Source organism: Ziziphus jujuba, chromosome 12 (genome assembly GCF_031755915.1).
Source record: "Ziziphus jujuba cultivar Dongzao chromosome 12, ASM3175591v1".
Classification (NCBI taxonomy): domain Eukaryota; kingdom Viridiplantae; phylum Streptophyta; class Magnoliopsida; order Rosales; family Rhamnaceae; genus Ziziphus; species Ziziphus jujuba.
The window spans coordinates 5,540,942-5,647,592 of NC_083390.1; the positions used below are offsets into that span (position 1 = coordinate 5,540,942).

Consider the following 106,651-nt stretch of genomic DNA (forward strand, 5'->3'; position numbering starts at 1 on the left):
GAGACTGCAATATATAGTTGTCCATACCTGAAAATTGGTCTTTTAAGATAAATTCCAACATGTGAAAGAGATTGATCTTAGCTCTTATTAATAATCATAGCATATGATACAACCAAAGGATATTGTCTTCTTTGAAACTTAAAAGATAACCTTGAACTCGATGGAGTTAAAGTCATTCTTGGAATAAAAACTTTAAACTCGATATTACTCCCTGAAATAACTTTGCCTTCGAGAATATGATTGCCAAGCCTTGTAATAACCAATCTAGTCCCATTGCACAACCCTGAAGAATGATCAATATTTCTTAACAGCATAACGGGGACACCAACCTTCAGTTTCAACTGATGATTAGGCAATCCAGAGCATTTTATAGCATTTAAAAATTCAGGTGTATGAAGATCTCCTATAAGATCAATATTCGAATCTGATCCGCAAGTTACATCAAAACTTAGCTATGCATTTTCATCAGTTCGATTAAGAGAACTCATGTATTCATTTATTGATTCAACAATGTCAAAAGTTGGAGTAAGTATGGCTCTTTCTTGCAAATATGATGGGTCATTAATATTCTTTGAGAAAGAAGGATACATGCTATTTACAATAGATGCAACTAAATCTTCTATATCCTTTATCAAAAGATCATCAGGTATATCAATCATTGCATGAACATCATTTTGACCGCCAATTGTTCCATCTCCAATACTTGATATCCATTCTGAAAAAGCCTTCAATTCATCCTTATCATTATACGAGTCAATACTTTGAAGTCTCTGTTTTTTGTCAACTTCAAAACTTTATAATATTTCCACAAATATGATGATTTTAAAGTTGCGATGACAATGTTTTGCCTACTTCCTTTTGGGATAATTGACAAAATTTATCTAAAGTCTCCTCCAAACACGATAGTTTTATCTTCAAAAGGTTGCCCCAAACTTAATGGATTGCTAAATCTTAAAATATCTCTCATGGTCCTGTACAAAGCTTCAAAACAATATATATTCATCATCGGTGCTTCATCCCAAATGATAAGATCGGTTTTGACAATCAACTCAGAAAGTGGACTACCTTGTTTAATGTTGCAAGTTGAATTTTCATTTGGAGAAAGAGGTATAGCAAACCTTGAATGTGTTGTCCTACCTCCCGACAAAAAAAGAGATGTTATACGACTCGATGCTACAGTTAACACAATTTTCCCCTTTGACCTCAACGCTATTGATAGAGTTTTCCAGACAAAAGTTTTCCGGGTATCTCCATATCTATACACAAAGAATATATCAGGTTTGACATCTTCAACAGCACCCATAATTGTTTCATAAACATTTTTTTTATTCAGCTATTAGATATGATACAAACTTATTATGGTCTTCAGCTAAATAATTTCTATCATAATGCGGCTCATCCTGTATAAGCCTATTTTGGCGGTAAGAAACATCAATGGTGCCAGGAAAATATATCATTGGAAAGTCACGAAGACCTTTTCCACTGCTCTATAAGATCTTCTCAATTTTTAGAAGAGTATAATTTTTTATCTCTTCGCCAGTCAGATGTAAATCTATGAAGTGGAATAAATAAACAATCAAATTATACTAATCATTATTATTATAAATAAAAACATTAAGGGATATATAAAACCTTGATGATGCAGCATGCTACATTGCATGTAGAGTATATCATTTGATAGATGCCACCAACTTTGTTCCCAAACAAATTCAAGCCTTGTTAATGAATCTGACAACAACAAAGTTGCAAATAGATTTCTCAAATAATATACGGATCCCCAATTGCTTGCTTCAGCTATACCATCGACATATTCTTTATCATTATCTAACAAACCAAGTGCAATAGAGCATTGGATCACTAAGAAATAAAAATCTGTGACTGATTTGAACACTGATATAAAATTAATATTTGAAATTTTATAGAATCATAACTTTTTATCTGTAACTCAGAATTTGGCTTGCCGCCGGTCTATGAACTCATATCGACAAGCTTTACATAATGGTATATAAGTTAAACCAAAATCTTAACCATAGAAAAAGTCAGCTTGGAACCACATACAGCCTACTTGGTCAAACTTGTCAATAGGGATATTTTGGTACGGATTGTTACACTATTAATTGGCTATGACTTGTATGGCTTCATAGATGGTACCTTACCTTGTCCTCCACCTATGATCTTTAATCAAGAAAACTCACCCGATCCTGACTATATTTTCTGGGTAAGACAAAATTCTCTTCTTCTAAGTGTCATTCTTGCATCCTTATCAAAAGATATATATCGATTTCTTCTGAATGTCGCAAGTCGGTTCTGGGACACACCACATGAGCACATGATTTGAAACAACCTCATTCCCTTTTTCCTTAAGATCCAAGGAATCATGATATTTGTACATATGCTCATCATGGATGGTTTTGAAGTTGAGTTTACCATCACTATTAGCATGTATATCAGGATGAAATTTATTCTGAACAAGAACAATACAAAAAGCCAAACCCAAGAAGTTGTCATTATTTTAATATGGAGGAAGCATAACATTCATTGAAGTCCCACAAGCTCGATAATTGAACCACTTTGTAATTTCATCTCCTGAATAACAAAATTCATGAGACTTGTGTGGGCCTGTATCATCAATATGGGAAGTTAATCAACATGCGGAAACATTATAAACATCTCACAACTGATTAAAGGGAAAAGGAAGAGAAACTGAACTCAAAGTTCTTCCAAATTTTATACGAGATCTGTCAAGTGCTCCATAGGCTCTAACATTTCTAAAAATTTATCAAGTTTTATTCAACCAAACAAATTGTATATATGATTTTGTAGAATTCAGATTATTTTTGTTTCAATGGTACAAAAGGAAAGCAATTGAAATAATGAATATGCTAAAACTAGTGATTGTTGCTTTAGTTGTGATTATGCTTATAGCACTTGCTTTCCCATTCAAATTTTGAAGAATCTAAGGCTTTTTTGCAGATCTTGAAGTGGTGAACCATTTTTTTTTTTTTTTCACATAAGGATAAATGGAAGTTTAAAAGCATATAGGACCTTTTACAAAGGACCATATCTGATTTAGAGAGCCAATGCATACCAAATTGACATTATCAAATTCAAATGTAACAACCCGTACCAAAATACATATATTTTAACAAGTTTGACCAAATGAACATTATGTGGGTTCAAGTTGACTTTTTCAATGGTCAATATTTTTTGTTTGACTAAAGTACCGTTGTGTAGATCTCATTGATACGAGTTCATAAACTAGTGGCATGCCAAATTCTGAGTTACGGATAAAAAATTATGGTTCTGAGAAGTTTTAAACATCGGTTTTATATCAATATCCAAACCAGTCCTCAGTTTTTATCTGTTAGCGACCCAAGGCTCTATACAAGCTTCGATAAGCATGCCAAATAGAAAAGCAAATCCCAAAATATCCATTTCATCCCCAAAACCTGAGAAATCCTTCCCCTAGACCCGTGGGTCCGAACTGGATCGTTTCAACCCGTTTAACGGTCAACTGGGTCATCGCTGTTTTTGCTAGAGGTGGCAATTTGGATCATGACATGGTGACACGACTCGAAAATGACATGGAATAAATGGATTTGGGTTTATCATAAATGGGTTCAGGTCATAATCGGGTCAACCCGTTTAACACGATTATTAATCATGTCATTTTCGGATTGACCTATTTAACTCGAAATTGATCCGTTATGACCCATTTATCAAACATGTCAATTTCAATCCGACACGAATATATACCTATTACAACCCATTTAAATTTAATTTTAAATTATAATTTTATCTATAATATAATATTTAATAACTAAAAAATATTATAACTTAAAAACTTTATAACAAAAATTTTCTATTATTAATTTTTTAAAGACAAAAAATAAATCTTTAACAAAACAAAAATAAAAACATATAAAAATAGGTTAGTTTTCGGGTTAACGAGTCAATTTCAGGTTAATAGGTCAATACGACCCATTAAAGTAATCTTGTTAAATGGATCGTGTCATGTTGATCTGTTTATAAATAGGTTGGATTAGTGTTTTAGATAGTTAACATAATTAATAAATGGATCGTGTTCGGATTAGGCATTTTTGACACGATTATTAAACGAGGTTAATACGAACACGACCCATGAACACGAATTGATAGATCTAGTTTTTACCTATTCTGGCCACCACCTTGTACATGCACCATCCAGGAAGGAAGCCCACATCAAGATGAGCTTGGCCATAAAATTTCAAGGCGAAAGGAGGCCGGACGCTCTCGGATCTAGCCGGCAAAAGCGGCGGCGGTCAGCAAGGTGGGTCATCGAATTTTTGTATTTTTCGGCCGCTTCAGGCCAACCCATAATCCTATCCTACCATTTTTGGACCGTTTGAGCTCATCTCCGTGGTTATTTTGCCTAGATTCCTCATCGTTTGAAAGATACGACAGCTGGGACATCGACTGAAGCTTTAACTAAGTTTTCCGGCCACCGGAGGAACCTTTGGATTGAGGTGAGCATACTGATGGATTCCTTGTCTCTTGAGCTTTCCGTTGATATAAAGTTTATGAATTTTGGAGGTCGTTTGATAATTTTTCCATTTTTAGGTCAATTAGTTAAATGCCGGATAAATTGGGACTATGTTTGAACATAATTTATCAAATTAGACAAAATTGAAGTTTAATTAGTGAAATAAGATATTATTAGGATCCATTAGAAGGTTCAATTTTGAAATATTAGCCTTTGGGTGGAAAACCCCAATTTTGGATACCAGGTCCTAAGGATACGCAGTATAATTGGACCTGTCAATATTCAATTTGTGTAATTTTATAGTTGTACAAATTAATTTAAGACATATGGTGTTCAAAAATGTCTTTGGTTTAGTTATTGGAGATTGAGAAATATTTTTATTATATTATAAACACTTGTGTTGAGTCTGGAGGCTGTCCTGCAGGGAGGCAGGAGTGAGCATCTACAATACTATGAGTAGTTATAATTTTTAAAATATTTTGGATATATAGAATAAAAAATATATATATATATATATATATGTGATTTAGATATTTTATTTATGTACCAATTAATTAAAATGTTTGTTTTATGTATATATAAATATCTGCTTTCACCTATATGTGTTATTATTTTATGTGGATTTTTAATAAAATTTTTAACGGTTTCTAACTTTGATGAGTTCATAGTAAACTTGTGAATTAGGTTAATTATATATTCTGGTATTTAAATTGAGATTTTAAATCATTTCAGAAAATAATTGATTTGAGAAAGTATATTGTAAACTTTGTGATTTTAAGCATGTTCAAGTATTTCAAAATTTTATATGCTTAAAATCGGTTTATAGTGAATATATTTCCCTGTAGTATTTCTTGTTCTAGCATTAAATGATGATTTGAAAATGTTGAAATATTTAAATAAGCAGATAAATTTGGAAATTAAATAAGGACTTATGATATAGTATTGTTCGAAAAAATATTTGAGATATTATAAGATTGTTTTAAGGACACTGTATTGGTTATTTTTAATTGATGTACCATATAGCACCAGAGTTTCGATTCAATATTATATTACAGAGCGCTGGATTTGCCCCGGTGCCGTGAGGTTGGTCTCACCTAACGGTTTATTATTGTCACGAACCGTGAAATCAGGTTTATTCGACGGTTTATTATTATTACCACGGTACCGTGAGGTTGGTCTCACCCAACGTTTTATTATTGGCACAGACCGTGAGGTCGGGTTTATCTGACAGTTTATTATTATTATTACGGTGCCGTGAGGTTGGTCTCATCCAACGGTTTATTATTGCCACGGTACTATAAGGTTGGTTTTATTCAACGGTTTATTATTGTCACGAGCCGTGAGGTTGGGTAAGTTTTGATGGTTTATTATTTCCACGACACGTTTCGTATATTGAGGGTCGTGAGGTGGGTGTATCCCACAGTTTACAGATTGGTATATCTTATGGTACATTGTATACGTTTGAGTAAATTGTTGATTTTCAAATATTGTGGTTATTACTGCGCTTTCATATTTATTTATGGAATTGCATTTATAATATTTTATGCTCAATATTTATATCTTAATTAAGACATTTTAGAATATTACAATGATCGTTCACTTTATACTTTTGAGTATCGGTTTTATGATATTAAATTGTGATACAAGTTCGGATTTTGTGAAATTATTTTTAAACGGGAAACTTTTCAAACGAGTGGAACGACAGGTTTTGAGAGAAAGATTTTTCAGAAATAAATTATTATTTTTCTATTATACTATGCCACTCACTGAGATTTCCTTATCTCACATTTTATTTGTTTTAAATTCGTTCCCCTAGATCCAGACAATTAGTAGCAGTCTATCTTGCGCATTCGCTTGCCACTTCGTTCTTTTCACAACAATAGCAGTACCTATCTTTCTTTATCCATCCTTATCTTTCTAAATTTATTTATTATTTATTTATACTTCTAAACTTTGCAAATACGCTTAGAATGCTCTAATCTAAATATTGGACTCCGTAAATACCATATTATTTATATGTGTAGTTATGGTCTATGATATAATAGGCCGGTTGAGAAACTTGTGCTGTTGTGGATTTAATTATATTTATATATTGAGATATTATTAATAATACATGTGTACGTTATCCACGTTTTAAATGAGATTCTATTGAATATTCTTAAGATTTATTGAGTGAGACTTTACTAGATGGAACCCACGAGAGATCCTATAAGGGTTTTCGGGAAGGGTCCTATAACAAATATAATAGTATCATTTAAGGAAACAATGTCCAAATACAAAAATTATCAACTATATTTGTCGACCATGAGGCAAAGGATGGATGCAGATCTTTTGTCCCCAAAATCCTATCTCCGATCCTGTCCCATTATTAAAAGATAGACACCTCATTTAGAATGCCAACATACTTTTTCACCTTTTCACATCAGTAACTTTTATTCTTCGTTAACTTACACTAACGGACAAGTTTTTCATGTGGATGCAAAACACCAACTGAGCCCCACTTCATTAAAATTTAAAAAGAAGCCAGTATCATTCTTCTTGTTTTTTGTTAGAAGGCATATCTTATTTACTTCTTAATAACTAATTATATTTTTTTTATTTTTTTTTATTTTATTAAATACCGAGTGATTTCATAGAAAACAAAAAAAAAAGAAGGCAAAACTAAACCCTGATTCAGATAGCGGCCTCATGCTCATTTTCCCAAATCAACCGAGACAATAGAAGTGGGCAAACAACTGAAGTCCACCGGGCCATAAAACAGTTATTTTCAGCCCACTTACTTTCTTAGGAGTCCCTACAAAAGAGATGTTATCAAAAAGGGACGTAAAAGTGGAAATGCCTTTAACTAGAAACTCAGCAGACCAATGCAAGGAACTCAATAACTAATTATATCAATCAATCTCTTTCAAACACAAATTATATCAATCAATCAATCACAATCCAATAATCTTCCCAGTTAAACAGCTTTAACTTTTTCTCTACATGAATTTCATCTTAAAAGAGCTTCAATATCATTAATTTACATAAAAAGTTTCTCTCTCTCTCTGTCTCTCTCTGTCTCTCTCTATATATTAATAGTTTTTCTACATTTTAAATTAAATGAAATTTGCGTATTATTTAATTTTATATATCATCTTATAAGGACAGTTTTATTGTTTTAAATTTTTGCTACGCTAATATAATTATATAACCATTAAAATAGTTATTTATGAATAAATTAACATTTCACAGCTCTTTTTTAATTTTTTCATTATTTATTTATTTTTAAGAACTGGCTGGTAATTTGACGGGTGTTTAATTATATATTATCTCTGCGAATTAAATAATAAAATTCCTACGACATTCAAAACCTAAATACGTAAAACGTCTGTAAAATATTAATATTTTAATTCAAGTTTGGAGGCTCGACGCGCCTTTCAATGAGCGTTACATGCACGAAGCCCCAGAAAGTGGGGTAACGCTGAATAGACAACAATGGCACACAAACATGCGCACAAGAATGTAACAAACCTGCGAACCCACCAGCCCAGCCCATCCCTGACAAATTTCCAACTCAGTTCGCGTTGACTCAGTTGTTGACTCACTCATTTTTTCCATCTCCTTGATCCCCAAGTCTTTCCTTGCTTTTCCCTCTTCCTCAAAATTTCCGTTTCAGAAACCAGGGACAAAAAAAAAAAAAAAAAAAAAAAGAAAAAGGGAAAACTCGAAGCCCCTGTAATAACTGTACGGTGGAACTAAACCGAGTTAAGCGATCGATTTTTAGCGAGTCAGTAACGAGTCGGGGGTATGGCTTCGGAAGAGAAGAGAATCGAGGACGAGTTGTCGTATCCGATTCTACTATCGGAGCAAATTCGGTCGGTGGTCGATGAGGTCGAGTCCTTCAAGCTCGAGTGCTCGGAAGTTGGCAAACATGTCGATCGGATTTCCCAAATGCTTCGAACCGTGGTCCGGTTAACCACCACTACTCCGGTTATGTACGAGCGCCCAATCAGACGCATAGTCGCCGACGTTTCGAAGAATTTCGAGCGTGCCCTAACTCTGGTCCGCAAGTGTAAGCGCCGAAGTGTACTTCGCCGAGTCGTCACCATCACAAGCGGCACCGATTTCCGAAAGCTCTTCGTTCTTCTAGAATCTTCCGTTGGCGACATGAAATGGTTCCTTAGTGTTTTCGACTCTGATAATGGCGGCGGCGGTGGTATTGGGGTTTCTCTTCCCCCAATTGCTAGTAACGACCCTATTCTCTCATGGGTTTGGTCTTATATTGCTTCTATTCAAATGGGTCAACTTCCCGATCGCATTGAGTCAGCGAACTCGCTCGCTTCGATTGCAAAAGACAATGATAGGAACAAGAAGATTATAATCGAGGAAGGTGGGGTTCCTCCATTGTTGAAGCTCTTGAAGGAAAACTCCTCACCAGAGGGTCAGATTGCCGCAGCGACGGCGCTTTACAATTTGGCAAACGATCAAGAAAGGGTGAGAGCCATCGTTGACGAGGTTGGGGTTCCGATTATTGTGCAGGTTCTTGGGGACTCGCCCATGAAGGTTCAGACAATGGCAGCGAGCTTGGTAGCGAGGATGGCGGAGAATGACAATGTTGCTCAAGAGGATTTCGCTAGAGAGAATGTAATCAGGCCGCTTGTGACATTGTTGTCGTTCGAGACTTTTGTGGATGATGATCCCAATCTTCATCAACCTGGTAAGCAAAGCATTCATTCCATTGTACAGATTAATAAGGAAATGGAGAAAAACTCCTCGAGTGTTTCTAATAGCAGCATAAACAGAAACCGTCCGTTTAAGAGTTCATTATCGAATTCATCGTATTCGTATTCATATTCACACATGGATGGAAGTAGTCGGGGTGGGAATCACAGGAAGGAGAGGGAGAATGAGAAGCCTGAAGTGAAGCTTCAGCTGAAAATCAGCTGTGCAGAAGCTCTGTGGATGCTTGCCAGAGGGAGTGTTTCGAATAGTAGGAGGATAACAGAGACAAAAGGCCTCCTTTGTTTGGCAAAGTTGGTTGAGAAGGAAGTGGGGGAGTTGCAGTACAATTGTTTGATGACCATAACAGAGATAACAGCTGCAGCCGAATTCAATGCCGACCTTCGGAGGGCCGCATTCAAAACCAACTCACTTGCTGCTAAGGCAGTGATGGATCAGCTTTTGAGGTTGATTGAAGAGTTGGACAGCCCTACATTGCAAATCCCTGCCATAAAATCAATTGGGTCATTGGCTAGGACATTCCCTGCAAGAGAGACCAGGTTCATTGGTCCTCTAGTTGCTCATCTTGGCCATAGAGACTTAGATGTGGCTACAGAAGCTGCAATTGCACTTGGGAAGTTTGCTTGTCCAGATAATTTTCTTCATATGGAGCATTCAAAGACAATAATTGAATTCAATGGTCTTCCGCCCTTAATGAGACTGCTAAGAGGCAGTGAACAATCACAGTTGCATGGTCTGGTCCTCCTTTGTTACCTTGCATTACATGCAGGCAATAGTGATTCTCTGGAACAAGCTAAAGTTTTGAATACCCTTGATGGGGCGGACCGTATAACGGTGCAACATCCTGAGTTAAAAGAATTGGTGGCACAGGCTGTATATCACCTCAAAATGTATCATTCTGGAGTTCATTCTCAAAGGTTAACGTATGTACCTTGAATATGATTTCAGTGAGCAAGTTGACCCACTATTTTTCCAGGAGCATTGTTATGCCACCCTGTAGTTGGACCAGGTTCATACAAATTTTATCTGAAGTAGGGCATATAGAAACATACATAATTGTCAAATAAGGAAAATACAGTATAGTTTCATTAAATTGATTGTCGTTGGGTGAAGGGTTGATGCATAGTGTGATTAGATTGGATGGTTTCTATACCTGGTTAGCTTCTTACGTTGAAGTGGATTTGTTGTTCATATGACAGTATCAAATTCATATCTGACTAAAAAGATCCAGTTATACAAGTAATTTTTGTGGTATGGTGAGTTGGAAGTGATTTCTATGTTTTGAATTTTGATCTCCAGACATCCTGGTTAATGCCAATTTGTTTCATTGAATTATGTGTGATGAGCTGTTATGGGTTTGATGCGTTGGCACACTACCGAACTTAGTGGGTGAGCGTGTTTGTGGTGCGATTCATGTTGCTTTCTTGCTTTCTTTTTTTGAGTGACACGGCTTTTTTCCCCTGTTAATACTGCTTCAATGTTTGTGATGGCAAATTGTAAAATCCCTTGAATTTTTGTTTGATTAATGGAGGTACAGTTCCATATGCATATAGTTATTGAAGTTATTATTTTACAGTCTAAAATGTTTAGAGCATTACCCTTAAAGTTCCAATGGCCTCGTTGTAAAAAGTTTACGTCTGTTTGACAACCTTATCTCTACTTCTGTTTGACAACCTTATCTCTCCTTGATTTTCTTTATATTTATTCTCCATGACAAGTTCGATTCTTTCATCGTGTTCCCATTGCTACAGCTGCTCTGGTTTCTCTGCTTAATAAAATCCTTTTGCTTTGTAACTCTTAAACATTAATAATTCAAAAAAATGAATTATGAAATGTTATCAGGTTTTCATGGTAAGATAAAAGTTCAGTTCACTGACTTCTATACCAAGTTCATTGTGAAAGACAATTAAAGCTGATTAGTGCCAAACCTACAAGTTTTGGGACTGCAAAAGAATTCTCCCTTTCCATTGCTGTAGTGGTACCACATAGAAAAAGTTGCTGCCGCTTGTTAGCTCTGTTCATTCACATCTTTAAAATTACATTCCTACTTAATTCAATCATTCAAAAATTGAATATTGTATTTTACATAATTATGTTAATTATTAAGCAAGTCAGCTTTGAACATTTCTATAGAATGTTATATAAAATGCAATGGCAATATGAATAGTATGATCTGCTCATAACGAGCATAATGAAGAATATGAGGTTACATTTTTAGCTATTCCTACTGATATCTGTCATACAATTGCATTTCATCATTCGTCATTGTAATCCTATCAATTTGTAATTTTTCACATTACACCTTGAGACTTCTGCACCGAAGAAAGAATGTGATACCGCATAATCTGTTTGAAGCTACCTTACATAACTTACAGGATGATGATGGCAATGAATGTAACCGGCAACAGCAACGCCATTGTATTCCATTTCCCCCTCGTAAGCATTTTTGTTTTTTTTTTTTAGTACCACCAATAAATGGGTCAGCGGCAAAATGCTGGCTTGAAAGTTGAATCTATTATGCATCTGATTGGAATAGACCAGATGAAGCACAAAACTAAACGATTGTGTCAATATACTTTCAAGTTCATGCCACAGCATCAACCTGTCTTTTTGTCAATCGTGCATACAGACCATCCTTGTGGAGAAGCTCTCTGTGACTGCCAATCTGCATGCAACACCAGTTACTCCATTGCTAATGTTCCAGAAAATTCATAGGAATATGGCACGGTATTATTAAGGAAGATACTTAACTCAGGGAAATTTCTGAAATAAATGGAAAAACTTATACTTGAAAATAGCCAGAGAACAAACCTCTACAATTTTACCCCCGTCCATTACTACTATCCTGTCAGCAGCTTGTATGGTTGAAAGCCTGTAGAAAGTGGGTGTCAATTTTTCAGCTAGCAATTTAGATTGAAGCCCCACCGAAAGTTGAAATAGAATATGCATAAAGGTCTTTAAATTATGGTTCTCAAAAGAGATTATTCGAAAACCTACCTGTGAGCAATAACTATTACAGTTCTCTTTGTTGCCACATCACTTCTGACAGCACGAAGAACACCCTATATACCATAAAAAAAATTTAAGTTAATAATTACTTCTACATTTTATTTCAGTGGTTGATTTTTCTTCTTCTTTTTATTGTTATTATTATTTCTCTTCTAATTTTGTGGGGAAAAGGTCTGGGGCTTGCCATAAGTAGCTACCTTGACATTATGTTCACTCTCTGCATCTAGTGCACTAGTGGCTTCATCAAGGATCAAAACTGTTGGGTCCCTAAGTATTGCACGGGCAATGGCAATTCGTTGCTTTTGTCCGCCGCTTAGTAAATCGTCATCAACCAGTGTTTTGTAACCATTGGGCAATGCTGAAATGAAGTCATGCGCATAGGCCTGCTTTGCAGCCCATTCAACATCCTCCTGCCTCACATTTCTAGTACATCCATATTTGATGTTTGAGCTAATATCCATTCGAAAAAGTTTTGGTTCCTGTCAAAATCTTTTTTGTAAGGAAAAAGGAATGTATGAGAAGATATAATTTAATTAACACTTGAAACAAATTAAGCACCTGTCCCACAAATCCAACTCTTTCTCTCCACCACATGACATCCAACTCTTTTAGAGAAAAGCCATCAATTAAAATCTGCAATTAAAATGACATAACTATAATGGGAATTTGCACCAAAGTTGAAATAAAGACAACAGTGATTTTTTAAGAAATCAGCAACAGTGATTGTTAATCATTCTGTAACCTCTTGAGGGCCCTTAGTTCCTAAATGACTAAATAATGGATGTCTGAACACTAGATATAAATTAAATGGCTCGCAAAAGATTCAATCTGAAATCTGATGCACATAGAAGGTTATGAAAAGATGAAAACTTGATCAAAAGCAGAGCCAAACTATTAAAATAAGTGAAACATTCTGTTTCTTCTTGCTGAATTGAAAAATATATTGTTAAACTCCTATTAGAAGAACATGCTTCACCAATTTATGCTTCTCTTACTTGAACATATGGAATATCTTCTGCTTATACTACCTTTTTACATATTATTATAACTTAATGCTAGCTGCTAAAGCATGAACTGCTTCCATTTTTTATATATATTAGTTATAATAATTGGAGAAAGGGGTCAAAGAAATTTACCTGACCACCAGTTGGCTCATATAGTCGAAGCAGAAGACTCACCACTGTGCTTTTTCCACTACCACTAAGACCAACCTACAAAGAAAAAAATATATGAAATAAAGGTTACTTATTACAGTCATCATGGAAGTAAGAAAGGAAATAAAAAGTAAGGTAACCTTCTCTTACAATTGCAACCACTTCATTGGGATGCAGTGATATGCTCACATTTTGCAGCACAGGTACCTATTAAAATGTCTAATTATTAGTTCTTTCTGTCCAAGCATATGCAGAACCGTACAACAAAATTAGCATTAGCCAGTCCGTGAAAGCCAAAAATAGAAAAAAAAAAAAAATCAATTTAAGTTTACAAAACCTCATTATTGGTTAAAATTTAAAAATAGTTCTGTAATTTTCTCCCTTCAAAATCATGAAAATTAAGCAGAACCATTGCAACAGATGAGCAAAGCGTTAAGATAAAAAGAAGAAAGTAGTTTCCTAAGTATTTCTAGACATACATGCTCTTAAGACCACTAAATCAATAATACATTCCATCTCTTTACTGGAGTGTTCATGAACTTGGGTCTGGAAGAACCACTCAGAGTATCTAAATGCCTATGATCATTCATAGAACATTCAAGCAGTGAAATACGATAGGGAATCAGAAAGCAGTCTTTCCAAAATTAAAACACGAACATTTCTAATAAAGGGATAGGATACATACTGATGGCCTTGAAGGATAATAAAAAGATACATTTATGAACTCTATACATCCAATCAGCCCTTCCAGCTTTATCCCTGTAACACAAGAACATTCAAAATCCAATAATATCAAATGAAAATTAAAATAATAGAAGTCAGTAATAAAGAAAAAGGAATAAACATTATTCTGTACTATTATCACATTATAAAAAAGGATCAATTTAGGTGCATGTGAGAAATACCAAAATGGAGTAAAAGAAAAAGGAAAAAAAAAAAAAAAAAAAAAAAGAAAGGAAAAAAGTGGACGCTGAAAAGATAAAGAAAAAAAGAATGGACAAAAAATGACCGATTCAATGTGATACATTCTTTAGGTTGATAAATTGCTTGCCTTTAGATGTAAATTGGTCACTGGGCAAGAGGTCCATCAGCTGGAAGACTTTTTCACTTGCACCAATAGATTCCATCAATGAGGATAAATTGTCCCCCACCCACCATGTTGAATAGATCAGCCATTCGCTGTATAAAATAAACTTCGTAAGCTGCTCTGCCGTAATATGACCAGCTAGAATAGACATTCCTCCTAGCAGCACTGCAATAACCTATAAAATTAAGTTTTACCAGTTATGCAACTACTATAACTGTCTAATAATAGGAAAGAACAAAAAATTCAAGAATTCAAATTTAGCTCATTCTTGTATTCCACAAGACATAGCCTTAATGATCTGATAAAGATTACAATAATCTAAACAAGTGTAATATCCACTTATTGATAGGATCCAAATACCACTTTAAATTCAATGAATAGATAGAACTACAATATGCAACTTCAGCTGAGTACCAAAATCAATTAGCACAGATGACTCAAGTACTTGAAGTACAAAGTTTTTACTCTAGCTAACAGTAACTAAGCAAATAACAATAATGAAGTGATTACTGAGTACTCAGGTAAAACTTTAACGAAACACAAAAGAGTTTGGTAAAGGGAAAAAAAAAAAAGCTGCAGAAAGCACTAATCTTGCAAAGGTTAAAAAGAAGAAATATGATAATGGAACTCCACAGAAAGGCTATACCTGAGTTGAATGGTAAAGAAAGTTGAAGCTCAAGTTCCAAAAACCATAAGCAACACTTTTTTTCAAGCCTATGTCAACTAGCTTCCCCAACCACTGATTGTACCTATACAGCATACAAGGAAAATGTCTTTGTCAGAACCTCCTAACAACAAACAACTTTGCCTGCTTGTGATCACCTATTTATTACCTTCCAAGCTCTTCATCCTCTGTTCCATAAACACGGACCGTTCTCATTAAAGAAAATGTCTCTTGTGAAACCTGTAACAGAACAGTGCAAGGTTTCGTGAAACAAAATCTTTATCGTTAAATTATAGCTAACATTCTTATCCTACCTCATTGGCTGAAGCAGTGAATTCTTGGATTAATCTTGCTGCCTTTTTCTGATACCTGCCAAAAGGACGTCTTGAAGTCAAACCCACTTTGCCCTCCAAAGGAAACAAATGTTATCATGGAAAACAAAAAGGAACCCAAGATCATAAAGCTTCTGAAAGGGGACGAGATAGGACAATATCTTCTTTACAATCCTAGGTTAGCATCTTCTTCGAAACCCAAATAGTATTTCTTTTTGCCTACTTTCTCCTGAGAAACTTATACAACTACTAGAGTTTTGACATCATGCAAATCCTCAACCCAGCTGCTATTTATTTTAATGTATCCATATCCACATGATAGCCTTTATTGTAACCAACTTAATAAAGAGAAACATCTTTACCAAGGAAGTCTGACATAGAGGAGAAGAAATTCAGAGAAAGTAGTTAAAGACTTACCGGCCATAAAGAAGCATAACAGCTGCTAAAGCAGAGCATATTAATAGTGTACATAAACCAAGTTGCCATGACAAGATTATCAAGTAGATCAATGAACCAGTCCCCTAAAAAGTGTATTATGGAAATTCAAATTAAAGCCTCAAAATGTATGCAAAATCTAAAAGGCAATAATATTTTAAATTAAAAAATAAATAAATAAAAAAAGACCTGGAGAACATTCCGAAATATCAAATTGAGATCGCTCCCAATAACTCTGGAAACTTGCTGACAATCTGCCCCAAGCCTACTTGTCAAATCACCAACTGTTTCAGAGTCAAAAAAGGATATATCCTACAATATGGATACTACCCGTATAAGTCAGATACAGAGACCAATCCGAACAGATATAGCTTGCTTACAAACTAGAATAATTTGAAATTTGAAATAATTAAATTGTTAAAGTATTTTAGGACCTGGCGAAGAAGAGTAGAATATAATGTTTCCCTCATTCGCTTAACCTGCAGATGATATAAAGCTCCAGCTCATTACAACATAGCATTATCTCGGAAATCTTAAGTCATAGACTTTTAATTAACCCATACATTTGATTTTTAAATATCAACATTTCACAGCTCGTCAATATGAATACCGAATTTGGTCATCCTTGCATTATAAGATACAAAATCATTCTTTTTCATATAAAACAAAAATATTAATATGAGGAAAAATTATGTTAGACTACAGAAACTTACAAGTAACGCATTTGCAAAGCCAAAAAAGCAACCTCGTATACCACTGAAAGTTCCAAAAATAGACAGTGTGAAATGTCAGCAGCTCCATGACATCAATTGCCAAGAGAACTCAAAATGCCAAAACTATATAAAAATAAATAAAATTGATTGATATATTCGTTGTATGGATTTTCAGTATATTGTAGGTTTTGAGCATATCAACAAAAACGTGAATACAACAGTATGCAACATAAAGAAGAAGGGAATTTTGACCATACAAGATCTTGACCTGCAAATTCCCGAAGTAATACAGAACAGAATCAAGAGGCGCACGTTACGATGGAACACCGCGATTTCACGGCTCTGTGCGGCGAAGATTGATGCAGTCAGGAAATGCGGTATTGAAATCTCCGAAAGCTGGAAAAGAAACAAACACGGTTAAAAGAGAAGAAAAAATTATTATAAAAATAGGAAATCGTTCGCCTGAAAACTCACCGCTGCGACAATTAGGGCAGAGAACGAGGCAAATATAATCCAACGCTCTTCGGCGACCAATTCCCACATCCGAAGGAGTGCACGAGAAACGGTTACCGGCTCAGCCAAAATCCTAGTTTCAACCTCATCGTCGGAGTTCCACCATTTCCCACCAGGCAATATTGACCGTACAAAATCAATCCACCTTTTAACCCTCTCGAACCGGTCGACCTCGGCTTCTCCACTATCCTTAAGAAACTCCGGACTGCTCTGAACCGAGTAGCCATTGATGGACGAAGATTTAGGCGGAGGTAAAAGAATGCGTCTGAGGTTAAACTTAGGACGAGAGGAAGAGAATCGGAGCTCGTTAATGGTTGCGAAATGGAGCTGTTTTTTATGAGCTCCGAAAGGAGTTTGTCTGCGATGGAGGGAGGAGAAGAGACGGGGCTGTGCATTATTGCAGAGTGGCAAAGCCATGGTCAGAGCCATGGAGTATAAGAGAGAGAGAGAGAGAGAAAGAGAGAGAGAGGAGGTTTTTGGATATTAAGCTACAAGCTTGAACTGGTAACTTCCTTGTCCATGTGTTCGCAGAGGACGAAGGAATGGAGATTAGAGGCCTAACTCACAGGTTAGGAGCTTGCGGCGTACGAGAGCCGCTTTAATTTTGCTGAATATGATTATAAACCTCCAAAATAAAAGCAGACCGACTCTAAGGCTTTGCTGGGTCCCGCATTATTCGATATCACCGCTTTGATTGGCGCGTGGAGAGAACTTTGGGAAAATGTTGGTACGACGTCGGTTTTGTTTTACTGTAGTGACGTGTTTGACAGAATCAAGTTGGAGGCTGTGTGAAACAATTAGCCACACGGCTCTTCCCCTGCGAAGCGCCACGTTCACATCTTTTCGGACAGCAATACCCTCACCGAATACGAAAACTCCGCTTGCTTGACGTCGTCATTCCACGTAAGAGGATGGGCATTTCAGTCACAAAAAATAATTGATCTCCTAAATATCTTCCTTCCAACTGTCTTTTCAGCGGGAAACCCTTTCTCTCACTCCAGACTCTCTATTTCTCTCTCTTCCTTTGCTATCTCTAATCCTCGGCGTCATGGCCGTGGTTCTTGGAAATTTAGCTCTTTTACTCGATGTGACCTCAACTCGAACCATTTTTCCGGACCGGAAAATACGACCGGGGATTCTCGACGCCGTTTTGAATCTTAACCCACCAAAGAGAGAGGCACAGATTCAGAACGCCTTTATCGCCGCCAAGGTGTTTGACTCAGAGGGCGAGGGTCGCAGTCAGCGAGTAGTGGTGGCGCGTGGAAAATCGAATTCGAAGATGAACGGTGTGGATTTCGATGCTGGATCGAGCGACGAAGAAGGGAATGGGTTTGATGAGGGGGATGAGGAAGAGTTCGACTGGGAGAAGGAAATGCGGAGGAGAGTGAAGGAGATTGAGGAGAGGAGGGAGTTGGAGAAGAAAGCCGAAGAGTTGCAGAGCGAGATGGAGGAGGATGGAGAACGCGATGGCAGAGAAGAGACAGAGGAAGAGAAACGGATGAGAGTTAGAAAGGAGCTCGAAAAGGTCAGTTTATTTATTTATTTATTTTCATTTTATTTTAATTCTATTATGTACTTTATTGCTTTCGGAAGTGAATTCTAAATTCAGCATGTTTACAAATGTAATAAAATTTTATTTATTTATTTATTTTTTTGGGTTCAGTTGATGGACTATTTTTTTTTATTTTTTATTTTTGGGTTTTAAAATCATAAAATTGTTTATATATATATATATATATATATATATATATATATTTATATATGGGGCTGAAGCTTTTCACCTTTTTGAATATACTTCATTAAAGTAACAGAACCTTATTCTATGTTCCATATGGACAGCTGTTGATTGTAGATCCAAAGAAGATTCTATAGTTTAATTACCAAAAAAAAAAAAAAAGAATATTCTATAGTTTTAATGATTGATGGGTAATATAGGAAAAATGGTGGTTGAAAAATTGGAATAAAAATGTCTTGTAAGGAGTCTTACGCTGTTTTTTGTTCGGTTTGGTGTTATTGACCTGATGAAATTATTTGTTGTCCTGATTGTGAGATCAGGTGGCCAAGGAGCAGGCAGAGCGAAGAGCCACAGCGCAGTTGATGTTTGATTTGGGTCAGAAGGCATATGGGAAGGGAATGTATGGTCGGGCAATTGAGTTTTTAGAAGCAGCACTCACTATCATTCCCAGAAGCACATTGTTCGGCGGTGAGGTTGGTTAACTCCTATGAAGATACCTTTTTTCAGTATTTCATACTAATAAATGTTTGCTAAAGGATAAAACTTTTTCGTTGTTAGATACAAATATGGCTCGCCATGGCATACGAGGCCAACAGTCGACATAAAGATTGCATTGCTCTCTACCAGCAATTGGAGAAGACACACCCAAGTGTTAGCATCCGACGGCAAGCTGCTGATCTTCGCTACATTTTGCAAGCACCAAAGCTCAAGATATCCCAAGAGGAGATGGTGACAATACCTTTGATTGGTAATAGTTATGACAGGTATTGATCCTTTTCTAATCAAATGTATATTATTAATCATAAATTTGTCTTCAGAGTCAACCCCTGGCTTTGGTTGCTAGCTTTTCACATTTTTTCTGTGTACGTTGTTCACAAGTTCAATATTCTAGTAAAGGATTATTTCTTCTGTGGGCTATGAAAAGTGTAAGGAGTGTGTAGTGTCCACTATACGATAAGTTTTATGTTTGTTGTCCTTCACTTTCTTCAGCAACAAAGACTCCATCTAGTTGTGAGAATGGTTTTATACCGGACTAAACCTTATAGTCCAGTTACTTAGGTCTGTGATTCTGAAATGGTTTTCATTATTTCCATGCAGAATACACATCATAGCTTAGACATTTTAGTGTAGTACTTACCATCTTCAAGACGCATGTTTTGAGCTTTGAACTTTGAGAATATAGTTGCCATTTCTCTTGTTCTGTTCGTAAAAATTGACTAAAATGATCTTTGAGGACGCCATGTAAGATCCATGTCGTAGTTTCCAGTAAACATTACTACATTGTACGCGTTTTGCTGGTCTGTTGCAACTTTTGCAAATGAAAGATATCGACCATGTTGATGTTGTGTGACTAATGCAGCTATGCAGCAACATGGACTGATAAATATAAGGACAAGGATCAGAGAAGCAGCGTATCAACAACCAATCAACTCCCGTCGTCGAGAGACTACTTAGGGGACTTTCTGGTTTGGCGACCTCCTATTGGATTGGAGAAAAACCAAGCCTTTTGGATAGCTTTGACAGTATGGTTGGGCTTAGTTGGAGCTGCCCTCGTTCTTCAAAGATGAAGTATACATAAAAACAGCATACTTGTATTTGTCCATTTGTGTACGTGCTTAATTCAAATATTTTATTATGCTGTTCGTGAACAGTATTAACTGGTTCTTGTAATATATTGTCATTAAATCTTTGAAGTTGGAAGGACATTGGAATGCCTTTAGCGTGCTTCTTCATTAGCTGTTCAGAGAATGTCCTTCTTTTGCTCACCTTTTTAATTCTTGAACACGATGTTCAACCTCGAAGTGATAGCCATCAGGCTTAAAAAATCATAATAATAGAAAAGAGTGTGATTCTTCAGCATCTGATTTTGAAGGCAAAGCAAGAAATTGGTACCTGGGGTAGTTTATCATTCCCCAAACTTCAACATTGAAGCTACTAGCTTATCATTCCCTATCTTTTATCTTGTCAAGTATCAAACAGGATTTCATTTAGAAATAAATAAATAAATAATAAAAACTCTTGATACATGAATTCAATTCCTGCATAAAGTAATTATAGGGTGCCATCAGCCATCAGCCATCAAATTTTGAATACAAATGAGGTGGTAGTTCGTCCTTGGTTGATAAATTAATATAATCTAACATGACGAAAAATGAAATAATATCATGGTATCCAACATTATTTAGTAACTTTAATATTATTTTTTTTGTTTTATTTATTTATTTTTTCATTTATCATTATTATTATTGTTTTAATAATTAAAAAATTGGAAATGAGTAAGGAGTGTAGGAAGTTCTTAGCGCAGTGGAAATATAACACTTCGGCAAATTCGTCTAAAATTGTGAGCCCAATAAACCAAGAATGAGGCTTTTTGAGCTTTCTGTTAGCTGGGCTGCATAGGAAGAAAATCCCTTGGTCTGGTCGGTCAAGAGATTCGACAAATTCGAAAAGCCTAAATCATCCAAAATTCCATCCTTGTGCATAACCTTAAACGCCAAATTCCCTAACCCTAAGGGTAAAACCGTAAAACCGGAACAGTCCATCCTCCTCGCTCCCATTTGCCACATTAAATCCCCTAATTCCCAAACCCAAAACTCCATCTTCTACGAGCCGCCGAAACCCTAGAAGAGAGAAGGAGAGAGTCAAGAGAAGGAGTAGAAAGATGACTACACGGTTCAAGAAGCACAGGAAGAAGCGCGGTCACGTGAGCGCCGGACATGGAAGAATCGGGAAGCACAGGAAGCATCCGGGAGGTCGTGGAAATGCCGGAGGTATGCACCACCATCGCATACTCTTCGACAAGTACCATCCCGGTTACTTCGGGAAAGTTGGTATGAGATACTTCCACAAGCTTCGGAACAAGTTCTACTGCCCCATCGTCAACATCGACAAGCTCTGGTCGTTGGTACCCCAGGAGGTGAAGGACAAAGCCACCAAGGACAACGCTCCATTGATCGACGTCACTCAGTTCGGCTACTTCAAGGTCTTGGGCAAGGGAGTCTTGCCAGAGAACCAACCAGTTGTTGTTAAGGCAAAGCTCGTGTCCAAGAACGCCGAGAAGAAGATTAAGCAAGCCGGTGGTGCTGTTGTTCTTACCGCTTAGGTTGGTTTGGGGGCCTTTTTTTTTTAAAAAAAAAAATTTAAAAATTCTCGATTAGGAGTTTTGAATTTCACTGCTATTTTGGGTGTACTTTACATTTTGATCTGGTTCTGTAAGACATTTTTATTTACATTTTCTGTTATATCTTTGAGAGTTTTAAAATGGGATATTTTTATGCATTTTTTTGCGAAACTATTGGCCTTATTTTATGCTAATTTTATATTGTTTTATGCTTGGTGAAATTCGATGAATACGGTGAGATTATTGATATGATTTTTGCATTAGTTGATAATTATTGATATATCTTCGAGAGCTGGTAATTCCCATTGAAATGCACTGTGGGCTGCTTAAGTTTTCCCATAGAAAATGATATTCAATGGATAGGAATGTTGCAGTCTTTATTGTTGGTGAATTTAAATTCAGAGAATTGGAAACGTTTTGTTGACTACACACCGTTTTTAATAAATTCTTTCACTCTTAGAAATTTGATGTTGTTTGTGTATTATGTTTGGTACTTGTATTGTTTGTTGTTCCTCTTGGTGCTTATAAAGCATTGGCATAAAATGAGTACATGAACAGAAGCATTAGGATGCAGTACAGTTCTCTCTAGCCATTGTAAGCTGGAAAAAATGTAAACTTGGCAGTGGTCTCCAGTACTTTATGGATGGTCATTTAATCATTTGTTTCATTTGTTTTGGTGATTGTTTTCTGTTTTGGGCTTCACCTGGGGAGCAATTCATATTGTGCTGTGTTATCATTTGTTATAATATGGCTTTGCATCGAGTACTATCCAGATTTTCAATTTGAATTTCTTGGTAGAACCATATAGAGAGGAGGAACTAGTATTAACTATGAAAATACTGTTTATTCTTGGTGAGATCACGGGAACAGATGCCCAAATTGAAATATCATGTTATGTGAGGTGATATGTTGTTATTGCTATATGAGGTATAGGATAATGCTTGGATGTTTAGTGCTGAATTTTAATTGAAGAAAATTGTTTGTTATTCACTGGTCATATAGTTATTATGTGATGGTAGGTTCCAAAGGAAAAAAAAATGATAGTATGTTGAAATGTAAAAGTTTTGTTCAATCTCGGAATCAACTGTGGCGAACAAGCAACAAGCACTAATCACCACCTATATATTGTTGTAGCTTTTGCGTGTGATATTGCTTTTATTTTTGTGTTTGAATATTAAGGTGAATGATATCCTATCTGACAACTCCATTTTTTTTTTCTTTTTTTTAATGAATGATCTGATAACTCCATTGTTGCAAACTTGGAACGTATGAAATTTCTGCTTGTAAAATCATTACATGCAGTTTTGTTTTTGGTAAATACTATTTCACACAGTTGAAGTTTGCGAGAAGGATTTGTTCAATATTTACAAAATAGGTGTGGAACCTCTAACTTAAAATAGTATCTGTGTTAACCTTTTGTTTGTTTATGTACTTCTCTAGCAGTGCTTATGGCCATTACGTTGTTTGACCTATATGGATATCTTTTTCATTTGTGCAAATACGTTATACTTTCATCCATTGGTAGGCACATTGGCACTTGGTTCTTATGAATTTAGCTTTTAAAAAAAAATAATGGTAACAAGGCTAACTCTAAATTCAAGAGTTGTTTTAGAACAAGTCCATTAAACTCAAAAAAATAAAAGAAAAATAAAAACAAAGGTAAGGAAAAAAGTACAGGAAATAAAATCAGAAATCGAAACAACATAAATAATAATAAAAAAATGGGAGGAAAATATTCTTTGAGGGTGTGGCTTAGGGGCCCTCAAATGCTGGCCTAGGCTTCATGGCCATCCAGGGAAGATCACCAATCTGCTGCGTCTCTGTTTTTATACTTGGCTCAAAATCGTTTATGATGGCTTGGGTACATTTTGATTAATTTTCAGCATCGTTTTGCTTGGAATCTTTGTGTCCTCCCCATTTCCTTATCCTGTCTTCAGCTATAGAAGCCTGCATATTCATGTCACACTCACATTAGGCTATAATTCTTTCAAACTGACATTGTTATAAGTCAAAAATTTGCAGTCTGTTTTCATAAATTATTTTTCTTGTGTGTTTAATTACGTTAGCATATGTAGGAAGACTACAAAAAGTACTTCACCTCTTTATTCCAGTTAGTTTTGTAAACCATCCAGAAAAGAACACAGGTTTGTACGACTGTGCCGGACAGCATACCAATCCAAATTCCCTGAAAATTACGGACAAAATAAAATAATGTAAGAGCACATTATAACATTTCATAGAAAGTTAGGAATATATCTTTTGATTTATTTATTTTTCAACATCTGAAATTTTAAAACGTCACTTGATAATCAAAATTTCATAAAATATGTACCAAAAAACGAAAAAAATAATAATAATAATGTGAAAGTTGTTTTTGTAATTTTTGACGATTACATATGATAGAGAGTAAGATTACCTGAACACCCATGTTAAGTAAGTAGCCCATTATAAGGCCCAATGGGATTCCAAATACATAGTAACAGGCTATATTTACATATGCTACAACAGCTTGCCATCCCGCTCCAATGGCGACCCCTGAAGAAATTTATTTTTTTATATTGGAAACCAAAAAAAGATTAGAGAACAATTTGGGTTTTAAATGTTTTAATATAAATAATTTATATAAAAAAAAAAGGAAATAAATATTAATTAATTACCAGATAGAACAGGTTGAACATTGTTAATGATAATGCAGGTAGCCAGCAACGGTGTGAGCTTCTTAACAAGATTTTTAACCTCTGAATCATCCGAAAATAAATCTGGATATTCACCTCTCCATATGATGAGGATCAACGACAGGAGGACACCGATTATAAACGATGTTATTACCGCCACCACCAATGAGAATTTTGCTGTTCTTGGATGAGCCGCTCCAAGCTCATTTGATACTCTCACACTGCAATATTACCATTTTCAATTATCATCCTCAATTCATTACTACCACCCTTTTTGGCTCCGCATTCTTTATTTATTTAAAAATGTTATTTTGACACTCTTGATAATAATCTATCGGTCCGAAATTACTTTTTTACATAATTTTTTTTTATTTATTTTAACTTCAAACAAAACCAATTAATAATTGTAGCTTTTATAGTCTACCTTGTGATTGTCAATTAAACAATTACCTTATAGCTGCATTCATGCCTAGAGCCACCATGATTGTCCATCCCAATATGTTCATGCTGCAAAACTCAATCAACATAAATTGTCAATATTACATGCATGATGCACCATATACATATTATATATACATACATGCATTTATGTATCTATATATATATATATAATTTATAAATATGAAAATAATATGTCATTTTAACATGTTTTCATGCGTTTCCTTTTCAACAAGTAAATCTGGAACATATTCATATATAATGTACATGGTTCTAATCTAATAATAGAGTGGGACTCTGCACTGCATCTTATATGGAAATAAATAAATGACTTCTATATATGTATGTAAGGTTTTGAGGGCATGGCCATATATGCTTTGACTCTTGATTTCGCTAATTAAAGGTGGTGCAGAAAGTGGGAGCTGGTGATCGAAAAAGCTTTAAATCACGGATGGCACTGCTGACAAAAGCAGCCGTTCAAATTTCTCATCGGTCAGCCCCATATTTTGCTTTAGCTTTTGGATTATCGAGGCCCCATATAATTTTAAAAAAATAAAAAAGACAAAATAAAAAAGGAGAAAGTCTTTCCCTATTGTTTTGTTTTCAACAATATCTATATTTTTCCATCTGTTTTTTATCCTTTACTTTTAGGTCTTTCTCAATAAAAGTAATGTTTCGTATTATAATGGCAGGCAAAAACAAAAGTTTCCCATTCCATAGAAAAACCTGGCCCGTCTGTCGGATTGAATTATTTATAACTATAATCCAAATCGGCATCAAGTTAAACTCAATTTGATTGTATTAGATTCAAAATAGTTAATGGTTTCACAATACAACCAACAATCCATTAGCATTCAAAATGGGTTAAGACTCAAACTAGCTCACCCCAGGTGACATAAATGGGAAACCAATTTTGCCAACTTTCTCAGACTTTGGAAGCTATCAAAAGACATAAAATTAAGGCTAATGTAATAATGAATAATTGAAGTTTTTTTTTTTTTTTTTAAAAAAAAGGTCTAAAAAATAATAATTACTATTGATTATTTTTTATTTATATCCATTCCGGTTTTGATTCTTTTATTATTTCCCACATGCCAACATCGTCGGAAGAATTAGTAACTGGTTAATAAATAATATCGTTAACTAATAAATAATTAAATACCAAAATCCATCGACACGACCTCTAAGTCAGCAGCATGAATCATGTGTACTTAATTATTTATTTATTTGTTTATCTACTTTTTTTTTTTTTTTTAAAAGTACTTCGTTTTCTTAGCTTCCTAAATATCTACCACACAAAGATCAACAAGAAATCATAGTCAAATTGATCATATCGACGTTGAATTTTCATATTCTTCATCAACTAGTTGGACCATCAAATTTATTGGTAGATTAATTGGAAAATGAGATGAAAATGATGTGCCAACTAGACTCGGAATAAAAAGATAAATAAAAACTTAAAAGAAAAAAATCAATTATTGGATGTTAGAACAAACGCCTTAGTAGAATGTTTCACACATATTCAGTAACATATATATAATTACACTAGGCAGTAGTATGAAAATTCCAACACGTAAATCAATAAAATAAGCATTGTATTTAAGGATCAAAAACAAAGTAAAAATTGAGCATTGATTATTAATTAATTAATAATAATTCAACTTTTTTGTTATTATTATTATAAAAAGCATCAAATTCAAAAGTCGTCTATAAACTGAGGGTAGAAAGTTCAATAAATTAAAACAGAACATAGAATTATTATATGTTTTATGTATACGGACTGCATAATAATCTCAATGTGAAAGCCTTCCCAATCGGATCATCAAAAAAATATGCCAACCTAATTTGAAAATAAGAAATCTTTGACAGTCAAATAAAGTTAAGTTAGACTATTAGGTTAATTAAATGGTCTTGTCTTGTCAATCTCTATGTATTGGGATAAGATTTGATTAAAAAGTGTTAGGTGAGTGATTTTATTTTGGTTTTCTGTTTTTATTTTTTATTTCTAATTAAAGGGAAAAAAATGTTTTAATAAAACCAAAAAAACATTTCACTTTTTTTGTTTTTTGTTTTAAATGTTAAGAGTACGGTGGTGGACATGGTTGAGACACGTAAAAATATGGCATAGAGCTTCGTCATCACTGTCTCATTTTTTCTGAACACTTTTACACACAGGAGCTATTCAACTTTAATACGAAATTCTTAAATTTGTCCTTTACATTATAAAATCGGTGACGTACGGATTTTTTTCTGAAAAAAATATTAATATATAAAACCCCTTTTTTCTTTTTTATGCTAGACCTAATTTTATCTAAATTCAAAATATTATTACAAATTCTCAGATAAAAGTTATTCAATTAATAAATAAAGAAATTATTAGCATTGCGTAATTGGTTATGTACCAAATTGGTACACTGAATTATTATTTCTCTTTACAAATTAATTATCATATAGTATTAATTTTTTAAAGCAATATTTAATAATTTGTTCTCTCTTTGTTTGTTTTTTTTTTTTTTTTGGCTGGAATTAATAATTTGGTTTCTTATTCCACTAAAGTTGTCCTTTTTCATTTATTGAAAAGTAAAATAAAATGATTGTGATCTAGATCCTATTTCAAAGTAATTATTAAATAATGTGAGATTAGATGGAAAACATATAATAATGTTAAAAATTATATTATATGCTTACCAAATGGAGAGTGCATCCACGGAAACTTCTGCATTCTTTAGATATCCAGCAAATAGAATCAGCGCCATGAAGTACCAAACTTCCAAACTGTGCACAAAATTAATTAATGATAATTGTACTATTATAACAACCAAAATGAATCCATAAAATGCCTCACTTTGGAGGAAAGAAAATAATATAAACAAAGTTAATCTAATAAAAATCTCATATGGGTAGTCTGCATATGTCTCTCATATAGTTTTAAAATTAAAGATTGGGGATTAAAACAGCAAAACCGTAAACGACGAAAAATCTTTGTATTTGTTCATATTTTGATGCTTTAACTGATAAATTCTTTATAAATAATAATATCTCTCATTCTATTCAGAATAAGTATTGAGATGGGGGACAGCGTATGCTGGTCTCTTTCACATACTATTGTCTTTGCATACTTGTGGTTACACATTGTGAGAATCCCCTGGAACACAATCAATTCCAGTCCTTATAATTCTATTTTGTATGGACAGGGAAAATAAAAAAAGAAAAAAAGAAAAGGACTGTCAGTTTCTGTAATATATAAAACCAAACCATATTTAATATCTCTGTATTTAATATCTCTGTCATTTTAATTAAATAATGGAAAGGGGCCGAGGGCTTAGCTTTAGGGGTGGTCATAATGTGCTTCACAGATACGGGAAAATATTCACTCCTGAAGCCGTGTTTGACATTGTTTGTTTCTTATTTTGCTTTTTTCAAAGTATTTATTGATGAAATTATTCATATTGATTTTTGTTAAAGTGTTTTTAAAGGTCTAAAATATTTCTTTTTTAAATTTTTAAATCTTAAAAACTGCTTTTAGCCTATAAAAATTATACCAAATAGAATTTAAATATATTAATATTATTTTATATATATATATATATATATATCACTTCCCACTGTAAGTTTTTGTGTTAATTATTAAGTATTTTTCTTCAAAAGGAGAACTATGTCATTCAAATCTGTATTACCCAATAAGTTTTACTATTACCACTTTCCTTTAAAAAAAAAAAGTCAATATTGGTGTGAGTTAAAAAAAAAAAAAAAAAAAAAAATCTCAACAATGTAAGAAAAGAGGGGTTTACTCACCAGAGCATGACAGCTGATGCTAGAGATAATCTAACGAAACCCCATAGATTTTGAAAGGCCTGCCATGAAAACCCAGACCAAGCTCTGCCACAAGTCCCACTGAATATATACAAAAGCTGAGCGATCACTATGAACCACCACGACCCATTAAGCACCACCGCTGCACCAACCAATCCCCATCCAAGCTTCAACATCAGCAACCAGCTAAACACCGTGTGAAGAATCAGAGCCACCACCGATATCAGAGCCATAACCATGATCTTGCTCTGAGATTGCAAGAACTTCGCGATCGGAAAATTCATGGCGTAAGCGAACAGCTGCGGAATCATCCACACCGAGAACACTCCAGCGGCTTTCGATATCTCCGCCGTCTGCCCTATGAGTTCTAGAAATGGATATGCGAATATGTAAAGCAGACTCAATAACGCTGCTGTTGTATTGAGGATGACCCATGACCTTTGCATATATATCCCAAGCATATCCACTTGTCCTGCTCCGAATGCTTGACCGCATAGTGTTTCCAGAGCGCTTCCCATTCCAAGCTGGTACAAAAATCCAATACAACTCATTACTACGTGTAAAAAACCATCAGAACATCCTGATAAAACGTTCTGATACCATACAAATGAGTCAAATTAAATCACTGATAAGAGACTGACTATATATATATATATATAAATATATACCATGGCGCCAAAGGAGAAGCCGGCTATAACAGAGTTTTCGACGGAGACGGCGGCGAGTTCGAGAGTGCCAACGTGTCCGGCAAATACTTGAGTGATGGCGCCGAGGGAGTATTGGCATATGGAGGTGAAGATGGCCGGACCGGCGAGGTACCAAAGTTTCTTGACTTCAGTTTGGAATTCTCTGAAGAAATCTCGAACTCCGTTGATCGGCTGGATGTCATCGGCGTCAGGAGCGAAAGAGGAAGCGAAGGAATGGTTTGATGATAAAGGGAGGGATTGTGATTGATCATTGTTGGTTTGGTCTTCCTCTCTGGAGGTGAGAAGGGGATGTTTGATATCCTCCATTTAGAAAAGAGAGAGAGAGAGAGAGAGAGAGAGAGCTAATAAAAACTTTAAATAATTTAGGCTGCATGGTGCTTTATTTATATATGCCACTTATTGGAATTTATTTCATTTTAGGAAGATGTATTTGACTTTCCATCAAAATCTTTTTTGTTTTAGTACTTTTGTAAATAATATGAATATCACATTTGCCAACTCATAAATTTAATATTAATACACGTGAAATTCTATTAATTAATATTAAAAAATGGTTTCATCTTTTTTATTTGTGGTGGCACAATATTTAGGAAGAGTAGGAGACAGAAAGATTTTTAAAATACTAGCTAGTGCTACTTTCTAATATAGGAACATTAATTAATAACCTGCTTAATATAAGGAGATTGAGTTACTCTTTTTTCTTTTTTGTTTTCCTCGAAAATAAAATGAAATATTTAAAAAGAAAAAAGTAAAATAGTGTTAATATTTTAAACCAAAAAAAAAAATATTGTTATTCATCGTCATTTAACTATTCATTTTGTGATCATCATCGATTTAACTACATAGTTATATATTAATTTATTTTATTTTTTTACTTTTTTAAAATTAAAAATCCTAAAAGTGAAGTACTATATTCATATTCTACTATATATATCAACAATGATGAGTACCATAATGATAAATAGAATTTGTGGAGAAAATGCCTGCATATTTTGGCAACTCAAAGTTTGACCCGTCTTACATAGATATTTTAATCTTTTTGACTGTACTAACCAATGTCATGCTCAGCTCTCCATTATCAATTAAACTAAAGACTTTGTTTCCCAAAAAAAAAAAAAAAAAAAAAAAAAAAAAAAAAACTAAAGACTATAACAATTGAACAAAATTAAATGCACGTTGCGCATGGTAGTATATATTATTGATGTTTTGCGATCGCGAATTAAATATATAAAGTAGTTGTAAAGTTGTAATTTCAAATCGTAGTTGGGTTCATGGAAAACGTCACAATATCTTTCATTATTATTTAAAAAATAAACCTATAATGCTATCCCTTGCAAGAAAGAAGGATAAATTAACTATCACCACATATTTTATCATTTCGAGGTCCGCGATTTCTGTTTGATATTCATAAAAGTGCAACCAGATTTCATAAATGACCAATTGCTAAAAGTTATTTTGGCAAAAAGAGAAAAAGTGATTAAACATGCATAAAAGGGGGTTGGCTTAACCCAAAAAATATAAATAAAGAAAATAAAGAAATTTATGGCATGGACCTTGAAATAATTGATGGGGCTGCGTTAATGATGCTTTACTTTTTTATAAAAATTAACCCAAACATTTTTTTTTTTTTTTTGGAGAATTATCCCGAACTTGATTTGGTTTTCACACATGTTTTTGATGCATTTCGCCAATAAACATAGCCAAGATTGATTAAATCATCTCGCATTATGGAATTGTATTTCCAAAGCTACATGAAAGCAGTATTTTTCTTTTTTTTTTTTTTGCTTAGCCCACCGATAAAGCCTCCATTTCCACACAAGTACAATATATTAAATTCTTATTTTAGTATTTTTTTTTTAAATAAAATTCTCATTTAAGTAAAAGCATTAAATATTTCAACTATATATATCTATATATATATGTATATACCTACCTGTCTTTACCTAGTTGCCTTGATAGAAAAGCTAGTGTCGGTGCCTTTCAAGCAAAAGTACAATTAATGTTTTTTTAATATTTATTTTCATAGTACTAAATAGGTTTGATCAGTGCCATATATTCGAACTCGGTTTGATTTTAATTCATTCGAACGAAATTCAGAATTAAAATGAGTGAGCTTGAACGAAAAATAAAGCTCAAACCGATCGATCTTCAACAATAAATCGAGCTGTGAGTGACTTGACTTTGTTATTTGTATGTATTTATATAAAAATTTTATTAATAATTTAAATACATTGAATATTTATAATTTTATAATAATATTAATAGAATAAATAAAATTTATTAATAACTAATGTTTTATTTAAAAATAAATAAATGATCAAATTTTAATATTTTTATATTGTAAGTAACTAAGTCGAATTAAGTTTAAATTTTTCATAAATAAATGGGACTGAATTTAAATAAATTATTTCAAAATTTTAAAAGTTTGAATTATATTTGAACATTTATAAAATTATAAATCATATGAGCCTGAGTTTGAAAATGCTAATATTCAATTCGATTTGGTTCATCTACACCTCTATTTATTTAAAAAATACAAATACTCATATATATATATATATATATTGAGTAAAAATTTATTATGAACCTATACAATCGGTTTTCAATCACTTTAAAACTATTACAACTTTTTTTATTAGTTATTGAATTATTTAAAACTCTAAGATATTTAATTTTTTTTTTCCATGTTTCTATTTAATTTACTTTGCCAAATAAAATTTTAACATATTATTAATATAATATTTAATCATCAGTTGATTTTTAAATATTAATTTTTATATAATTCAAAAAGAAAATCTCAACACTAAAATGAACCATCAAATTGACTGGATCTTATCTAACTCACTTTATATATGTAAATCTTAAAAAGTTAGAATAACAATCATTCATGTAAAATCACCAATATTTAAAGATTTCATTGCCGTATGGATTTTGATGTTCTCATGCATGAGATCAGCAGCTTTATATGATAACATGTGCTATATATATATGTAAATATATATTTTGGTGAAGATAATATATGTTATATATTTGTATAATATATACCATGCCTCTTTCTTTTTATTTTTGTCCCTCATCTATATGGATATATACAGCAAGAATTTCCTAAAGTAGCAAATCACTAATAAAAGAAACAAACTTTGTTTAGGCATTTCTTAATCATTTCGCATAATTTTCACATCTAGAAATTAAACAGTTTTTTTTCTAGCCAGAGATATACAAGTGTCTTTGCTTTTTGAATCATTGACGATCAGTAGAAAATTTTTCTCTGTTTTGTTGCGGTGGAATGTTCGTCACATCTGTGTCGCTTATACAAGAAGGTCAGAGACCTAACTTTGCAATTTACCCCCAAAAAAAAAAAGCAAAAAAAAGAAAAAAGAGACCTAACTTTGCATATGGTATATGTTGCCTTTTGCGGACAAAAAATGGATTATTTTCAAACTGATTTTGAAAAAGTCTGTTACTTTTACATATATATATGTACGCACATTTTATGGAAAAGAAAAATAGATCTACCAGTCAACTTGTTTATCTATATATATATTAACATATATTTATAAATTGGTAATTTGTTGAAGATAATGATGGGTCCAGAAATTTTTCGAGGGAACACCATACATTATAAATGGATGCTTTACTTTTTTTTTTTCTTTTGAAAGTATATATATAGGGATTAGTTTTATGTGTCGCTTATAAAAAATAAGTAAGAGATGAATTGAAATATAGGTTCCTAAATATAAAAACATGATGATGAGTTAAATATTAAAATTGTCAACTAACTTAATTAATGATATATTAAAATTGTCAACTTAATTAATAATTTAAAATTAAAATTTTAGCTATGCAAGCTAGCAATAATCTTAGATGCATATACATATACTATTTTTACTTTTTAACTTTCTGTTTTGTTAACCTTTGAGGTTAAAAAATAAATAAATAAATAAATAAAAACTTCTATTTTATTTATTTATTTATTTTTGGTGAATAAAATAAAAACTTCTATTTGGTTTTGAAAGAAAGTTAGTTGACATATTCATATGGTTAGGTTCGGTCACCTCGAAACATATGAAAAAATAAGAAGATGCTGGAGATCCAAAAATCCCCCAGGACCACATGCTCTTCCTTTTTTTTTTTTTTTTTTTTTTTTTTTTTTTTTGCTTCTTGTGATTGATTTACGGAAAAGTCAAAATACATTTTTTTCCTTTTTAATAATTGCAACCAAAAAAAAAAAAGAAAAAGAAAAAGAAAAAGGCCCATGCACTTGAAATACAAAAGCATGAAGCCCACACTGGGATTCTTCGTTACCTCATTCATATCATTGATGAAAAAGTTTATTTTATCTTTTTTTTTATTTTTTTTTATTTCATGGTACATATCATTGATGAAAAAATTTCTAGTACTTCTGGAGTACTCACCCACTCAGTGCTCCTTCTACTCATTTCTCGCCACGTGGATTACTTTTTCAGGTCGCGTAACACATAACCTATTCCTCCTCTCTCTCTCGCAATCGGCTACCGGCTCTCTCTTTCTCTTCTCCTTTCCGTCACAGCCAGAGACTCTCATCTGTACAAAAACAAGAGACGTTTGCTTCTTTTTGTTCTTCCTCTATCCTTAAAAATAAATAAATAAATAATAAATAATAAATAATAATAATAATATAGAAAACCTCCTTCTCGACTTCAACAATTGCAAAATCGAATCATATAAAAGGTTTTTATGATACCTACAACCAATTCAAGAAAAATTTGAAATTGAGATCATCCCAACAAATAAATTCTAAAGAATTTGGAAGATATTACATCTTCCACTTTATTATGTATTTCTCCAAATTTATTAGAAAAACTATTGAGGAAAATTTTGTTACACATACAGTATATTTTGAACGCAAAATGCCAAAATGGAACCACATGCCCAAGTCATTCATTCTCTAAAGGCAAAATAGAATTATCAGATCAAACCCAAAATGATGTCAAAGTTTCCATATTTTGAGCAAGCTGAAGGAAGAGTCTCGTTTGTTATTTCTATTTATGAAGGGAATTGGGTGCTCCAAGTTTCTGGTTATGGTGTAAAAGAGAAAAAAAAAAAAAAATGGTTGAAAAAAATTGTTTGATGCAGGAAGAGAGGAGATTCGTAAATCCATCCATTTGTCAGACAAAGGAAAAGAGAATGAGATAGAGAGGAAAAGGCTGATGGTGGAAGATGAGAAGTGCTCATGAGAGCATCTCCAAAGAATTATTCATTAGTTCGTCCATTTAAAAGGATTTTGGCCATATATTAATATGAATAATAGTTCTTTTAAAAAATCTTCTTCAATAATATTGTGTAAAATATATGTTAAAATGAAATGGTAATAAAAAAAACAAAAGTTGTCTAATAAATATTTTTTAGAAGGTTTGTTCGATAGTATGAATCATAAATTCAACCTATTATTTATTTATTTATTTATTTTTTTATAATTCATAATTTCTGAAACCTATTATCTCTGCTTTCTCCTTATAATTCATAATTTCTGATTATGGTACAAGCTGAAGAAAGAGCCTCGTTGGTAATTCTGTTTACGAAGGAAGTTGGGTGCTCTAAATTTCTGGTTACGGTCTAAAAGAGGAAAAAATCGTTGAAAAAAATTGTTTGATGATGAAAGAAAGGAGATTTGCATATCCATCCATTTGTGAGAGAGGAAAGGAGAATGTGTTATCTGATGTGGAGAACAATCCACATGGCATAGCATAAAATGGATTGAAAGAGGACGTGGATACTCCTCGAGTATTAGATTTTTTTCATCACTGATAATGTAGATGTACAAGCAAGCTTATCAGTCCAGTCAGCACCAATTTTCCAGTCAGCAACAAGTGTCATGACAGCAGGTAATGGGGCAGGTCTTTAACGGTGAAGATTGACGTCAAGACTCCAATCTCGATACAAATTCTATCTCCTTGCGTGTAACGAATGTAGATGTATCAAAGATAACTTATTATGTGAACAATTTCAAGTGTAAGGCTTTACCAAAAGATTTAAGGATTTTTTTTTTTAATTTATTTTGCTAGAAATTATTTAACTATGCGATAAAAGTTGTTGCATGGAACTGATGTAAACTCGTGTAAGTAATTTCGCAAAAAAAAAAAAGAAAAAATGATTAAGATTATTCATTCTGTTTAATATTTTTCTCATTTTTCTTTTTCAAAATTTCAATAATTATTTCCCTAGGTTCTTGTATCTAAGAAAAGTGGGGAAAAAAAAAAATCTATTACCAAAAAAAACAAAAAATAACAAAATTATCCATATATATATATATATATATATAGCTTCGTGCAGTGCAAACAATTAATTTATGTATGGAGAAGATGTCAGTGGAGGGTAAAGTGTCGTTATACAAAAATGTAATACCAAATATATAATGTCTCTTGGTTTCTTATAAAAGTACTGAAACATATTTAAGCCATGGTCATGCTGAAATTATTGAATGCATAGCATCACATGGACCCAGTCATTTATAATGATCGATCTGCATAGAAGAATATTAATCAAATAGAGTAATAGTATTAAAATCTTTCTTATTGCAAACTTTATTATCAAACTCGATAAGGGACAGGTTATAACTAGGTGGAAGATTTTATAGGTTCATTACCTACTTAAAAAGTTCAATCGAAGATTTTGGAAAACAGAAAATGAAGAGCTAATGCCTATTGTATCCTCTATCCAATTTTCTACCGCTGTCAATGACATGGCATAAAAGTAAAGGAGAAGTGGGCCAAAAATGTTTCTGGACTAAAAAAGGCATACTTGGGCCTCCGATATTACCAACTCTTTAGCAACCCTGGTCCAGAAAATAAAGGAATACAACTTTATCCAGTCCGGCCTTCTATCTTGCCAGTCCAATTTGTTGGATTGAGCAAGAAAATCAAACCCAAATTAATCAATAGGGAGCATAATATATTTGTCTGCAAAATAGTAGTGCTTTATCCATAATCTAAATAGATGCATCTTTCAATCTAAGAGATATATTTGTATATTCCTCTAGTCTTTTGATCTTTAGTTCCATGGCACATAGTGTCATTCACAATACCGGTGATTATTTTGTCATAATAATAATAATAATAATAATAATAATAATAAATTTCTAATGGTTATCATTAAATGTCTATTTGAAATATGACACTAAACTGGATAGGGTTATTTGAAATATTAGTCCATCATATTAAGCTAAATTTGAATTAGCTCAATTTAATTGGCTTGAACTTGAGATAGTTCCATTGGATTGAGTCTTGCATCTCAAACGACCCATAGAATCAACTTTTTAATACCCATAACTTCAAGGAGTCTCTTAATATCTAATATCATCTTTGGATGAGAATTTTCACCCATAATATTTCTCCAAGACTATGAGTTAAATAGTATAGTCGTGTATATCTACACAAGGACAAGAAAAATAATCTAGGAAGTTTTGAGTGGTAGTGCTACATGGGTTACTTTCAGTTCTGCCATCTTTACAATCTTCTTATTCTTCTTCTTCCATGCGTTGCATGTTTCCACCTGTAACAAAATGCAGAAATTTTTTGTTTCACCTATCCTCTCACTACTACCTCAATGAGCAGCACACATAGCAAGGGATTATGTGCACTAAAAGAAGAAACGAAAATGGCAAATAATAATAATAATGAAAAAATTTAAATATAAGAATGCACTTCTATGTGCTTGATAAATACTGGCAATATATGTACGAAAAAATTATATAAGAGCTCAATTATATATAATTGGCAGGAGATAAAGATATATATATATATATATATTTATATATATAATGTACAAAGAGACTTTGTTGGTATGTCTCCATCAACTTGTAAATCTTTTTAATCTATGGTCTTTTTTAACTAATATATAGTCTTCTAGCTAATTCTTATTGTCCTACCAGTTGTAGCTAGGTGCTCGGTTTGGCTGTTTTCTTGCTATATGTATACATATATTCGCTTAATGATGATGTAAATGGAAAAAAAGAACGAATATTTATAGGTATCTTTCTCCTCAGTGTGTGGTTCTCCACGAGGACCACGACCACCTCATATGTATCTCCACACAAATTATTCAATCACTTATCACAAAGCTTATGGCATTACAAAGTGCATAAAAAATTGATAAAAGTTCATAAAACCTGATAAACATGATTGAAGTTAGGCAACTGGATTTTTCTTATTGGAACCATGGTGTAGATAGAAACACAAGTCACACAACTAGGAGTATTCAAATCTTTCTCTCTCATCTAACAGCCTGACACAAACAAATAATTATTTCACGCATGCAACCTATATGGGTAAATGGGTTACAGAAGGTGTTAACTGGAAATGAAGGAAAGCAAGTTAATTGTAATTTATGTTGAGAGTGAGAGTGGGTGTGGTGGGAGTGGTTGCATATATAGCAAGCTTAGGAAAACAGAATATCCATTCATTATTCATTATTAGAACTGTAGTACTCCTTTTACACAGCTCCAGCTCAAACCAACGTCCTCATTTTTGGCGGCTATGGTTGGAATTGGCAATAGCTTGTCCCACATGACTTTTTTTTTGTTTTTTTGGTAAATACTTGTCCCACATGACTTGCTTTCTCCAATCACCACCATATATATCAATAGATTATGTATACACACAGTGTGTTGGATGTCACATTGAACCAAAATATTTGACAAAGAATTTTTGACAATCATCTGGGTTCTTGAATATTTACATACTACAGTGGATAAGTAATTGGAAGTTCCTTTGAATGTATTTATTCAAGGGTTAAAACGATATATTTGTCAAAAATACTTTTCAAAAATCTTGATCCATGTAACTTTACCATGTATATTCATGTTTATAGTCGGTGAGTTCAAGATTGATTTTGGACAGAATTGTCAAAATTGTTTTTTGACACAGGGATAAAATATAAGCAATTGTCAAAACTAAATTGTTGAGAAAGAAAAATTCGTAGATGGGTTTTGTTTAATTTTGTCAAATGCGCCGAAAAGTTGGTTTAGGATGTGAGGTTGAGAAAAGCCAGGGGTTTTTGTCACAATTAGTGTGACAAATGAGGGTGAAAGATGGGAAAGTGAAATAAGAGAGATAAGAGACAAAAGAACGGCTCTCTAGCTTAGACAGATACCAGATACAGCTTTACATCGAAGGAGAAGATAAATGGTACAACGTCTCTTGACAAGTGGGTGCTCATATCACCCCCCACTTCCATACCTACTTCATTGCCCTTTCACAGACAAAAACAGCGAACCTCAACTCTTTCCTTTGTCTGTTTCCTTCCCCAACTAAACTCATAGTTTTCATTTCATTTTCCATTAATTTATAGCCAAGGAAAAAGCGAGAAAGATACAGCTTCATCTTTTAGCTTTGTCTATTATACTTATCTATATATATATATATATACACCCATTTGCTTTCTGATTTGGAGCTCCTCAGATTTTGCTTTTACTACTTTCAATTCGGTTTTATTTAGTCCTTTCCCGTGGAGTTGAAAGCTTTGATAGATTAAAGAAGAGAGCTTGGTGGTGACTGGTGAGTGATTGAGGAGGAGGTAGGGAAAAAGAAAAAGCTTTTGGTTTTGTTTTTTTATTTTTTGTTTCAGAGGGCATTGCTGTATGTCAGTGGAATACTACTACAGTGATAATTGCTACGGTGGATACGGTGAGCTTGCCAACCCGTTACAATGGCCACAACTCAGGAAAAAGAGACGCCCTGTTGCATTAACACCTCCAAATCATCCACTGCCTCTGCTGCTCCTGCTACCCTGCAGCTTCAAAAAGCATCTGGGGCTCTTCATGATTGGAGGAATAAAGCTTCTGATCCATCCCAGGATCCGATCCGAAAGACATCTACTGTAGCCACCCTTATCCGACCCGTTGAAGCCCTTCCCGATCCTCCAACCAGCACCACTTCCACCAAAGGTTTGAAGAAAATTTAAAAAATTTGATCATTAAGTTGTTCTCTTTGTGTTTTTTTAACCATAATTCTGGTCTTCCTTTTTTTTTTTTTTTTTGGTTTTGGTTGCCAAGGTTTAGTTTTCAGACCGACATAGTCAAATGAGTTGACTTTTTCTTGTTTGTTTTCCATTTTGTCTACTTGAATCCTCTGGAGTAATGAAAATATTCACTCTGCTATTTGTCTTGGCAGCAACCCAGTAATTTTATTTTATTTTTCCTTGATCATCTTTAAATTCATCTTTCCATGTTTCATTGTTGCTTTTTTAGTGTTTTTATTTCCTTATTAATTATAAAATTCGATTGTCTTACATATGTCATTGCTTAATTGGCTTAGCTATCATTATTGTTTCTTATCCCAGTTATGGAAAGAAAGAGAACTGTTCACAAATTCTGGAAAGTCTTTCTGACAGTTTGGATCTAGCATTTTGTAGTCATACTGCCATAGCTACTAAATAAGAGGTGTTTGATCTGCCTTGCATAGGTATTCCAGTCATGATGAGGGCTCAAACAAGCCACCCTTTGGATCCTTTATCTGCTGCTGAAATCTCTGTGGCAGTGGCAACTGTGAGGGCAGCTGGAGCAACCCCTGAGGTTAGTTAAGCTAGTATTTTGTGTATCTGGAAATATTGTTTAGTTTATGAATTACCTGGAATTTTCAATTTGAATCCTATTCTAGTTCTTATTTGTTTGCTCATCAAAGAAAATTTTATCCTTCTGAAGGTGAGAGATAGCATGCGCTTTGTTGAAGTAGTTCTAGTGGAACCAGATAAGCATGTCGTTGCATTGGCAGATGCATATTTCTTCCCTCCTTTCCAGCCATCACTACTTCCCAGAACTAAAGGTGGACCTGTAATTCCAAGTAAACTGCCTCCGAGGAAGGCAAGACTTGTTGTTTATAACAAAAGGTCTAATGAAACAAGTATATGGGTTGTTGAATTGTCCCAAGTCCATGCAGCAACTAGAGGTGGTCATCACAGGGGCAAAGTCATTTCCTCCATAGTTGTTCCGGATGTTCAACCTCCCATGGTACGTAACTTTATCTTTTCTGAAATGTCTGTGAAATTAATCTGAATAATGATTGGCTGTATTGACACTGACATAGAATGAGGCATTTGTATCTTCTCGAATAGGGCCCTAAAGAAAATTGAAGTCATCTTGAAAAATTCTTGTTTGGTTCAGCAAAAGTCCTACATAAAATGTTATTGATACATTTTTTAAAAATAAAATAAAATGGAGATCACTTTTCATGTAACAACTGAAGGTTCCCTTAGTAATTAGGCAGAAAATACATCTAGAAAAACACAGAAGCAGATAAATTCATGCTTCAGTTGGGCACTAAGAGTTTCTAAGGAACAAGTTCTTTATATCTTACTCTTTCTAAATTTTATTTATTTATTGTTATTATTATTATTATTTTTTAAATATTCTATTTTCTTTTTATTGCTATCTACATGGTCTTTCTCCCCCCTTTCATTTGATGATGCTTTAGCCCTGTTACTTTTGAGTGTATTGTTTTTTCTTTTCTCCCATATTCACCAACATCAATATGTTTCCTCGGTTTGCAAGTATAGGATGCAGTGGAATATGCTGAATGTGAAGCCGTTGTGAAAGACTATCCTCCCTTCCGGGAAGCAATGAAGAAGAGGGGTATTGAGGATATGGATCTAGTGATGGTGGATCCCTGGTTAGTTTACTGAGTTTAGGAGTCTTTCAAATGGATTACTCTGTTAGAAATGTTTTGATGGTATGGCTTGCAATTGTATAATGATCTGTGGGTTAAACTACTTTTACAGGTGCGCTGGATACCACAGTGAAGCTGATGCTCCTAGTCGCAGACTTGCAAAACCGCTTATCTTCTGCAGGACTGAGAGTGACTGCCCTATTGAAAATGGTTATGCCCGTCCTGTTGAAGGAATCCATGTGCTTGTTGATATGCAAAATATGGTGGTTATTGAGTTTGAAGACCGTAAACTTGTTCCCCTGCCTCCTGCTGATCCTTTAAGAAACTACACCGCTGGTGAAACACGAGGAGGTGTTGATCGAAGTGATGTGAAACCTCTACAGATCATTCAGCCTGAAGGTCCTAGTTTTCGTGTAAATGGGTACTTTGTTGAATGGCAGAAGGTGATTACTTTTTCAACTTCACTGATTTACTGGTTGGTGTAAGAAATACTATATTGTTTCATACTATCTACCTGTTTCTGCTTGGCAGTGGAGTTTTCGAATTGGTTTCACTTCCAGGGAGGGTTTAGTTATTTATTCTGTGGCATATATTGATGGTAGTCGTGGCAGAAGACCTGTCGCCCACAGGTTAAGTTTCGTTGAGATGGTGGTCCCTTATGGAGATTCTAATGATCCACATTACAGGAAGAATGCTTTTGATGCAGGTGAAGATGGTCTCGGTAAAAATGCACACTCCCTAAAGAAGGTCTGGCTAATTTCTTGATATCATTTGCTCGTGTTTTCCTTTTCATTTTCTTTGCTGGATTGCATTCTCATTAATTTTAGTGCTGCAGGGTTGTGATTGTTTAGGTGTTGTTAAGTATTTTGATGCGCACTTTACAAATTTTACTGGGGGTGTTGAAACAATTGAGAATTGTGTTTGCTTGCATGAGGAAGATCATGGGATCTTATGGAAGCATCAGGACTGGAGAACAGGTCTAGCAGAAGTCCGAAGGTCTAGAAGGCTAACAGTCTCCTTTATTTGCACTGTGGCTAACTACGAATATGGATTTTTCTGGCATTTCTATCAGGTAAGCTGGCATCTGCCTTAATTTCATTCGGAGTTCTAATTTCATTGTATTCCCTGATAACAGAATTACTAGCATCAGCATGTTATAAACAGAATTACCAGCATCAGCATGCTATTAAACTCAATACTTTGGTTGGTTTAGGTATTTTGGCATCTTGATTGCAGCATTAGGTTTTACCAATGCAGAATTAACAATTTGCTACACATATTCATTGGACTTGTTTTCTGCCTTTGCTCTTAGGGCAAGGAATTTTTTTCCTTGCTTCCCAAGCATGCTACTAGAAAGCTTCAATAATACTAATCAAGTTTTATTTTTATAGGATGGGAAAATTGAAGCTGAGGTTAAACTCACTGGAATTCTAAGCTTAGGAGCATTGCAACCAGGTGAAACCCGGAAATATGGTACTACTATTGCACCTGGACTGTATGCTCCTGTGCATCAACACTTTTTCGTGGCTCGTATGGACATGGCGGTCGATTGCAAGCCTGGTGAAGCATTTAATCAAGTAAGTTTATCCATGTTCATGAAATCTTTCTTCTTTGATGTTTCACTTTTTTTATTCTACAATATGCAAATTATGACTGATAAATTATGTCGCTACATTACTAAGTGAAAATTGGCTCCTATCGATCAAGTTGTTGTTTACAATATGCAAATTATGCCTGATAAATCATGCCACTACATTACTAAGTGAAAATTGGCTCCTAATTGTTGTTGTTGTTTGGAAAGTTGAGTGAAAATCTTGTAGATCTTGTAAGTGAGCTTTCAAAAGTTTAAATTTAGGTGAACCTATAAATTATGCGAAAATTTAGGTATTGTTGTTCTGGCCTTGTGACGGTTGGTGTGTTTCAATCCATTTCCTTGTCATCTGTCTGCCTGTTTTTTTTTTATTAATGACCATATCACTTTTTCTTGCTCTTTCATATTTGCTAAAATATTTGGAGCTTTTTTTTTTTTTAGGTCGTTGAAGTGAACGTTAAAGTTGAGGAACCAGGAAATAATAATGTTCATAACAATGCATTTTATGCTGAAGAGAAACTACTGAAATCTGAGTTGGAAGCAATGCGTGACTGTAATCCTATATCTGCTCGCCATTGGATTGTAAGTCTCCGTAGCAATGCCAAAATGTGGATTAAGTGAACTTGATATATAATTTAAGTCGTAGAAATTATTTGAATATCATATGAACTTCCTGATTCAGATCCGAAACACAAGAAATGCCAACCGGACAGGAAAGCTAACAGGTTTCAAGCTAGTACCTGGTTCAAATTGCTTACCATTAGCAGGTTCTGAGGCAAAGTTTCTGAGAAGAGCTGCATTCTTGAAGCATAACCTTTGGGTCACACCTTATGCTCGCGACGAAATGTATCCAGGAGGAGAGTTTCCTAATCAAAACCCGCGTGTCGGGGAGGGATTAGCTACTTGGGTCAAGCAAAACCGATCACTGGAAGAAGCTGACATTGTTCTTTGGTGAGTTCTACTTATGATAATTGCTGTCTTTTTGTTTGCAAAAACATTCCAACCTTTCTATTTACGGATGTAAAATTTATTGCAGGTATGTTTTTGGAGTAACACACATTCCTCGTTTAGAAGATTGGCCTGTCATGCCTGTGGAGCACATTGGATTCATGCTTATGGTATTCCAATCTTTTCGTTATGCGCGCACATAATAAATTCATGATTGTTTGCATATCTTATAATTGTTAATGTTTATCGCTTTTTCTGAAATTATGAAACCATTAGCGTGCAGAAAGTTCATTTCAGTTCTTCATGGGATTAGGAAAAGCTTTGTTTTTATGTCTCATTCTACCGCATATAAAACCATGGTATGCTTTATTTGATTAATGTTTTGTACTGCAGCCTCATGGATTCTTTAATTGCTCACCGGCGGTGGATGTCCCACCAAGCGCAAGCGATTTGGACCTAAAGGACCATGGGTTGGCCGCTAAACCTGTCCAAAATGGAATACTGGCTAAGCTCTAAAAGTTATCAACTTTATGTTATTCGATATCGTACTTGTATTCTTTTGTCTAAAAAAGAAGGTATCGTATTAGTATTTTTATTGCATCATTTGAACGTTGTGTATGGACCTACTCTAATCAGCACATCTAGTAAAAAAAAAAATCTAGACTATATTGGTCCCTTTTTACATTAATTATGGCCGGAGGCCCCTGGCAGGAGCCCAATTCCAAGGGCACAAGGACCTGGACCCAAGGCCAAGACACTGAGGCCCAAGATCCAGACCAAAGGCCTAAACCCAAGAACAATGGCCTAAGTCCCAATGGCTCATTAATGATATTTGGCCCAGTTCCTTATTTGGGGCCTCACAAACAATGAAGGCCTTGAAAAACTTATTTTCTATACCTTCTATTATAATTTTAAAAGAAAACCATAATTAGGGAATTTCCTTTTTGGTTAAAGATTGAGATTTTGTTTGGAAGCGTAAATCGTTCAATTTTTGATTGAGATTATGGTCGTAAAAAATATCTACATTTGATGCTGAGTATCTACGATTGAGATTCTTGGGATTTAGCATTTCTAGTAAAGTGTGCAAGGACAAAGAGAGAGCAGGGAATATAGTTTCCCCTAAAAAAACCAAATTTGGGTGTAAAAATGGTTTTTCTGAAAGTTGGGTACATTTCATTAGAGAGTTAATTCTCTTGTCAAACTTTGGCTAATTTAGCTTGACCGAATCCATCCTTCCTGATCAATTTATTTTTACTCGAATCCATCCTTCCTGATCAATTTATTTTTACTCAACTTCTTGGCGGAATGTTTCTCATAAAATCATTATATAATTTTTAAAATCTTGCCATTTACACATTGTCTTCTGAACCAGTTAAAGCTACAAAAGTCCATGGAAACCCACGGGAACAAAACCATGCTCAGTTGAAATGTCCTTGTCTTTGCGCTTGCCATCTTTTTCTGTGTATGCATATATATTTCAGGGAAAGTAATTGAAGGAATTACCCATTCTCATAAAGAAGTCCTCGTTAAACAACAATGTGAAAAGCAGCTCCACCTCCATCAACTCCCCTGTATGTCGCACTGTACTACTATAAGACTTGGACAATTTTCAGACCTCAGGCATCCACGTATCCTGATAAGGTAGATTAAGATATAAATCTCTGGTCTGATAAAAACTCAGCAATCTGAAGGCAAAGTGCGCCAGTTATCGGCCTGAAGCATGACACCATCACGCGAAGTTGCTGACAGTTGTTGGAGAATCACATTCTTGACACGGGCAGCCGCTCTTTCACCAGCTCGGGATGCAAGTTCCAGGTACACTACAGCTTTCAGCATTTGGCCTTCCTGCACGAGTGTTTACCATCATAAACTCTATTATCCCAAAACTCAATAGTGCTTAACAAAACAAACATTTATATAATATGCTATTTTTCTCCCAAAGCTTTTCCTTTTTTTTTTTTTTTTTTTTTCCCCCTTTTTTTTAGGGGCACCTTCTTTCTTACAGCATGACACTTTTTTATAACTTACCATGAAGTGAAAACAAAGTGTATATCTTTCTAACACGAGTTAACTAATAGCATTTTGTTTCAAATATATAATGGAATCTATTCAACTACATACCGAAAAGAGAGCAAGTCCATGCTCAAATTGAGCTTTACTATGACCATGATCAGCCGCCAGCTTCATCCATTTTCTTGCTTGTCGATGATTCTGCACCAAGCCTTCCCCAAAGGAGTAGCATAGAGAAATATTGTACATAGCACGAACATAACCGCCTTCAGCAGCTTTCAGATACCATCTAGCCTGTTTCAGAAAGAAACTTATCAGAAACAGTTCCAGAAGTGCTTTACATTCAAATAAACAGTGCCAAGTAGACATAAACACATATTAACTTCAAAGTTGGAATTTGACCATGCAAACACGTAAAATCAATTTGCGGAAAATATCATATACACGTCAGCTATGAAGAAGGAATAACATATGTAAAATGCCTAAGTATATAATTTAAAATATCACCAATCACGGACTAAAAGTCAACAATAACATGCAAGATTACAATTTTATGATTGTTGCTTTCCACAAAAAGGTGTTTATTCTAAATTGATACTCAATTGCTTAAAGATTTAAGAACATACCGCTTCTTGTATATTATGATTTATCCCACGACCTTGATGCAGACAAAGTGCAAGTTGGTACCGAGCACGAACATGGCCTGCAATTGCAGATTTATATAGCCATTTTACAGCTTCCTCTGGATTTGGAGGTACAGCTGCACATATTACGGTTCTTATAAGAATAACATTATATGAAATTTATAATTGCCAAGGCACCAACCGAAAACTCCTCATCTCTACACATTCATAAAAACAAAAATAATAAATCAATAAATAAATGACAAGGTTCAATCATCTATTGGGGTACAAAAAATATAAAACATTATTTGCATGTCTTAAGCATTTTGCATCCTAAACATAGTATATGGATCTATGCATAACATCTCAGAGCCCATTTATAGCTATGCCAAAAAAAGAGTGCATACTTGAATTCTAGTTATTCCTAAACACCGATACATAAAGCTGCTAAAAACAGTTGGTGTTTGTCATAATGCTCTTACGACTTATAAATTACCATAAAACACAATGTGCTAGTGGTTGCAGTAACGGTTCATGACTGACATCTCCAGCACTCTAAAAATTCAATTAAACTATATTATATCAATTTCCCAGACTCCTTTTTTTTTTTTTAGTCATTTCAATAGAAAAATAATAATACTAATAATAACTTTAATTTTGGAGTATAAAAAAAAAAAAAAAAATACGAAATAAAAATACCACCTTGCAAAAAAGAAATTCCCAAATTGAATTGTCCAGCAGGGTCGCCAAGAACAGCGGCTCTCTGATACAAAGCCATGGCTTCTTCCTTCTTGCCGGTCTCCCAATACACGAGACCCGCATCGACCATAGCCATGGTCGATCCACGAGACGCACCTTTCAAGAACGAGTCGAGAGCCTTTTCCAAATTGGGTCGGACCCCAGCTTTTCCGTGCTTGAATCTCTTCCCCCACCTCAACAAAATCATCGCCTCCCTCAATGGTCGAAGCGCGTCGCACCACGACTTGCACACCAACGACGCCGCTTTGAGCTTTGGTAAAGTAAACGACGCTGCGATTTTCGCCAACACATCGTAAGGCAAGTTAGAGAAATCGTGACCGTCCGTCGTAGCAGACGATGTCGATCTAGCCAAACTGTTCGATGGCGTTCCGGTGGTTGGGAGTCCATCATCGATCCAGCGTTTGCTCGCTTGCACGTCTTCTTCCTTTCTACTACTCTTCTTGTTTGGTAAAGAAAAGGTGGTTGAGAAACGAGAGCCGTCCGATCTGCTTGGCCAAGTTCTTTGCTTCATCTTCTTTCTCGGAGAATCGGAGACAGAGGACAGAGACTGATCTGAAAAATAGTCACTGAGAAAGTAGGACTTTTTTTTTTTTTGGGTTAGTTGTCGGTTGGTTAGGTAGGATTTTCTTCTTCTCTGGCCGTGAAGGAGGACTGAGCTTGGTGACATGGGTGGGTGGGACACCCCCGTGTGGCACAGGTTTAGGCCCGTCAACGTGATTGGATTTAGGCCCAATTGCTGACCATGCTTACGTAGCATGTACCTAAAACCATTTTCTATTTTTATTTATTTATTTTTTAAAAACCACATTTTCTACAAGACTTGTCCACATCGTTGAGTCAAGCGGTATCTTTAAGATCTTTTTATTAATTAATTTCTTAATAAAAATATTGTTTGTGTTATTATTTTATTAATTAATAAATTAATATAACTTAAATAAAATATATATAATCAAATATAAATCAATATAACGATGATTTATTATTTAACATATAAATTGCCCCTTTTTTTTTTTTTTTGGTTATTTTTAATATTATTCGTGGGACACCCCCTTGTGGCACAGTCTTAGGCCCGTCAACGTGATTGGATTTAGGCCCAATTGCTGACCAAGCTTACGTAGCATGTATCTAAAACCATTTTCTATTTTTATTTATTTATTTTTTAAAAACCACATTTTCTACTAGACTTGTCCACATCGTTGAATCAAGCGGTATCTTTAAGATTTTTTTATTAATTAATTTCTATAATTAATAAAAATATTTTTTTGTTATTATTTTATTAATTAATAAATTAATATAACTTAAATAATATATATATATATATATATATAATTAAATATAAATCAATATAACGATGATTTATTATTTAACATATAAATTGCTAGATTTTTTTTGTTAATTTTAATATTATTCTTTAACTTTATAATATAGTTCATTATATATTTTCCACATCTAATATTCTGTTTTTAGTATGATAATATTGTAGGATGTGAATCATGTAATATTATTATACTTGTTTCTTATTTTCTTAGAATATTATGGATCACACATTTTATCATACTTCTTTTTTTCTTATTGTTATTAGAAATCTTTCAAAATTATTTTATATGCAAATTGAGTATGTTAAATGGAAGATTTTAAATTTAAGAGTCACTAAGTGTCAACTCGGAATGCATATAGGACTCAAATGTCTTGAACAATTAAAAAAAACTTTGTTATATATTTACCAAAAAAAAAAAAAAAACTTGTCATATATATATATATATATTCATCTGGAACTCTCGTACTTTCAAATGCTAAAGTATTGTCTTTATTTATGTGAAAATACGATATGCATGAACTCCTAATTCTTAAAGAGGAGATTTCTATTTATATATATATATATATATATATACACTACTTGCACTTAATATATAATATATCTGAAATAAGCTATCCTCAATAAACTATGGATGGTCACGTCATTATTAATATAACAAGATTTCTAGAAAATGTCACATATATTCAAATATTTTATAATGTTATAACATTGATCAAACATTATTACTAATACTTTAGAGTTAATTAACTGGTTTTGGAAACAGCTCAATTGACGATTCTGCAGCTATTTCTGCGTACGTTCCGCCTTTTGAATCTCTTTACTTTAAAATAAAAGGAAATATATATATATATATATATTACCATTCATATATACCAAGAAAACTTCTCCATGTGATCCAATTCCATACATGTAAAGCTACACATAGATCTCATTTTATTTTTGTGGGGCGAAAATTGGAAAAGACAATGGTAGTTACACCGGCCCACAGTACGAACACGCAAAGGAGAAAAAGTACTACTTTGATTGTCCATTTGGGGAATAGTTTGAGGATATAATTAAGAAGCATACCAACACGTAAGATTGGCATTTTTTGAATGAAGCAAATGGATATGGAGCATAGTCAAACTTGCCGGTGGAGGTTTTTGCCAAAGCCAAGCCTCACTTGCAAACCATTCCAGAGCTTGTTGGAATATTGCTTCCAACTCAAATAAAAAGCCCCACCCAATGCAGAGATCAAATAAGTTGTGGTTGAAATTTTTGAAGCATGTATACAAAAGTAGCACTACTCACTTTGTCTCACTCTCTCCATTAATTCCCTACTGAGCCAATTGGCCCCCACATGCAAACCAATCACTGAACTTTGCTACTATTGCTTATTAATCAGAGCCCTTCCTCATCACCACTTTTTCAACCAAAAAAGGTGTCGGTTTCCACAAAAAGCAAATGCTTATTTTTGCTTATGCTTTGCTTTCCTTTCAATACTACAACTTTCCCCGCACAAACAATATCTTCATCAGCTCCCTTTTCAATTAATGTGTATGGACGACATTATTTTGTCTTAGCTGTAAATATACATATCCTTATAAATATATCAACTTAAAGTAAAGTTTTAGGATCTTAGATTTAGGATCGTAGATCTAACTAAAATTTCATACGTACGTTTTGTATTATTAATTAATCTAATTTGTAAGTGTTGTTTTTGGCCTATGTTCGATTTTTGAATCGGTTTTCTTTGAGGACTCAACATAAGCTTGTAATTTGTAAAGTTTGTACATTATTTTGTGTTTGCACTTTTACTGGATAAGTTTAAAAAGTGTGCTTTTAGATCTTGATCCTAGCTAGATGATTGAACGATAGGATTTAATTGCACAGCTTTAAATGGTTGCATTTTGTAGAGAAATGATTCTATCATCCTCCATCAATTGAATACGAATAATTAAAAGATATTGACATTTAGAAGTGGGTTAGCTCACTTGCCAAAAAAAATATTGACGTTATTTTACCTAAATATTAATGTGTGTATATATATATATATATACACGTTTATCCAACTTACCAACTTTCCTCCATTTAAACAATTGAAAACCCCACCACCCAATACAAAAACACAACCCCTTTCTGTCAGATTCCTTGAATATGTATATATATATATATATATAAGCATTAAAACAATTATTTTATTCATTTGTCTCCTCCATTGTTGAGACAAAAACAAACCCACAGAGAGAGAATAATAAGCTAAAACAATAACATAGATAATTACTATTTAACTGTGATCCCCCCTCCATGTGATCTCCAATAATGGGGATTTCACTGGAGGGATTTTAAAGGAATAAATATCGAATACAAAAAGAATGACCCACAACATGCCAAGCAGAGTTTGTAGTGGCCTTTGTAAAGGTGCTGCTGTCACAGTATTAAACCTAAATAATAGCTCCGATCCCGAGGAAGTATTTTTTCTAAAAAAACTATGTACAAAATGAACTCCGCACTAGGTAAACCTTCCCTAATAACTACCTCTTCCAAGCAATATCATGCAAATTCTTCGCTTGTAAACAAATGGGGTGTTTTTTCTTTTTCTTTTTCTTTTTTAATTATTATTATGATCAACATTTATTTTTTATTTTTTTTCCTTTATGATAGATATTCCATATTCTATTACAAAACTACACTAGTGTAAAACTATATAATATTAATATAAAAATACACACAACATAGTCAATTATTGGTAGTGCAAGAAACTCGAACTTGAAAGGTGTAGAATGAGGACCATTCAAGTTGCATAGGATTCTAATCTTTCTAGTCCTTCCCACATGTTTTTTGTCCTTTTATCTTCACCACCACCCCCATCACAAAAAGCAAGTATTACAGTCACGGAGAACCTTCCCACTATCATAAGAGGTCCGAGGTGGGTGGGAGGTCATGGCTGTGGAACATTGAAAGATCAAGCTCTATAAATCTAAATAAGAGGATGGTAGAGAGTAAATTAAAAAAGGAAAAAAAAAAAAGTGTACTGTATTTTGTAGTTGCTATGGATTATAGCTAAATAAGTTTCTTTTTTTTTTTTTTTTCTTTTTTTTTCAGAATTACAATGATATTCTAATATGAAAACAAAAGAGACATGATTTGAATTCAAAAGAATGGATATGGATACATAATTTGAATTCAGAAATATGAGTGTAGAAGGAATCATTGGACCAACCTTTCGTGAATAGATATTAGCTTAAGTAATTTTTTTGAGAGGAAATGTCTTATCAATCAGCTATTGAATTACGAAAGCAGTAGTACAGCATCTTCCTTTTATATTACCTCATTTCAAAAGGATTTACCCTCTATGACTACACCTACTTTTGTCATTTTGACAAGCTTTCTTTTGGCTGCTTGGGATAGATTTTGACTATTCATTTGTCATTCCTGTACGCATGACCCTTGAAACAGAAATTAACTTCACTTAAAAAATGACAAGATCAAAGTGCTATGGTAGTACAAGATCACCATCAACCTCCAAAAACAAAGAAAACAAAAGAAGAAAAAGAATACTTATAAGGATCATACCATTTTCTAAAGCAAAATTTATACATATACACAAACTGAACAAATATGATCCACTAAACTACCATATAAACCAAGCTGAATTCATTAAAATTGCCAGTTTTATTTATTTATAAATTACCTATACATAAATTCCTACTACTGCTTGTTAAACAAAGAGTCACCTTCTGATTCCAAAGTACTGAGAAACTAAAAAAGTAAAAAAAAAGAAAAAAAAGAAAAAGAAAAAAAGCAAATAATTAAATGGAAGTGTGAAGAGGCCAAAGCAGTTAAGTTAGCTAGCTAGCCTTTTCAGTATGGCGTATAAAAACGGTTTCTAAGTCAGGAGGTGTGAAGAACTCCCTGTCAACACCATAATTACATTTCAACGAAGCTTTCTTTTTCCTCGGAGCAGGCGGAGGACACGTCAGTCTGGTCGGAATTCTTGCTTCTTCACCGGTGGGAGTCGAACACTCTTCATCACCGCCATCAATATCATCCGGTTCAGGATTCGTAAATATTGGCTTCAACGGACTCCGTAATGGAATTCCGGCGATAACCCATTTTTTACTATTGCTCTCCGAATCAAATCCCACTTCCACCACTTGTTGCTGCTTCGTCTCAGAAAATCCCATAATAATTTTTTTAATTCTTTTGTTACAAACCAAAAATAACAAAAAAAAGAAAAAAAAGAAAATGAAAAGGAGCAAAACCTTTGAGATAATATAGGAAAGAATAAGAGAATAAAGATGGGGTTTCCTCTTTTCTTTTTTACTTTTCTTTTATGCTGTAAGAATAAAAATGAAGAAGGCAGAAGGAAAGACAGCAAAAAAGAAAAGAGATTGGGAGAAAAGAAAAGAAAAGAAATGAAAGGAAAAGAAAAGGCAAGAGAGAAAGTAACAAAAAAGAAAAAAAAAAAAAAAAAAGAGAAAAGAGTGAGTGAGATACGCTATAATAAATGTGAAAGAGAGAAGAATTGAAAACGGAAGTGAAGGGAAAGTAGTAGCAGTAAAGGGTAGGAAGGAAAAGAAAGGAAGTGTAAAATGGGGGTTGAATATGTTCTGGGTCAAGTTTATACCAATCAAAGAGAACCCGAGGAAACTCGTGACATAAGCAGAAACAGATTGAACCCAAAAAAAAAAAAATAATAATAATAATAAATAAATCCATTCAAAAGGATAGGAAGAGAGAGAAAGAGTGCCCGTGAAAATAGCTGACCGCGGGCAGTTTCAACTTTCAGCGATATTGACCTGGATTTTCGCGCCAAGTTTTTGAGGTGCTATGCTAATAACACGTATATTGGGATCACTAAACAGTCCCTATTATTCCTTTCTTATTTTAGACATCCAAAAAGTCTTTTCCTTTTTTTTTTTTTTGTCCTCCTGTCTACTTCCTCCTAAGTCTATACACAAACCTTTTATCTACTTCTTTTTCTTTTTTTCCTCTTTATTCTCTTGTTTTCTTTGACTTTGGGACAGTGTTTTTATGCATTGATTTATAAGAAATGTGGCTTTTTAAATTTCTAAAAACAATGAAATTGGAAAATTTCAAGCTCTCAACTTAAAAAAAAAAAAAAAAGAATTATAGTGATTTTACCACTGAAAATGTCTATGTTGTTTTTGTCCATGTTATAAAACTAATAAATGTTATTTACCAATTTTTTCAAAAGCTTTTTTATATGAAAATTGTAAAATAATAATTTTTAATTTCTGACGTATAAAAACCTAAGAAGTGATGTTTGTTTGGAATCCAAATTAAAGCTACTTTTTTTCCTTCTGGTTTCCATATTGGAAATTAGATTTGTAAGTTTGATTGGAAGACACAAAAAATGATGTTGATGGTGCTGGTGGTAATAGTGGGTTTTTCAGATGTCAGATATCCGATGCTTCTGACAAGATAAGAGTAATGAAGCAGCTACATGACTCAGTACATCTGGTTATGTTTGGTCTACCAAATAGTAAACATTCAAATTTAATAACATGGTCATGGGTATTTCAACAGCACCATTTACATTTTTTCAAATTCAAGATCTGAATTCATGCTGACAAACAAAAGAATTGTCCCCCCTCCCTTTTTTTTTTTTTTTTTGCCATTTATTTTGTTCTTCAATAACTAAAAACAATTTTATATGGCAAGGTTTTTTCAAATCATTGTTTACTATATGCAATCCGTTGTTATTTTCTCTGTTAAAATTATTGAATTAGGCTTCTCACCTATCACGAATTTTGACAAATGAAATAATAAAAACCATTCAATTGAAAGCTGTATATAAAATTAGGTTTATTTTAACATTTTTTTTTATATTACATGACTTTATATATGTTTAGTCTATTGAATAAATAGGAAAAACTAAAATTATAAACGTTCTTATACTTGACTATTGTACAGATTAAGTACAATAGTATTAACTTTGGGGCTTTTGTATGGTCTAAACAACATCTTCAAGGTCTACTTGAAATATGAGATTGGTCTGAGCTAAACAATGATGGTTCTTGACAGAAACTAGTAACCCCTGGCAAATATGCTTCATATTAGTGGACATAAGAACCCTAACTTGGAGAACATGTTCCTATATCCTTGGAATTTGCCACAAAAAAGAAAAAAAAAATTATCTATATATATAAATATATATAGCCAAAAATAAATACGGTAGGCTGTTTAGATCTAGGGTCCAAATCCTCAGCTCTGTTTGTGGTAGTCAGGCAACCTTGGTTTCTGTCTGCTACAACTCCTTCATGGCTGCTGGTTATGTTTTTCTGCTTTTCTTTTTGTCTCTTTTGATTTCTGTTTTCTGTTTTCTGTTAATGGTTATTTTCTGTTTCGGTTAAACTAATTTCAATTTTTGAAACGAAAAAAAGAAAAAAAAGATGGCATTTGGATGCAAGAAATTATGTACAACTTATACCAATGGTCAGAAACCGCGAGCCATCAGTCTCTGTTCACCTCATCAAGGATGGCTTTTTGATAAATAATTTTTTCTTTTTCGGTCCTACTTAAATAAATACAAAATTATCATAATATTATATTCTTCCAGTTACATCGGTTGGATTGATTTTATGTTTATTGGACCGAGACAGGACAAATAATATATATATATATATATATATGGAAATCTATGGTGAGGACGGATCCGTATAAGAACCGCAGTATTAGTAACAGTTTTTTATAGTATTAACGATAATTTTTTAGAAAATCGTCACCAATACTATGAAAAACTGTCACCAATACTGTAGTCCGCATGAGGACCGTCCGCACCATAAACGGACTGTATATATATATATATATATATTAAAACTTATATACAATTTTTGTAATTTATGTTACACGTGTAACTATTGTATGTAAAATACAAAAATAGAATGTGTAGCCCCAAACAAGTCCTCCCATTTAAATATTTACCATATTAAGTTTCCTTTTTTTTTTTTTCAATTTTTTTTATAGTAGATAGCACCTATCTTCGAACTATCAAGACTTAATATTGTATACTGCTTTATATATATATATATATATATATAAAAGAATAAGCCAAATTTCAAAATTTTAATATGTGTCTTGACAAATAATACCAGAAAAAATAAATTGTATCTAGAGAAAAAAAAGAATGAGAGTAAAAACTAAACATAAGGTAGCAATTTCAAATACCATTAAACTATAGTTATGGATTTCACATCCAACCCAGAGTTAGATATCTTAATAAAGTTTGCACCACCTCTACGATTCACAATAGAGGCCCGAGATGAGATATACCTAATCTATAGGACATTAATGTGAAAAACATATTCTTCGACAGAATGAAGTTTATACAATAAGCAGAAAAGGAAGAAAAGACCAAAAATAAAAAGGAAAATTAAGGAAAAAAAATAAAAAGACAGTTTTGAGAAGTTTAATTGAAGAGCTAGAAATGGGTGGATATATAATACAAGTTTATTTAAAGGGATTCTCACATCCTTGAATAACCCCTATGGTCTTCATACTGCTCCATGAAATCGTCGTTGAACTTCTTGAAACTGGACATGATTTCGGGCATGTCTTCCTCAGCTGGTAAGATGGTTGTCCTCAAATGGAACACCCTTCATGGACAAAAGTATGTTAATTAGGGCTTATAAACTTGAGATGCCGATAAACAGAATTTTTGTGAGCTGCTTTTGTTTACTATAATATTGCAACTCGTTACAGTAATTGTCAGAAATATGAGTATTTTAGACTATAAATATGTTATTACCCTTCTTTCTGCCCAAATCCTGAACCAGGGACTGTGGAAATGCCGGTGGCTTCCAAAAGCTTGAGACAGTAGAAAACATCTGGAACTTTTCCAGCATTTTTAGCAGCCTCTATGGCTTTCGGTGGCAAGCGGATTTGAGGGAATGAATACATGGCACCTAAACCAATATTAATGAGTGATTAATTAGCAACCAGGCATGAAATTTTTTTAACAAATTGCAAGAGGGGAAAAAAAAAAAAAATTATAGAAACTTTACCTTCGGTGAAGTTACAAACTACATTTCTGCAGCTGTTAAATCCGTCAGTCATTATTCTAGCTCTTCTCCTCAGTGATTCAAGGATCCCTTTGCTGCATGTTTCATTATTCATAAATCACAAGTACTTCTCCAAGAGGCCATCTCATGATAGCAAAGCAATTATATTAGGATCTTCAAAACACATGGTAATTCTCGTATACTTTTTAAAGGATGAGGACTTATAATCAGGTTGTTATTGTTTTCATTCATAGATACAATAGTAAAACTTCCATATCAATACTTTCATTGGAAGTTTCATCTCAAGCAAAGAACTATAGAAATAAATTTTAAAAGAATGTGAAAACACCTATTCTGATGGTGACCATGATCAACGTTCAAAAGCTCTGAATAATTTACATGGTTAATATTATGAACAGGAGGAAAGCATTCAGTCATGCAGAATCTATCTCAGCAAGCATTACCTTTCTCTAACAAACTGGTCATATGAAATATCTCCAGGTTTAAGAGGGTTGACCATCAGCCCCATCTGTAAACAGACAAACAAAAGAATATTTTGCCCTGAGTTTTACTTTTGAACAAAAACATCAAGGTTGGGTTCCATATAGAATAGAAAGCAATATTTTTATTTAGCTCACTCACAAATATTTGTGCAGGAACATTTGGACTCAGCGATATCGAAGCAACCTTATAGATCTCATCAACTGTCTGCAAATCATGACATGCAGATAATGAAATGAGCATTGGAAGTTTAGATAGATACTAAAATAAAGGATCCCAATTATGCTTGCATTTTATTCTATACATCAGAAGATGGTCTTTCTAGAGCCTGGGGAAATAAAATAAAAACTCCACTTTATCATGCTAGAAGTAATTGAATTCTTGTATCATTAGCTAGTAAATAATAACCCAAAGGTTGGAGTATTCAGGTTTGTTCCCATCTTATCTTCGTCTTTATGGTCCACAAACTTTGTTGTGTTTGGTATTTCCATTTAAGTTTAGTTCCTTTTTAGTTTTAAGAACCCAACAATGTATACCACACTTCTATAATACTGAAATTCTCAAGCATGTTTAAAACTGAAGAGTACATGAAAGCCAGTTAGAAAGCTATAATCCCTCTATAATCCAGACATTCTCAAGCACAGATAGAACTCTAAGTTTTAAAAAAAAAAAAAAAGAAAAAAAAAAAAAAGAAAAACGAAAACGAGTAGGAAAGCTATGGAGATACAAACCTGTGGAGGAATGTTAGTCATCTCAAAATATCCACCTCGCTGTCCACATTCACCCCAATATCCTTTGGATACAGTGTGGAAAGATACAAGCTGGACTTCGTTGCTTAAAGGTGGCCCCATATCCAATAAAACCTTCCAATGTTATAAGAATTAGTAACAACTTATTAACACATGTTTGAAAAAGTCAAGAAACAGATGGTTAGATATAGAATCAAATGGCTATGTACCTTTCTTGCACTTATAAATGGGCGCTCATCCTGGTATATATTCTGCTGATAAACCTCATCTCCAAGCAATACTAGGTTTTCTTCGTAACAGAATTTTATGATTTCTCTTAAATTGCCTTCACTAAGACATTGACCAGTAGGGTTGCCAGGGTTTATGATCACCATTGCTCTCACCTGATCATTGTATTTTACTACAGAGTTACTGGAGCTGGTTAAAATAAGAAAACTATGATAAGAAGAAAACAAAAGGTAACATTCAGAAAATAAATGGATGAACATTGGAGGATTTTATTTTAATTAAAATGTACAAATTGAAAACTTATCAGCCAACACTTCTACTATGGGGCCAGTCAAATGTAAATCCAGATCGAAAGCTCCTCCTTCCTATTCATCCATTCATCTAGTGGTACACTGGTAGTTTCAGAAAAGTTTCCCCACATCCTTTTTTCACAAACAACCCATATTAAAAGCATACTAACAGTTATTCCTTTGTAGCGAGCCTGTGCAACAGACTGGCGAAGGTCATTAACGTCAAGACCCCAATTCGCTGTCTCCTCTAGATAATATGGAACAAGAGAACCACCAAATAGTGATATTGCAGCTGAATAAAGCGGGTACTGTGGGACTGGAACCAAAATCTGGCAAGAAATAAATATTAAGAATATATGCGAGAAGAGAGAAGAAGTTAATCAAGAGTAGAATGAATAATAGAAGACAACCAATTTGCAGTATTATATGGGAAAATATATTACCCCATCCCCTGCATCGCGAATGATAGTATTTAACATCTGCATCACACCTTTGCTGGCACCATCTGTGAGAAATATGAGTTCTGGGTCACTGCCATTAAGGAAAAAAAAAACACAAACCAACACTTCAATTAACAACTTTGGAACCAATGTTAAGAACTCTACAGTCTCAAATAAGTTAACAAGAAAAAGAACTTTCGAATATCACATTATCACCTTGGATACCCATCACGCCTCTCAATGAACTCTGCAACTTCCTTTCTGATTCCAGGAACACCTCGGGAATCACTATATGCACCTAGATATATAAAGAAAGAAGAGAATTATTAAATTTCATTCCACTATGGACCCTCAATTTTGACAATCCAACGAAACATCTTTTCTATCTTCTAAGCTATCGTGGAGTAGAAAGAGGTAGTCAAGTATGTAATCCTCATTAAGATAAAAACTTCAATATGCATACATCAATGACAGAAAGATAGTAAAGATAACATAATTTGGTGAAAAAAGATACCTAGACCACCGGAAGTTAGTGAAAGATAGTGTTTAGCTCTTGCAATAGCATCAGCAGGGAAAAGGAGTCCTACATTAGGATCATCTAATAGAAATGGAGCTTGGCATAGGGCAACCACCTACAGCAACCATTTTCTTGATCAACATTAAATTTCTAGACAATAATTGCATTTACCATTAAACAAGTCAATCTGGCAAGAATGACACATTAGAAGGTGAAGAAAATAAAAATATGGCAATCATGATGAACCTGTCGAGGGAAGGTCAGTGGCTTCTGCCCTAGAGCATGAGGGTTCCCAACATTTGTGAAGATAATCTGTGGATGGAAAATTGAAATGAAGAGTCAGTAAGAATGAGTAAACAAGAATCCATATGCAGAAGATACAATGTAATCCAAAAACAAATTATTTGAACTGCTAAGAGTGGACTAGCCCATATCTCCAGAAGGATTTATGGCCTCGCAAGGACTAATAGCATATAAACTAATAGTGAAAAATAGTAATAGTAACTTTGGCTCAGGGATGAGATATTATCCAATAACAAAGTGATGTAATGTCAAATTTGAAAAGTGATGCATTTTAACTTTAATAAAATAATGCAGACCTGGAAAAATTACACAGCAAGCAAAACCAAAGAAAGCGAATATCTCTACCTTTTTTCCTTCCTTCTGGAGCTCAGAAGCTCGAAGATACAGCTCACCTCTAACAGCATATTGAACCTTCTTCACGTTTTCATTCAATAATTCATAGTCTAACCCCTTTGGTGGCATGTTGGCAAATAATTTCTTACAGGCGTTACCCAACACAAACTACAGGTAAAACAGGAAAGCTACAATTGCACTTTCTAACCTGAAAACACCGGAAAAGAGGCTTAGTATAACAAGAAAAGAAAAAGGAAGGTAAAAAAGAGACAACTACATTTGAATATAAGATTATAATTTACAAATAAAGCAAACTGTTACGATCAACGTATAGCAAGATGATGGCAATTTGCATATCAAGCCAGTCATGAGTCGTTGACCAAAAGAAGTACGAATATTCACTGATTCTCATGGTTAATTTAGATTTTTATGAGCTACAAATTTTCAAGTGGAACTATTTACCAATAAGGAGAAGATGACAGAGACTTTCGATAGTAAAATTCAATAAGGAGAAGATGACAGAGACTCTCGATGGTAAAAGTTGGGTTTAAAAAGATAAAAGGAAAAGACTGCAGATATACAATATAACTTTAAGTTAATCTCCTCTCCTCTTAGAATTACAAATTCAACATATCATCTCAAAGAATACTGTAAGCTCATATAAAAAACTCTTTTTCATAGTAAAAAAAATAAAATGAAAAACAGAGCTATTTGTGCAAGAAAAACCGCTAGGATCCAATTCCAATTGCATAGAAGAATTATAAACCATATACTTGGAGAATCATTTGTAGTATTGAGAACAGAGGGAACCAAACAGACTTCCAAGTAAAGAAATTGACTTTTATGACAATAAGACCCATATGAACAACAACAATCCCCAAATCCAACCGAAAAATCGAAAATTAGCAGAGATTAAAGAAACAAAAGGCTAAGTGGTCACTGATATCCCCTAAGCACTTACAGAATCATGGTTAAGAAATTAAACAAAACCCATAAACCCCATTAATTCAACAAGCCAGAAAACAATTAATGAACAGCACAAACTCCATTGATACAAAGTTATGAAACACTGAAAAAATTTTAATACCCACCAAACAAAACAGTCACTAGCATCTAATAGAAAGATAATCCACTAAACATAAATCTACATGGGATTAATTTCTCTCTCTCTATAGATACCTGCAAACTTCGCCTAGTCTCCCCGATCAGAAGAAGCCTGAGTCGTGGGACTCCTTAGCGTAGTTCTTAGCAGAGAAAAACGCTCACACGCAAAAGGTAGGAAACTTGGGAATGTTGGCCTTTTAAAGTGTTTTTAGTCTGACATAAATCGAAAGCCTTATTGAAATATTAATGTTAATGTGGCATTACGCTGACGCATTGGCAGCACCAGAGCCACTGAAAAATTATAACTGGATTATTTGGAGTTTCACAAATGAATCCAAAAGGATAAATCTCATGCAAGAGGTGTGGTTCAGCTTCAAACTACGAGTTCTTGGTCGATAACGGGACTTTTTGGGTTACTTCTCTATCTCTCTCCCATAGTGGTCGCTCTCACTCTCATAGTGTAGTGGTTGATATTTGCTTGGTTTAATTCTCTCTTTTATTTTTGGCAGTATGTAGGCATTATTTGCCATGTGTGTTATGTTGCATATATTTTTTTTAATGTGTGATCCAATTTTTATGATTTTTTTTTATTTTTATTTTTTACTTGGTTGTCCAATTTTTTTGATGTTAGATGCCAATCCAAAATGATCAGATTATGCTGTTTCTATGTATAAGTGTGTGTATATATATATATATATATATATACGCACACACCATGGTGATAAGATAATATAATGTTAATAATTTCATAAATGTTTGGTCTTTTAGAATGTAAACATGAAATATAAAATATTATAATAAAATTTGATGCGATAAAATTATTTAAAAATATATTTGTTATGTGGTCCTAGAGCCTAATCTAATAATATAGTCTACAAATTTGTGCTATCGAACTTCAAATCGCTTTACTCCTCCTAGTTGTCTATTTGATCTAATCCATCTTTGAAAATTTTAGATGGAAGCTGACAATAATTCACTAAGAACTATAAAAAATCATTACTTATTAGTACCATATTAAACCATAACGTTTGGTTTAAAATGTATTTTACAATGCCACAATACTAATATTTAGGAAATTTTATTTAACTTATTTTAATTTTATCATAATTACTATTAGATTTCACATTTTTTTAAAAGTCATCATTACATTTTATATATTAGATGTTTGCTAATTAATTTAACAGTCAAAAATTATAATTGTATTTTTATAGTCCTATTTAGATATAAAATACTAATTTTTAACTTTTTTAAACTTTTAACTATAATAATTATTTTAAAAATTTGATAAATGGATTTATCTTAATATATGTAAAAAAACTCTAAAAAAGTTTATAATAGTTTTAAAAAATATAATTATGATAAAATTGAAAAGGCTAAGATGAAATTTGTACAATAATCTTTTAGGCATTAAATTGGTCAAAAATCCTGATCAGTAGTTGACAACAACGAGAATGCTAAGAAATGGTGCTAAAACAATTGTAGTGGCAGAGCGAAAGATGCTTTTTGGTAAATGCAGAGCAAAGGATTGGCAAAATAAAAAAGAAAAAAATGAAGTACAAATTCATAATAAAGTGAAACACAACCTGGTATTGCAAGTTGAGCAGAGCATTTGAACTGCTGGCGCGAAGGGAATGTCTCTGCCAATAACATTTTTGCTTCATGAGAAAATGGTTTTTGTGATTTTTTTTTTTTTCTTCTCTGTATCAGGTGCAACAGAAATTGACAGAAATTGTATCTGTATGTTTGTTTAGAATAATTATACATATTTTATGTGAATTTCCTGCTAATCACATTCCAATTTCCAGAAATCTGATCCAACTGTGCATGGAAATAACAAAGAATATAATAATAAAATATTATTATGTTTCAAGAGGGAATCTTAATTTTGCAGGTAACATCCCGGAACCATAATTAATTAGAATCTCTCTTGCTTTGCATGTTATAATCATAAGTTATGCACGCACCATTATGAATCAAATTGGCTCAAAACAGCTAAATAAAACTCGATTACTGCCACATTAATCAATATTATTGTCATATAAAATTAATTTTGACCCCAAAAAAAAAAAAAATTAAAGTCAAAGGGTTATCTTCCATTCTAATAAAAGCAAGCATGTACTTTGCCTTCCTTCTCAACTACTAGCATTTGAAATGAAATTTCCCAATGCACTGGGATCATCAATTTTATAAGTTTGCTGTGATATCTATAAAAAAGAAATCAATGGCAAATTTCTTTGTAGCAGTTCTCGTTGTGTTCCTATCTATAAATGGTTTCTTGCTTATAAGCTCGGCTTCACTTGTTCCAGGAGGTAAATTTCTTCAAATTTTTATACAATCTTGGAATTCATAAAGAATTCAGAAGAACATCCCTTAATAAAAGTCCAATTTTTGTTTTATTTTATTTTTTTGTAAACCCAAAAGGCATGGATAAAGGATTAACGTGGTTTAGCAGCTGCCAAAGAAGATTCAAAAATATTCACCAGCTTTCAAAATTCAAAGGAGGAAAAGTATATTTGGAGAGCGGAATGTGGATTTCAAGCCTAAGAAAAGTGAAACCATCATCGCCACCAGCACCTACTAGGAACCAAAAAAAGATTAATACCAGAATTCATGGAGATCTCCACCCATTCAGCCATGCACCATTGAAGAAGATCATATTAGGAGTTGGAGAAGTTACTATAATATACTTTGTTCATTTATTGTTTTACACTGTTCATTTATACTATTACACTCCCTGAAATTCTTTTATACATTTTGATGAAAGAATTTCTTTTATACATATTTTAGATAATTGTTGGTTTAGGGGAGCATCCTTGATTGATAGGGCTGCAAGCTTTTCCTTTTTTGCTATTCTTTGTTTTATTTCCCCCAAAGTTATGAATGCATAATTAGGTTATCAAAAACAGTAATGCTATAGGCAAATAATTTGGATTAAAAAAAAAAAAACAAGCCAATGAATTAAAGATATATCATTTTACCATGGTACTTGGTAAACAGTTCAGTCCTCATAAATGAACATATAAATCATACCAATAAATTTGAGCTAATTTAACCTATTAAATTCGAGTAAATCTCATAATTTCTTTAATTTGATTAAACAATATTAAACATAAGATAAATTAGTTTGGTTAAGGTTCATACAAAAAAAAAAAAAAGAAAAAAGAAAAAAAAACTTAATCAAATGAAACCAACCATATATACAAACATACATACATACATATATATACTAGGTTTGGCCCACGTGCCGTGTATTGATGTGTAATAATATTAGTGTTATTAATCATAGATTGTTTTATACTAATTATTATAATTATTATTTTCAAAATAGATAATTTATAATAAAAATACATAATATTTGCAAATAGATATAAAAATAAATAAATAAATAAATGTGATAATTTACCTGGAAATAATCATATCCTATCCTGTTCTTTTATTTGCCCATTGCTGACTCTTTTTCTCTTCTTAGATCTCCAACTTACTCTCGTTTTGGCAACAAGAACTAAAAATAAAAAATAAAAAAATAAAAAAATAAAAAAACAGATTTTTAGTGATGATTTTTTAAAATATGTCGTTGAAAAGAAAAAAGCCAACACTTTTATGTAAAAGCATCGGCTATTATTTATAGATTTTTAATGACGTTTTTTTAAAAAAATATCGCTAAAAATGTTTATAATAGCTAACGTTTTTTAAAAAAAGTATCGCTAAAAGTGTTTATAATAGCTAACGTTTTTATTAAAAAGTGTCGGTTTTTCCTTTTTAGCAATGATTTTTCAAAAAACATCAAAAACCTATTTTTTATTTTTTGTTCTTGCTGCCAAAAGTGCTTCAAAATATTTATTTGTTGGTTTTGCTTGAAATATATTGCATTTAATTTTTAAAATTACATTGCTAATATTATAGAAGAATAAATCAAAATTAAAAAGCATTTTTTTTAATTTACCAAAAACAAAAGATCATTTCAATTAATACAATTTTAGAAAAGAAATACCAATTTTATGAGAAAATAATGAAATCATATTATAATACCAAAATTCAATTTTATTTATTTATTTATTTTTGTTCTTGCTGCCAAAATTGTTTCAAAATATTTATTTATTTTTTACTTAAAATATATTATATTTAATTTTTAAAATTACATTGCTAATATTATAGAGGAATAAATCAAAATTAAAAATTATTTTTTTAATTTACCAAAAACAAAAATTTATTCCAATTAATACAATTTTAATAGAGAAATATCAATTTTATGAAAAAATAATGAAAGCATATTGTAATACCAAAATTTAAATAAAAATATATATACATCTTATTAGTTCATGTTTAAAAAAAAAAGAAAAAAAAAAGTAGCTTTTAGTTGCTGTCTTGAGTGATGTGTGCTACTGAGATGCCACAAGTTTAAGTATATGAGAAGCCATGCCATGTTAGTGTGATTTCAAAGTCGTCGATTAGGAACTTTGTATTTAATAGAAATGAAATATCTATTTTATCTTTGGCATACTATTGTAGAATGAAAAAAAAAAATAGATTTGGATAAATAAAATTGTAAAAAAAAAATAATAAATAAAAAACAAGGAAAAGAAAAGCCAAAACACACAAAAAACAATCATTTTTTAACCATTTTGGACAATAAAACATAACCAAAATTTGGGAGCCCTTCTCGCGCTTATAGTATAGACTAAAGGATATATATATATAGAGGAAGTCTATAGTAAGGACCGTCCTGACCAAATTCCTACGGACAAAAAACGTGATATTTTGTAAGGAGTTCTGTTGACCGTTCGATTAAACGAATGGTTCAGATTTTTTTTTGGGCCAATCAGAGGCTTTCTCCTCTCTCTTTCTCTCTCGTGGCTTCTGGGGACTCTCTCCTCTCTCTCTCTCTCTCCCTCTCTTTCTCTCTTCTTCTTCTTCCTATTCTTATTCTGTCTCCACTCTTCCTCCACCACCTCTCTTCCTTACTTCAATGCCACCATTATAATCTTTTTTCTTTCCGGGCTCTTTCTTTCTCTTTATCTATTTTCTCCTTTTTTTCCTTTTGTTTTCTTCTTCTCTTTCTCACAGAATACCAACAAACGTAGAAGCTCAAGGGAAAAAAAGAAGAAAAGAAAAGAAAAAAGCTCAAGGAAAATTAAAAAAAAGCCTAACAGAGAAAGAAAACATGATTTTTATAGGGATTTCGAGGATGCCAATGGAGATTCTGCAAAATGATTGATGTTTCAATTGTGTTATTAATTTTGGGGGGTTTAGGTTTGTGATTTAGGGATTTTGGAATTAGGATGGATGAAGCTCAGGGTAGCTCCAATTCGCTGCCTCCTTTCCTTACGAAGATGTTGATGAGGACGTGGGTTCATGGGACATGCATGGGGAGGGGTTGCTTTGTTCTTTGACTTGGTCCTTTGACCTGGTCTTGAGCAAACACGTTATATTTGTTATTTTGTAATGTTTATTATGTGGTTTCACTTAGTAGGCTAGGCTAACGTTTATTTTGTTATGCTGATTAGTTAGTGGGCTAATATTTCTCTATTTCTGTTAATTATGTGCCTATAAAAGGCTTAGGATTGTCAATAACAGCAAAGGAAAAAGAAAGGAAAACAATAAAGAACCCAAATTCGCTCTTTCTCTCTCTAGTTTCTCTCTCTAATTCCTCTCACTAGATTTCCCTCTCTGTTTTGCTCTGTTTCTCACTAACCAAAACAAAGGACTCCTTCACACCAAGCCACCCAACATTTTTGGTATCAGAGACCAGGTTCCACATTCCATGGAGACCCGAGGAAAGACAAATGCAGAGTTTCGAAATGAAGTTAACGAGATGTTGGCTCGGCATGAGTCTAACTTTGATCAAGTGCATTCCACGTTGCAACAGTTAATGACAGAAGTTCAACATCTGCGGCTCCAAAATTCCCATATGAGTGGGGGAACCCAGGATGTTAATCCTTTTGCTCCTGCTGAGCCCACCTAACCTCTTCCTCCTCCACGGACGAATTCTTCAGGAACAGACCAAACTCCTCACCTGTCTTTCCCACGGTTCAACGGCGAAGAACCTTCGGCCTGGCTTTATCGAGCAGAACAATATTTCGAGTTCAAAAACATACCAGCAGATCAACACGTCCAGCTTGCTTCCTTCCACTTGGATGGAATTGCTTTGCAGTGGTACCGTTGGTTAACGAAAATCCAAGGCCCATCAACATGGCCAGAGTTCTCTAAGTCATTACTTCACCGCTTTGGTCCCACAGACTATGAAGATCCCTCGGAGGCATTAACCCGACTTAAACAAACCACTACCGTGGAAGCCTACCAAGAATCCTTTGAGAAGCTCTCTCATCAAGTGGACGGGTTGCCTGAAAGATTCTTGATTGGGTGTTTTGTAGCTGGTCTTAAGGATGAAGTCCGACTCGATGTCAAGATTAAGCATCCACGTTCTTTAGCTGAGGCCATTGGAGTAGCCCGATTGATAAAAGAAAGAAACTATTTACACCGTCGGACTACCACAAACCTAAGAGCAATACCCACTGCAGTAACCCCTAAGGTCAACGTAAATCCAACACCTGGGCTTTTGGGTCCCCCACCGATAACTCGAAACAACTCCATTAGACCAGGTTCTGCTGCTCGACGAGTCTCTGCTCAAGAAGCCCGGGAGCGACGGGAGAAGGGACTTTGTTATTACTGTGATGAGAAATTCGCTCCAGGACATCGATGCATGAAACCACAGCTATTCATGATTGAGGACTCATTGGAGACGGAGGAAGAAGAGAACGTACCACAAGAGGATGACCAGGACGTTATTCCAGAAATTTCTTTCCACGCTATCTCAGGAACTGATCATCCGCAGACTCTCCGAGTGACCGGGAGAATTAAAAGCCGAGATCTCATGGTACTCATCGACGGGGGAAGCTCGCATAATTTCATCGATCAATCCGTGGTGTAGAAGCTGGGCATACCCATAGATCATACCAAGAAGTTTAGTGTGATCGTCGCCAATAAGGAACGCATTGAGTGCGTTGGAGTGTGCCGCTCCCTTCAGGTACGAATACAAGGATATACCCTTTTTGCTGATTATTATGTTCTTCCAGTCGCAGCTTGTCCCTTAGTTCTGGGAGTTCAATGGTTGGAGACTCTGGGCCCTGTAAAGGTGGACTACAAGCACCTAACCATGTCATTCAAACAAGGAGAGAAGGAGTATACATTCCAAGGGATAAAACAGCAAGGTTTGGAAGCACTTAACGACAAGGAGATTCAAAAATTAAAAGGCCTCTGTGGGACTGGGTTTCTAATCCAGCTCATGCCCACGAACTTGTCTACCGAAAGCCAAGTTTATCCCGATGAGTTGAATGATCTCTTATATCAATTTCAGCCAGTATTTGAAACCCCCAAGACTCTCCCACCTCATCATAGTCAAGATCACCATATTCCTCTCTTGCCCACTACTAAGCTCGTTAATGTGCGTCCCTACCGTTACCCATATTATCAGAAAGCTGAGATTGAGCGTCAAGTGCAAGAACTTCTGCAAGCTGGTCTCATCCGCCCAAGTAGAAGTCCATTCTCTTCTCCTGTTTTGCTTGTCAAGAAAGTCGATGGCGAGTGGCGTTTTTGTGTTGACTATCGTGCATTGAACAAAATGACTGTCAAGGATAAATTTCCGATACCTGTGGTGGATGAACTTTTGGACGAACTCCATGGCGCCATATACTTCTCCAAATTGGACCTTCGTGCAGGTTACCACCAGATTCGAGTTTGTGAAGATGACATTCCTAAAACGGTGTTCCGAACCCATGAAGGTCATTACGAGTTCGTCGTAATGCCATTCGGATTAACGAATGCCCCTGCAACCTTCCAGAGTATCATGAACGACCTTTTTCGGCCGTATCTACGAAAATTTATTTTAGTTTTTTTTGATGATATACTGGTATATTCTAACTCATGGGAAGACCATCTCAGGCACCTCCACATTGTCCTAACAATTTTGATTGCAAACCAGTTATATGCGAAAAAGACTAAATGCCGCTTTGGAGTCACATCTGTCGACTACTTGGGACATATAATTTCAGTAGGTGGAGTCTCTGTAGATCCTTCCAAAGTGCGTGCAGTCGAAGAATGGCCCACACCAAAGTCCGTTTGAGACGTTCGAGGCTTTCTGGGGCTCGCCGGTTACTATCGGAAATTCATTCGAAACTTTGGAACCATAGCCGCTCCTTTGAACCGGCTATTAACTAAAGATGGTTTCCAATGGAACAAAGAAACTGAGATTGCCTTTCATGACTTAAAAGTGGCATTGACAACAGCTCCTGTCTTAGTCCTCCCCAATTTCTCCAAACCCTTCGTGGTGGAATGTGATGCAAGTGGCGTGGGCATTGGGGCGATACTTACCCAGGATAGAAGAGCCATAGCTTATTTTAGCGAGGCTCTCAAAGGGGCAACACTTAATCTCTCTACATATGAGAAAGAGATGATAGCCATTGTGAAAGCTGTACGAAAGTGGAGACCATATCTGTTGGGCAAATCCTTCACCATTCGAACTGACCAGCGGAGTTTAAAATTCTTAATGGAGCAGAGGATCACCACCCCAGCCCAAGCACGGTGGCTTCCGAAGCTTATGGGGTACGACTACACCATTGAGTATAAAAAAGGACTTGAAAACCAAGCTGCTGACTCTTTGTCCAGGAGAGTAGAAATTCAATTTATATCTGTGTCAAAACCCCAATCAGATTGGTGGATTCAATTGCAGCAAGAGCACCAAGAGGACCCATTCTATCAATCACTCACTCCCAACTTGCAGGTTGTTAATAGAGATGGAGTTTGGTTCCACCACGATAAAATTCTTCTTAATTCCACATCTTCTTTGGTTCCTATGTTAATCACCGAATGTCATTCTTCCCCTACGGGCGGCCATTTTGGAATCCAGAAGACGCTCTCTCGGCTTCGAAGTGATTTTTATTGGGTAGGCATGAGAAAGATGGTCAAAGAATTTATTCAGCAATGTGGAATATTCCAAAGAAACAAGTATGATAACATGTCACCAGCGGGACTCCTCCAACCGCTTCCAATTCCTGAACGAATTTGGTCCGATGTGTCCATGGACTTCGTTGAAGGGTTGCCACTTTCCTTTGGCTGTTCTGTCATTATGGTGGTCGTGGATCGACTTAGTAAGTATGCTCACTTTGCTCCTCTTAAACATCCTTTTACTGCATTGAAAGTAGCAAAATTGTTTGTACAACATGTTGTACGGTTACATGGGATGCCAACCTCCATTGTGAGTGATAGAGATAAGGTTTTTGTGAGCACGTTCTGGAAGACCCTCTTCCAATTACAAGGAACCAAGCTGAGAATGAGTTCTAGTTACCACCCACAAACAGATGGTCAAACAGAAGTGGTGAATCGAACTCTAGAGCAATATTTAAGGTGTTTTGTAAGTGACCAGCCTCATAAGTGGGTGGAATGGTTACCGTGGGCTGAGTATAGCTACAATACAATGGTTCATTCTTCTACCAAAATGACTCCTTTCGAAAGTGTATATGGAGTTTCTCCGCCCACTCTTTGGACGTATACCCCGGGGACTTCGAAGGTAGAGGCTGTTGATGGTTATTTGCAAGAACGAGATGCACTGCTTCGAGCTCTTTGAACTAACTTGCAGCAAGCCCAGGAGCGAATGAAAAATCAGGCCAATCAACATCGCCGAGATGTCATCTTTCACGTTGGAGATTATGTTTATCTAAAACTCCACCTTCATCGGCAATCATCGGTCGCATTCCGAAGTTCCCTAAAGCTTTCTCCTCGGTTTTATGGCCCTTATAAGGTATTGGAACGCATTGGCCAGGTTGCCTATCGGCTTGACTTACCATCGGGCTCAAAGTCCAAAATGTTTTCCATGTTAGCCTCCTACGCAAGCACATGGGTGCTATTCCTGTTGTCTCATCCCAGTTACCTTCTACATCTGAGAATTCCACTGTCCTCCCGCAACCGAAAGCCGTTTTGGATCGTCGGGTGGTGCAGAAGGGGCGTTACCGACCACGCACTGAAGTTCTGATTAAATGGCAAGGAGCTCCTGCAGAGGATGCCACGTGGGAAAATGCCTGGAGATTGAACCGAACCTATCCTAATTTCATTTTTGAGGACAAGGATTCTTAAGGGGAGGAGAGTTGATGAGGACGTGGGTTCATGGGGAGGGGTTGCTTTGTTCTTTGACTTGGTCCTTTGACCTGGTCTTGAGCAAACACGTTATATTTGTTATTTTGTAATGTTTGTTACGTGGTTTCACTTAGTAGGCTAGGCTAACGTTTATTTTGTTATGTTGATTAGTTAGTGGGCTAATATTTCTCTATTTCTGTTAATTATGTGCCTATAAAAGGCTTAGGATTGTCAATAACAGAAAAGGAAAAAGAAAGGAAAACAATAAAGAACCCAAATTCGCTCTTTCTCTCTCTAGTTTCTCTCTCTAATTCCTCTCACTAGATTTCCCTCTCTGTTTTGCTCTGTTTCTCACTAACCAAAACAGAGGACTCCTTCACACCAAGCCACCCAACAGATGTATGAGATTATAGATGATCCTTTAACCGATCCGTTATGTCATGGAGTTCCAGTAATTAAAGCCTTATTGTGTGGAATCCACTTGAGTTTGCTAGGGATTTGTTGCCCAGATTCTTTAAGCACAATGACTTCAAAATTATTTAATTTTTTTTATGCATCTAATTACACACCCAAAAGAAAAGTTAAATAAAATTATTATTTAACTTTTTTTTTTATGCATCCAAACCACCTGAGTTTGCCATTGCTTCCTTCAACAGACCTTTATAAATGTTAGCTGAAATTGTCTTGCTCTGCAGTCATTTTGCGATCTGTACTCCTCTTTCTAGTTACCAAAAAAGCAGATGCAGGTTCACCAGCATAACCAATGTACATAAGATTCTTCATGCCACAAGTCAGGTCTAGAAGTATCATGAAAGCCCACTACAAACACATATTTCGTAGATATTTTTGGCACTTGTTAACTAAAAATGAGAGAGAGAGAGAGAGACGAAGAGTGAGAAAGAAGGAAAAAAAATGAGAAATTGTTGAGAGAGAGAGAGACAGAGAAGGAAAAAAAAAATTGAGAAATTGTAGACAATTGGAACCGTGCGTGATTATTGTACACAATCCAAGGGCTATGGATTTTGGCATGTTTTTGGTCCGCAAATTCACCATGCAGTCGGTTCTTATCGTAGACAATCCCTGTATATACATATTAGATCCGTTAAGGGAACAATCCACAAGCTTAGTTTGAATCTCTGCACTTATTATTATTATTATTATTAAAAAAAAGCAACTTTAGCTTATCTTTATTCTTTGAACACAGAACCCCCCCACAACCAAAAAAAAAAATACTTTAGCTTATCAACATGGCCGAAATAAGAAAGATAAAACGTTAGGCTATGAAGCATTTGATCACACAATTAAGTGCCCAAAATGGCATAACTAATTTTTAAACCTAAGGTAAATTTTTTAAGAAGCAAAATAATTGGAAAAGGGTACCATACCACCTCTTTTAACATTAAAAAATAGAAAATTCGAATTAAAATTAAAAGTAAAAAATTCAAATTCAAATTATTATTATTTAAATTTATCATTGGACTATTTGGACTATTTTTATAAGAAACTTGAACTGAAGTATTCTTGTTAGTATTTAACAAAAATGACTATTACCATCCTGTAGGGGCAGAGCCAAAAAAGTAGTTTATATAGGGCCAAATTAAGGAATCAAATTTTAATATATCATTTTAAAAAAAATATTATATAGCATTATTTTTATTAATTTAAATATTTACTAACATAAAAAAAGTTGTTAATTTTATATTACAATAGACTACCATTTTTTTTTTTAAGGAAAAAATACCAGAAGTTCCTATAAATGTTAACTAAATTCAATATTTAGCTATAATTTTGTTGGAAACTAATATTGAGTAATAAATATATGAATATGAATAATTATCACTAATCACTTAATCTATAATTACACTGTTATCGAATAATTAAATTAATTAAGTTTATAATTTTGATAATGTCTTTTATAAAACAAAAATAATATCTGATATTTAATACATATAGATAAGTTAATCCTTTATTTAGTGGGGCAAATATATATTTAAGAGATTTTTTCTTAATTATCTAAAAAATACTATACCTATTTTTGGGAAATTTAAAAAGCTTAGGGCCATGGCTCCCAGGCATTAACATGGATATGCCACTGCCATCTTGACTGCGACCTTGATTGCAACAAAGGTACACCATCTTAAATTATATCAGTTAATAAAAAAAAAATTTGTTCAAACTAAAGCATCTTTTTTTTTTTTTTTTTTTTGGTTGGAACAAGAAACTAAAATATTGTTCGGAAGGTGGAATTTAGGGGTTGGTGACAATTGCTGGAAATACCAAAATAACAAATGGGGTATCAATTATGCAATTCAATTTGGCATTTGTAATTCTTTATCACAATGCATGATTAATAATATTAATTAAAACAATTATTAATTTGATAAACTCCAACTTGTATTATGTCAAATGAAAAAAATAATTCACTACTTTCCAAATCATGCAAATTATTAAAGCCAACCAAATTAAAAATAATAATAATAATAATAATAATTCTTTTGTTTTGTGTTGTTTGAACAGCATCGTGAAAAAAACGATGTCGTTTAGATAGTTGTAACGGTTAAGACGATTTCAATTTCGGTGAAAAGAGTGAAAAACGCTTTGTTATAACAAAGAGGGGCGTTTTGGGAACGCGGAAAAAATTAGTGTCATCACCTTTTCCGTACCCGTAATGGAAGCTATGAATCAGGCCGACAAGAGAACGAGATGGTCGCAGTGGTCTGAGTCGCTATAAAGACACCAAGGAGCTTCACTGTCCGCCATTAATGGCGGCCACACGATCCTTTTCGTCTCCATGCAAAAGCCCTTCTGGCTTTGCTCACTTGTTGAAATACCCAACACTATCTTCCTCTTCTTCTTCTTCAACTTCTCTTCCACTTCCTAAACCCTCGGCGGTCAATGCATTGAAGAAGAAGACCAACAACCACCAGGTCAGGAGCGAGATCAGGAGCTATGATAACCACCACCAAAATTGGACCATCGAGGCCGATCCTCTTCGTTTTATCCCCACCTCTTCGCTTGCCTCTCCTTCCTCGGTTCCAATGGCCACTTCCAGTTCAGCTTTGGAATCTTCCGTTAAGAATGCGAAGAAGGTGTGCCTTTTCTATTGCGCCGAGACGAAAGCGCTCGCCGAGGGAATCGCAGCTCATTCTGACGCCATTGAGCTCCGTACCATCACCTGGAGGTGAGGTTAAAAAAGGCTCTTAAGAGTGTGTATGGTTGTTTTGGGTTATTGATTGAGTCTTCGATTTTGCTATATTAGAGTGAGAATTGTCGTCAATGCCGATTTTCACCGAGCTTAATTTGTGCTTGTATTGGTTGCTTTCGTTTACCATTCCAAATGGTTTTGATGTTAAATCAGAATTTAGGACACCGATTTCGCATAACTAGAGAGTAAATTTTATTTTGCTTTTTTTGAAAAATTTGTTTTATATATCTTGATTTTAGTTTTGTGGGTCCATTAGGTCCGTCACATAGCGAAGGCGTGTCAGTGACATTATAGGTTAGGAAATTATAATTTTTTTGTTTTTTTTTTTTCTTTTTCCCTCTATGGGGTTGTTCATGTTTAAATTTAGTTTTGGTTCTTGATTCTGATAGATTCTCTATGAACCATTTGGTAAATTTTTAGGAAATTCGACGACGGATTTCCCAACATATTCATTCCCAATGCTCAAGGTATTCGTGGACAGCATGTGGCTTTTCTGGCCTCGTTTAATTCCCCTGCTGTAATTTTTGAGCAGCTCTCTGTGATCTATGCGTTGCCCAAATTGTTCATATCCTCGTTCACACTGGTCCTACCATTTTTCCCAACTGGAACCTCTGAGCGTATGGAGGATGAAGGAGATGTTGCAACGGCTTTTACTCTTGCTAGGGCCTTGTCCAATATACCAATTCCAAGGGGAGGGCCTACAAGTCTGGTGACCTTTGATATCCATGCATTGCAGGTTCATGCTTAATGCTTGTTGGAGATATTAACAATCATTATGTTGTTTACTCTATGTTTTATTTAACGAAAATTTTCTCACCATTTTGGCTTTACTTTGTGTTTTTTTCATCCCAGGAGCGATTCTACTTTGGTGATAATATTTTACCATGCTTCGAGAGTGGGATACCTTTGCTCAAAAATAGACTCCAACAGCTCCCTGATTCTGACAACGTAAGTATTTTCTTTCTCTGTACAGGGGTGTTTAAGATATTCAAATGTATACTGTGCTTCAAATTTGAAAAAAATGTCCTTTTCTTAATTTCCTCCCTATTATGCGTGTTGATAAGAGTGATTACATTAAAGATTTGCTAATCTCTAACCCTTTCTGCTGAACTTTAAATTCATTTTGCAGGTTTCTATTGCTTTTCCTGATGATGGTGCATGGAAAAGATTCCATAAGCAGCTCCACCATTTCCCGATGGTATTTTTATATTCTGTATATAAAGATAATTGATTTCGCATATACTTAATCATGGATGGATCATCCTCCAAATTGTTTCTAGCTTAAATAAGAGTACTGTCTCTTTATTTTGTGAGCCTCTAGCCCTTTCTTATAACCATGTAAAATAATATTTAAAATAGCCAATTTGCTGGATATCCCTGTGAGCTAAGATATGCTCATTAGGTATGTGTCATGTAAAGAAGGATTCTGTAATATAGTCTACTATATAATCTTCAATCTTTAGGTTACTACTACAATGAAGTCTGAATCTTGTAAATGCAATGACTTGCAATTCTTTTGAAAAAAAATGCAGCCAGACACCATTCGTTTAAGTTTGATATGTTATTCCAATACTGAAGTTTACACGGGCTTAACATTCTTACTGCATAAAGAATTTGGATTTAGTTACGTGCCTTGACCTGCATTTACCTGTTGAACTAAAATGCAGATTGTTTGTGCTAAAGTTAGGGAAGGTGATCAACGAATTGTTCGTATCAAGGAGGGAGACCCAAGTGGAAGGCATGTTGTGATTGTTGATGATCTGGTTCAATCAGGTAGCACCCTCATTGAATGCCAGGTAGGCAAACCTTTACATGCCATTCCCTGTTACTATGATTTGAAATTTTTGTAATTTTGCTTATGGACACTTGGGTCCTGGAATACACATGATTTCTGGCACAGAAAAAAATGCAATTTCTACTTGGGGCTTATGTTATTTTTAGACCTAGGAAATCCTGCTATCATTTTCTTCTGTTTGACCTTGCTCAGTTCCAGAAATTTCTTCATAAAAGAAAGTAAAAATAGTTCAACTATGCCAGCCTCCATTGTGCCTATGAATCTTGTTTAAGAACAAGAAGGCCAATAAAAATAGTTCAACTATGCCAGCCTCCATTGTGCCTATGAATCTTGTTTAAGAACAAGAAGGCCAAAACAATAGTCTATTGAAGAAGCAGCACTAAAAGGAAACAAGGGTGTACTGTTTTACCACTCTACTGGTTAAGAACTCATTAGAACCACACTGTACATATTGCCTTGAGTGAACTTTTTGTCTGTTCTTAAGTTCTTTATAGAGTGAATGTTTGCAATGTATGTGTATTACATTTCCACAATATAGTTTCTGTGGAGATAGGATTTGTGATCTATCAATCAACTTGATTGTGACTTGGAAACATTATGTATAGGATTTTAACTTTTAAATAACTTTATGTGGTAAATTAGATGGCGGTGGGCCTTACTTTGCTTGTTGCTTCTTATCTTGTGCACCCTGCTTTAGTTTATTTGCACTGAAAAAAGTTTTTTTTTTTTTTTTTTTAATTATTATTTTCTCATCTTTTTGCAGAAAGTGTTAGCAGCCCATGGAGCGGCAAAAATCAGTGCATATGTAACACATGGGATTTTCCCTAATAGATCATGGGAGCGCTTTGAACATGACAACGGAGGTATTACAATCTTATTCTTATATTTCAGATGACTCCTATATGCAACCCCCTCCTCTCCCTCTAACTGATTTGAACCAGATGTAATTTATTTTTAATTATTTTGAGCTATAACATTGAATTGACATGGCATAGTAAGAAGTCTGTTTGATCATGCTCTATCGATTGGAGCCCATTTACTCATGATAACTTTCAAGGCACTTTGCCCTTTCTGTCAAAGTTGAAACCGCTAAGGCTAAGATGTCTTCCCTTCTTTTATATTAGCCATGTAGGTAGCTGGAGACACAAAGATGAAATGCCTTTGTTGTTGTCTTCTCATACTTATATATAAAGCCTCGAATGACATTTTAGCTGATCGTACTTATATGTTGATTACGGATTACCCTTCACGATACTATGGAACAATGATTTTGACTTGATAAAAAGTGACAGACTACTAATCATCACTTTTGTTTTTCATGACTTTTCTTGCTGTCGCTTTCCTGCTTGAAATAACATAATCAATTGATTGGCAGCTATGATATTTTGATTCCTGATAAATTCTTATCCTTTTTCCATACAGGGCATCCGGAAAATGGGCTGTCCTACTTTTGGATTACAGACTCATGCCCGTCAACTGTACAAGCGGTGAAGCAAAAGGCACCTTTTGAAGTTCTTAGCCTAGCTGCTTCCATAGCGGCAACTCTTCAAATATAAATGAATCCGAGTATCTAGTTCTCTTTCTTTCCCCTGAGCATTTGTCAGTCGACTATGGAATCACTGGCTATAGAGAGTAGTATTTTCGCAACTATGAGGCACCAAAGATTTTTCAGTTTTTTCTCTAGTTGAACAAGTGCCAGTGACAACCTGATATATGAATCAAAGTGAAAGAGAACAAATAAAGAAAGCAAAAAGAAAAAGGGAAATAATAATAATAATAATGATAATAATAAAAGAAGAGACTTCTTCCAGAGTAAAAACAAGACAACTTGTTTCTAAATAAAGAAGTCGTGAGCGTAGCTCCTAACCTCTACAGCTTTGTCAAGACGCGGCCAATGAAGTTAATAGCTGAGGTGCATCCATTGCCGTTTGGTTTGTCTGTTTTTGTTTTCGTTTTTGTTTTTCTGTTATTGTTTTTTGCTGGTTGATGTAATGCAATCAATTATACAATGATTAAAAAAAAATAAAAAAAAATGAAAGTAATGTTCTTACAAAACCACCACCCCCCACCCAAAAAACAAAAAATAAAAATAAAAAAGACATGTAAACGTTAATATAAAAATGATAATTCCTTGACTCGTTCTTCAACACATGAAATTCGATGAGTCTTCAATTATGAAATGCCCTGATTTGCTTCGTTGAGTCTTCGATTATGAAATGCCCTGATTTGCTATCAAGAAAATTTTTAAAATCGATCTTGAAACAATAGGCAAAGCAAATTGTGGCTTTACAAATAAGCAAGAAAATGTTCGCATCAATGAAGGAAAAAAAAATTGCCACAAAACAAATCAAAGTAAGATCTCAAAGGGACAAAAGCCATGATGATCACGAAAAGGTAGTGTTGGTCGCTACTTAGCCCTGTTTGCCAACATTAAGGCATTGAGGATGAAGACTATCCAATGAACCGTGCTGTCTAATTTCTAGGTATAACACCCAACTCTGCTATGATACCAATATGTGACTTGAAAAATATAAGTACTGATATATGACATTTGATCTTCATTGTCAGAGTTTAAATAGACCATAACCATACATTAAGACATCTTAAAACATGCATTATATTCTTAAAAAACTAGAAGATGTTTAGAAATGTAAATGAGAGATGCCACATCCCAAATTCATTATCAAGCTATGAAGATACCAAAATATCCTTTTGCAGCAGGGTTTGTTTAATATTAGGTGATACTTCATTGTTACAAACAAAATCGATGATTAGATTACACATTAAACGAAGATAAATGAATGAAACAACACAAATAGCCGACCAGTTGGAGAGCCAAAAAAAAGAGCATGTGTGTGGGAAAAAAGAGAAGGAAAAAAAAAGCCTCATTTAATTCCCTACCCTGCTTTATAATGAGGTGACTCATTTGTATATCACATAAACTTTCAACACTTGCACACCAAAATAACAATATCAACAAAGTGAAGACTACATGCACCTATTTTGTTTAAATTTTTGTGAGTTCTTTATGTAATTCAGGAGCCTTTTAAGAGCCTTGCCACTGTCAATGGCCTCTCTGGCTCTATCCAGGGCAACGGATACGTCTTCTGCACCATCACATCCCAGTAAGTGATCCACCATTCCAGCATTTAAAACAATTCGATCATAAGCTGGTCCTTTTTCGCCATGAAGAGCAGCTAGACCCAACTCGATGTTCTTCACAACCTAAACTTACATAAAACGTGTAACTACTTGTCAAAAGTCTTGCATACCAAAAGTAAGAAGCTGAAGGAAGAGAGAGGAAGCCAGCTCTAATTTAAGAAACATAGATCAAACGTCAATTATATGATGGACCTAGTCTTGAATTTCTAGTCATGTCCCATGAAACTTCACACAACAAAGAAAAAATATATAAATAAAAGGGTGAACCTCTTCCTGTTTCCTAACTACATAAAAAATATTTACTTAAAAGCATCACAGGAAGAACAGACATCTGAAGAACACATTCACGTTTCCTAAATATTAAAATTTGTGCACTGTAGAACTGAGGGTTCATAAAGTATTCAAGATCTATTTATCTGCTCTTGCTTACAGAAGACATAAAAATCCAAAGTTGTTAAGCCAGTTTATTTTCCCCTGGACTGCACAATTGATATGTTTCCCAAATGACAGGTTATGAGGTAAACAATGGTCAATTTATACAGAGTCAATGGCAAGTGTGGAAGCAAACCAGTGTTAAAAGGAATATATTAGAAAAAGGTGTCAGAAACTTACCGATCTATCAGTTCTTGGAGTATCAGTGGGTTCAAAACCATAGTCCTCGGCATTTACCTTCAGACTAAAATTTTCACGTGACACCCCTGCAATACCAAAATTTCAGGGTTTAATCAATTGTCTGATGCATGTAGCTATATATATCAGAACAGCACACGGTTTTATACAAGGACTTATAGCCAGTAAAAAAAGAATAAAGAAGATAAGCAGTCTAGAGAAAAAACCATCAACTTCAGAAGCTAATGCCATGCTCAGTGAGCGGAACCCAGAACAATAGTTTACAGGAAGTCCTTTTGATGCGTTTATTGATCGCAATCTTGTAGTCATTGAAAGGGCCCCTTCCTCACCCTAAGAAAACAGAAAACTCATATTTTTAAAGTTCTTTCTATGGATTTCTACATTCTGGAATTGGAAGATCTCTTTAAAATGCAGATTAATATTTAAAAGATCTCCCTCTTAGATGACATTAGAAAAGGAAAAGTTCTCACCTTCACCACCAAACCGGAATGTACACCTCTTCTTTTCATAAGCATTAGCAATGGCTCCTCATAACCTTCATGATAAAATCCGGCCACAACTGATTCCTTTCCCCGTGCCTATGGAAAAGATAAAGACACATATTTCAGATTCTCAATCGTCCAGCTTTTATTTACTTATAGCCCTATTAGCTTATAAAACAGAGGTGGACTTCTCCCAGCCATAAGCCCCCACCATCTTGAAGGGAACTTTAATATCAGTTTTTTTTTTTCCCGGATAACAAGGTATTACACCAACTCAACCCGGTAACAGTGGACAGGAAAATGACATGGATACCACACAGGATAGTCCTATCTTGCTTTCAACATATTATAGGCATATACATGTTATCTGAAACTAAATGCAATATAAAATTATCACTTTACAAACTGAAAACTGCATGGATAAACTATAGGCTTACAAAAACTCAAATCAACAATGAGATGGCTCACCCTCACAAACTGCTGAACCTTTTCACTGGTAGCCAGTGGGGGGCGTTTTTTTATATGTTCCCTCAAGCTAATCAATGAATATCTGCGAAACCATAAAAAATTTGTTTATCAGCTTCATTCAGAGATAAAGTACATATGTGCATACATTGATATATTGCTAGATATTCATACAGAGATGGCTGAGCTTCACGCTGACTTATGTATGCAAAACCAACCTCTTCATCCTGCATAACAAGATTGAGGATTTACAAAAGCCAAAAGAATAAAACAAATAAACAAAAGAAAAAGAGAAAGAGTGAGCATTGCAAAGATATACAAGGAACCACAGAGACCTCAATAAGCTGTTTTGCCTGCAAAGGGGATAAAGTTGTACTTGCTCCCATAAACTTGAGCATCTGTTCTTCAGTTATACCTCCCTGAAAAAACAAGACTTCTGTTGGAAAGAGCTTGACCTCCTCAATTCACTCATGATACTTCTTTTGTCCAATTGATCCATTCAAACAATAAGAAGTTTTAAAATCTTTTAAATTATGAACCAAAAATTCACTTAAACAGCCATAAAATTATGCCAATGATTCGCTTAGACGCAACCTCTCTAGATAAAAAGCGAGATAATAGATGCTGTTTTAAAATGAACTACTCCATGAAAGCGGAAAATTCATTAGAGGTAACAGCAACCTCTTAAATGCATACCAGTTAATCGCAAACTACCAAAGTAAAAAGTAAATAAAGATAATAAATAAAGATAAAAACTTACCTTAGGTGGCATCCAATCTACACCATGAAGCAAGCAAGATTCACCATAACAGGATCTAACTGCAGCAACAAACAATGTGCTCCTAAAGAAACGCGTATTTCCATCATAAGGTTCACCATAATGAGTCAACGATCTAACATCAGCAACTGGGGAAGGACCTGTTGGAATAAACAATAATAATAATAATAATAATAAAATAATTAAATACACAAATTCAACTATACCCAACATATAACTAACAACAAAGAAGCAGAATGATATTGTAAGATTATACCAAGTTCATCATCAAATGCAAGGCAGTATGCTTTTAACTCTCGATCTGTTTCTCTGTTCATACGCTGACCTATTAAAAATGCCGAAAGCAATGATTCACTTACTCCTCTGGATGATGATGATGATGATGAATCTCCCATTTTCAGTGGAAGAACCTCTCTCAAAACACCTTGAACTTCCTCATAACCAAGATGGCCTCCAGCCAACACTTCTCTCAGAGCACCAACCAATCTCATTTCACTACTACCACTGCCAACAAATTGCGGCCCGATCGAACTTCCAACACCCATTATAGAGCCTTCAGGGTCCGCTATGAATATGACATCTGAAGGAAGTGCACGAACCAAAAGCGGCCAAAATTTGTTCATAGCACGCCTTTCCCCTTCACTCCATTGTGTTGCTTCTGGAAAAGCATTTGCACGAATCGTCATCCCGGCGAAAAATGCCCCGAGCTGTGAATCGGAAACTTTTTCCTCATCTTTCAGTTCTCCCCTGGCTAACATTACATGGAAACTTAGATTAACAAAGAAACAAAAACTGAAAATTCATGTCGTAAAGACTAAACAATGTTTACCTGATCTTAAAATGGTGTCCAACACCTTTAGAGCCTGGTCTTCGCTGAGCGGTCTGGTTTGAGTGGGTCCTGTGCAAACCCTAGCCTGAGCTTCCAACACAGTCTGGTTTGGCTTCGGCAAGTTCGAGCTCCTATACGAAGAAGAAACAGTCGGGTTGCGGATATCAGATTCCGAAAGCCCTAATTGGTCGATTATGGCAGGGTCCAGTAAAGCTTTCGCGATCAAACGTTTGCTTACTTCAATCCGAATCCCGCGACATTTCGCAGGGACATTGAAAATTGTTTGGACATGGCAGTGAGTCAAGTTCCTGGGTTTGTTGCTGCAAACCGAAGAGACTGAAGGGAATGAAGGAGGTAGACTGAGAAGAGCTTCCATGGCGGTCTTTCAGGTCTCTGCTTCTTCCTCTGATGCTTCGAACAAAGACTCCGTCACACTAACACCAAAATCCAAGCATCTCTCGCTCCGCTCATCGCTGCAAATGCACGCCAACGCCTTTTTTTTTAATATTTATTAACTATATATATAATTTTTTAACCTCGTTTACTCAGATTTTCTTTATTTAATAAAAATAATAAATAATAATATTTATTTGGCCAGCGACGCATTTCACTCATACCTGAATCACGTGAGGCATCATGAATGACGAAATTCCAAAAGGAAAGCGACTTTTTCAATTACCAGAAAATAAAAAATAAAATAAAATCAGTTAGAAGCAACGGTTATGGCGTCTAAAAATTGCGCGGGATTTTCAGGCGAGTCAGTCTATAGAGCGTGTACAGCCTAGGGACTAGGGAAGTAGTAGTAGGCAGTTTTGGGGCTCTCTCTCAGTCTTTTGTTTTTTTGGCACAAATTTGTACGAACCAAAAGGGAAAAGAGAAAGATTTGGACGCACGGCAAAGAAAAATGGCGGGATCTCATTCTCATTCTCTGGCACTGATAGCAGCAAGCGAACAGACGCCGGAGAAGAAGTTGGCGATCGGCGGCGGTGGAGAGCGGTGGGAGGTGGAATTCTCTCGTTTCTTCAACTACCCTCCGATGACCTCCACTTGGCCTGACCTCGTCCCTCTCCCTTCAAAAGTCAGAAACCGTCGTCCATCTGGTACCTGGATCTCTTCCTCTTCACATGTTCTGTTACAACTCCTCCCTCACCCTTCCAACTCCGACGACGTCGTTCTCCGTGTCTACTTCAGAGACAGTATTCTGGTCACTCTCACTCTTTCCATTTTCCTTCTCTTTTACAACATTCTTTCTCGCTAGCTCTTAGTTGTTCTATTTTCTTTTATTTTATTTTATTTTATGCTTGGATTGATTGAGCTTTTTTGACTGTCAATTCCGTTTGTTTTCCGAGAAAACGGAGTGATATAGAAATCAGTTTATAAGAAATTGGAATTTTGGTAATTCATTTTGCGCTGTAAACAGCGTTTTGAATTCATTTGAATGTAGATCGCATGGCGTACTGATTATATGTCAGCTATAACGCGTTGATTTCTAACAGCTTCTAGTATTCAAGTTGTATGAATTCCTCATCATGTTGTTTTTCCTCTTCAATTTGTTCTTGATTTTTGTTGCTAATATTTATTGACGGATTGGTTTGCGAATTGTATGGATCATCGAGCATGTGCTGGTTTCTCTTTTCAGTTGTTTGATATATATATATATATATATATTTTTTTTTTTCCTCCTCCAAATAAACTCGTATGTTAGCTAGAGAAAGGGAAATCCATGGTGAATATGGGCTCTTTAGTAATATAAAAAGCCAGCTACAGCAAAGTTCATCACTATTATGATCTGTTGATGAGTTTGGACTTCGGATTGATAAATAAAAAATAAAAGAAATAAAAAAATTATCAAACCATAAAATGAAATTTTAGTATTTAGTTTTTAGACTAAGTGCCAATGAAGTAGCTAAAGAACTTAACAGGGATTATTTCCATAATTCTGATTCAATTATTGAAATCTACCAATTTCTAGTGTATAATCATTCCTTTATATATATATATATATATATATATATTTATTTATTTATTTTGGTGTGCATAATAATTCCCTGGCTTTCTTGGGTACAAGAAATTTTTGTTATTATTAGTTTTTGTTTGGTTTAGTTTTGTGAAGAGAGCATAAATCACCTTGTTGCATGAAGAGCACTAGGTTTCCAAGGGTACAAGAAATTTTTGTTATTATTAGTTTTTGTTTGGTTTAGTTTTGTGAAGAGAGCATAAATTACCTTGTTGCAGGAAGAGCACTACGTTTCCAAGTTGCACTTCTCCTGGCCTCAGGTGTCATGCCTTTCCGGTTTTCCTGCAAGGGGTACCAGAGCTGTATTTGCCAGCTACAGAGATGGGGTAGGTGAGGTAAGCAACTCTTCTTTTAGTTTTTCTAGACTACGCCGTTAAGTTCTATTCAAGAATTTGTGTTCTGTACTCCACATGGAACAAGCCAAAAGCCTCTTCATTTCTGTGTACTGCAGGTTCAGAAGTTTGCTTTGCGATTTTCAACAATTTATGAGACCGAAAGATTCGTGAGTGCTTTGAAGGTGAAGTCGTCGTCATGAGTATTATAACATGGGTCTTATTGTATAAATATCGTAGAAACTTTTAGTTTTTATGTCATGGTGGTGTAACATTTTGTTCCTTTTTTCAGGAGATCTTTAAGGTTGAAAGAGATACTGGACTTGTCACTTGTGGGTTTGGATCTGAAATTTCATCACAATCTGAGTTCATATCTTCAAATACAACTCTCTATAGGTAAAAGAAGACCCCTATTACCCAATCTAGTACACTCCTCTCCTTAGCAGGAAGATAAGTAATCTCAAAATACATGCTGAAGAGAAATACCTAATTGTGTTTTCTTCGTTTCCAGGGCTAATGAGGATTTTAATGTCACGAATCCTGCTGAGACTTATACTCCTGAATTTCCACCTAGCTCAAACAATTTAGCTGAACAGTATTCATGTACCAAGGATACTGTGCCTCCTTGTAACTTTGATGTCCTTTTTTCAGCCTTGCCTCCCAGCTTCACCTCATTGATGGAAAACTGCTCCTCTGATGTTGAACAAAGTAAATAATTTTTCATTAGTTGTAAACAGGGGGGGAAGGGGGGGAACCGTTTCTACCATTCTCTATAATGATTTACATTTCTTGTTCTACGTTGTAGCAGCAGCCCAACCAATCTTGTCTCAGCCTCAGGAAGTCAACATCAAATCACAAATAGTGGTATCTTGTCTTTTTCTCTCTTTTCTTTAGTGGTATTAACGAATATGCTTGGTCACCATATATTTTTAATTATGGTTTGGTGGCAACTATTATTCTGATCACGGAGATTACCGTTCAGACTGAGTAATACTACTGATTTATTAACAATGTTGTTTAAATGCTGCAGAGATATATGGAAGATTCTACCTTCCAAGGTATGTCATGTTCTGGACCTCCATCTTGTTGCATCTTGCATAATTGTTCTGCTAGATGTGTGACCTCTTTACTTCCTTTGTCATATGGAAAAAAAAGAGCTTATACCAAGCATCCTATGCTACTTTTACATGTAATTTTATCGGCATCATGATATATATACCACTTTTTGTCCTTGTGGTTTTAATTCAATTGTTTCTAATATTCGAACTTTATATCTAATATTTTCTATCGCATGAGATGACAATTTAATAAGTTGTTTCTTTTCTTTTTATTTGACAGATATGTTGGTAAAAGTGGAGAAAGTTCTTCAGGAAATGGGAGGTGATTTGGTGCTATAATTGTTTGTTTGGTCATATTTTGGTTATCAAGCAGTTTGTCTGCATTTCTGCATTTGTTCCCCAGCTATGAGCTGGTTGTCATCACATACAGCCAAAACATGTTCATCCTATCATGGCAGTACTCAAGTTGTGAATACGACAAAACTTTTTAGCTAAATAACATATCAGCATAGCGATGCCTCTCAAACTTAGTCTGCAAAATGTTTCTGTGATACATATATGTTAGTGTCCTCATAGATATGCTCTTATACCATTCTCAATCAGAGTTAAGGAGTCGAAATTGGGAAGGAAAAAAAATGATAAATAATTTACCATGGAAATAATAATAATGACAAACTCCTCCCAGCTTGAACCCACAGATATTTAAAAAAGCTACATACCCTTATTTAGTTGCACGGCAACTTTTTCTTATCTCTCCATTTTTTCCAGTGAGTACATCTGTCCTTCCCAAATGAATAATGGCCTTGGTAAATTTCCTCTTCCATCCAATGGGATCAAAAGCCATTTTATGCACAAACTCACTGGTCTTTGGATTAGTAGCCAATGCTTGATCCGCTTCAAGAAGCCCTCTCCCTTTCAACAGGTTCCAATAGTACATATTGTCCAGACTGAATGGAGTTATGGGATCAAAGTTTGTAGTTACATCGCCATTCTGTCTGAACCGCGGACAAGTTGCCGAAAGATGAGCCGCATAGAATGGATTCAGGGAAGGGTCTCGTGTCTGTGTTGAGCTGAAATTATACAGTCTATAATCAAACACACCGCAGTGAGCAGAACCAAGTGAATGTGCACCGAGTAAAACAACCATTTCTTCTACACTGAAGTCCTTCTTCTTGAAGATGTCAATTATATCATCAATAGGTGTTCCACCACTCGGTAGGTTACCCCTTACATCGGAAGCCAGGGAGGTGCGGCCGTCACGACGGCCGGCCGGGACAGGGTAGTAAGGCATTCCAGATAGAACTGTAGCATCCCTTGTTGCAAATGCTAATATGTCTGCACAAGATACCGTTTCTGGGCATTCCTCTTCAATCCTGGTCTTGATTTCGTCAATGAGATCAAGACCCTTGAGACTATTTCCATTAGCTGGTGATGTCTTTTCAACCGGCTCACCAGAAGGTGTGGAATCCAACAGAAGTGAAGCATCACAACCCTGTTTCCATAACAAAATCAATCACCAAAAAGGCCATTCTAACAAGTTTGAATTTGGTACACATGCAACGAAACGTTTGGGAGGCTTACCTTCACAAAACAATCATGGAAAAAGAGCCTTAGAAGGTGAGGAGTAACACGAAGATCTTTCAAATAGGCTTTGAAAACTACATCAGCCACAATGCGTTCCACATTGGGGCATTGTATCTTATAAAACCCAACGTGCAAGTGGTTTCCATCTTTCTTCGCCCATGAAGGAAGAATTATCATGGAGAAGATGAAGATCATTGAAAAAATCAAACGGTCCATCGTCATTGTTTTAATTATGAATGCTGATGATCTAAGCTGAAGGATTTGACTTTTAAAACTTCATGCACAGAGGGTTATAGAAGAAAAAGAAGGTGACAATGGTTTTGTAGAGAAATGTGCCTTTTCCCAGGCCTGTGGAAGCTAGCTGGGAGGAGGTCACAGACAGTTCAAAATTCTTTGCGACTCGTAATTTTACTGTGAAAATTTAATTTTTGAGGTTGGTGAATTATGTAGTTTCTAAAAATTTATTTTTCTAAAGAAAACGGGTTTAAATTTCATCAATTTGTTATAAACCATTAACTCATATTGATTTTTTTTTTTTTTGTTTTTCGGTTGCTTTCTGCCTACTCAAAAATAGGTAGTTCTTGTATTGGATTTTGGTCTAGAAAGGTTTCTATTTTTAGCGCTTCGGTTTTAAATTAAGGGCAAGCCCAGCATTGCTTGGTTTGCAAATTTTTCTATTTTTACAGAAGAATGAAAAACAAAGCGTTGGCGTTCGGTGCTATATTTCTACCTAAAAATCTGTTAGTGATTGACTTCCGCTGAGTCATTGCCAGTGATAAAATTGTTGAAGGGTATTTTACTTGGGTCAATTATAAGTCCGGTTCAATTAATTACACATTATCCCCGTTTGGATTTTTTTATTATAATGTAGTATTTATTGGTTAAATTTTTTCAATAATTGTAAGCACTTGGCAAACTTTAAATAATTATAATTTGATATCCTGTACTACTATTATTATTATTATTATTATTATTAATTTTTTTTTTGGGGGGGTTTTACTATAAGCATATTTAGAACTTTCTTTTTTTTTTTTTGTTTTTTGTTTTTTTGGGTAAATGCAAATATATTCTCTTGATTATATCAAGAGGATCAAATCTACAAGGGGGTTTTTAGGGGGCAGAGAGAGAGAGGTTGGGCATGCTATAACATCCAATGAAATTGAAAATTATATGGTATAAGCATGAAATTTAGGTCACCAATCAACAAGCTAGCTCGATCATGAGAAGATCCTCGGTTATATATATTCATCATTGTTTGTTAAAATTAATTATATATTTTTCAGAATTTGCCTTCAGTTTTAAGAAAATATACAGATTTCGTGTATAAATATGTACTGTGATTCCTTGAATCTCATTGGAAAGATACTCAGCAATGTGAAAACTGAGACTTTTGCAAACCTTTAAGGCAACCATATTGGATTGCCTTCTATATGCTCACATAGAGCTCCTATGAAATGTCATCCTTACATATATATATATATATAACATGTATATATTGTATACATATTATGTGCAGTGTTATAATATTAATATAGGTTTTGTAAAAGCTAGCCGGCAATCCACTCGAATGCATAGCTGACTTGTCCAGATTCTAAATTCATTTTCTTAGGCAAACATTAATACTATATATTTGTTTCCAAGTACATGCAGTTAGAAAATTGCAAGCGCTAGCCATTGATTGACTTCAATATAATTATTCTAGCTAGCTTATATATTATATACTTGATCTCTAGTTCTTTGTTACTCTCTGAGGACAATTTCTGTATCTTATACTACCATCTAGGGGTTGCCAAAGTTAATAGTAGAAGAGCTTTAGTATTCAGGTCACATAGCTCAACAATGTGAATGAAAAAGTTTTTTTTTTTTTTTTTTTTTTAACCAAACATAACCACACTAAATTTTATTTATACACTTTTAATGAATTAAAGAGACAGAGCCAATATCTTTGCCGAAAGATAAGGTTAGAAATAGGAGAAAGCAATATTAGCACTTCAACATAGTTTTAAAGACCTTTTTTGAGGTGGGATTAAGTTAGATTCTCATTACTGCAAACTTCAACTTGAATAATTAATAAAAAGAAGAAGGTAAAACAGTGATGATGTGGTACCTAGTCTATACAGGAACTTCAACAGCTGTTTATTAGATTCCCTTTTGGGCACGCACAAAAAAAGAGTGTCGCAGTCCAAAGAAACAATCGTTGCCAGCAAAAAGAAGCTGCGGAGCATCCAAAACCTGCTTTGCAACCGGAAAAAACAAGGCCCTTGTCCCAGCTTTTGTGAATATATAGGTATAAATGGCGATGAAATTTGTAACAAGCCAGCTTATAATGACAACTTATGAGTTCTCTATATGTGACCATAATGCAGTAAATAAAAACTGACACTCAAATTTTCATTTCTCCAATAGACAGTTTGAGAAAAGTTCTAAAAATCATTAGATTCTGCAGTTTGTGCTAATGGACTTTAAAATATTCATATGCAAATGAGGTGCCAAGGTTTGAACACAAGATATCAAATGTGTCTTTGATACTCATGTGGTAGGTAAGACTTGGTATTAATCCTAGTACTATGAATTGCTCTTGGTAAATCACATCCAAGTGTATTCATTACATTAGTAAATTGTAATAATCGCCATTAGGTCAATATATTAATATAAAATAATATCTACTGTGCTAGAAGAAGTGATTTTCATATAATTACGAAAACATTGTAATCCAATATAATAGAATTTCATTTCCATAGACATTGTAATCCAATATAATAGAATTTCATTTCCATCTGTGTCCTGCTTAGCCTGTTAGGAAAACGAGTATGTTTTTCTTATAAAACAATGTCAATCCTGACCAATTAACCGTGTTTGAGAAAAACCAAGCAACTAATGACAGAGAACAAAATATGGCTTTGTAACTCTTATACAATTTTTTTTTGCATTTTCTTCTTCATTCTTCATTCTTCACAGGGAACAAAAAAAACCTCCTATGAGCACAGCCATGGAAAGCCATGGTCTCCTTCCCTCTCTTCTCCTCCTTTTGACAACTCTGTTTTCTGGTGTTTCCACAAATATAGATGTATCTATCAAAAGCACTCTCATGAGCCCTTTTAACTGCTCTTCGCAAATCAGGACGTGTAATGCTTCTCTATACCACATCAACTATGGTACTCTCCGAGAAGATCAAATTGCAGCTTTTTACTCTGTCAGTGTTTCCCAAATGAAGCCCATAACATATGGCAACAAGCAAGATTACCTTATAACAGTACCTTGTTCTTGCAATAATATGGGTGGGACTACCGGATATTTCTATGATACAATCTACAAAGTGAAAGCAGGTGACAGTTTTGTGAATGTTTCAGCTCAGCTTTATAGTGGTCAAGCTCTTAGAGTTGGGACAGAATTATTTATGCCTGAAATAGATTTTACCATGCATCTTCTATGTGGATGTGTAGAAAGTGACACACAAACTGTGGCAACATACACTGTTCAGTTACATGACACAGTTTCAAGTATTGCCACTCTTTTATCTGCCAAAGTAGAGAACGTGGTGAGCTTGAATAGAAATTTGACCGAGAATCCAGATTTTATAGATATAGGTTGGGTGTTGTATGTGCCCATGGAGAAGAATGGAAATGAAAATCCAAAACCAGGTGAGATTTATTTGTTCAGATTTCAAAGATATATGATTTTCATTCTATTTGACACATTCCATTCTCCTGAATTATTTGGAGAGCTTTTTTAGATATGTACCAAAAAACTAAGTTTTGGTTTTAATGGACAATTCTATATGCAAAACCAAAGAAAAACCTTTTAAATACATGACTTTATAAGGGCCAAGCATTTTAGTGAGATTGACGTCAGAAATGCAGGCATTCCAGAATTCAATAGAAGTTAATAATAGCTAATTCTTCATAGGAATTTAATACAACAGCCTTATTTCCTTCTGTTATCACCAGGAAGGAGACATAAAATTACGATAATAATCATCATCGCATTAGCAGCTGTGGCAACGCTTTCGGTGGCTGCATTGTTAGCTATCCTTCTCAAGAGAAGAAGATCCAAGCAGAAAAGTGAAGAAGATCCAAAAGCTGTATCCAAAGCTCTGAGTGCTAGATCCTTTTCCTTGCAGAAATATTTCAGTAATAAAGAAAATATGGAAGGTCAGACAAAAAAAACTTGTCCATTTCCAAAAAAGTGATATATTCTATCATATGTACAAGTTATATGCATTGTTGATTGTACAGATATGGCAGATTTTGAACCAGAAAGACCAGTAATATATACTCTAGAGGAGATTGAAGAAGCTACAAGTCACTTTGATGAATCTAAGATAGTTGGAGAAGGTGGATATGGGAGTGTGTACTTTGGAGCATTAGGACAGCAGGTATGAAAAGGTCTTGGAAAATTCTTTTCGCTTCTTTTCAGAATGCTAGTTAAAATAGCCGAAGATAAATTGTGTTCTACTTTCAGGAGGTTGCCATAAAGAAGATGAAATCGAATTTATCCAAAGAGTTCTTCGCAGAGCTAAAGGTGTTATGCAAGATCCATCACATCAATGTTGTGAGTATTCATCTTTGAATAAAGAATCTTTAATGTGATGTGGAAGAAAATAGAAACACCTTGATTACATTTCCATGTAAAATCTCTTTTCCTAGGTGGAGCTTTTGGGGTATGCCTGTGGAGATGACCACCTTTACCTGATTTATGAATATATTCAGAATGGGTCTTTGAGGGATCACCTTCATGATCCATTACTAAAAGGTAAGTATTTCAAATAATTGGTACATTTGTTAGTCCTGAACAAAGAATCTTTGAGGCTAGAACACATTAAATCAGGCATTAGTTGAAACTAGGTGAAAATTGAAAGTTCTTCAATATTTCCGTTGCTATGCATTTGTCCTTAAGAAGTCAACAGAAGGGCAAGTTTGTAGTGCTCTTTTTCTTCTTAAGGTTTTATGTGGGGACAACCATGGTCTAAAACATTGACTGTAAAGAGTGAAATGTGCTTACAGCAGTGTTGTGATTATGTGTAGCATTCCTAAATTCAAGATTAGATCATGAAGTTAGGAAAGAACAAAATAACAGATAAATGAAATGAGATTCACCAAATGTATCTTAACCAAGTTCAAACAAGGGAATCTGAGTTGTAGAATTCAGAAGCCAAACATGGGAAATTATGTCTCTGCTCTTAGGACAAATATGCTGGTGATGAGTAAGGTTGCCTGAACTTTTGGAACTAGTCTCCAATCCATTGACAGCCATTAAGAATACTGGATTACCTTTAAAACTATAAAAAGTTGCCTCCAAGCTAGAATCCTTGACTTGCACAGTATTGGGAAGAACTTGACAAAAAATGATTCTGATTAAATCAGGTCACCAGCCTCTGTCCTGGGCAGCAAGAGCACAGATTGCCCTTGATGCTGCAAAGGGTATTGAATACATCCATGACCATACGAAAGTACGGTATGTGCACCGTGACATAAAGACAAGTAACATTCTTCTTGATGAGGGGCTTAGAGCCAAGGTACCCACATATACCATTACCATTCTGATTATATGTTATTACATTTCCTCAAAATTTTATCATGTAGATAGTATATATCTTAACCTTTTCTTCATATACATGTTTTTATGCATCACTTCTTATTGATATTATAAGGACATTGTATCATCTTGCACAGATAAACTGAATACAAAATATCAAGCAAACTTGATATGTAAAATTTCTATAGGTAGCAGATTTTGGGTTAGCAAAGCTTGTCGGAAGAGCCAATGAGGAAGATCCAGTAGCAACGAGATTGGTTGGAACACCAGGCTATCTCCCTCCGGAGTAAGTGTTTATGGTGTTACTCTGTATTGCATTCAACTTTCAAGGGCATTTCCATGGTTGATTTTCATTTTTGATCCGAAACATGTCTTGAAAGATCTGTGAAGGAGCTCCAAGTGACCCCAAAAGCAGATGTATTTGCATTTGGAGTGGTTCTAGCAGAGCTGATTACAGGACAGCGTGCACTTATACGTGACAACCGAGTGCCAAACAAGATGAAATCTCTTATCACAGTTGTAAGTTGCTAAGAAACAATTATAGTTTTTCATATAAAACAAAGAAACCAAAAGTTGCATATTATTTGTTCCATTGATGTCCAGGTTAAAGATATATTCGGAGACGAAAATCCAGAGTCAGCTTTAGAAGCAGAAATAGATGGAAATCTTCGGAGCAGCTATCCCATTGAAGATGTTTTCAGGGTTTGTCTTGATTTTAGATAACAATTTCTTCACTTTCAAGTAAGATTGATTTTTCTCAGCTCATAATGAGTAGTTTTGGAATAATCTTCAGATGGCAGAGATTTCGCAGTCATGTTTGAGTGAAGAAGCAGTTGAGAGACCAGAGATGAGGGATATTGTTGTTGCTTTGTCTCATATTGTATCTTCTGCCAGAGAGTGGGAAGCTTCACTAGGAGGTAACAGCCAGGTTTTCAGTGGTCTGTTGAATGGAAGATAGAAAATAATCAACAGCTTTTTCCTTTCTTTCTTTCTTTCTTTCTTTTTTCTTTTTTTCTTTTTTCTTTTTTTAAATGGTAGGCAATGGTTCTTCATGATCGTTAATGTTGTAGAGTTTGTAATTCCGTACAATATTTTCTAACTGTATTCTGTATATTCGATTGCTTTGTGGAAAAAAAAAAAAAAAAGGTGGAAGTTCCTATATGTAATTCTTATATGGTTTTTAACCTTAAACTTTGTATGTTCTTGAGCTTCAATCTATAATTTAAAAAGACTTTGGCAAATTCGAAAGCATATACTTATTCACCAAAAGAAGAAAATTATATGGATATAATAACTGCTAACATTTCAGCCACGATTTATTTGCTGCGATAAAAGGCTCTGAAATTTTCACCATTTTCACTGTTTTTTCTGTTTGACAATAACCAACACTTCTATCACGTGCCACAATTTAAGCTAATTGAGAATTTTTGCAGCATTTTTAGAAAATAATATTAATAACAACAACAACAACAACAATTAGTTGGACCTAATAATTTAAAGTGATCTTGGAGCGGTGATAATAGAATATATGGTCTAAATTTTCCAAATTCTTTGTTCTACACTTTTTATCAAATTATTTTGAGATTTAGAGTAATTTTTTTTTTATTTGTTGGAAGAATTCAGATTTAGAACTTTAACGTTCAAATATTCTTAAAGTATTCTTAAACAAATAAAGGCGGTTAACAGAAATTGTTGTTCAGAAATGTTTAACAACGTTAAAACTTGTTTATAAGTTAATTTTTTATAATTTTCCAAACTTATTTATTAGCATTCTAATTCTTGAAATGCTAATAAATGACTTAACAAACTGGGACAAATATTCTCTAGTGATACATATAAGATTTTTCTTTTTTGAGCTTTTGGACTAAGGTCTTTAATATTAAAATTTAAGCCTTCCAAAACATAATTCATTTCCAATTCAGAGGATTAACTTAATAGTTCCTTTTATTACTTTGTATAATAATTTAGTTTTTTTTATATAGAAAAGCATTATTAACCTAAGTTTTTGTTATTTATAGTTTTTTTTTATTTAGTTATCTTTTGGAAAGAAAGATTAACCTGTCCTTAGTATTAAACTCTTCTTAAGAAAAATTAAACTCTTATTAGTTCACCCCAAAAAAAAAAAAAAAAAAAAAAAAAAAAAAAAAAAAAAAAAAGGGGGCCAGACTAATGAACCAAATGACGCCGTATCAACGTCTTCGTCATCGATCCGTTCTATTGTAAATATTCAATAGAAAACTAATGAATGAAACGACGTCGTAAAAGCAAGAGGCAAAGCGGGTCGCTTACGTTAGGCGCAAATACAAACCGTCTGGTTCGCTTCTTTATCAGTTTCGGAATTCAGAAGCAGAAGATGAGAGATGAGAGAGATTGAGATTGCTCAGAAGCCTTTATTTGCAGTAATGCGTTTCTTGGCATAGTAACTGCTTAATGGTTCGCGAAGCCGTACAGTTGGTGGTTGTAGATCTTCGACCTCATCTTCTAGTTGACCTTGCTTTCTTCTATTTGAGATCCAATCAATTCCCTGCAACTCCGATCTGATCGGTACAAAACCCTAAGCAGCACTTCCATGGCGGGAGCTGTCTCGGCTCTATTCCTTCTCGATATCAAAGGCCGCGTTCTGATCTGGCGAGACTTCCGTGGCGATGTCTCTGCCGTTCAGGCCGAGCGCTTCTTCACCAAGCTCATCGAGAAAGAGGTACGCTTTCATTCGCAAGCTTCCTTTTTTTTTTTTTTTTTTTTGGTTTTTTCCCTATGGAGTTTAATTGAGCAGATCGACTTTAGTGATTGCTTGCTGAGAAAGCGAGTGAAAATGAAAAATAGAAAATGAATTTGTGAGATACTGTTATCTGTTTGTTCTGTTTTCTATTTCCAATTTGATGCATTTTGAGCTTTATTCTAAGTATAGCTTTTGATCTGCTGAGATTTTTGGTTGTTTTGATTGCGCTTCAGGGTGATCCGGAATCCCACGATCCAGTTGTTTACGACAATGGCGTAACCTACTTGTTTATACAGCATAACAATGTTTTCCTGATGACAGCTTCCAGGCAGAACTGCAATGCCGCAAGCCTTCTCTTTTTCCTACACCGAGTAGTTGATGTAAGCGCCTATTGGTAATTATTGAATTCAAAGCTTTGTCAGTGTGGATTTGGAAATATAATGAGAAAAAAAAAAAAATGAATGCTGACAAGCTGTAGAATTAAAAAAAACTACCATATCTTTTTTTGTTTTTTTTTTGTTTTTTTTTGGGGCATTGAATTCAATCAATTCATTTGTCATGACAGGTCTTCAAGCATTATTTTGAAGAGTTAGAAGAGGAATCTCTTAGGGATAACTTTGTGGTAGTGGTAAGAATATACTGGAAATCTATTTGGCCTTAATCTAGGCAACTTGATTTATTTTTGTTCATTGTCAAAATTTGCAATTTGATTCGCAATTGTGCTTGGCTTGTCTTTGCTGCAGTATGAGTTGCTTGATGAAATGATGGACTTTGGTTACCCTCAGTATACAGAAGCAAGGATTCTTAGTGAATTTATCAAAACAGATGCTTATAGAATGGAAGTTACACAGAGGCCTCCAATGGCTGTGACAAATGCAGTGTCTTGGCGCAGTGAAGGGATACGATACAAAAAGAACGAAGTAGGTCTTCTTTTTTCCTTTTGTGAGATTAAGAGAATTACTTGTTCGTTAATCTTTAGAGACAGTGATTAAAATTACTTGTTTATACAGGTGTTCTTGGATGTGGTGGAGAATGTTAATATTCTTGTTAACAACAACGGACAAATAGTTAGGTCTGATGTTGTTGGCGCATTGAAGATGAGAACTTATTTAAGGTATGTTGTCCTCTGTACTTCAGAAGTCATAACTTCTTTTCATTATGATAAGAATGGTACTATGATACTATTTGTTAATCTTTAAAATATAACCTTCAATGCGCCACTTTATTTTATTTCTAGATTTTAATAAAATGTTAAGAGAACTGAAAACAGAAGGTTAACCATGCAAACCTTTTTGTAATTTTTAAGCAAAATGCTCAGATTCTTTGCTAGTTCTGTGGGCTCTCCGTAGGAAGCTTGTATAATTGAATGATGAATCTATGCATGCCATATAACCTCCCAGAAAGAACACAAGCCCAACTTAAGCGCATACCCGTACCCAATACTCATATCTTTTATTTTTTCTAGAACCTTAAAGTTGTTCTTGAGTCGTGTAATATGAATGTAGAAATCTTCATTATCAAGATTTGTTTTATGCACTGGGATTAAATGGTAGCTGGAATATGTTGATGTATTCGTTGCAGTGGTATGCCTGAATGTAAGCTTGGCCTTAACGATCGAGTGTTATTGGAGGCACAAGGGCGAGCAACCAAGGGAAAAGCTATTGATTTGGAAGACATCAAATTTCACCAGTACGCAGCTTAATTCTCTGGTCTATTTGAATCTGGTGTCGGTCATTCAAGTGTTTTAGATTTTGAGATTGCTGTTCCTTAACTTTTACTTCAGGTGTGTTCGTTTGGCTCGGTTTGAAAATGACCGGACAATTTCCTTCATACCACCAGATGGATCTTTTGATCTCATGACATATAGACTCAGTACTCAGGTTCACTTTTGGCTTTCCAAATGCTGTTTCTTTTTCTATTCTATTAGTTGCTTGGTCATTCCATTGATAAGTTCAATTGTTTTGACCTTCAGGCGAAGCCTTTGATTTGGGTAGAAGCTCAAGTTGAAAGGCACTCAAAGAGTCGTATCGAGATTATGGTAAAAGCTAGGAGTCAGTTCAAGGAGCGTAGGTATTATTATTATTTATTTATTGTTTATTCTTTTCCATTTTTGCATAAAAATTTGGGTAAAAAATGTGGAGGGCTATGGTTTTGGTTACCGTTTAACCATGTCTTTATTATCCTTTGTGTTAAGTTTGTTAACCTCGTGTTAACTTCTTTATCACTAATGAAGCTTTAATTGTACAGTACTGCTACTAATGTTGAGATTGAGTTGCCTGTGCCATATGATGCTACTAATCCTAATGTCCGGACATCAATGGGATCTGCATCATATGCACCCGAAAGTGATGCGTTGGTCTGGAAAATAAGATCTTTCCCTGGTGGCAAGGTATGGGTTTAAGATATCATTACATCTCTAAGAACTTCAAAATAATGTCCTTGGTAGCTATGATTGAAATGATATTATCTAATCCCAGGTGCTGTATAGTATAGACCTTTTGTTTATAATGGCTAACAATGTTTCAAATCCAACATTTGTAGGAGTATATGTTGAGAGCTGAGTTTCGCCTTCCCTCCATAACTGCAGAAGAAGGTCCTCCTGAGAGAAAGGCTCCTATACGTGTAAAATTTGAGATACCATATTTCACCGTTTCTGGAATACAGGTATGCCTTGTGGACATAGATTAGGTTCTCTTTTGTCAACGACGTCTAAATTAGAATATTGTGTTTTCTTACCTTTACACATGAGCGGCTAATCTTGGTCAAATATGTAACTGGCAATGAATTATTACTTTCGAGGTTTCTTGAAACGGTGTTGATATTCACATTTATATAAATATGTGGTTTTGTAGGTTCGTTACTTAAAGATTATTGAAAAAAGTGGATACCAAGCGCTTCCATGGGTTAGATACATAACAATGGCTGGCGAGTACGAACTACGACTAATATGAATGGGAGTTCCTGCTCGGCGTCTCCAATCCTCCCAACATTTTCTGCTTCTGATTGATTTAAGACTCAAAAACTGGTGGATAAATTAAAGGCCGTCAAGGAAGTTAGTTTCTCTTAGACCGGTGATTAAAAAATATTTGTGTATGGCCTTATTTTGTCTGTGCATTATTATGAATTTTTTTATAAAATCTATAAATATTGTAAGTTGATAGATTTCTTCTTTCATATTTTGAAATTACGAACAACATTTTGTCATGAATTTTGTTTGGAAATTCATTCAATTCTTTATTGGTTGGCCCAGAGCAGGCCCATAGTCTACCAGTCACCCTATAATATAAGCCCCATATGCCGTTCCACTTCTTAGCTGGGTGGGCATCCATCCTCTTTGCTTTCGTCCAATTTTCTCAATTGAATACGACCAGCTGACTGTAGCAAGTTAGTCTTGCTTAGCCAGTTGGGGCTTGTTGTTTTAGTATGTTTTAGGATGATCCACTCAAATCTAGTCGTGTGTGATAAGTGGTTAAAACTCTTTTCTTAAGTTTAATTTCTGGTTAGAATGAAAAGCCCTACGGCCTTGTTTGGATCGTGTCATTTTTAATGGGAATTTGAAATTCTTTGAAAAAGTCACTTTTTTAAAATATTTGGATAATAAATTTTGACAACGAAATGTGATTAGTGGAAAGTAATTCTAAATAAGGGAAAATTAAAGGGAAAATAAATCTCATAAAATAGGTGGTATTTCAAATTTATTGGAAAAATAAATAAATGGTTTATTTATTTCTATATTATCCTTACATTTAAAGGATATAAAATTTTTCGTACCTCTTAATTCCAATTTCTACTATACATTCTCAACATTTACCAAACATTAGTAATAGAAACTAATTTTTCAGGAAATTAATTTCTAAAAAATTATATCTTATAAATCAATTTCTTTTAGAAATCAATTTCTTTTATAAGATTGATGATTCTCAAAACAGAGCCTACAAGAAAGCTAGATTGAAAAAAAAAAAAAAAATTGGTATACGAATAAACATATTAGCTCTTTTGGGCCTAAATGGGCCTACAATTAGGGCTAATGTGTCAGCGACAACCAATTCAAAACAAATGGAACCTCATTTGAATTCCCAACTCTTTGATTTTTTTTATGTTTCAATTTTAACTTTTAATTTCTATAATCTTGTTCAATTTTGTAATTGAAGGATCTTAGATTTGTGAAAAACTTATTATAATTCTACAACATAGGAAACACAAAGGAGAAGGATAATATTTTCTTTTATTCACCGACAGTTTTGTAGCATCACTGGAAAGGGTTCACTTCCAAGTATCGGTAATAGAAATGAAAGTGGCATTTCTTTACTGACCTACTGTTTTAGCAAAGAAACTTCATAAATTGCTGATCTCTTGGCTAAAAAGTCCTTATCTTTTAATTCTGTTTGCATTTTGTTTCTGAGAGTCCTTTAGCTAATTTTAATGACTTATGGTTGGTTTATGTGAATGGCCTTTTGGGCCCTGCTTTGTAATCCTCCGCTCAGAGGCTTTTTATACTTAATAGCAACTATATCTCATGTATATTCATCAAACTAACAATAAGGTGTTGGACACAGTAAAACCAAAACTATGTGACAAAACCAACCAAAGCAATGGATATGATAAATCTTTTATTATTTCTTATATTTTTCCTCAACATAGATATACATTGATAATTCAGAACAAATTCAGATGATGATACAGATTTTTCTTTTTGTCTTCTCTGTATCTCTGTATCGACGGTTCTTACCCCTCTACTTGACAATCATGCTAACCCTAGCTAGTAAAAACCCTAGTATTTTTCTTGACAAGCAGGCAAACAAAGAAATAAATGTATAAATAAATAATAATATTAATATTTTTATCAATGCCCATTACGAATCCCTTTGATAGTCAATAATCTATTAAGGAAATTTTCAAACACATCCTCCCTACTCAGCATGCTAACCCTAGCAAACCTTGGATCAGACCCAAAGCGTTTCCCACCTCTGCTCAGTATTTTATTTTCTTTCAGAAACTTCTCACAGTCTTCAATGTCTCCGTTGATCTTCAACCATGCAAATGCTGTTATTGGGAAAATAAAATAATGTCCATAATATTAGAACAAAATAACCCAATATTAACATATAATTCCAAATGTAGTAATATAAAGAGTAATATTTATTAATTACCAGGATAAGATTCAGTGTAGTCTCCATTGAAGAGGCAGAATTCTCTTGGGAACTTGGGAAGACTGAAAAATCCATTCATTGCCACAACTTCTCTTAACCTCGACCATCTTTCGGCCATTAGTCGATGACCAAATTCGAAGAAGTTTTCGGTGCTATCGGACTTGATATCTTGGTAGCTATTGTAAATCACTCCCATGATCGTTGCAGCTCGGTGTTGTGAATCTTTGGATACACCAATTGAGCTGTACTCGATGAAATTTGTCATTTTCCTAGCAATCTCCTCATCCTTGACAATAGACCACCTTCAAAAACATAAACATAAAATTTCCAAGATCTACTTTCAACTTTTACATAAACTATTTTCATAATAATATATATATATATATATATATGTAAATAGTATTTTTGTGACGCCGTAGACAAGTTTTTAATTGATTGATCCACATCATATTCCATGTTATATAATTTTTTTTAAATAATATGTTATTTAATGCAAACATTTATAAGTTAAAACTTATCTGCACTAGAAAAAAATTATATATATAATTATAAGAAATGTCTAAGGTTAATACGATAATAATATGTTAAATTTTTTTATCGGAATGGTTAAATAAGTTTGGATTTGTTTAATTGGATTGGATTTATTTTTAAAACTAAATCTAAAAGGATTAATTTGAGAAGTTAATATAATATTTTCAAATTGACTCGATAAAAAAAGCTTACCCAATTCGAGAACCGGCATGTCCGGTGCTTTTGGAAAATGTAAAGGACATGATATCATAATCAGCAGCAGCAGTTATGGCTGTGTACTGAGGCCAATAGTAAGCAAGGTCATAAATATGCTTCCCTTCATTAGATGTGCTATTCACCACGGCTTTACGGATGCTACCATCTGGGTTATTTGGCGATGTCACAACCTCTATGTATGGTTCTTCCTTGTCGAACGCATACGCATCACCTGCCCATTTGTATAGCCCTGATCGTAGGTAATCTGTCTCCTGCTCATATTGCTGCAATGCGACAAAACAAATTTAGATACCATTGCAACAATTTATTTATGTTTGTTTTCCATGTGTGAAATACGTAATAATTAATCTACGTTTTAGGTAATGTATATGCATAAGAAACTCTCCCCATTTATATCTAACCAAAGGTGAAGTGCCTATGCATTGTAGTTAGCTGTCATGTATTCAAATTCTTGCTATTTGCAACAAAAAGCAAAATTTATTAAAATGTCAATGAATCTAAAATTTTAGATTAATAAATTAATCTAAAATTTATCAATGAATTTTAAACAAGCAAAAAATAAAATAAAATAAAAATAAAAAACCAAAAGAGACACTTTTAAAGGCTATGTTGATAATATAATTGATTAAAGAGTTGGATATATATAGAGTGAAATTGTCAACAGAGTATTAATTTCTATAAACCGTAAGCAATCATATTTCCATATATGCAACTTTATAGATACATATGTAATTGAACATGCATGAAAGATTAAAACCAACAAATTGATTGAAAGCTAGTTTAAAACAGGCAGAGAAACTAATTTGTTAATCTAACAGATCACCGCCCCGCCTAACAAAACTGAGATTTGAGTTTAAATGAGTAGATGGCTGAAGGCATGTCATTAACAAAGTTTAAATCAACCAAAGAGAATCTTTAAGATTGACCAACTTTGGTTTATCAAACTTGACACATGCCCATGTTACCATGTTTAATTTTCCTAGGAACTCGAAAAAAGAAATGTAGGGTTTTGTGTTTGTTCCATGTTCCTAAACATTTATGTGTTTCCAAAAAACATGTCTGTCACTATGTCTCTCCACCATGCAGACATCTCCATGTTCTACTACGACAGCGTTTCTCAACATTAATGTCACCTTCTTTTTCCATTCACACACACCCACATACACTAACAAATCATTCCGTTTCTACTTCTAAATCTCCAAAAGCTTCTAAAAAGCCATGCTTTCTGCTTTTATCTAGTGGTTTTTAATTAATTATTTGGTTTTTTATATCGATGCCCATTTACTTTTGATATTTTGTTATTTTACCTTCTTTAATATTCAATTAACACTAATACATTTTGAAATTTATAAATGATACAATATCAGCCCAAAAAGTTTATGCCTTCATTTATTTTAAAGTGTTGGTGCTAATTCGATAATAAAAATGCAAAAATCTTGAATTGATATAGGACATTAATACTAAAAACCCTATGATTATTCATAATAATTATAAAATCGAGGGTAAGCTAAAAACAAGTATTAAGTTCGTTGTTGGGTTGAGCTTTGACTTTCGAAAACGTCCCCACATCAAGATTCATGATTAAAGATGAAAGATGGATCATATAAGAAAAGGTCAACTAGGTGGTCAACGAAGCTCACCGAGTAGTAAGGAGCAGCACACACCACACTGATGGGCTGGGGCCCACCTGGGGTTGTGAGAGCGTACAACGCAGCCTGATAGAGCTGCGTAGAGCCTGTCCCCACCACGATATGCCGACCGTCCACCACTGCGTTCCCAACCACACGATGCAGTTTCTTGATTGCCTCTTCAAGTTCCGCCTCCAGAAACCAGCACACCTTCCTGGGATCGCTCAGATAGCTCATCAACTGCGAACCGGTGATCACAACCTTACACTTGTCATCCATCTTCTTCCAGTATTGCTCGTACGCCATTGGATCACCCCTGTCATCGAACAAAAACATATTTGGCTTAATACTTATGTTTTTCGTCTACATTAATCAATAAACAAAACAGAAATAGTATTCTTTACCCAAAAAAGAAAAAAAGAAATCGTATAGCTTTCAGTTCATTGGATTTACGATTTTCTTTCCAAATTTAAGTTTTTTCAATATTTAAAACGAGAATAGGTTTAATTACTTAATCAAAAAAAATTTGAGGAAAAAAAAATCCGATATTTGGTAAAGGATGAAATTAATATTCTTTGAATTCAGTAAGCTAGCTTTGCACCAACTTGAATCGAAAAAAATAAAAATAATAAATAAATAAATAAAGCTTACTGGTCGAGATGAAGGAGAGGTGGTTCCGGCGAGCAGTTAAGCTCCCTCGGGTGGTTATCAGAGGAAAAGCATTTGGCAATGGAAGGCTTAGCAGGCGCTAGAATCTCAGTGCTACACATTTTGTTTTTTTTTTTTTTTTCCTCTCTCTGTTTTTTTTAGGTCGCTCTCAACGTTTCTGGTCAGCGTCTTGTTTTGTTGGTGGTGTTGGACTGTTGGTATAATTGGGTTTTTCAATGTATATGCTTTTCTATAAGCATAACTATAATACATATATATATATATATATATATATAGAGAGAGAGAGAGAGAGAGAGAAGAAGCTGATAGCTAGCTAGTTGGTGCATGAACCAAGTAAATCCTTCGTTTTTTCCCTTAAAAGGATGACCACCCTGCCAATTTCCTTTTTTTTTTTTTTTAATTATGAAAATCTACTAAGTATCCCAAAATAAAGGTAGAAAATCTCGGAAAAAATGGTAGTTAATTGATTTACCCTCGGAGCTCAGAACTTGATTTACCTATATTGATATATAAGATTTTTTTTTATTTTGATGTTTTTCCATCTCTCTCCTATATATATATATATATATATATTTATATATATAAAACCTTTTTTTTTTTTTTTCGTTGAATCTCTCTCCTATATCCTTATTCTATGGCAGTATGTGGAAAATTTATAATTGCTTTATCTTTGCCTTGTAGTGATGGAATTAAATGCAGTGCCTCGAAACTACAGACTAACTAGGCTACCTAATATGGAAAATAAAAGGTGTTTGGTGAGATGGAAAAAGGAAGATTGCTCTTTATTTTACTTCTTTTTTAGTGTCTAAGATTTATTGCCTAGAGCATTCCAATTTATTTTCTAAAATATTAAAAGTATCATTTTTTTAAAAAAAAAAAGCAGGTTCTTAAAATTAAAGTCTCTAATTTTTTATTTCTAAAGATACTTTTTTATTTATTCTATTTTTTTCAATAAATTTTTTACCTATTTTTTTAATATTTTCACTATATTTCTTTCCTATTAAAAATAAATGGATGTAGGCAAATATCTTTCTTTCTTGGGGCAAGGATACAAGTGATATCAAAGAGTAGCTAAAGTATTATAGTGCTGGTGTATAACAACTTGTACCATGTAAAATGAAAAGAAAAAATACATCTAACTTTAGTGACAGAGTGTGTTTATGAAGAGCCAACCAGCTTTTTATTCTGTAAAGTTAAAATAAAGGACGAGTGGCAGCTCATTTGCAATTAAAATAAAAACTATGAGATAAATAATTAGTGAGTTAGAGATTTTTTAGAACTTCAAGAACATTTTTAATGGGAAATATCATTTTGACAATTGACATTTTTTAAATTTGATATTGATATAAGGTCCTCAATTATAAAAATCCATATCAATGATTAATTTTTCTTTTGGCTCTCCAATAACATATGTTAAAAATTACATTTCTAAAGTTATAAATTTTATTTATCAAATTATTATTCTTGCATTATATTTAATTTTAATGACATTTCTTATCATATTTTTATTTACCAAAATTTTATTTAATGCCGCATGTCACTTTCTACATACTGTCATAATATACTCACCATTTTTTTTTTCATCACCCATTCTTCTACCGTGATCCCAAAACAAAAAACAAACAAAAAGATCCATTATTCTACCTATTAATATATTCTTTTTCACCTACCACATTTTTTTTTGTTAATTTAACTTACATCCCTTGAAATTTGCTCCTATTTTAAATCATATCCAAGAGTTTAAAAAATTTCAAAAATAGTCTTTAAAATTAACTTCCGTCCAAAATTTTTTTTAACTCTTCTACGTCGCATGATAAAATTATTTATGTGCCCTTATAATAAAAAAATCATTTTTATCCTTTTTTTAATTTGTTTCTTTTACCATTTGTTTAATAATTAATAATATATACTAATTAGTTGTTTCATAAATATTTACATATAGAATTTCATTTTCTATTATACATCTATATATTCAGAAATATTAAATTTGGTTTACTTTATTTTCTTAAAAAACACATATTAATTTATTATTATGAAATAAATAAACTTTTTATTTAAAACATATAATAATTTTTTTGTTTAAAAACAAATAATTTTTTCTATATGATTTACTATATGTATAATTTTAAAATAAATAAATTGTTTCATATAGATTTTTAAGTTAATCCAAAAATGAAATCTCATTTTAATGAAAAAATGAAAAAATAAAAAATATCCTCTAACAAATTTCAACTATATCAAAGAACAAAAAAAGAAAAAAAGAAAAGAAAAAAAACACTAAAATTAATATGGTACTGAAAATTGAAAATCGTGCGAAACATGTCCTTAATTTTCTTCCTCCTCCTTTCTCTCTTTATCTCTCTGAGGGTCCTCTTCCCTTCTCACTCTATCTCTCAGAGCGTCTTCTCTCTTATTCATCTGAAAAGAAAGCTAAAAAAAAATAACTTTTATTTTCTCCTCTCCACAGCTCTCAACCCACCAATAACTCTCTCTCTCTCTCTTTCTCTCTCTCTCTCTCTCTCTATATATATATATATATATATATTTGTTATGTAAAACCCTCTTCAAATCCTTTCCCCTCTCAACTTGTAACATGATTTTTCAGCCCATCCCAAAAAAAAAAAAGAAGTAAAACTTGTATACCCAGATCTCTTTTTTGAACAAAATAAAAAGAAATATATGTCCAAAACTTTTATCTCTTATTTTCTCTCACATCAATAGCAACTTTTGTTTGGATATGGGTTT

The 106,651-nt window shown here is 34.1% G+C and overlaps 17 protein-coding genes across 18 annotated transcripts; 9 read left to right on the plus strand and 8 right to left on the minus strand.

Annotated features, from left to right (window-relative positions):
• The first annotated feature begins 8,003 nt into the window (after window positions 1-8,003).
• LOC107428608 (uncharacterized) lies at window positions 8,004-10,789 on the plus strand. Its single transcript, XM_016039174.4, has one exon. It carries the CDS (start codon window positions 8,309-8,311, stop codon window positions 10,175-10,177), a length of 1,869 nt encoding a protein of 622 aa, XP_015894660.2. The 5' UTR covers window positions 8,004-8,308; the 3' UTR covers window positions 10,178-10,789.
• A 566-nt stretch (window positions 10,790-11,355) lies between these two features.
• On the minus strand, window positions 11,356-17,777 carry LOC107428589 (ABC transporter B family member 26, chloroplastic). Its single transcript, XM_048462383.2, has 18 exons — window positions 17,110-17,777; window positions 16,904-17,031; window positions 16,636-16,678; window positions 16,357-16,401; window positions 16,112-16,234; window positions 15,905-16,008; window positions 15,470-15,524; window positions 15,325-15,395; window positions 15,138-15,240; window positions 14,456-14,666; window positions 14,090-14,163; window positions 13,555-13,611; window positions 13,387-13,461; window positions 12,809-12,883; window positions 12,448-12,729; window positions 12,239-12,303; window positions 12,053-12,113; window positions 11,356-11,906 (listed from the first exon to the last, which is right to left on the minus strand). Exons 1-18 carry the CDS (start codon window positions 17,575-17,577, stop codon window positions 11,826-11,828), a joined length of 2,121 nt encoding a protein of 706 aa, XP_048318340.2. The 5' UTR covers window positions 17,578-17,777; the 3' UTR covers window positions 11,356-11,825.
• A 332-nt stretch (window positions 17,778-18,109) lies between these two features.
• LOC107428598 (uncharacterized) lies at window positions 18,110-20,619 on the plus strand. The gene is made up of 4 exons (XM_016039159.4): window positions 18,110-18,673; window positions 19,204-19,356; window positions 19,442-19,647; window positions 20,244-20,619. The coding sequence occupies exons 1-4, from the start codon at window positions 18,197-18,199 to the stop codon at window positions 20,449-20,451; spliced, it is 1,044 nt and encodes a 347-aa protein (XP_015894645.2). The 5' UTR covers window positions 18,110-18,196; the 3' UTR covers window positions 20,452-20,619.
• An 829-nt stretch (window positions 20,620-21,448) lies between these two features.
• Window positions 21,449-22,175, plus strand: LOC107428599 (large ribosomal subunit protein uL15x-like). Its single transcript, XM_016039161.4, has one exon. It carries the CDS (start codon window positions 21,546-21,548, stop codon window positions 21,984-21,986), a length of 441 nt encoding a protein of 146 aa, XP_015894647.1. The 5' UTR covers window positions 21,449-21,545; the 3' UTR covers window positions 21,987-22,175.
• A 1,366-nt stretch (window positions 22,176-23,541) lies between these two features.
• LOC107428587 (protein DETOXIFICATION 29) lies at window positions 23,542-30,004 on the minus strand. The gene is made up of 8 exons (XM_048462384.2): window positions 29,599-30,004; window positions 28,913-29,454; window positions 27,806-27,892; window positions 25,130-25,186; window positions 24,662-24,900; window positions 24,421-24,539; window positions 24,103-24,189; window positions 23,542-23,951 (listed from the first exon to the last, which is right to left on the minus strand). The coding sequence occupies exons 1-8, from the start codon at window positions 29,941-29,943 to the stop codon at window positions 23,877-23,879; spliced, it is 1,551 nt and encodes a 516-aa protein (XP_048318341.2). The 5' UTR covers window positions 29,944-30,004; the 3' UTR covers window positions 23,542-23,876.
• Window positions 30,005-38,669: 8,665 nt separating this feature from the next.
• LOC107428609 (amine oxidase [copper-containing] zeta, peroxisomal) lies at window positions 38,670-44,481 on the plus strand. The gene is made up of 12 exons (XM_016039175.4): window positions 38,670-39,559; window positions 40,077-40,186; window positions 40,316-40,621; window positions 41,167-41,279; window positions 41,389-41,719; window positions 41,808-42,023; window positions 42,112-42,348; window positions 42,668-42,853; window positions 43,309-43,449; window positions 43,550-43,818; window positions 43,904-43,985; window positions 44,209-44,481. Exons 1-12 carry the CDS (start codon window positions 39,322-39,324, stop codon window positions 44,329-44,331), a joined length of 2,352 nt encoding a protein of 783 aa, XP_015894661.3. The 5' UTR covers window positions 38,670-39,321; the 3' UTR covers window positions 44,332-44,481.
• A 657-nt stretch (window positions 44,482-45,138) lies between these two features.
• On the minus strand, window positions 45,139-47,844 carry LOC107428610 (F-box protein At1g70590). Its single transcript, XM_016039176.4, has 4 exons — window positions 47,151-47,844; window positions 46,452-46,585; window positions 45,937-46,119; window positions 45,139-45,660 (listed from the first exon to the last, which is right to left on the minus strand). The coding sequence occupies exons 1-4, from the start codon at window positions 47,716-47,718 to the stop codon at window positions 45,493-45,495; spliced, it is 1,053 nt and encodes a 350-aa protein (XP_015894662.1). The 5' UTR covers window positions 47,719-47,844; the 3' UTR covers window positions 45,139-45,492.
• Window positions 47,845-52,355: 4,511 nt separating this feature from the next.
• LOC107428586 (cyclin-dependent protein kinase inhibitor SMR6) lies at window positions 52,356-52,691 on the minus strand. Its single transcript, XM_016039147.2, has one exon. The coding sequence runs from the start codon at window positions 52,689-52,691 to the stop codon at window positions 52,356-52,358; it is 336 nt and encodes a 111-aa protein (XP_015894633.1).
• A 2,973-nt stretch (window positions 52,692-55,664) lies between these two features.
• LOC107428611 (glutamate--glyoxylate aminotransferase 2) lies at window positions 55,665-61,401 on the minus strand. The gene is made up of 14 exons (XM_016039177.4): window positions 61,072-61,401; window positions 59,905-60,100; window positions 59,503-59,568; window positions 59,254-59,371; window positions 58,956-59,037; window positions 58,743-58,830; window positions 58,470-58,628; window positions 57,991-58,164; window positions 57,764-57,895; window positions 57,174-57,239; window positions 56,996-57,060; window positions 56,535-56,626; window positions 56,279-56,435; window positions 55,665-56,126 (listed from the first exon to the last, which is right to left on the minus strand). The coding sequence occupies exons 2-14, from the start codon at window positions 60,019-60,021 to the stop codon at window positions 55,997-55,999; spliced, it is 1,446 nt and encodes a 481-aa protein (XP_015894663.2). The 5' UTR covers window positions 60,022-60,100; window positions 61,072-61,401; the 3' UTR covers window positions 55,665-55,996.
• Window positions 61,402-66,757: 5,356 nt separating this feature from the next.
• Window positions 66,758-70,615, plus strand: LOC107428585 (transposon Ty3-I Gag-Pol polyprotein). Its single transcript, XM_060813125.1, has 4 exons — window positions 66,758-66,925; window positions 67,148-67,870; window positions 67,925-69,077; window positions 69,183-70,615. The coding sequence occupies exons 1-4, from the start codon at window positions 66,758-66,760 to the stop codon at window positions 70,613-70,615; spliced, it is 3,477 nt and encodes a 1,158-aa protein (XP_060669108.1).
• Window positions 70,616-73,735: 3,120 nt separating this feature from the next.
• LOC107428596 (ribose-phosphate pyrophosphokinase 4) lies at window positions 73,736-77,708 on the plus strand. Its single transcript, XM_016039157.4, has 7 exons — window positions 73,736-74,302; window positions 74,747-75,062; window positions 75,179-75,274; window positions 75,456-75,524; window positions 75,994-76,122; window positions 76,885-76,984; window positions 77,544-77,708. The coding sequence occupies exons 1-7, from the start codon at window positions 73,884-73,886 to the stop codon at window positions 77,675-77,677; spliced, it is 1,263 nt and encodes a 420-aa protein (XP_015894643.3). The 5' UTR covers window positions 73,736-73,883; the 3' UTR covers window positions 77,678-77,708.
• A 1,110-nt stretch (window positions 77,709-78,818) lies between these two features.
• Window positions 78,819-83,225, minus strand: LOC107428612 (uncharacterized). Its single transcript, XM_048462349.2, has 11 exons — window positions 83,085-83,225; window positions 82,468-82,940; window positions 81,895-82,389; window positions 81,621-81,778; window positions 81,196-81,279; window positions 81,035-81,087; window positions 80,864-80,945; window positions 80,384-80,491; window positions 80,120-80,243; window positions 79,896-79,981; window positions 78,819-79,346 (listed from the first exon to the last, which is right to left on the minus strand). The coding sequence occupies exons 2-11, from the start codon at window positions 82,841-82,843 to the stop codon at window positions 79,110-79,112; spliced, it is 1,803 nt and encodes a 600-aa protein (XP_048318306.2). The 5' UTR covers window positions 82,844-82,940; window positions 83,085-83,225; the 3' UTR covers window positions 78,819-79,109.
• A 137-nt stretch (window positions 83,226-83,362) lies between these two features.
• Window positions 83,363-86,414, plus strand: LOC107428583 (protein POOR HOMOLOGOUS SYNAPSIS 1). Of its 2 annotated transcripts, none has more exons than XM_016039145.4 (8): window positions 83,363-83,671; window positions 84,703-84,819; window positions 84,936-85,001; window positions 85,109-85,212; window positions 85,328-85,524; window positions 85,622-85,680; window positions 85,847-85,874; window positions 86,155-86,414. In XM_016039145.4, exons 1-8 carry the CDS (start codon window positions 83,372-83,374, stop codon window positions 86,211-86,213), a joined length of 930 nt encoding a protein of 309 aa, XP_015894631.3. In that variant the 5' UTR covers window positions 83,363-83,371; the 3' UTR covers window positions 86,214-86,414. The 2 variants fall into 2 exon arrangements, with proteins under 2 accessions (XP_015894631.3, XP_024934289.3); XM_025078521.3 differs by having other exon boundaries at window positions 85,625-85,680.
• A 152-nt stretch (window positions 86,415-86,566) lies between these two features.
• Window positions 86,567-88,089, minus strand: LOC107428601 (peroxidase 5). Its single transcript, XM_016039164.4, has 2 exons — window positions 87,456-88,089; window positions 86,567-87,366 (listed from the first exon to the last, which is right to left on the minus strand). The coding sequence occupies exons 1-2, from the start codon at window positions 87,678-87,680 to the stop codon at window positions 86,596-86,598; spliced, it is 996 nt and encodes a 331-aa protein (XP_015894650.4). The 5' UTR covers window positions 87,681-88,089; the 3' UTR covers window positions 86,567-86,595.
• A 2,358-nt stretch (window positions 88,090-90,447) lies between these two features.
• On the plus strand, window positions 90,448-93,990 carry LOC107428582 (lysM domain receptor-like kinase 3). The gene is made up of 10 exons (XM_060813113.1): window positions 90,448-91,099; window positions 91,406-91,609; window positions 91,694-91,833; window positions 91,920-92,009; window positions 92,105-92,210; window positions 92,822-92,973; window positions 93,182-93,279; window positions 93,374-93,512; window positions 93,597-93,695; window positions 93,787-93,990. Exons 1-10 carry the CDS (start codon window positions 90,448-90,450, stop codon window positions 93,949-93,951), a joined length of 1,845 nt encoding a protein of 614 aa, XP_060669096.1. The 3' UTR covers window positions 93,952-93,990.
• Window positions 93,991-95,311: 1,321 nt separating this feature from the next.
• On the plus strand, window positions 95,312-98,916 carry LOC107428597 (AP-1 complex subunit mu-2). The gene is made up of 11 exons (XM_016039158.4): window positions 95,312-95,691; window positions 95,946-96,092; window positions 96,278-96,340; window positions 96,456-96,632; window positions 96,723-96,826; window positions 97,294-97,401; window positions 97,496-97,592; window positions 97,685-97,782; window positions 97,960-98,101; window positions 98,254-98,376; window positions 98,565-98,916. Exons 1-11 carry the CDS (start codon window positions 95,563-95,565, stop codon window positions 98,661-98,663), a joined length of 1,287 nt encoding a protein of 428 aa, XP_015894644.2. The 5' UTR covers window positions 95,312-95,562; the 3' UTR covers window positions 98,664-98,916.
• A 1,532-nt stretch (window positions 98,917-100,448) lies between these two features.
• On the minus strand, window positions 100,449-103,573 carry LOC107428581 (L-tryptophan--pyruvate aminotransferase 1). The gene is made up of 4 exons (XM_016039143.4): window positions 103,250-103,573; window positions 101,586-101,872; window positions 100,863-101,164; window positions 100,449-100,755 (listed from the first exon to the last, which is right to left on the minus strand). The coding sequence occupies exons 1-4, from the start codon at window positions 103,571-103,573 to the stop codon at window positions 100,556-100,558; spliced, it is 1,113 nt and encodes a 370-aa protein (XP_015894629.4). The 3' UTR covers window positions 100,449-100,555.
• Between the last annotated feature and the right edge of the window lie 3,078 nt (window positions 103,574-106,651).

What these genes read in the sequence shown, in the direction of transcription:
- LOC107428608 (XM_016039174.4), top strand. Translation starts at nt 8,309, where the DNA reads ATGGCTTCGGAAGAGAAGAGAATCGAGGACGAGTTGTCGTATCCGATT.
- LOC107428589 (XM_048462383.2), bottom strand. Translation starts at nt 17,577, where the DNA reads ATGGCTCTGACCATGGCTTTGCCACTCTGCAATAATGCACAGCCCCGT. An exon ending in ATTCTACTCTTCTTCGCCAG is followed by an intron (nt 16,235 to 16,356) that starts GTCCTAAAATAC and finishes TCCATATTGTAG; the next exon opens with GATATATCCTTTTTTGACTC. An exon ending in TCACTGCTTCAGCCAATGAG is followed by an intron (nt 15,396 to 15,469) that starts GTAGGATAAGAA and finishes GTTCTGTTACAG; the next exon opens with GTTTCACAAGAGACATTTTC.
- LOC107428598 (XM_016039159.4), top strand. Translation starts at nt 18,197, where the DNA reads ATGGCCGTGGTTCTTGGAAATTTAGCTCTTTTACTCGATGTGACCTCA. An exon ending in TTAGAAAGGAGCTCGAAAAG is followed by an intron (nt 18,674 to 19,203) that starts GTCAGTTTATTT and finishes TTGTGAGATCAG; the next exon opens with GTGGCCAAGGAGCAGGCAGA. An exon ending in ATTGGTAATAGTTATGACAG is followed by an intron (nt 19,648 to 20,243) that starts GTATTGATCCTT and finishes TGACTAATGCAG; the next exon opens with CTATGCAGCAACATGGACTG.
- LOC107428599 (XM_016039161.4), top strand. Translation starts at nt 21,546, where the DNA reads ATGACTACACGGTTCAAGAAGCACAGGAAGAAGCGCGGTCACGTGAGC.
- LOC107428587 (XM_048462384.2), bottom strand. Translation starts at nt 29,943, where the DNA reads ATGGAGGATATCAAACATCCCCTTCTCACCTCCAGAGAGGAAGACCAA. An exon ending in GGCATGAATGCAGCTATAAG is followed by an intron (nt 24,901 to 25,129) that starts GTAATTGTTTAA and finishes GTAATATTGCAG; the next exon opens with TGTGAGAGTATCAAATGAGC. An exon ending in TGTTCAACCTGTTCTATCTG is followed by an intron (nt 24,540 to 24,661) that starts GTAATTAATTAA and finishes AAATTTCTTCAG; the next exon opens with GGGTCGCCATTGGAGCGGGA.
- LOC107428609 (XM_016039175.4), top strand. Translation starts at nt 39,322, where the DNA reads ATGGCCACAACTCAGGAAAAAGAGACGCCCTGTTGCATTAACACCTCC. An exon ending in TTTTCTGGCATTTCTATCAG is followed by an intron (nt 42,349 to 42,667) that starts GTAAGCTGGCAT and finishes TTATTTTTATAG; the next exon opens with GATGGGAAAATTGAAGCTGA. An exon ending in CTGGTGAAGCATTTAATCAA is followed by an intron (nt 42,854 to 43,308) that starts GTAAGTTTATCC and finishes TTTTTTTTTTAG; the next exon opens with GTCGTTGAAGTGAACGTTAA.
- LOC107428610 (XM_016039176.4), bottom strand. Translation starts at nt 47,718, where the DNA reads ATGAAGCAAAGAACTTGGCCAAGCAGATCGGACGGCTCTCGTTTCTCA. An exon ending in GGGAATTTCTTTTTTGCAAG is followed by an intron (nt 46,586 to 47,150) that starts GTGGTATTTTTA and finishes TAATATGTGCAG; the next exon opens with CTGTACCTCCAAATCCAGAG. An exon ending in ATGGACTTGCTCTCTTTTCG is followed by an intron (nt 45,661 to 45,936) that starts GTATGTAGTTGA and finishes ACACTCGTGCAG; the next exon opens with GAAGGCCAAATGCTGAAAGC.
- LOC107428586 (XM_016039147.2), bottom strand. Translation starts at nt 52,691, where the DNA reads ATGGGATTTTCTGAGACGAAGCAGCAACAAGTGGTGGAAGTGGGATTT.
- LOC107428611 (XM_016039177.4), bottom strand. Translation starts at nt 60,021, where the DNA reads ATGCCACCAAAGGGGTTAGACTATGAATTATTGAATGAAAACGTGAAG. An exon ending in CTCGCTACAAAGGAATAACT is followed by an intron (nt 58,165 to 58,469) that starts GTTAGTATGCTT and finishes TACAATGATCAG; the next exon opens with GTGAGAGCAATGGTGATCAT. An exon ending in GACCAGTTTGTTAGAGAAAG is followed by an intron (nt 56,627 to 56,995) that starts GTAATGCTTGCT and finishes TGAAACATGCAG; the next exon opens with CAAAGGGATCCTTGAATCAC.
- LOC107428585 (XM_060813125.1), top strand. Translation starts at nt 66,758, where the DNA reads ATGGAGACCCGAGGAAAGACAAATGCAGAGTTTCGAAATGAAGTTAAC. An exon ending in TTAAAAGCCGAGATCTCATG is followed by an intron (nt 67,871 to 67,924) that starts GTACTCATCGAC and finishes TCCGTGGTGTAG; the next exon opens with AAGCTGGGCATACCCATAGA. An exon ending in TGTAGATCCTTCCAAAGTGC is followed by an intron (nt 69,078 to 69,182) that starts GTGCAGTCGAAG and finishes TTGGAACCATAG; the next exon opens with CCGCTCCTTTGAACCGGCTA.
- LOC107428596 (XM_016039157.4), top strand. Translation starts at nt 73,884, where the DNA reads ATGGCGGCCACACGATCCTTTTCGTCTCCATGCAAAAGCCCTTCTGGC. An exon ending in CTCCGTACCATCACCTGGAG is followed by an intron (nt 74,303 to 74,746) that starts GTGAGGTTAAAA and finishes GTAAATTTTTAG; the next exon opens with GAAATTCGACGACGGATTTC. An exon ending in AGCTCCCTGATTCTGACAAC is followed by an intron (nt 75,275 to 75,455) that starts GTAAGTATTTTC and finishes TTCATTTTGCAG; the next exon opens with GTTTCTATTGCTTTTCCTGA.
- LOC107428612 (XM_048462349.2), bottom strand. Translation starts at nt 82,843, where the DNA reads ATGGAAGCTCTTCTCAGTCTACCTCCTTCATTCCCTTCAGTCTCTTCG. An exon ending in AGGCAAAACAGCTTATTGAG is followed by an intron (nt 81,088 to 81,195) that starts GTCTCTGTGGTT and finishes CTTGTTATGCAG; the next exon opens with GATGAAGAGGTTGGTTTTGC. An exon ending in CGTGAAGCTCAGCCATCTCT is followed by an intron (nt 80,946 to 81,034) that starts GTATGAATATCT and finishes ATGGTTTCGCAG; the next exon opens with ATATTCATTGATTAGCTTGA.
- LOC107428583 (XM_016039145.4), top strand. Translation starts at nt 83,372, where the DNA reads ATGGCGGGATCTCATTCTCATTCTCTGGCACTGATAGCAGCAAGCGAA. An exon ending in ACAGAGATGGGGTAGGTGAG is followed by an intron (nt 84,820 to 84,935) that starts GTAAGCAACTCT and finishes TGTGTACTGCAG; the next exon opens with GTTCAGAAGTTTGCTTTGCG. An exon ending in TCAAATACAACTCTCTATAG is followed by an intron (nt 85,213 to 85,327) that starts GTAAAAGAAGAC and finishes CTTCGTTTCCAG; the next exon opens with GGCTAATGAGGATTTTAATG.
- LOC107428601 (XM_016039164.4), bottom strand. Translation starts at nt 87,680, where the DNA reads ATGACGATGGACCGTTTGATTTTTTCAATGATCTTCATCTTCTCCATG. An exon ending in TCCATGATTGTTTTGTGAAG is followed by an intron (nt 87,367 to 87,455) that starts GTAAGCCTCCCA and finishes TTATGGAAACAG; the next exon opens with GGTTGTGATGCTTCACTTCT.
- LOC107428582 (XM_060813113.1), top strand. Translation starts at nt 90,448, where the DNA reads ATGGAAAGCCATGGTCTCCTTCCCTCTCTTCTCCTCCTTTTGACAACT. An exon ending in AGATCCATCACATCAATGTT is followed by an intron (nt 92,010 to 92,104) that starts GTGAGTATTCAT and finishes CTCTTTTCCTAG; the next exon opens with GTGGAGCTTTTGGGGTATGC. An exon ending in CCAGGCTATCTCCCTCCGGA is followed by an intron (nt 93,280 to 93,373) that starts GTAAGTGTTTAT and finishes ATGTCTTGAAAG; the next exon opens with ATCTGTGAAGGAGCTCCAAG.
- LOC107428597 (XM_016039158.4), top strand. Translation starts at nt 95,563, where the DNA reads ATGGCGGGAGCTGTCTCGGCTCTATTCCTTCTCGATATCAAAGGCCGC. An exon ending in TACGATACAAAAAGAACGAA is followed by an intron (nt 96,633 to 96,722) that starts GTAGGTCTTCTT and finishes TTGTTTATACAG; the next exon opens with GTGTTCTTGGATGTGGTGGA. An exon ending in AGTCAGTTCAAGGAGCGTAG is followed by an intron (nt 97,783 to 97,959) that starts GTATTATTATTA and finishes TTAATTGTACAG; the next exon opens with TACTGCTACTAATGTTGAGA.
- LOC107428581 (XM_016039143.4), bottom strand. Translation starts at nt 103,573, where the DNA reads ATGTTTTTGTTCGATGACAGGGGTGATCCAATGGCGTACGAGCAATAC. An exon ending in GTGCTGCTCCTTACTACTCG is followed by an intron (nt 101,873 to 103,249) that starts GTGAGCTTCGTT and finishes GTCGCATTGCAG; the next exon opens with CAATATGAGCAGGAGACAGA. An exon ending in CTACACTGAATCTTATCCTG is followed by an intron (nt 100,756 to 100,862) that starts GTAATTAATAAA and finishes TCCCAATAACAG; the next exon opens with CATTTGCATGGTTGAAGATC.